Source organism: Cavia porcellus, unplaced genomic scaffold (genome assembly GCF_034190915.1).
Source record: "Cavia porcellus strain 051 isolate PalLab524CR breed Dunkin Hartley unplaced genomic scaffold, mCavPor4.1 scaffold_18, whole genome shotgun sequence".
In the NCBI taxonomy this organism is placed as follows: domain Eukaryota; kingdom Metazoa; phylum Chordata; class Mammalia; order Rodentia; family Caviidae; genus Cavia; species Cavia porcellus.
The window spans coordinates 60,610,521-60,754,699 of record NW_026947501.1 but is presented as its reverse complement, the minus strand read 5'-3'; the positions used below and the strand labels follow the sequence as shown (position 1 = coordinate 60,754,699).

The 144,179-nt window shown below is 38.6% G+C and overlaps 2 long non-coding RNA genes across 2 annotated transcripts; one reads left to right on the top strand and one right to left on the bottom strand.

Annotated features, from left to right (window-relative positions):
* Positions 1 to 46,622: 46,622 nt before the first annotated feature.
* LOC134471387 (uncharacterized) lies at positions 46,623 to 65,648 on the bottom strand. The gene is made up of 6 exons (XR_010040837.1): positions 65,479 to 65,648; positions 49,160 to 49,245; positions 48,819 to 48,915; positions 48,709 to 48,740; positions 47,732 to 47,963; positions 46,623 to 46,899 (listed from the first exon to the last, which is right to left on the bottom strand). It is a non-coding gene; the product is annotated as an uncharacterized LOC134471387 (long non-coding RNA).
* On the top strand, positions 57,846 to 133,117 carry LOC134471388 (uncharacterized). The gene is made up of 3 exons (XR_010040838.1): positions 57,846 to 57,954; positions 106,946 to 107,054; positions 129,105 to 133,117. It is a non-coding gene; the product is annotated as an uncharacterized LOC134471388 (long non-coding RNA).
* Positions 133,118 to 144,179: the final 11,062 nt, after the last annotated feature.

The following is a 144,179-nucleotide window of genomic DNA, read 5'->3' as shown; positions in this document are numbered from 1 at the left end:
GATGTAGTATTTTTTTTATTCTCTCACAAGCTCATTAATACACCTATCTTAGCTCTAAGCCTCCCCTGGATTATTGTATAAACTTCCTAAATGTCTCCTTGTTGCTAATATAGTCTGCAGTTCATTCTCAATAATGAGTCAGTGTTTGATGCACTAATTCTCCACATAAATATTTACTAAGTAGGAAATGAAAACATATGGATACAAGAAAACCTTGTACAAGAATGTTTATAGCATCTTTATTTGTACAGTCCCAAACTTAAAACATTAGCAAGTGAATACCGAATTACCATGTCCACACAATGGAATATTTTATATAAATAAAAGGAACATAAGGCAACACACAGTAGGGTGATGACAGTTTAAAACAATTTATGATATATTTTATAAAGAACTAGAAAAGAAGAGTTTGAAGGCTTCCAACACAAAGAAATGCTGAGTGCAAATCCTGAGTTCCCTGATTCAATCATTAGACATTGCCTATGGGATATTATACCACTTCCCATAAATACGTACATTTATGATGTATTATTTAAAAATTAAAAGAACTAAAGGAGGCAATTATTGATATCATAGTCATATAGCTTAACCTAGAAATTATTACACTGAGAAAATGATATCAATTACCACTTGGTTTGATTTGCACGACATTCCAGAGCTGTCAAAAGTAAGTTGTAATGTTGGGAATTAGGACAAGGTTGTGAAGGGTGTTGCTGATTAGAGAGAGGGATGAGGGAAATTTTCAAAGGTGATGTAAGTATTTTACATATGGACTGAAATGGTGATTATGTTAGTGTGAACATTTGTCAAAACATAGAACAGTACCCAGGCGGTGCACATTTTATGGCATTGGGTTACATGGCAAGTGAAAGTAGACACCTACTGTATGATAACTGCTAATGAATAATGAATGAAGTATACATTTTCTGGGAATCAAAAGTTGTCAAAAATTCTGTCAAAAGTTGTCAAAAATTGTATTCAATTTGCTTGCAAATAAAAGTGTGTCCTGAGAAATTCATTTTCAATATAATAGTTCATATTTTGGCATATTTGTAAACTGTAACCTGATTCCATTAATACTGCTTTTTGTTTCTGTATGCCCAGATCACTCATATCCTGATACTCTCATTTTATTTATCGTGTTCCATTTTTCTTTTGGAAAATTCCTCTCGATATTACAAATAATGTTCACAGAACAGCTCATCAAGTTGTCCTTCCCACACTCAGTGAAATGACTCAAAAGAAATAGGTCAATGAGTCATCCTTTCATGGAAGTCACCATCTTGCAAAGAGTGATCCATTGTTGGAGTTCAGTTGTTCTGTTTTGATGTCCTAAAATGTTGCAAGCTGAGATTCCCAGTCCCCCCTGGCTACTGCCTTCCTTAAGGCTTGTAATGTGGCTGACCCCTGCACTGCTGTGAGCTCCCATGAGTTTTTCCAGTCAGTTGATTGAGCTTTTTGGTTTATATGGCTGGAGTCACCTTCTGCCATTTGTAAGCAAAGAGTGTATATACACCTGTCTGTGGCTTCCCATCATCTTAGTGACAAAGTAAAATATCCCTTAGCATGGCTGTTTAGGTTAGGCTTTCCCATACCCAAATCTGAGCAAGGTGGTGAGTAGAAGGAGCTCATTTTGGAGGTCATCCCAAGAAAAAGTGATAGGAGATTGGCAAAACAAGATGGCAAAGGGAAGGAAACCAAAAAAGGATACAAAACTGAATTGGTTAACACTGGGTGATGGGGGTTCTGTTCAGCAGGAAATGTTGGGAGACAGCATAGGGGACTGCAAACATGCTCCAAAGCTTGGAGTGGATAATCCAAGTATATTTATCTTTCCACTCGCAGTGCAATAGTTATTATTCAAATGCTGCTCTTGCTATATTAACTGCCTAGAACTCTGATGCTACCTACCCCTCTTAGTGCTTAGGATAAACTGTTGGAGAGAGTTGCAGAGGCAGGCTCAGAGCAACCATGCCAAAATTGTGTAGCTGGGCAGTAAAAACATCTGTGAGAATAGCTCGTAGAGCCATGATTTTGACCACGTCTCCCCTGGTAGTCTGTGTGGTTGCCACACAGGACTCTTTTGGGTCCGTTAAGATACCATATTTTTTTTAACACTCATGCCTTTACACAGGTGGAGCCATTTCTCATGTGAAATTTTCTGTCTTATTCCAAACGACCTATCTTGGTTACTTTCTCATTGCTGGAACATAACACTGGTGTCTCACAATTGAAAGGAAGAGTTTTTCATTCTGGTTCAGGTTTTCTTTCTTTTTTTTTTTTTCATTTTTTATTTTTTCTGGTTCAGGTTTTCATCCATAGTCTGCTGGCTTCAAGGCAGGGTAGCATGGCAGAGGGGCAGAGCTGAGGAAAAGCTGCTCCCGTCATGGTACCCAGAAAGCAGAGGAAAAAGGGACGAGCTGAGGAGGGAGACAGATGCTTCCAGGCCATGCCCCTAGTGAATGGCCTCTTCTGACCAGGCCCCACCTCCTAACCTCACATTTAGCTATAGCACCCCCATGATTCAGTCACCTTTCAAAGGTCATGTATGGGAGCACATGAAGTTCTTTTCTCAGCCTAGATGCCCCTTACTCTGGACTCAACTCTAAAACAAGAGAAAAGCTCTTTAACTGGGCTCCCATTGTACCCTGTCTTTTGTGCAGCACAGAACTTCCCACAACTACATTAAATAGTTTTATGTCTACATTCCCCACTATGTAGTTCCCCTTTATCCATGAGACACGTTTCAAGATGTTCTGTGTGTAACCGAAACCATGGCTAGTACCAAGCTCTACATGCCTTCTGAATATACAAACTTTTGCTATCATTTAATATTGTTTAGATACCTTAAAAGACCACAGTAGTAACTAATAATAAAATAGAACAATGATAGCAATATACTGTAGTCAAATTTATTTAACATATATGAACTATTTCTGGAATTTTCCATGTAATATTTTCAGACTGTGGTCTGAGAATGCAGAAACTGTGCTGCAGATAATGGGGCGGTACTCTTAACACCAAGAGGGCAACAGATTCTTTTTCACCAGAGTATTCCCATAGCCAAGGAGGAGGTCTAGCTCTTAAACAACTAATGTCACTAAATAATGAGCATCCGGGCAAGGACAGAGTGGGAATGGAATCAGAGGGTCTACACTGGTGAGACTGAGGGGCTAAAGGGCTGTTTACTCAGCATGTATTCACCATTGTTGGAGTCCAGGGCGGACAGTTTAGCTAGACTTATGGTTTCAGGATGAGGTAAATAATTTTTTGTGCCAATACTGTTGACACATTTTTTTTTTCTGACCAACCCAGACCTCCTGAAGATAATACTATCTTCTCTGATGCTTGTCTGACTGGGAGATGTCCACTGAGGGCACAGTGTCTTCTGACTTTAAAGACATCAGAGTACCTTGCTTGGGATCATGTTCCTTTGTAAAACTCGGACTTTTTTGATATTATTTTTACCAAATTTTGTAAAATTTAATAGTATAGACAGCATGTAAAGTGCATATGTACTTATATTTTTATGGTCTGAATTTTTAAATAATTTTGTTGGCTTAAATAAATGCTGCTTATATGCTGTCAAACAGATTTTTTTTTTCCTTTCACAAAGCACCTGTGCATCTTTTCCAGGTATATGTTTCAGCATGCTAAGGATACTCAAGGCTCTGGAAAAGCCTTGAGTCTTGTGTACAGAATGTAGCCCCAACCAAGCAAATATTCAAGACCTCTTTGCTCCTAATAGTATAAAAATCCTACCAAGAAAAGAGATTTTTTAAAAACCATAGATGAGCCTTCAGTGAATATGTCCATTAGATGTGAAAGATTAACCTATTTGAAAGTTCAAAAAAATACTTAATGATAACTGATTAGATATTTCAACCGCAGGGAGAAAAGTACTTACGGGTAGATTTTATGCAATTTATGTAACTTTGATTATTTGTATTTCCTTAAATAACTCACCGAGAATGGTAGAAAAACATTTCTCTCCCACAGAGAAAATATATTTCTTAGTTTGTGGAAGGACTTGCTAATCTCCGACATATTGTAGGTGATATTTTGTGACAGCAAAAATATGTGAGATTCTTGTTAGGTGCATGATATTTTGAAGATTAACTGCAAATAAAACATGACAATTCTTCTGATGCTATTTTGCTTTTAGAGACATTAACAATGATTTTCATAGTCACATCTAAAAATGCAAACCCAGAGCTTGGTGCTGAGGTTAAATGTTTTGTCCTTTTTTGTTACATTCTTTCACCCAATCGTTCACTTCTGTATGGTGTAGGCACAGGAGCACGAAGGTGATTGTGGCATGGTTCATAAGTTCTGAAAGCTTTTCAATCATGCAGAGGAGGAAAAAAAATCCAAAAATTTATACTACAACACAGAATGTGATCAGCCATGCTAGAATCAGTACCAAACTGTAGGCATTTCAGACCTTGAAGAGAACCTCTACACCCATCAGGATACAGGAAGACTTCTTGGAGATTGTGGCCTGTGAAATAGGCCACAAAATGTGGATAGTACTTTGCCAGAGGCAGAGGGGAAGGAGAAGATGGCAAGACATTGTAGGCAAAGGAAACTGTGAAGCAAGCCTTGAAACAAGCCTTAGTGGGAGAGTGTTATGTATAACACAAGACAGAAGCAATCTGGCTGGAGTAAGAGGGCCATAGGGGAAGTTGGGAAAGACATCTGAACAGCCAGGTTAGTACCTGCCCAGTGAAGAAACAATATGTAGGCAAGGAATTTGCAGTTTGGTTTGAGGGTATGACACTAGGAGGGGCCTTTGCAAGACAGTGACAGGAGAGGTCACGCTTCTAGAGAGTTCTTCTGGATAGTAGGTGCGGACTTCCCAGTGATGCTGGAATCAAGTCTCTAATCCTTTCTGTGGCTCTCATAGCATATCTGGTCTCTTTCACTGTTGCTCCCTCTGCTTTCCAGGCACCTTTGTGTCCCCTCAGCCTGACGGCCAGGATGTTTCCTGCTCTCCCTCCAGCTTCCCTCATGGCCGACACCTGTTTCTTTCTTAAATTTTTTTTTTTTTTTTTATTTTAAGGACAGGAAAACTACGAATAATAAGGCAGAATCTGAAAACAAGATAATAGGAAATTAACAATAGTTAATATAGTGCATATTATTATTTTCAATGAGTTAAATGTCATGCCCTTAGTGAAATTATCCCTGACCACCAAGCATATTTTCCTTCTCTTTTGTATCTTGTCACTTATGTAGTACTGGAATTAGTGGTTTGCTGTGTCACAGGGGAGGGTATTGAGGCTTAGTGGGATTTTCTCCACACCATACCAAACAAAGTATGAAAACTGAGGCTCATCTGGGCACGGTGGCATATGCTTTAATCCAGCACTCTGGGAGACTGAGACAGGAGAATCACAAGCTAGAGCCCACTGGGTTAACACAGTGAGAGCCTGTCGTAAAGCTAATAAATAAATGAAAGTCTTGCAATGTAGCTTGGTGCCAACATCCTGGGTTCAATCGCCAGTACCACACCAAAACCAAAACCAAAACCAAAACCGAAACCAAAACCAAACCTAAACTAAACCAAACTGAACCAAGCCACAGAGAAGCATTTGTTTCAGATTAAATAAGAGAAAGTTTTCACTATTTAAGTGATTTTATGCAATGATATTTCATTTGGAGCCCATGGATTAAAAAATAGTATTTCTTCCTCTGTAATAGCTAACCATTATACAGTTTACAATTTTCACGTTCACATGGATGTCATGACCTTCAGAGCGCTCCTGAGAGATGTAACTTCACTTTACATACAATGCAGTGGTCAGCAGAGAGGAGGCTGGGGTGTGGACATGGCTCATGTGCTGGAAATTGAAACAATAGATCGTCCTTTCTGGCTTTGAATCCTGGTATTTTCACTGAGCTGTTTTTCCTTTTGAATAGAATATCACGAAGAAAAATGAAAGTGTGTGCAAAGATGCTGTGTGATGGGTATCATAAATATTCACTATCCAGTGAGTGGAGGAATGGCAGGCACACAGAAAGGCTCACTAAGAGAGTACAGTCAGATTAGGACATTGATGCACATCCAACCTGTTAGAGAGCAACGTTTCTTAAAGTTGATTTGAAAAACTAGCTCTGAAAAAATATTTAAATCCTGCTGAATTGACCTCAATTTCTATTCCAATAAATTACTGGTCTTCTTTGCAATTAGTCATCCAGCTTGTCAAGCATATGAAGGGAGGATTTATTTTCTGTTTCAGGCAGTGCTGTTGAGCAGATGGGCAGGTTGCCATGGTAGAACCTGGCTGTGTTTCCAGGTAATATGGGGGGAGGGGAGCAAGGCAGAAGCAAAGATTATCACCTCAAGACATTTTGTTATTGTTAAGTCAGCTCTGAGCTCATATCCCAGCTTTGTTCCAAAATTTACTTTTAGATCTGCTCTTTGGAAGTTTGGAGTTTTTTCTTATTGTTACATCTGGCTCAAGGCCAGCTAGGCAGAGCGGGAAGCCAGAGTGTGTGCAGGCTTGGTCCTAGAAAGCAGCGAGAGAGCAACACAGTTCATCCTGAGGAAGGCAGGGCTTGAGGGCCAGCCACACTTCTTGACTTGGAGGTCAGTCAAAGGTGCTGTGGTCTGGAGAGGGAGGAGCTGTGGATCAGAGCCAGGGGAAACAGAAACAGGAGACTAAAATGTAAGCAGCCAGGACAAATCCTGCCAGGGGATGTTGCTCTTGCCAGAGTCGCGATTACTGGCTTGATATACAGGTGCCTGCTGTTTCCACTGGGTCTTTATGTGCTTTATGTTGGAGCCCCACATGGCTCCAACACCTCTAGGAAAGCTCTCCACTCCAATCCTGCCAAGGTTTCAACTTGGTTTACTTTTTTAACCTATCGTATACTTAATGAGTTCATTATTTTTTATTGTTGTTAACTGTTTCTGCCTAATATACAGTTCCATTCGGGTGAATACTTTTGTTTTTATGTTTAAACTTCTGTATCTTAAGTATCTAGAAATATGCCAGGTACATAGCAGGCATTTGATGAATATTTTGGTGAATAAATAATTTTAACAATTGGATTAAATTCTCTGTCCCCTCCATCTTTTTTCCTTCTATGCGTGAATGATTAAAACCATTCATGACTTCCTTTTGAATTGCCTTCTCCCTTGTTGATTTTCTTTTGTTTTGCTTTTCTTCCTATCATCTCGTGCTTGCTCTCCACGCCACCCAGATCTCAGCTCGTATGGCTAGTCTCCTCAGGGAAATCACTGAACACCCTCCCCAAATCCTCTCTGTTCCTCATCCTCATCACTCCAATCACCCTGATATATTACACTATTGGGGTATCATTTTTTGGATAAAATACCATCTGAGATGATCTTGTTCATGCATTTGTTTTCTTGTCTTTGTCTCTCACTGACTCCTGCTTTGGCCTCTGGCAGGGTTTTGTTTTCCATGATATCTATCTGGTGTCTTGAACAGAAGCATATTTAACCCTTAATAAATATTTGTTGGTGATATGATCAGGACTATCTTCCTGGAGTTAATCTACCTATATTGAGACTTTGGCTCCACTGTTATTGACTATCCGTTTGACTTGGGGACAGTGTTTGCTTGTTTTTATGCCTGAGTTGCTATATGAATCTCATACTAATAAGCATACCCTGTGATTTTTGTTCTGGTTAATGACGATGATGACTGAGAAGTGTTTAGATAGTAAGCACAGTTTTAAGCCTTTCTTTCACTATTTCATCCACATCACAGCCCAATAAAATAAGCATTATTTTTGTTCCTAGTTTTTTCATTATCCAAGGTTAGGGAGTGCAAATAACATATAGTTCTAAAACATGGACAAGAGACTGAGGCCCTGGCAGTCTGGCTCCGGAGTCTGTATGTCACATGTTCCGGGCACATAGTAACCACTCAATAAATGATGCGATAAATGTCAGCTGGAGTTATTATTAGCTATGTAACATTACAAATGAATATACAAATGAAATCTTATTATCTCCTCAAAGATGTCAACTATGAAATAGGCAGCTTAGCGTTAGATTCCAAAAACCAGAAAGCAAAATTCACATTAATGTAAAGAAGTAATCTGAACAATTCTTTCATTACAAAAGAAATTATTAAAATATATACATGTAATATATTGATGTAAAATAAAAAGATTTTATTGATCATTGAATGTTATTGAAGACATAACATGTGTTACTTTATATTGGCAATGGACATCTGTTAGAACAAGCTTCCAGAATGCCAGTTTGGCTTAGGTAATTCTGTGAAAGAGGTTCAATATCTGTGTTCTGGATTATTTTGGCAAATTAAGACATACAGGCATTCAGACTTGCTTGTGAGTAAACTAAATTGTAAATCTTCAAATGTCAAAGGAATATTGTGAGTTCTTTGTTTTGTACTTTGAAACTTTTATTATGAAGTTTATATACTTATTAGTATTTATTAAACTGCATTTTTAAATGTGGAGGTAATAGTTATTATTTTTGTCACTATTCTTCTGCCAGAGTTTTCCATCTAATAGGGACTAATATTCCATACTTAAGGAAATTGTTTTCATGAGTTTGAATCATGACGTTGATGATTAAGTGGATAGCCATGTCAACTATGGTTCATAGGAACACAAACCTCTTTTCAAGTGGAGGATTTGTGTTGAGATAGTCCACCAGGGTGGCAGGGGTACTCAGGGAAGGAATTTAGAAAATGACAGATTTTAGAGGTGGAAAGGACACAAGGGCCATGTAACTCAATTTATTTCTTTATAATCAAGAAAACGGGAACTCAGGAAGTGCATGCAACTAGTCTAAAATCATACAGTTAGTTAGTACAAGAAAAAAGCCTTCTGATTCCCAGTTCATGCTTTGTGAAAAGGCAGAGCTAATATGCCTTAGGGATTTTAGTTTTCTGTCATATACAGTAGAACTTACAAAATTTGCATGAATGGATAGCCAATGGGTCCAATAGACCATCTGTCTCAAAAAACAAAAAATATTAAGCAAAATTTCTATGCTTTTTAAACTGAATCTCCCCATCAGAGTTTGTATGTTGAAATGTATATTTTAGTTTTACTAAAAATAATTTCTTTCCTGATTAAAAGTTCCCATTAATTACAGGAATTAGAAATATACAAAAACCATAAATGTAAGATAAAAGTAAACCATGATTTTACCCTTTGCTATAGTAAGGATGAAAAGGTTCTTGCTTCAGAGCTTTGGCCCTTAGCATAGAGAGGTGTGGAGCTTCATGGAAGTCTTTAGATCATCCCGAAACTTTAGATCATCCAGTAAGAAAAAAAGATTCGGGTGATTCTTCTGGGAGCCCTGAGCTTTGGTGAGATTGAACTGGTGTAAGCGATTGTGACTCCTGAATTGCTTTCTATCCTGTTATTTGCAATGTCTTGTTTATGTTCTTGTCCTTGAGACACAATACCTGAGACCCACAAATTAAAGGAAGAAAGGTTTATTTTAGCTCACAGTTTGTAGAAGTTTTAGTCCATAGTAAGCTGACTCCAAGGCAGGGTGGCATGGCAGAGGATAAACAACTCAGGGCATGGCAAGGGGAAGCAGAGAGGAATCAAAGGAGGAGGAAGGGAGATAGACTCTTCTAATCATGCCCTTTGTGACCCATCTCCTCCAACCAGGCTTCACTCCTCCACAACACATTTAGTTATTGACTCATCATGGATCCAGTGATAAATATGCACACATGATCCAAAACCTCTCCAAACCCCCCATATGAGCGTGTGAGGCTTTGGAGAGATATCTAGATACAAATCATAATGCACAATGTGTTCTTTTCCTCACATAAGTGCTTCCATCATGTTGTGACGCATCCCAAGGGCCCTCAGCAGAGCTGAGCTGATACTATCACCATGCACTCAAATCTCCAAAATTGGAGCTAATTAATTCTCTTGGTATAGTTAGCTTGCCTCAGATGTTTCACTGTAATAATGAAAACTGGACCTAATAGCTCTTTGACAACCATTGTTAACTTTATGAAAATGGTTTTTATATTTCACGTGTTATGTGTGTATGGACATGATCATATGTGCACAAAGCATCTAGTTATTTGTAGTATATGTTATATAAGCATATTATATAGCATGTATTATACACTAGTATTTATTGATACCATGTGATTGAGTATCCCTAATATGAAAATCCAAAGCCATGAATTCCCCAACACAGAACTTTTTGATTACCAGCATGGGGTTACAAGTAGAAAGTTCCAGGTATGACCTCATGTGATGGATTGCAGTCAAAATACAAGTGCACTAAAAATTGTATAAACTGACCTTCAGAATATGGGTACAATATGTAAATATAAAATGAATTTAATATTTAGGATTTGGGTCTTATTCCAAAGAAATCTCATTGCCTATGTATGTATGAATATTTCAAAATGTGAAGTATTCTGAATTCTGAAAGACTTCTTGTCCCAAGCATTTTTGATAAGGAACAACGTACCTGTGCTATTATACACATACTATATAATATATAGTATAATTCTGTGTACCAACATTTGTTTAATTGGGATCATATGATGCATTACTTTACAATTTAAAAATGTTCTTTTTATTTTAACTGAGTTTGCTTAACTTGGAGTTATTTTGCTGTGTTGTAGAATTTGCTTTTCCTGAGCATAATGAGCTTTGAGTCATAGATATTGTGACTTTTAACTCATTGTCCTGAGAGGGGAGTTTTATTCAGTATCTCTACTTCCTCCTGAGTCATTTTTGGTGTGCAGTAGTTTTACACTATGGTCCCACACTGGACCAGCAAAGCTGCCTTTGTACTCATAGTTCATTCAGTCATTGAAAGTGAGCTGCCCTTGAAGAGAACATGACTTTGGGTGAGGGAGTCCCTGAAAGAGAAGCACAGAAACTGCCAGGACACACTCAGAAGCCAGAGGAACAGGACTTCCCAAAAGCAGGATCTGGATGGCACATACCCAGGTCTGCCAGAGTTGATTCTCTGAAACATCTAATAAAACTGGCTTTTTATCTAAAAAGATTAGAAAAAACATAACTGAGAACAACAATGTCGCAAAAATACTAGGAATGAAAATAGAATAAGACCGAGCATAGAGAAAGATTTCCAAAGTAATTTTTTGAAGAAATTTGTGCTCTTGCTGTATTTACTGTACTAGAGTGTGTTTTAATTAATGTTTCATGATGCTAAAGAAATTGTTCCAGCTTGAATGATTGGAAATGTGTTACTGGATGATTAATCTGGTGTCCTTAGAGAAATGGTACTAGGAAGCGATAGCAAATAGACAAAAAAATTAAGAGAATAATGTAATGTCTAGGGGAGAAGTGGTCAGAGCCTAACAGAATAGCAGTGGGGGCATACCGTAAAAGGCAAACACAGGGACACTAGAGATATAACTGAAACAATGGTTGAAGTAATTCCATATCATCTGAGCACAAAGAAGTCAAGACATTGCTACAACTTTCATCAATGTGACCAAATACTTGAGAAATACTTCTTAGAGGAAGAGAGATTTATTTTGGCTCGTAGTTTCAGAGGTTTTAGTCCCAGGTGATCTAGCTGCATTGCTTTTAAGCCTGTGACAGGACAGAAGCATCACTGGCAAAGGCAAGGCAGAGGATAACTGCTTATTTTATGGCTGCCAGGAAGCAGAAACAGAAAGAAAAAGCCTGAGAAGAAGAGATGTGCTCTTCAAGGTGTCCCCACAGTGGCCAGATTCCTCCCATGAGGCTTCACCCCTAATACCCCCTTGGGCTGTGAATTCATCAGTGGGTAAATTCACTGATGACATTAGCACCCTCACTGTCCAGTAATGTCTCCAGACAGCTGTTAATCCCATCAAGCTGACAGTCAAAATAAATCATCCTGTGGCTTTTGATAGGCGATAATGGAGAAAGAGGAGGAGGAGGAGAAAGAGGAAGAGGAGAGAGACAGTATTCAATGGAAAGAGATTGTGTGCAGTGTTAAATTTGGAGCACAGATATCTATAAGAGAAAAAAGCCTGGATTTAAGCTTTACTCATTTTTGTAGAATGAGAAATTCTACTTCACACTAGGGAGCCACTGAAGGGTTGGTTCATGGTGGCATAATATTTTAAGAGGATCAAAATGTGGTAATCATGAGATGTTATTTGGAAAAAAATAACAGATTTAAAGACAGTGTATTTGGATCCATATTCAGCTATTTTATTCTTTTGTTGAGCAACTTCCGATTGGTCATTTAGTCTCTTGAAATTAGTTCTGCTCTTCATGAACAACAAAAGATAATCCCTGATTTCCTCAAAAATTGTTGTGTATGAAACAAGAAGTGGGTGGAAGACCAAGTATTATAAATCAAGTTATTGTTGAAGATGGGAATGGACTTAGAAATGGGAAGATGAGTTTAAAGAATACATTCTACAGAAATAAAAGAATGAGGAGATTATCTGCATTAGAAAGAGAGGAAATAGAGGAAAACGATTTAAAATCATAATAATAAGTTTACAATTTTATTAAAAGATATTCTTCCAAGCAATTTTTGTACCCTAATTTAACAATCCCATGAAATAGGTACTATTACTTTACAGAATGGTTAAAAATCTTGTCCAGCCTCACTTCATAAGAGAGATTGGGATTTGAATCCAGGTCGGTTGGTTTGAGAGTTTCTATTTTTCATTACTGTGCTATTGACTTTCAAAGGGGTTTTGATGGTTGTCTTTAGATTTACATGGGGTCTGTGTCATCAGTTTTGCTCTTCAGTCTTGGGTAAGACTATATTTGATTTCCATGTTTAGGCACCTAACTGAGCAATGAAAGTACCTAGGGATTTTTTTTTTTTTGTTTCCTTGTGTTTTGTGAATTTCTTGATGCCACAGTTTGCCCATTTAAGTGGAAGACAAGTTTAAGAGATTTGTGTGTATGGGGGGGTGGTGGTGGTCTGAAACAGGGTCACACTAAGTGGTTCAGACTGGTCTTGAACACTTTGAGATCTTTCTGCCTCACCCTCCAGAGTGCTAGGATTACAAGTATATGTCAGCACAACTGATTCTTAATTCAATAGATTTTTAAGAGTGTCCCTATTCAAAAATACTTGGAATTTCTTAGGGCATTAATTTTGATTTAAATTTTAAATATTATCTTGAAGAAATAAAACAATCTCCTCCTTAACCAAGTACCAAATTGAGTATCATACCAATAATTGGGCACCATAAGATCCGGAGCCCTGTTAGTAGGAGTTCAAAGCATTATCTAGAATTATTCTTTCTACACAGGTTGGTACTCCATGTAATCACTACTCTCTACCTAACTCCTGATTTACAAGATATGCAATGGGTAGAGAAGCCAGATAAATGGCATTGTAAGGGAGCAATGCAGAAGGTTGAACATTCTGTAAAATAAACTGGTCTGGACTTTCAAAAGTCAGTTCCATGAGAAAAGAAAAGGCAGAAAAACTGTTACAGAAAAAGAGAGATGATAGAGGTATAACAATGAAGGTGTGAACCTCACTATCATCCTCAACTGGAAATTAAAAGGAAACAGGTACATAATATATTGTGGATAATCACTAAATTTAAAGAATATTTACAGGGCCAGGGACTTAGCTCAGTGGTCTGGTGTCTGCCTGGCAAACATGAGATCCTGAGTTCAACTTCTGGTTAAAAAAAAAAGAACATTTACAACTTAAACTTTGGAGAAACTACTCAACATTCCACACCTACCTTCCATCAATTCTCATTTCCTCTACCTCTTCTACCTCCATCTCTCTATTTCTTTAACAATTTTAACTATACTTTACAAAAATCAAATTGTACGTATGATGGAAATATCATATGAAGATCTATGTATGTACATTCTGTAACACTGAAATCAGGTTAGGCATCTATTTCTTCAACTTTTGTAATTTTTATGGTAAAATCACTTATAACTGTTTCTTTTAAAAACATACAGCACGTAACTGCAATCTAAGTTTATTCTCCTACACAACAACATGTTGCAGCAGGCTGGAGAGGGGATGACTTTGAGGAGGGTTAGAGTCCCCCAGTAAGGCCTTTTGTCTTTCTTTGGATCCCTCACCCTGGTTCCAGTGAGGAATGAGGAAGTGGGACAAGACTGGTTCAAAAACAAGGCCTCTGCTGGAAAATGAGGAAGTCAGGGCTGAAGGGATGTGGAGCAGAAATTTATATATGGTGCCATCCATGCAGGAAAAATCGACCTTAACAGCAGAGTGGTATGCTACATAAGGTATCTGAGGGGATTGCCTGATGCTCCTAGGGTGCTCATGGGGTAAACTGACTTCTGAAAGTATACATTTCACTGATTGGTGTGATCCAGGCTAATCAGGGTTTTATCCTTTGTTTCTGGAGTGAGGAAAAGATCAGAGGTTGAAAGCTTCCTCAAGCACAGAGTAAATGCATACAGTAGTTTTACAGAGGTGGCTTTCTCAAGGTCATACTGCACCATAAGCATGTGGTAATTTTAAACCATCAACCACCCAAGTTTCACCCTATATTCCCTACTTACTCCCCTTTAATCTCTCCCTACAAGCACATCACTTACTCTTATGTAACTGTAACTCAGTACCCATTAATTATGGTTTGAATTTGAAATATCTCTCAAGACTCATGGGCTGATGGCTTGCCTGCAAATTGATGGACTTTTTGGGAAATGGTTGGATCATGAGGGCTCTAACTTCATCATAGATCATGATTTGATAACTTCCTTGGAATATGATGGAAACAGGAAGTAGGGCCTGGTTGAACTAAGTGGATTGTGAGGCAAGACTAGGAACTACATTTGCTCCCTGGCCCCTTCCTCTCTGTCTCTTTCTGCTTCTCTGTCTGCCACAAAGTGAGGTGTTTTGCTCTGCCACAGGCTCTGTGCCACGATGTTCTGCCTTACTGTGGGCTCAGAAGAAATGAAGCTGAGTAATCATGGACTGAAACTTCTGAAACCATGAGCCAAAATAAATTTTCCTTCCTTATTTATGCAGGTATTTGTTACAGTGATGGAAAGGTGACATACCATGGATTAACACCATTAGTTAACTTTCTTTCCCCTTAATTTCTCCAACTTCTGGTAGCTACTGTTTTACTTTCAATTTCTGTGAGGTCAAATTTTTAGATTCCACATATGAATAAGATAATCCAGAATTTGTCTCTGTATGCCTGGCTTGTTTCATTTAATGACCTCCAGTTCTGTCCACATTGTTGCAAATGACATTTTATTCTTTTTCTTTAATGTCTGCACATACCTTTTTGCGGTACTGGGGTTAGAAACCAAGGCATGGTCCTCTTGTATGAGAAGCCTGAAATATAAATAAAGCATAAGATAAAAGATCGATAATAGGAAGTAGGAAGAGCTATTTCAAATGAGGAGAACAGGAGATGGAGGGAAGGAAACAGAAGGAAGAAGACATTAATAAAGAATTGAAAAAGATGGAAATAGAGCTTTTGCATATGGGAAGGGAAATGATTTGGAGGGAGCAGGGTAGGATGGGAGGGGAAGGGGACAAAAAGAATTAAGATGTGTTCTGGATATGCACAATCATCCTGTGATAAAGATAATCATTATGTGCCACAAACATACTAATAAAACAGCTCAGGGCTCATGCATGGTACATAAACACGCTACCATGAAGATGTAGCTTTACCCTGTGCTGCATCAATGTCTCTAGTTCCATACATGTTGTTGCGAATGACAGTGTTTCATTTTTTTATAGGCTAAACAACATTTTATTGTGTTTATGGACCACATCTGTTTATTCATTCATCAGTCAAAGGACACATAGGTTTTCTCCATTTCTTGGCTGTTGTGATTAATACTGTAACAAACATGGGAGTTCAGATGTCTCTTTAATATATTGATTTCATTTTGTTTGGATATATACCTAGTTGTGGGATTGAAAAATAATAGTAGATATATTTTTAATTTTTTGAGGAGTTTCAATACTTTTTTTCATATTGGCTGCACTAATTTACATTCCCACCAGTAGTGTACCTGCGTTTTTTTTTTTTTTTTCCCTTTTTTTGGTGCCAGGAATTGAAATCAGGACCTTGAGCTTGCCAGGCAACTCCTGCCAGGCAGGAGCGATATCCCCTGCAACTTGGTTTCTTTCTTTCTTTCTTTCTTTCTTTCTTTCTTTCTTTCTTTCTTTCTTTCTTTCCCATACTCTTTCAGCACTTCTTATTTTTTGTCTACTAGCCATTCTGGCTGTAGTGAGGTGGTTTTAACTTGTATTTCTGTGATGCTTCAGCATGTTAAGCTTTTTTGATGTGTCTGTTACCTATTTCTATGTCTCCTTATGAATCTAGTTAGGCTTATTTCCCATATTTTAATTGGGTTATTTGGGTTTTTTGCTGTGGAGTTGTTGGAGTTTCTTTAACTTATACTTGTTCTGGGGCCAGGACCTTGTGTCCAGTAAAAATCCTCCAGGTGATTTTAATGAGACTACGGCACTAAAATAACTTGCACCTTTGCACCAGGAGACACAGAAATAATACTCGAAGTAGTAATGCTTCTAATGTCACAAATGGAAACTGCCCACATGTCAATCAACAGTAAAATGAATAAGTTGTCCTGTCTATTACAAAGGAAAATGATTGTTTTAGTGCCTATGAATATATAATTAATACTTTTTGTTCTGCATACATTGAATTCTCAGTTTTGATTTAATTTAATTCCTTCTACTCCAGTATAAGCTGTGTATTATAATAAGAACATTCCTAAGCATTGCGTTTTGAGTTGACCTTTATCTTCAATCTCAGATTTCACTCCCTGGTTATCAGCTTCTTCAGAGTGAATGTTGCCTTTGTATTTGGATATTCAATTCCTTTCTTCCAGTTTGTGGTTTTGGGAGAATGAGAACTGGCTTGTTCCTTTAAAAGCCATTTGCAGGAGTCTGCCTGGAATTTAAAATTTTATGGCTTATTCCATCAGTCCATGCAATATTGCCCCATCTGAATTTAGCTAACTGAGCTAATGCATAATTAGCATTTCTCTCTACTTCTCCCTGTGCTTCCCTAATGAGTTGGGAATTATGTTTTCACAGTGTGTACCGGGAAGGCAGACTTGTCCAGGATGTCTTTCTGAGTTGATATTTCTCCTTTCTACCCCTCTATCGTGTAACTCCTACTTTGCTATTTTTGTTATTTTTAAAAATTTTCCTTTAGGCCTATGGAAAAATTATTATTTAATATTCTTCTCAGGCTTTTGATTCCTCCTAAACTCAAATTCCTGCATTGTGACCTTCACTGTCAGCTTAATTAACTGATATCTCCTAGTGAAAGCAACAGTGTTGTTTTATTTCTTACTGTTGAGATGTGTTAATGATTCATCAGCAGGATATTAATGTTCATTTTCATCCAACGAGCACCAAAGATACACCTTTCACAGCTTATTAATTTTAAGGTTCCCTGGATCAAAATCGTCTGTGAGGGTTAAAAGCCACTTAAAAAGCTGTCATGCACTTTCCTGGTTTATGATAATTGAAGCCTGTGCTTATTTTGACAAAGGGAGGTATATTAGTTCATGAAGGGATGATGGTGTGTTATCAAGACAAACACATTTGTAGACTTTCAGGATAATTCTAGAAAATATTACTAATTAAAAATCTAAGATTTGGGTGCATTACCACTGTTGAAAAGGGTTATGCAATAATCGGCTTTGAGTTTAATTTCAAAAGCATTATAGGAGATAATACTGTGGTCTAAGAAATATTGAACATAGAAGGTATTATGGTTTATATCTAGATATCCTTCCAGAGCCTCACATGTGCAAAGGTGGGGATTTTGGAAGGTCATTGGCTTATGGGGCTTACAGATGTGTTGTTGTTAGAAGACAGGGTCCGGTCAGGGGAGGTGAATTACTGGAGCATTTTGTCTCTGCCTGGCTTCTTCTTTCACCCTCTGCTTCCCTGCCACCCTGACACGAGCAGTTTTTCTCTTGCCATGTCCTTCTGCCATGCTGCCCTGCCTCGGAGCCAGCCAACTATGGACTGAAACTCCCATTAAGTGTAAGCCCAAATACATCTTTCTTCCTTTAAACTGCAGTCATTGGGTATTTTGTTGCAGCAACTGGGAAAGTGACTAAGTCAGAAGGCAAGAGGTCTTCATTTTCCTTAATGTTTTTCCAGAGTACAGAGCCAAAGCTATCAGTTAACTTTTTGTTTCATGATAAAATGCTCTGATACAGAATTTAATGGTTACAAAGACAATTCTTTTGTCAGTTTACAGTTTTGTGGGTTGGCAACTTGGGCAGAGCTCAGCAGGGTGATTCTTTTGCTGCTCTCAGTTGGAACTTACTTGTGCATCTTTAGCCAGTTGGCAGGTTGATCTGCGAGAGACCTCGACATGGATGGTAGTGTTTGCTCTGTGTGCTTTCATAACTTCTTGATGTCAATCAGTTTTTGCTGGAGCTAACAAAGGACCGAAAGACATCAAGATAGGAAAAGCCTCAGAAAGCAATCACTTTCCAACCTCTATTTGTATTTTTTTTTTTTTTTTTTTTTGGTTAGTATTGTCCTATTGGCCAAAACAGATCCCATGGAAAAACCCAGAGGGAGGGAGAGAGGGAGAGGGAGAGGGAGACAGACACAGGGATAGAGACAGAAAGACAGAGAGAAACAGGGAGATATGAGAAAGGTATTGTGTTTTGTGCTGTGTGTGTTTGTGTTTGTGTGTGCATAGAGAGGGATGGGGAGGCGTGTGTGTGATGAGTGTGTTGATTATCAAACTATCATTGACAGAGTACATAGAGGTGTAAATAGATCAGGGCTACTACTGTGAAAAATCCACCAGAATGAGACAGAAGAAAAATTATTTGCCTAACTTAATGTAGAACAATGTTTTATCAAATAGGTTCTAAGAAATTCTGGTTTGGGCAATATATCCATATGATACTGGAAGAAGAGTTCTAAATTAACTATGTTTGGACAAAGCTGGGTTGAGCAAAGGTAAAGAGATCAGTTCATTGCAGGAACATTGCAGCCATTAATATGGCAAGAGTCCTGGTAGATCTTCAGGTATAGATGCAAAATTCCTTGTATTACTTGACTACAGAATTTTCTGTTCCTATTAACCACGTGCCGGGGATAATGTTGTAGACAAATGAGCTGTAGACAAATAAATTTGTTGGCTATCCTTTTATTTTTCAGTCCTTGCTTTTGACAAGGGTCCGACTACACCATTTTTGTCCTTGTTTCTCTCATACTAAAATGGAATAGAGTAAATTTTACTATAATTTTCTTCAAGAAGAAAGCAAAGCAAAATGATGAGGCCTGTGATAGGGCTGTTGTGTTCTCTGTCACTGTCTGAGAAATCCATTTTCATGCAGTTTTGCTATGAGTACATTTTGAATATGGTGACTTTTATATGATTAAAGCCTTTACATTACCATTTTTATTCTGATAACAATTGGAATCAGCCATGATTATAAAGTAAATGACCTCTATATGTATGCTTTGGAAAGAATTTACAGTATATTTTTCATCATTCAATTCAGAATATAGATAGTGTATTCTGGTAGAGATGAAACAAATGGAAAGATAAAGACTTTGCTGCCTACAATTAAATCTCTTGCCCAGTTGCTCTATAGCTCTCTTTGTGACTATAAACATGTTTCTTAACTGCTCTGTGGTTCTGTTTCTTTAACTGTAAAATGATTATGGCAGTATCATTCTGAGGTTCTATGGGATAGTGCAAGTGAGTTTTAAAACCATGGTTCTTGTGATACAGTCAATGCTTTATAAATGGTAGAGGTCGCTCTTAGGAAACGATCTTTGCTTTTTGAGGACAAGATGGAAAAAGGATGGAGCTTTATTAGGAATTAAGGTAAAGCTCTAACTTTTCAGGATGATATCAAAGAGATTCTCTTTCTTATCCTAAGACATACTGAAGCTTGCTTTGACTTCAAGATCTTGATGCTTTGTGTTCCTTCTGGTTGAAGTGCTCTTCCTAAGGATTGTGCATGCTTTCAGGTCACTTGCTTCTCATTTTAAGAGTCAGTTTCTTAGCCTGTCTCTGGCCACACTCCTAATGCAGTCATTCCTTTTCCTCAATTGCCCTTTAATAACTACATTATTTTACTTGGAACACTTAGCACTTTATGATATGACTTTATACATTTATTTATATGATTATCGACTCCTCTTGTTCAGCTAGCAATGAACCTCTGTAGGATCTTATATGCCCAGGTCTAGAATGTGGATTGGCCCCTAGAAGAAGCTCATTAAATATTTGTGATTGGACACAGAATAAACAAAGACCAGACAGAAAGGTGTCTCAGGAGTCTGCCCTAAACCCCACCTTTTTCCCTGGGACTGAATTTTCATACTGAGAGCTGACAACACTCTCAGGACAGTGAGGCCAAGAACAAGAGACCTCTGATTGACCTGCATTACTGCTTCTCTGAGTGTAAGTCCAGGACCTGGAACAGGCTAGACCCCCTAACAGAGGGCTTATCTATCAATGGGCATAGTTGTGAAGATGTGCAAGGAGCAGAGATAGGGTGGGGAGACAAGAGGTGATGGCACAGAATTTTCTACTTTGCTGCAAGAAGGCTAGACTGTTTCATGGCTTGGCACTCTTGCTTGACAATCAGTTTCCTTGTATGTGGAGCATATAGCAATGGGCTTTTCAGGACTCAGCTCAACCATGATCATTCTTTCCTATCTCCCCTTCTAGATGCAGAATTAGCTTGATTCCTTCTGTATCCTCCTTTATTCTGTACAAATTTCCCTAGCCCATGTGTCCATAAGGGTCAGGCACACATATAGGTGTGCAGGGTCTCTGAAGTTTTTGCTGCCAGCCTGTATTTGTTCTTGTTTACAATGAGCACTTTTATTTAGTTAGTTAGTTTCATGGTCTCAGTCCATATGATCTAAGTGGAGTTGACTACCTCCTCACCCGGGTAGCAGGCAAGTAACTTACTCATTACCAATACATGTTCTTGACCAGTGACTGTCTCAGAAGAGGGCGCATATCACAAACCTAGTGAGTCGTCTGGTGCTTTTGCTGAAATTATTGGAAAAGGAGCTTTCTCTTTCCACTGTTGTTTCCAGGCTAGTAGAACCCAAAGCTAGAGTGGTTGGAGATAATTTTACCACCAGAATTACAGAATAAGAAGCAACAGGGAAGAAAGTAGAATTTACGAGAGAGAGAGAGAGAGAGAGAGAGAGAGAGAGAGAGAGAATATTCTCTTGCATATTTGAATATCTGAGTCTTATGTGGCCACTAAAACTGGGTTTTCGATTGTTCAGGCCAGCTCAAGTTGAAATTGTGCCCTTCATTATTGCTTGCTGGCTAGCGCAGTGCTCCTCACCTGCAAAGTTTGAACACCTTGAGCAGAGGGACTGCCTCTTTATCATCTTAACATCTCATCATCATAGGCTTGGCATTTGCCTCCTAATGTGGCTTGATTTATTGAGTAAACAGGTGGATGAGAGCAGCAGGCAACTGGTCACATCTTTAATGGCAAACTCAGGATTTGGAATTTTATGTTTTTGGGATTACATAATTCAGCATATCCTGGTTCCACGTCAACTGGAAGTATTTCTTCCTTGCTTCTTTCAAATGTCCATTAGCTTGTTTCCTGTCATTTGATTCTTTCTCTTTGTGTTGATGTTCAGGGAAACAAATTCCCCTTAATTGTGGGTTCCTGTTACAAGGATTTATTTGCATTATTGCTTGGTTTTAACAGACAGGATGCTATAGCCACTTTGATTAATACGATGGGAAGGAGTGAACATGCTAAATGAGTCATTACCTCAGACCCAACATGTTTAATGGTTATGCTATGTTGAACAGAGAGCAGCAAGGGGCCTGCTGAAGGGAAAGATAAGGTATCAGGCTGAGAGACTAGCTTTTTCCAAACCAACTTACAAGCAGAGAGCTGTCACCGTTTCTCTGACTGCAAATGGAAACTGTCTCTGAGGAATTACCCTCCTTTCATCAACCAATGAACGAGCCATGTTGTGCCAGCATGTTCTAAAGTGGAACAGTGATTATAGTGAGAGTCACCTCTTCTGACTAGATAAACTCATTATTTCATTAACATCTACTGGCCTGTCTATAAAATGGAAAAAGAAGACTCATTTCAGCAAGTCATAGTGAGAGCTTACTCTCACCATGAAAGCTGAGTGCTTAAAGAGGTGCATTGTTAGGGGAAGAAGGAATGCTCATCCTAAATTTTTGGACTGGGAGTCTCGTTTTGGCTAATTTCGGCTACATTTCTGTTTGGATGAATCATTGTTTGAGCCTTACTCATTTAATTTGCCTCTACATAGAATGATAGTGAGCAGTCAGGAAGAATTTGAAAAATATGCACAGTAACGTGTCCTAAGGAAATGAGATTTTCAGGTAGTAGTATTCTTGACAACAGTGCAGATCATGTAAGATGTCTAGGATTATGAAAATGTGTTCTCAGACATTTCCCAGGAATGTAAATGAAATTTGTCTTCTTCTTTTTTGAATTGATTTTATTTCAAAGAGAAAAAAAGGAAAACAAAATTTCAAAACATGTCAATCAGGGGATGAAATCTGTCTTTACTCCCACCCTTGACTCCTGTAGTCCATATTTTACACGGAGCCAGAGTAATCTAAAACTGCGTAAGTCTGACTTTATCACTCACAGTGCATGATGGACTCCAGTGGCTTCCCATTGCCGTTAGGATTGGAAATAAAATTCCCGATATGGCAACAAGCCTCTACACCATCTGATCCATTCTTAGGTCTCCTGTCTCTCTCATAATATCTTATGCTGTCGGGGTTCTACCTGTACTTTCTTCTATCAAGAGCTAAGTGCACTGTGCTCCCTCTCACCTTGGGCTTTACTTGTGTGATACTTAAACCTCACTGCAAATGCCAACCTGAATAATAAACCTCTACCCTGCAAGGAGTCTATGTCCTATGCTCTAGAAGCTGTTGACATATCTTACATGGTAAAAGATAGATGTGATTAAGGTTCATGGCAGGGAGAGATTATTCTGGATTATTCAGGTGGGCTCAGTGTCATTACAGGGCCCTTATACAAGTGAAGGAGGAGATTTATATTTAGCAATAGGAAATGTGATGCTAGAAGAAGAGAATGGGGTAAAAGTAATTAGCTACCAAACTATGAGGAAGACCTTCCAGTGGAACTCACAGAGAAGGGCACTTGAACCATTTCTGAGGGTGTAGCCAATGGAAACTTCTTAACACAAAAAGATTCAAGTGAAGGCTTTGGTATTTGACTGTCTGAAGAGGTGGGGTCAGAGAATGTTCGAAGTAGCAGGGATAACATAAGCATATTTTCAGGGAAACTTGGTTGAATAAAGAATATATATATATGTATGTATATATGTATAAAGACAATTGAGATTGAAGAAGAAATCAAGGGCCAGAACAAAAGTCTTAAGGGCTGGGCTAATGATTTAGATCAATAAATGGTTTCAAGCAGAGAGGGGAAATGTTGAATTTGGACTGCAGGAGAGAAATTGGACGAAGGAAGATAAAGTGTTTCAGTGTTTGAAATTGGAAAGATTTGGCCCAAAAAGGACCATGGGGGCGATGAATATTTTCCTAGGGATATTTTGGAAGTAGCCTCACAAAACTGGGCTGTTCAATTGTAGAGGAAGAAAAGGCAGGAGAGTCCAAGAAAAAAGATAATATTTGTGATAATGCCATTCATTGAGATAAGTAAGAGAGGAGAAAGAATACCCTGGAAAAAAAAGCCATTCTCTAATTATGCCTGCAGCCACAGGTCCTTTAAGACACTATGGATATGAGTTTAATATCCACAACTAATCTGGATGGCAGATGGTAGAGGGAATTCTTCATGGTGATTGTGGTCTGAAGAGGGAAGATTCAGAGAGTGGGTGTCTGCAAAGAAAAATATACCTGCAACAAACAGAGGGTCATGTATTTAAGTTCTCAAATTTATCTGCACAGTATGGGATTAAGGAAGTATAACTTTCTAACAAATATTATATGTATGGAATGGCTATGTTGGATTAATTAACATGTTCAGTACAAGTAGTTACTTTTTTAGTGTGTGTGGTGAAAATATTTACTTTTTAAAAAATTTCCAATAATGCAAAGTATTGTTATTCACACAAATCTTAAGTAATTTCTGTGACGCTAATGTAGCTATATTAGCTCTGGTAGCTATACTGGAAGCACAAAATTTAAAATAAACAAGATGTTTCTCTTCTATCCTGAGCAATTTAGTCCATTTTGGAGTATTATGTTCTGTTTTGGACTTCATAAACTAACAATAACATGGAAAGTTTTGAAAATATTCACAGGAGAGTGTCAGGATAGTGAAGCAACTTGAAACCACTGATAAAGAGGACTTTTCCAAGGAATTGGGGATGTGTGTTGAAAAAAGAGACTCTGAGTATGTGTGTTTGTGAGGTACTGAGAAAATACACAAAGGTGGAAATACGGAAAAAGGATTACTCTTACTTTGCATTATCCCAGAGGATAGACTTGGAATAGAAAGTCAAGCAATTGAGTAACTTTGTGTTGAATAAATGTTGAAAAGTTTTGCCACCCAGTGAATAGAGTGGTAGAGTTCCATTTCATGTAAAGAAAAATAATCACTGAAAGAACTGATTTTTCCAAAGACAGACATAGCTGGCCCAACTGGAAACCATTAGAGATTTGTATGTGGAGGTTTTTCTTCAGTATTCGAAGGATCAATGAGCTAAATGTTTTTTCCTTTGTCTCTGAACATCGCCAGTGATGTTGGGGATGAGGATTTGAATATAACCTGCTCAGACAGGAGTTCCTGGAGTAGCTGAAGGAAGAGAGATGGCCCCCAGCTCCATGCATCCATGGCTATCCCTTGTCTGGACTTTACTGGACACCAAGGGGGATTCAGGAGCTACTGTAATGAGCTTATCTCTTTACTACCTATAATTTGAATTGTGATTGTGCATGAGAGGAAGGAAAATGCAACTGTGCGCCCTGTGGTAGACTGATTCCAGGAATGATCTTGATTGATTCCTGTCATCATTTAAAAAATTCAATCATTGAATTCCAGTGATTGAAAGAACCTTAGAGATCAGCTTCCCAGTTTCTGATTTGATCTCTGTTGGGGGTGACAGTGGCTTCCTAGAGGCCAGAGCTCCTGAAATGCCTTAGTATGACTAAAAAACCTTGAATTTAAACAGTAATATTATGTTTTAGGTAACATTGTAACATTTAAATAGGCACGTGGTTACGTCAGAAATTGCTTTGCTATTCCTGCTTGCTGGAATATATGACACATGTACAGTCCCTGTCTGCCTCGTAAAACAAAACATTTGCATCTTTAAATATAGTTAGTTGATTTGCACAAACTTTATTTCTTGCCATCTTCCAAACAATATTTTGGCAAAAGAGTCTGGGGAGGGGATACTGGAGATTTTTCTCCTCTTTGGGCCCTGGAAACCACACATTGTTGTACAAAAGACAGAATTGAGTTCATTGTCCGCTGCTGAAGGGATCAGCTATTTTTTTCTAAGAGCTGTCATGGTGACATATTTCCCCTCATTTATACTGAAAGTGGGGCATTTGTTTGTAAGACAGGTTGAAAACAATTTATCTGACATTCTGAAAAAAGTAGAAAATGAACCAACCTCCACCACCCGGCTCTCCCTTCCCATCTCCCTCCTTTCTTACTTTTTTTTTTGGTCAGTGTGCATGTATGTAAAGAACAGTACAGCTGTTAGAAGGCTAATTAAAGTCAATTATAGCCTGAATGACCTGTCAACACAATCACATTACCAAAAGAGCAATGTAGCATATTTGGAAAACAATTTCTTCTAGAGTATGTACGCCTGAATTGGTTGCATTTTATTTTAGGAATATCATTATAATGATTGCTTAGCTGTGAACCCAAGTTGTCCATATTTCTTATTTACTGTATTTAATTTTTGCCAAAGGGTTCTGCTATTAGAATATCTACAAAGTGAGGAAGGCATAACCAAAAAAATAGGAAGATAAGATAAATGTTGCCTTAGATTAACTGGGATAGCATAGATTTTTAGGGGTTTATCTATAATATTTATCTTTTGATTCACAAAATATTCAAACTTGTTAGCATGGTATTGGAAGTCCTTGTGATATGATGGACACATATTTTCTTCAGGCTCCTTCTTTCTCTTCCATGCAATCCACTCAGGGCACACTGATTTATAGCAATGCTATTTTGTAAAAAAACCTTCAGGTCAAACTGGAATACTCCAGTTTCATTCCTCTTGGTTCCTTCATATTATCCCATAATGTAAATGCACCATAATTTATGCAGCCATTCGTTTATGAGTGGGTGTTTACACTGACTTCAGTTTTTACCAGTACAAATAAAACTGCAGGAAGCAACATTTTATATGTATCGTCATGCATTTGTATTTCTAGGACAATTCCAGGAATACGGTTTCTTAACAGAGGATTTATGAATTTTTGATTGTAGCAGATGTCATTGCTTTTTTAAAATCTATACTATTTTTTAATTATGTCAGCAAGTCAGTAAAGTCCTATTTTCCTTACATTCTCATAAAATAGGTTATACAGTTCCTTTTGATTTTTGCTAGTTTGATGAGAGTGTTGATTCTATTTTTTCGGTGTTAAAACGTTTGTGAAGGTATATTTGGATTTGCTTTTTAATGGAAAATCTATTCATGTCTTGTCTTATTGTTCTTCGTTCATTGCTGAGATAAAATATCCAACATCCAAAATTAAGGAACGGAAGTTTTATTTGGTTCACAGTTTTTGGAGGTTTCAGTCTGTAAGGGTGGTGCAGAGGAGCAGTCATGCATGGCAGCAGCAGAAGAAAAACAGAAGCAACAAGAGCAGAGAGGGGTAGAGTTGGCCTCTTTTCCTCCCTGATATTGTGTGCAGGCTGCCCACCCTAACATGGGTGTAGCACTCACAGTGCCTACCCAGCACTAGTCAATAAACCAATTAGGATTCTGCCACCAGGGAAAAGCCCGTCTCCCATGATCACGTGAGGCATCCAGATACAAATCATAATAGGTCCTTTAACTTTTTGAATTTTTTCGTGTCAATAAGAGCTTTTCGAATATGATAGATATTACTTCTGCATTACAAAAATTTCTAGTCTTTTATAAAATGACTATCTTTGACTACCTTTGTCATATGTACATTTTAAAATGTCTTTACATAGACACATACTTTTGTCATTTTTTAAAACTTCTTAAATATTTTCTGACATAATCTTCATTAAAAAGGAAAGGGTCTCTTATTCTCAATTTGACCGTTTCATCTCCAAGATCTTCTTGCACTATTTTTTCTTTTTGTTTCTTTGTTTCTTTTTTTTTTTTTTTTTTGTACCAGGGATCAAACTCACGACCTTGCGCTTGTCAGGCAAGCACTTATGCTGCTGGGCTAAATCCCCAGCTTTTAACCAGTTTTCCTAATTTCACTTATAACCAAGTCGTATTATCTTCTGAATTAGACTACTGAGTTTGTTATATATTAAATTTTTATGTATTACACAAGACTGGGTATTCTCTTTTCCTATGTCAATGTCATCTTTGATTAAAGTGGTTTTGTATGTTCTGGTATCTGATTGTGTTTGCCCTCTTGAATGTAAACTGAGTTACATATTAATTTTAAGATACTGAATGTTTTTATATTAACCTTTTTTTAACTCAAGAGTGATAGCGTGTCTTTCAATATATTTGTATCTTGCATTGGGTACTTCAGTTTTTTCTTTATTTATGTGGATCTCATATTTTTCATGTTAAATATATTTCTGTCAATTTTAGAAGGAATGAATATTTTCATTTCTATTTTTACTTATTGCTTAAAGAAAGGGGTATTAAATTTTCAAAGTACATTCTATCTACTCTTATAATTTTTAAACATTAATTCTAGAAACTTTTAATGGAAACATCTCATTTTTACCCTTATCCTATATGGAGTTCAACCTATATAGAATTCTAGAGTGAGATTAATATGTCATGACCTTAAAGTTTTTTTTCTTCTGTGCTGCTGTTGAATCTGATACCAGTTGGATTCTCATTTATTTACAAGTGAATTTTATTTTTCCTATAAGGAAACTTTTTGGGATATTTCTCTTTATCTAAAATATTCTGAAATTTTACAGTTTTTGATTTTGAGTATATCATCTTGTCATGTACTCCTCTGGGAGCAGCAGGTTATTTCAATTTACAAATTTCTTTTTCTTCAGCTTTATCCGTTTCTTCTTTAAAAGTGTGTTTTGTCATTTCCTTTGTTTTATTCCTGAAGCTGTTCTAAGTTCACCATTGAGTCTCCTGAGTTAATTTCCTATGTCTAACTTTTCTCATACTTGTTATTTTTTTTTAAATGCCTTAGGACTTGCTTGGCTCCTGAAGATTAACACTGTCACAAGCCCTGCTTCCTGCATATTACAGGAATATATGTTCATTGTAAGATCTGAGATGTAGGAGTTATTTCTTCCATAGCAAAAATTGACTGAAATTATCCATCTATTTCTTTGTGCTTTTGCAATTGATATTACTGTCTTTAAATTCTTTAATACATCTTTCTAGCTTCCTCGTTTCATTTTTTTACCCCTCAGTAGTCTGTATATTTAGTTCTTTAGATCTGGATTTCTTCTGTTTCTCTAAGATATTAATTCATTTTTTAAAAGTCCATCTCTTCTTTTAAGTTATATTCATTTATCTGTAGTCATCAATTTGGTCAGTATATAAATATGCTTATAGATTTGTGTCTGAGTCACTTTCTAGTGGCTGACACACAATACCTGACACCTGCAACCCACAGGAGAGGTTTATATTGGCTTTTGTTTTAGTCTATTGTTGTATGGCTTCAAGGCAGGATAGCATGGCAGAGAAAAAGCTGCTCAATTCATGGTGTCCAGGAAGCAAAAGGTCACGAGAGGATGCCAGAAGGGAGATATAACTCGTCTACAATGATCTGCCTTTTCTGACCAGACTTCCTTTCCTGACAGCAAGTCAGCTGTGATGCCCTATAATTTATAATCTGATCACCTTCTGAAAGTCCTGCCTATGATTGAATGAGGTTTTAGGGGCACATCTAGGTATAAACCATAACAATTGGGAAGTAGAAAGATTGAAAAGACCACGACACCACTAAGAAAGTGAGTTTGGCCATATCAATGTTTAAAAAAACAGATTTAAACCCAGGACACTGTCACAGACACAGGTGATATTTCATTGTGATAAAAATATTCACTAAGAAACTATGACTTCTTTCTCACATTATGGCAGGAGCTGAGCTAGCTAATCTATGAAAAGATCTTTTTTCCTTTAGGGAGCAAGCAAGACAAAAATGTTAATTGTGAAAATTCAGAGAAGAGTCATACAATATGTAAGATCATGGTTTAAAATCTTTAACTTCGGCTAAAATTTGAATAGTTTATTTTATTTGCCAATGATCTTACAAACATTAATATCTATGATACACAAAGCTTTCACTTATAAAAGGAGATAGTAATATCTACCTGAGTATTGTGTCATTATATCATTGGAGGTAGATAGATAAAGGAGATAGTAATATCTACCTGAGTATTGTGTCATTATATCATTGGAGGTAGATAGATAAAGGAGATAGTAATATCTACCTGAGTATTGTGAGTATTATATCATTAGGCTACTGTTACAGGAGCTGAGTTAGATAGAAATATTATAGACAGTCAGACAGAGCTGGGTCCCCCAAGGAGCCAGTGCAAAAGACTAAATACCTTGTAACTGAGTGGGAGGGGGGAAACAGACACTTCTGCTGTGGGCCAGACTTCAAGACAAAAGATCAAACAAATATACCCACATATGCCCTAGGGATAAACATCAGGCAGTGGTATTCTAAATAGGTGTCTATCAACCCGAGGAAGCCAGAAGGAGCCACCAACCCAATCTCCTGCAGGAAGAGCCCTGGCTCTGTATGCACTCCCACTTGTTACATGACTTGCTTCCCTATTTGTTCCCAATTTAGTCAATTTTACCTAAGCAATTATATTCGAGATCTTATTGGCTGACCAAAGTTCTCTTCCACCTCATGCTCACCTTGTGAATTCCCATTTTTTCCCCTACTTTGGACCCGCCTCACTGTGAAGTTTTGCTCTATAAAACCTCTAGAAAAGACAGGCAGCTTACTCAGGACACCTTCTGTCTCTCTCTCAGATAGATGCTTTCTTTCTCTCAATAAATATATTCAGCTCTTAACCTCCCTTGTTCCTAAAATTCATTCTTCCATTTTAGAGAATAAGAACTCATACCAGACATTAGTAAGTTGGGAGTTTCTTTCTCCTATATCACTATTATTATATTATTAAAATATTTAATAAAGTTTCTGATATACTGTCAGTATCCTATGAGTGCTTCATTCTTTGTTTTTTGCAAATTGTTTTTTCCAGTGACTTATATCATTAGTAAACTAGATTCAATATATATATATATATATATCAAGTAAAATGAAGAAAACATTCTGCTACAGGAGTCAGAAAAAAAAGCTTAGTATGGGCACCTGTGTTTGTAAATAAAGATTTGTCGGAGCATAGCCGGGCCCATTTGTTGGTGTTTTGCCTATTTCTAATGTACTACAATGGTAGAAGCTGAATAGTGGTTGATAGAGACCAAAGGAAAACTAAAATAGTTACCATCTGGCCTTTGAACAAAAACTGCCTGTCCATGTTGTATTGAAGAGCAATGACTTTTGAAGACCAAACTCAGTGCTGTATCACTTGAACACACACACACACACACACACACACACACACACACACACACACGCATATGACATATAATATATATATTTGCATTACATTTTAAAAGATTCTGTTTTACATTTTTTTACCCCAAATCCGTTTAATCCCTTCTCCTTTTGCTCATTAGCCTTCCTGATGTTCACTATGCTAAATTTCGTGTGTCTCACTGACTCCTGACACTACTTTTTGCCTCTGTCAAGTTAGTCCCATCTGCTTTCCTGCTTCTTTTTGGTACTTCGACGACTTTTATACATTTTATTTCCTCTCCTTTATTTCAGCCCTTTGCTTCCACCCAAAATATCCAAAATAAATCAACAACCTAATCATTTTTCCAAGTGTGATAATTCCTTTCTATTTGGCTGTTATTTTTTAATCTTTAACTTTTAAAATTTTGTCTTGTCTGCCCCTGCCCTCCTTTATACCTTTGTTTCTTCACACCTGGGTGTTAACCCGTCCACGATTATCTGATCTTCCATTCTCATCTTCCCCTGTAACCTTCTTTCATCTTAAGCTTCTATTCACTAACATTCAAACACTTGTTTTATCCACTTTCTTGCTTTTGCTTCTATGATGACACTTCACCCATCAAAATCGTATCATCATTCAAGGTTTAGTTAAGATATTTTCCCATCTTAGAATTATTTCATTACTTCTGCAGGCAAAATTTTCCTCCTGCTTTCAATAACTTGTGTTCTCTTGAGACATTAGAGTGATGAACCTATTCTTACACATCCTACTGTTTCTTTAAATATCTGGCCTTGCCTCCAGATTACAGCCCAGTTGAGGGTGAGTGTATGGTTTAATTTGCCTTTGTGTTTAGGGTAGTACCAGGTTTCGAAGCTTGTCTAATAATGGCTTGTTAAATTAAGGATCAAGTTTAAATAGATTCTATATAATTGTAATCAAGTTGAGAATTATTGGTCAGACATAGTCTTATGGGTCTGATGATACAGAAAAACAGCCAAATCCTCCTACAGAAATGGTTAGGACTGTTGGATAAAGCTGTCACTGACCCTGAGCAGCAAATTTTTATATCTAGAAATAATTTTGAGCAAGATGCTCTGTGAAAAATCCTTTTTTCTTTAGGAAGCAAGCAAGACAAAAAATGTTAATTGTGAAAATTCAAAGAGTGTCATACAATATGTAAGATTATGGTTTGAAATCTTGAAGTTTGGCTAAAAATTGAATAGTTTATTCAAGCATTCTCTCTATTAAGCTTGAAGAGAATAAAGTTTTTACGGCTAAAGATCCAGCAAGTATTGTCCTCGAAGAATATTAACATCTGGACATGTATCAAATAGCAACCTCACAGGAAGGTATACATGAGCACCATTTCATAGAGAGATCAATCTGACATTTAGTCAGAATATAAAAAAGAAATACATGGTAAATGAAGTCTGTAGACTGGAGGCTACACAAAACTTTCTTCTTGTATTAGAGCTCTGACTGTAAAAATACCCTCAGGGTATCTCATAGAAGGGTTGGAGAACAAATAGTGAAGATTATGACAGTGGAAGACCTGAAAAACAGTCAGAGAATTCAAAGACATAGATACCAGACTGCTAGGAGCCCCAGTTGTGACTCGGGGCTTATGGTAGGCTGTGGCTTTGGGTAAGCTTTCTGGTGACAGTGAACCTAGTCTAGCATTGGTTGGGAAAGCTCATCATGGAGCCTGCTGTGTGTTGGAATGCATGGATTATCTGTTGGTTGCTGTTTGATTGGGACCTACTGATACCAATCTGACTTCAGATTGGACTGTAATAAAGTATAAAAGAAGACTCATTTATAAAATGCAGTGAGGAAGCTAACCTCATTTTTCAGATGAAGAATTTTTCAAAGCTAAGTACTTTTCCAGGCCACCTAGCCAATATATAAATGACAGAGCCAGAAGTTGAACAAGTTCTGCTTAACTTTTAATTATGTTTTTTTTATCAGTACATAAGCCCATTCTTGATAATATATGTATGTAGCCCATATACACATTATTTTCAGTATATGGAAAAAATTAAGTGACTCACCACACATGAGCAACTCAGGGATCTTTGATCTTTGCTATGCTGTCATTTGCTTTGTGACATGATACCTTAAAATTTTAAGGCTTAAAACAGCAATGGTCTATTCACAGCTGCTGTGGGCCAGCAGGGTGGGAATGGCTTATCTGGTTGCTTCTGGCTCAGGATTGCTCCTAAGGTCACAGTCAAGCTGTTATTGGGACTGTGGTTTCATTTGTAGTAGAGACTGAGATGGAGTCTCCTTCTAGTTTACTCCTAGTGGTGCCAGTGACCTCAGTTTGCCACATGGATCTCTTTATAAGGTTATTTCATAAAATGACAACTGGCTTCTCACAGGGAAAACAATCCAACAGCAAGCAAGAATGCCCCAAGATAGAAGCCATACTCTCTCATAATCTAATGTCTGGACCTGTAATACCATCACTTTTGCCATGCTCTGATCATTAGAAGTGAGTCTTTAATCCAGCCTCACTCCAAAGGGAAGAATTACTTAGGGGCACAAATGCCAGAAGGCAGGGTCACTGGCACCATACTGACTGCCTACTATTTCTTCATCTCTCTATCTTTAACCGCTCCCATGACCATAATCAGTTTCCTGGACTCAGAAGCATTGTGTTTAGAATGTTGCAGAATCTCTATTGCAGGTGTCATGCAGAAATCAGTTCAATATGGTGTCACACCTTATCATCCTGGGCAATCCCCACAGCTAGGTTTTCTTTCTGAACACAGATCTGTAGGTAATAATAGCATTCCATTAGTATCAGTAACAGGGGTTGTTGTTACAATTGTTTTTGGCAAGAACAGAGGCAAAATAATATTTATTCATTACACCCAATGATTTGTTAAATAAACATGCATCCACGATTTCAAGAGAGATTGTTAAGAGTAAAATTTGCACTAGGAAAATAAATAGTGTGGCATAGGTTAGGAGACTTGAGACCTAGTTTTGTCCTAGTTGTATGAACATACTATTTAATCTGTCTTGTTCTCAGTTTCTTTATCTTAAAATGTTGTGGTCAAGGAAAAGAGGGTCTGCCAATTCAAAAGGCTTCAAAAATTGGGAAAATAGCACGAGGGGTGAAAAGATCAACTATAAAGCAAAACAAACAAAAAAGAGTAATATTCCTATGTGAATTGAAGAGTACACAAACTATCTCAGGAAGACACTAACCTGTCATTTGATCACTATAAGGAAATATGAGCACAGTGTGATCAGATCTTTGTTCTTCTCAAAAGAAGTTGAAAATCCAGACTTTTTATAACATTTTTGTGTTTTCAAAATGTGCATAGGCAAACAGTGACTGCTTATGGTTAGTTTGGAATCCTAAAATGAACGTATCTTTTAAGCCTTTTCTCATTTTAAATAGTTTCTGTTTTTATTTAAAAATATAAGCTAATAAATGAGTTTTGTAGTGTGTGACATATTTATTGCAAGGATGGGAAAAGCAGCTCTTTTATAACATGATTGTTGTGGGGAGACATAAAAAATTCGTCTTTCCTCAGATGGTTTGTTTTTCCAACACTCTAATTGCTTTAGAAAGATCTACATTTCTGCTCTAAGGAATCAATAAAAAATGGTTAATGTGAAAGACACTTCTCATTTCATTTATATTTGACCCTTGGTGCTGCTGGGAAAATAGAATAGAAACCACAAAATGAGAAATTTAAATGAATCTTGATGCTATCTGATAGGAATCTTTACCACCTCGGGTCATGGACTCAGTGAGAACATCTATCTAATACTTGTTAAAATTAAGTCATAAATTATATTCATAAAGATTTTTATAAATAACCTCACACAGGGTCAGTGTCAACAGAAGAAATTAAAAAAGCAATTGAGAAGTCCTGATGAATGAGCTGGTGGGTCTGGAATTGACTGTGTGATTGTCAGGGCCCGGTTTTTACCTAATAAATACGCAAATGCCATCATTAATATTGACACAGGGAAGTCAAATGGAGATACTCTGTGTGATAAAATGTCATTTTGGTGAAATTAAAATAAAAACCATGAGTTTAAATACACAAAAGAGACATGGGATGGAAAATCCTGGGTTCTGCATGTTGTGGAAGTGATAATTGGGAGGGAGCTATTTCCAGAAGTTTCTATGGAGTTTAAAAGGAATTTTTTCCTATAAGATGGAAAGGACACTTAATGCACCAATTTCAGGAAAACTATGGATTTTGTTGCTTATTTCAAGGAAAGCACATCTAACCACTGGGGACTATTGATACTGCTGCCTGTCCATCAGCTGTTGGCCCAGGGTTCTTCTGGAAGAACCACGCACAACACAGACATAGTGAATTATGGGTTAGGGTGGAAGTCTGCTCATCATCCTCCTGTGCTCCAGCTCCTGCCAAACCAATTCAGCAGCTTTACTGAATTTTAGGCTGTTCTTAGGCAAAGAGATTCTCAGAATGGATTTTGCATAGAGAGAGCTTGGCTGATTCTTCTGTAGTTTACCTGTTTGCTATCTCTGTGACCTCGGGCAAATTGCTGGACATTTTTCTGCTTTGGTTTCCACACTTATCAGTTGGGGAAAATCCTACCACAATGCACTGAAGATTAATGTAATTGGTGCATATAAAGTGCTCATGAGATGCGGTGTGAAACACATTTAATTGGCTTTAGCCATTCTATTATTATTGCTCTAACACCTTTGCTAATGTCATAGCACTTCCCCCTTGATTGCCACCCCTGCTCTGTGTGCTATAGTGATTCTGTCTCACAGGATCGTGGTTTCCGGTCCTCTTCCACAGTCACATTTTCTTCTTTTCTTTCTTTCTTTCTTTCTTTCTTTCTTTCTTTCTTTCTTTCTTTCTTCTTCCTTCCTTCCTTCCTTCCTTCCTTCCTTCCTTCCTTCCTTCCTTCTCTTCTCCCCTCCCTCCCTCCCTCCCTCTCTCTCTCCCTCCCTCCCTCTCTCTTTCTCTCTCTCTCTTTCTTTCTTTCTTTCTTTCTTTCTCTCTTTGAACTGAATCTTCAGCAGCCAATTTTTGATGCCAAACTTACATCGCAATTCTGTTTCTGTTTAGGAGAGCTTCTGTCTAGTTCCTGGTTTCAAAATCATGAATGGATGAGAATTTCCTGTCACATTTGATAGTACATAGAAGGACTCCTGGATGTGTTTCCGGGGAGCTGACCTACTCCAGAGATCTGCATATGAGTCACAGGATTCTGGTAATAGGCTATATGAATCTTGGTAATAATAATTCCATAGTAAGGCCCAATATGTCTCCTTGCATTTTTATAAGTAAGCAGCAATCAATTCTAGATTCATCTTTACAAAATGTTTCCAGTGTCATCATCCACATGTGAAATTGACCTCCTTCTCCTTGGCACAGATTCTTGATGGAGGACATTTGTTTGTTCATTCAAACTGGATCAGGTCCTGTTAGACATCATTTGAAAAATTTAACTGACATAATAATTGTACGCATTTATCAGGTACAGTGTGACATTTCAATACATATATACAATATATAGTAATGAGATCAGGATAATTAGTATATCTATGACCTGAAACATTCATCATTTCTTTCTGTTGAAAACACTCTAAAGCTCTCTATTTTCTGTTTTGGAGTATGTAATTAATTTTTCAATCATAGACATCATTTTTTAAAGGAGGAAGGGTGACTTGGGTCCTTTATCTGAATACACAGAGTCATTCCTATGAAGATGATTATTGCCTGGACTTGGCACAGCTGCCTTTAGGAGATTTTACCTCAAATATAAAATCAGTCTGTCTGTCTGTCTATCAGTCTGTCTGTTTGCCTCTCTCTCTCTCTCTCTCTCTTTCTCTTTCTCTCTCTTACACACACAAACACACATGAACATCAACACAAATGCACGACTATTTTATGTGGTAAGTATCAGAGTCTGGTGTTGTACTCCCAAACTATTTCTATGATATTAGGAATTCTTTAGCCAAGAAGTCAGTATTTCTTGTGGCCTTATAAAGGCTCTTCTTTGTTTAGAGACCTTGGTTTTGGATCTCTAACCTCTTGATTCTCTTCTGAGTTTCATGCCAGTTCTCCTGAAGATTTTTTCCTTGTATTTGAATTAACATCCTCAACATGGCTATGTCTCATGTGCTTGATCAATAAATCCCAGATATAAATTCTTCTGAGTTATCTGATTTGATCATACTAAGCACAGCAACTACATTTCAATAGTCATTCCATTTTTATGTTCAATTATTACATAATTTAATTTTAAGAGTTAAAATGAATGGGCTCTTTACAAGGCCTTTTGATGACTTTGGATGTCTTCAGCTTTCTTCCATCTTCCTACTGCCTTCTGAAGTGGTTATAATTTTACTTAGAATAAAGACTATCGTCCAAGTTGACTGATGACTTCAAGATTGTTTGTCATCCCAGTGTTCTTCTTTCTACTCTGCCTTCCACCACCACAAATATCTCCTGATGGCAATAGCTGCCTGCTGAAGCATCCGTTACAATATCCTGGTTGAAGATAGCAGACTCAGACTTTTATGGATAAATAATTTCAGGCCAATCACATGTAGTAACACAATTTTGGTACATACTTTGCATCTAATCAACCAACTTTTCAAGGAAACCATTCACTATTTGAGTGAACCAGGAAGATTAAGAGGAAAAAATAAAAATACAAAATGATGTCATAGAAACAGTGGAACTTCAGGTGTACCATTTATAAACTATGTGATGTTGGGCAAGTTTCCTATTATGATTTATATCTAGATGGTCCTCCAGAGCCTCTTGAACTCATAGCAAGGCTGTTAGGAGGTAATTGGATCCCAGGGTCATAATACTCCTCAGTAGATTAGTCCATTGATGGGTTTAATGTAATATTGGGAGGTGAAGCCTTGTTTGAGGAGGTGGATCCCTGAGAGGGTGGCCTGGAAGAGTATATCTTCTTCGCTCCCTCCTCTTCTTTGATCTCTCTCTCTCTTTCTCTCTCTCTCTTTCTCGCTCCTTCCTATCTGTTATACCATGAACCACCTTCCTCTGCCATGCTCCTCTGCTGTGTCTTGGAGCCAGATGATTGAAACATTTGCAAGCTATGAGCCAAAACAAACTTTTCCTCCTTTAAGTTCTGGGTGTCTGGTATTGTGTGTCAGAGATTAAAAAATAACTAAGGAAGCAAGAAAAGGGGGGCCTCTCACTGTCAGAATTCATTTAATTTTCAGAGATCAAAGCAACTACATTTTTAAAAATGAAAATACCACTACTAAATCCAGAGTTCTAGAAATAGAATGATGTCTTCTGTTTGTAAGGATGATCACTGTACTAGTGTGGTACAAAAATAATGAAAGTGAGAAATTTCTTGGAAAATTTTTTGGGTAAAGGTTAGGAGAGTAATCTGCAAATTATCTTGAGGTAAATACTGCACCTGCCAGTGCTACTGGTGAATGTTTTCAGGGCAAATGGGAAGTGGATTAATCTCTGTGAGCCTTAAATTTCTCATCAGGGGCATGAGATTGATAAATAGTGTTATTCGATAGGTTGTGAATATGAAGTTACACAGATTTTTATACAATAAATATATTTAAAACATAAAACCCAGTTAGTTATTGAGGTTTTTGTCTGAAATAGATGATTCAATTCTGTCTAATCTGAGAAAAGCTTGAAATGAATTTAAACAAAGAGGTAAATAAGAAAAAGGTCTAGGAATATAAAAGTCTGAAGGACAGTGGGAATTTTAGGACAAAAAGCACCCCCCCCCAAAAGAAAAAACGAATGGTGGAATGTTGCATCTCTGCTATAAACTTGGTGCCAGATTGATTCTCTGTAATTTTTTAAATACATATTTCCACAGCAGTTGGAGCTATGCACTCAGGCCATGGTGCAAATGAGAAACATGAAGAAATGGCAAAGCCTAAGTAACTGCATAAAGGTTCATAAGGGGAGCTAGCCCTTCCTGTGTATGATGGTTAACGCAATTGTGTCACACTGATTGGCTTGAGAAACACTTGTGGATCAGTACAACACATTTCTGGGTGTGTCTAGGTAATTCATGGAGATGTGACCTTGGGTACCTCTGTGGTCCTTGGCTCCCTTGTCTCCGCACTGTTCCCTGTTCTGCTTCCCAGCCCTAGGAACTAAGCAGCTTTTCCACGTCTTTCCTGTCTTGGATACAGTTAACCATGGATTAGATTCTCTGAAATCATGAGCCAAATTAAACCTGTCCTTTAAGTTGTGCATATCAGATGAGAAAGCTGACTAATACACCCAGGGAGGGAAATGAGGTGAGTGCTGTGATGGGGTTAAGGGAGTGTTACCTTCAGTTTGATTCTCATAGTTTTAGAGATGATAGTTCATAAGCAGTGATGTAATAGTATTTTGTCCTCAAGGCAAAGATACTAGAGAATAATTCCCATTACCTTTCCAAGTATCTTTAGAAACAAATGATTTCTTAGGTAATATAAGAGACAAGGGTTTAATAGTTCTGGGTCTTCATTTTTTCTTTCCAAAATTGACAATAAAGAAAAATGTAGGGTTAAGATTCTCTCCGGGACCACCCACCAGAATGTCGCCAGAACCGATGAGTTCCTACTGCATGCCAGGCACTATGCTAAGCACTGGAAATATAAAGATGAACAAGACAATGTTGTCTTTGCTTCCATAGAACTTTCGGCAAGTTCAGGCCCTAAATAATTACACAGATAACTCTGCTGTAAATAGTAATGAGAAAAGCTATGGAAGGAGGGTAAAGTTTTAAAAAGAATTATAACAGGAAGAAGAATCTATGTGATGGTAGGGAGTAATTGCTATAGAAAAGCTACCCCGAGGCTGTGACATTTCAGTGGAGCTCTGAAAGATGAATAGGATGTTTCTAGTAAAAAAGGAAGGAACTCTCTAGACAGAGCACACACTTGTCTGTCATCTGGCATATCAATTTCTGACCTTTTAAAAAAAATCCCTACCCATGCTTTGATTCTGATAGCAATCTCATTCTAATCTGGGCATATTCTTTTTCAGATAGGAGGTAATTGTCTTGGACTCCACCCAGTGACTGTCCTTGGCCTCTCTTGCTGGCTTTGGAGCTGGTTGATAGCTTTTTCTATATTGCTTTTTATATGATTTTAGGTTTTTGCTTTCCTCTCCTTGTCTTGTGCTTGCACATTAAAACTGAAGGTGAAGGGCCTTTATAAAAATACATTTTTCATTTTGGGAAATGTTAGTTGCATGAAGAGTGTTTCTCTGAGATGCTGAGCAAATTTAAATTGCGACTTCTATTTGATACAGCTGCTTGTGAACATAAGAAAATAGCATCTGTTTGTTAAGGAAGCCACATGAAAATGCAGGACATGTTTGCAAAGGCTTATTATAGTACAAAGGCAACTGCTGCTTTGTGTATTGCGTTTGAGGCTAAGTCATTATAATGACCCTTTTCCAGAAAATAAAAGCATGTAAGCCAGGTGTGGTGATACATCTCTATAATCGCAACACTCAGGAGGCTGAGGCAGAAGGACCACCACAAATCTGAGGCCAGCCAGCACCACATTGTGAACTGAATCGCAGTCTGAACTACATAGCAAGACTTTGTCTAAAAAAATTTTTAAAAGTATGCAAATTATCTTTGACAGAATAATTATTTCCATTTTATGTAAAGATAACCAAGTGATAAAAACCTTGACTGCAGAGGATGTCGCCTATTTCAAGATGTCCAGTATCTGGCCTTGTCTTGTAAACTTCATTCCAATATTTTTTGTATTGTCATGCTGTTTACACTGATGCTGATTGTTGCAATAAGTTGTAACATTTCAATGCCTAAGTTTTTGCTCAGATAATAGTCTAGTGTGGGTGATCCTAGTGGGATGGCTTCTGCTTATTAATTCAGAGATCCCTGCTTCTTTCATTTTCTCAGTTTTGTCCTCTTCTAAAGTTTTAAAGTCTAGTCTAAGCTGACAGATGAGAAAAGACAGAGAGGGTCCAATACGTGACGTTGTCACAGGCAAGGTTTTGTGCCATTGGCCAGAATTGAATCACATGACCACACCTGGCAACAAAGGAGCCTGGGGATGCTTTCCATTTGCCCATATAGCAGGGAAAAGAACTCTTGTTTGATGATGGAGATGCTTATTTCCTTCCCTTGTTTCAGAGGATGCTAAACCAAACAAACAAACAAAAAATGATATGTGGCCCAGCCCTCCCGTAAACTGCTTAGAAATGGGCTCAAGATCTAAACTAAGGATTGTTTGGGGGTGACTGAGTGCTCCTTGTTGGAGATACACAAGGGAATATGTTGTTGTATTTCAGACTTCTTCAGAGGAGAGGTGGGAGGAAGAAGGTGGCTCAGAGATCAAAGTCAACATCTAAAACTGAGCCCAGAAATGACAGCAAAATCAGGTTTTTATATTGTTTTAGCTGTTCAGTCAAGCCTTTCTTGACACTATTCATAGTTTCCAGTCAAGAGAGTCTGTTTTTCTATTTAATTAAATTTGAATTAGCATTTCTCTCTTAAAAGACTTGGTGTTCTGAAGATGGTATCATAAATATAAAGTTTTTGAAAGACTTTGTCAATGTGTGTTACTTAAAATAATTGGTAAATGATTTAGTTGTATAAATAGACTGTTTATATTTGGCATTGTATCTATATTTGATTACATACTTGCTAGTTCAAAAAGTTTACATATATTATACCTATTATGCTCTATAAAGTCTGTCTGGGACAGTTTCTATTATAAACACTGAGTTCCTCATGACCACTTCCTTGACTTTCTTTGTATTGGAAAATCAATCATTTTATTGTTTAAACTCCTATCTTTAAATATATTTGGTTTCAAACAAAGTTCAAGATAGGGCAGAAGACCAAGTCTTCCTCTGTGGTTATATACACATGGACAATAACATTCAGCCTTTTTACTCAACTCTTAACAGTAAATTAATGCAATGGAACATTTGGATCTGTGTGTCAATAGCCTGTAAAGAACAGCATTGAGATATATGATGTCATGTGATCAGGGAGAACTTCTCGGTTTCCTTCGGATGAAAGAATGAGCAATAAGTCAGAGGAGGACTGGTCTATTATTAGTTAAGATATAGGTTCAGCTTTAACAAAATAGACCTCACACAAAACAGAAGTTTGTTTCTCTTTCACAGAGAGATGTGAGCTGGCATGGAGACTCTGCTCTGAGAATTCTTCAAGGACAGGCTCCTTGCCTTTTGTTGATCTGTGTCACTGGATGCTGCCCTTGTTCACATGATCCAGGATGAAAATGGAAAGAGCAAGTAGGAATAAGGGAGAATCGCTGCAGTAATATCATCTTCAGATCATGGGCGGCTTATATTCTGTACATGTCACATGTTTATTGTGATGACTAGGCATTCTGCTTCAGGTTCCTACTACTGACAGACACCAAAGGATAGAGCACCTGGAACATCTCAGGGGCCTATGGTGGGAGAATGGTATGCTAGATAGGCTTGTCTCAGCAGTTAAATGACCTTGTCCTTCACTGAATGACCAGAACTGACCACAGGACCATATCTAACTTCAAGGAGGAGGGAGCCAAACTTAAAGTGGAGTGTAAATAGAGGGCTGTGGTGACTACCACAGAGTGACCTGGAAGTTGCACAAATCCATTTTTCTTGAATGGACTTGTCAGATTCCATACATATGAAAAGTCCTTGGCAAAAAGGAAGCTGGTAAATGTAGTCTTCATTTTTGGTATATTAATTATGATTTCTAGCACTTCTTTGTGATTTTTTTCTTATTGTGTTTGCCTGTCTTGTTACACTGCTCACATCTTTCTGCTAGAGGTGAGTAGAGAACTTTCCTACTAGAGGGCATAGCATATTAATTGCAGTTATTTTACTTACTCTAATACTCTCCAAATCTCTGGCATACTGTTTGCCTCTGTGGATTGATTTGTATCTTCAGACTTTGTATCTTCAGGCTGTACTTCTTCTTGCCATGTAATATGCTTTGGAATTTTTTCCTGAAGGGAAGATGCTATGTAATTGTACTAGCATCTGAAGCAAATAAGTTTTTATTGTGAAGTTTTATGTCCAACTTGGTAGAATTTATTCTCTCTTTACCGTTTACACTAGCTATGGGTGCTTCGGATAACAATTTCCTTTTGGTCTCCTAGGCTGCTGCCCCCAGGAACTCCTTAAATAGCATCTTAATCTTATGGCTCTTTCAGTTGTGGTTTCCTGAATGGATATTGGGGGAAGAGCAGTCTTGACATATTCAATTCCATGGAACCATAGATGAGAATGATGTGAGATGAACTGCCTTGACGGGCTTACAGAACCATGCGTTATAGAAGTCAGCATGTGGAATCTGCTAAATACAGAGAATCCCAAATGCTACTTTAAAAGTGTGTCAGAAGCCCCACCACTGCAGTATTGGCACCAAGGAAAACTAGAATACTATACTGGTGGGTGTCACTCTCAGTCCTGTAGTGAGCATGTGACCTTGGACTGTGATCTTCACAAGTGATTTTCATCTGTTTTTCCTTGCCTAGGTGCGATGGAAATGCTAGAAGAGAAACTCAGACTGGATATTTTCCATTTTCCTTAAAGGGCTGATGTTTGCCTTAAGGGCTGATGAAGAGAAAGATTCCAGCATATTTAAAAATATTGACTTTCTTTCTCTTCCTATTGGAAGTACAAAGAGCAATTCCTCTAATCTTTAGCACAAATTTGGAGATATTCTTGGAGCTATAACTTAGGAATGTATGGGGGTTCTCCCTGTCATTGGAACACCATCATCTTCTGCTCCTAGCAGTTAATCACTTACAGTTTAAATTTTCCTGCCCATTCCTGAATTTAGCTCCTCCTCTGCACTTTATTCTCTTAGGTTTTAAGCCATTGATTTGTCCTGTGACCTCAGTTCTCTGAAAGATCTAAGAAGAGTTGCTGATTTCTCACTTGTGCAATGTTTTTATGTTTTCTTTTTATGAGCACTTCAAGTCATTCATACATCAGTGAGGAAACTCATTGTAAATACTGTTCATCATTACAATAATGTCACCTGGGACACGTGGTCTTTATTTGGCCATGTGTCCAGCTAACAAGTGGGGTTACATTACTATGTAATAATGAGAGGAAAATGCATATTGGGGTAATAGCGTCTTGACATATCCCCATTGCTGGGGCCACAGATGAGAAGAATGCACAGCTTAGGTATCTGTGAAGGGCCTGCAGAGCTGTCCATTAGCGAACATTTGGAACAGTTAAGCACAGAGAACCCCAATGCTAGTTTATAACCATGTCAGTTAGGAATGTTAGAACTTTCTGTCCTTTATCTCTCTTCCTTTTTTACCTGCAGCCCTGGAGAGCTGCTGGCAGTCTAATGAGGGGGCAAGTGGAGTAGAGATTCGGTGATACAAAAGCTAAGCTTTCCTACATTCTACTACACACAGGGGAGGCAGTAATTGGATGAAGTAGACTTTTAAGATTAGAATGGAAAAAAGTTTTTATAACTAGACTGTAGTCAGAGGAGAGTGGGGTGACTGGAACTGTCACTGAAGCTGTGACAGAGACCGTCAGTTGACTACCTACTCTCCATCACCTTCTCTTTAACAGCCTTGCATTTTCACCGGTGCCTTTCACTTTCAGCCTTGCAAAATACCTTATACTGCTTTCTTTGAAGGTATGTCCCCACAGTTGTGTTTCTGGGTAATAAGGCTGTAAGAAGAAGTACTGAGTTGTATTTCTGATACATAGCTTTAGGTACTCCCTTCCATCCCTTTTCCTTTATCCCATTCTTTGGTAGCTGGATCTCTTGCAACCATTTTGCACCATGAGGAAGAGGATGGTGGTGTTACACTTTATGTTGGGAGAACTATGAGGTAGAAAAATCAGAGTTCTTAAAGGAAGTAAAGCAACAATACAAGCCTTGGTCATTTCAATCAAAGGGTAGTTTTATAGGAGACAAAGATAGCTTCTATTTTATGTAATCCACTCACTTTGAGGGTTTCTTCTTCTCATCGATGTAAATATAACTGACATAAAGCCTGTCTAAAGTCACACATGTGTGGTGGGGAAGGGGCTGTTCCATAGTAGCAGGTTTGTGGGTCTACCGTGGTGAGAAAGAACAAACGTATTTCTTTAGGTTTGGCTCATTCAATGAATCAGTTTGGAAATAGATAGCTCACAACTGAGCAAGTTTTTCTATATAAACCAGAAAAGAAGAGAGGTGGGCTTGTTAGCCTAGGTCCCTGACAAAAATAGACATCAGCATGAGATTAAATATGCAATGAGTTTACTAGAAAAATGCTGTGAGGGAGAAAATAATATGGGAGCCATTGAAGCTGGGACAGTCATTTGAATGCTGGGCAACTGTGACCCCACAGGAAGAAAGAGGCAGAGAACACTGGACAGAAATGCTCTGCAATGTCATTCAGTCAAGGGAAGGTTGGGAAAAGCCATCAGGGAGCCAAAATTGACCCTTGACGAATTCTGTGTCTCCCAGAGGCAGGTCTGGTTTAATATCACACTCCGTACCATATCACACTCAGTCACTGAGCGAGGGTAACTCATGCACAGCTTTGCCTCAGTACAAACTCTGCTGAGAACCTCAGAAAGCAGCAGCTGGAGTCTTTGACAATTATAGCCCCTAAGAAGGTGACCAGTGGTGTGCCTTTTGGGGCCACAGAGAAGCTAAGAAAATCAGCTACCAATTGTTGGCACCTAGATATGCACATAGGACCATTGTACAAAGCACAGGCTTGTGGGAAAGTGGCTGAACAGGATCAAGAGCTGCTACCAGAGCTTTCTGCAAGAGGTTAAGAAGCACATGGATAATGATGGCTCAGAAGCTAACTTGAAGCAGATACAAAAAGACCAGGATATGCATGAAAACACAGACTATGAGGTCAAACAATACCAACAGCAGCTGCTCTGCAGTTTCAGTTTCACAAAAGCCACACAGACCATCATGGATTTGCTCATATTTTAAGTGCAAAGGAGTTTCATAGTGAGAAAGGTAAGATCTTCATGAAAGTCAGCCAGGAAGTTTCTGAAAGTGATGCATGCATAACTGTGATAATGTATATTATGACATTAGGACATTCCTAGACAAATACTTTAATAGTTATACATTTATTTTTAGGGTTCACAGATAATGATATATTTCCAACTACAAGATGATTTTAAGTTTTTGTCAATTTGAATTTAAACTAAAATGTTAACTCTTTTTTTGTGTGTGTCTTTTTCTTTTTTATCGGTACTGGGGATCAAACTCACGACTGCCTGCTTGCAAGGCAGGTGCTCATGCCACTGAGCTAAATCCCCAGCCCCTAAAATGTTAACTCTTTATAGCAGTTATAGGTTCATGGTAAAATTGTGCTGACAGTAGAGATTTCTCACATGCTCCTTACTCCATACAAGCATAATCTCCCTTATCATTTAATGTTTTAATTTTAGATTTTATTTCAATTAAAATTATTAAATGCATGCAGATGACTATGAATACACCAATAATTTGCAAAGCGAGGAGATGATCTCCCAGGCTCACATAGCCAACCAGTAACAGAGGCAAGAGAATCAACACCTTTGACTCTGACCTTTCGTTGCTTCTCTAAGAATGACTGGTTCCCCAAACAGGAGAGCTGGTTACAGTGTGACCTGTTCTTTAGAGAAGCAGGGCCACTGTGAATTACTAGCAGAGGTCTAAAGAGTGTCCCAAAGGCCAATTCCATGTGTGTATTTAGGTGAATCAAATTTGAAGGGAAAAAGGGTGACTCAATATCCAGAAGAAGACCAGGACAGTTGTGAAAGGTTAATTCATGCAAACTGTGATAAGGGGTAGACTACCCTTCCCAGGAAGTGGGTTAGAGGCTGGAGGGGTCCAGAAGGAGGTACGGGTCTTGGAGAAGTTAGAAGAGGAGAAAATGGTGGGTGGAATCTTGTCTATGCATTTTTCTGCAGGGTATCCTGACCTTGTTAAAGTAACTCAAGAAAGGAGCTATTTCAGGGACATGACCACTTCTAACAGAGACACTCACACTGACAGAGTTTTAAAGGCTGTATTTTGGTTTTTATTTTAAACTTTTTGACAAGGTAGAAAAAATTTAACTACATTTTAAGTATGACCCTTGCCAGTGGGTGGAAGTCATACTTTCTTGAGTTTGCTATGTAAATAGTAAGCATGCAATAAATGCACAGAGAATAAGCAATTGAATGTTTGATGTCATTCCTGATCAGCACGTGAAAATAAACACTTTGGGAAACTGCCTCATTGTCATATAATTTTTTTCCTCCTTTTGTTTCTGAGCCTCTGCTATGGTGCCTGTAAGAAACAGAATGATGTAATTCAGGACATGCCTGCTTTGAATGCCTTAGGAATCAGCAGAGAACACAATGTAGATGAGACCAGGAGGGCAAGGACAAAAAAGTAAACAGTTCAGCGTAGTCAGCTATGCTCATTATTTGGGGCTGCTAAATAATTTACAGCCTTGTCCTTTCATAGAATGCAGTTCCCTGCTGACTCCTACTGTTTCAAGGAATCCAGGGAACGCTCATGGCGTGAGCCAAGGTCTTTCATAAGTTCTGCTTGAATAAGAGGCTTCATCCTCAGATTGACTGTAGACAGACTGTTGGGCAAATGGGGCAAGAATATCACTGGTTCTCAGATCCAACCCCACACAGCCCTTCCGATCAGAAGATGGTGTGTTCGATCAGGAAATGGTGTGTATCTTAAGAACTCGGAGCTATCTCGTATCAAAATTATTCTGATATGAATCATGGAACCTACACCACAGAACAGAACTTTATCTTTACTAAAAGACATCTGGCCCATGGTAGATATTTAAAGAGCATTTGTTAATCAGATAAATTTGACTTAATACAATTGTTATAAATTTATTTTTATGTTTGGATTCAATTATAATAACCATTCAATATTCTTCTATTGTTCATCAGTTTCTTTGAAGTTAAGGCCTAGACACACGTCAATAAATTTTAAAAATAATATATTCCAAGGACTAAGGAAGAAATACTGAATGAGAGTTCATGATTCTTGACTTCCATGTTGACATTGTCAAGAATAATTATAGTTACCATTTACTGCATGTTTACAATCTGCTAGACACATTACTTGTAGTGTCTTATTTAATCCTCACCATGAAGCTGTATAGAAGAGACAGCAGGGGTGGCTACCTCTCCACCATGATTGAGTATTTTGTTTTCTCCTACCACTAGACCTCATTTCTCACTCTTCTTGCTTGATGGAGTGAGTACACAACTAGTTGTCACCTATGGGAGGGCACACAAGTGATGTAAGTCACTAGAGGTCAGTGTGGATTACAGCCAGGTACTTTCCTCACACATTCTTCTCTCTCCATCTTCCGTCATCTGAAAGCAGAGACGGGTCCTATGAAACAGCAGACCCGTGAGATGAAAGTTATCAATATTAGCTCCATTTCACAGAAGAGGAACACCGAGTGTACAGAGATCAGGCACTTTTCACAGGGTTAGACAAGGGTAAATAGTGGCATTTGATTAAGTAGTTAATTTAGCATATCTTCATGATTACCAAGTGCACAGACAGACATGTGAACTCAAGGCTCTGCAGCTTTAAGTCTTCTTTAAGTCTTAATTTCCTCTGCCACCTTGGAGATGGTAAGACTGTTGTGTTTTTTTTTTTTTTTTTTTTTTTTGTCGGTTTGGGGGATTGAACTCACGACCGCCTGTTTGCAAGGCAGGTGCTTATGCCGCGAGCTAAATCCCCAGCCCTAGTAAGACTGTTTTAAAGAAAAAAGAAATCCAGTAACCAGTAACAGTTTCTGGAGGGGATATGGTGGGGTACGGAGGAGACTGTCTTATGGGCACATTATGGAGACTGTCTAATTTGATTTCCATCCAATTTGGTGTGTGACTAGAATCATAAAAGAGTTAAGTTCGTGAGCTGAGATATTACTCCATTTAATAATTTCCCCAAGCCTCAATTTTCCTATCTGTAAAATTGGGGTAATATCTACTCCAAATAGCTTCTTAGATAGTTCTGAGGTAAAATGCAATTATACCCCTGAATGTGATCTGTGAGTGCTAAACAACCAAACACATCAGTCCTTACTGTAGTAATACTTTTGTGACTCACTTGCATTTGTAACTGAAAGAAAATTTCAGCACCTAAAAGAAAAATGAAAAAATAATAACACTTCATGCTCAAAAGCAGGAAGAAATGATGGGGCTGGATAGCAGTCTTACCTAACTGTGGTCAATTTCTTGTGTCTCTTTTGAGGGTGAATAGTTCTGCGCCCAGAATACCATGGATAAGGTGGGTGGGTGCTGCTCTGTGGATTCACTACAAAGAGCAGGAAAGATGAGAAAGAGTCACTGGTTAATTAATTTGCTTGTTTGTTAAGTCAGCATTTTGAGAACTTGGTAACTGTGGTCCTTGATAACAGATATGGAAGAAGATGTAGTCTTGACCTTGCTTTTGGGTTGTTCTCAATATAGTAGGAAAAATAGGCATCTATGTAAAATAACAGGGGCACTGATGGATTTGAATTCAGAGTACTCTGCAAAAACAAAGGAGTTATACTTACACCTTTGGGGGTCAGGAACAGCTTTCTTGATGCTCTGAAGGCTTGTCAGATAGAATAGCCGGGAAAGGTGGGGGAAGAAGGCTCATCTGTGAGGAAAGTTAAATAGGTGACCAATAGCATAGGGCTGTGTGATATCATAAGCAGCATAGTGCTCCTGGGGTGAAATTGTGTGTGTGTGTGTGTGTGTGTGCACGTGTGTGCATGCTGGGTTGAGCAGAGAGATGGTGGGATGATGGGAACACGTGAATGAAATCTTATCCAGAATGGGAACACTGATGGGGCTGGGTGGTGGCTGAGGAGGGAGTCGGAGTTGTTGGCATTTATGTTGGGAGAAATTCTGTGATGCTAACTTCCATGAGAAATAATGAGAATGGGAATTATTACAGTGCCGGTGATCAGGACTGAATTAAAAAGGCCAGGAAGATCAAGAAGTATCTTGGGTGGAAAATCAGTAGCCCTGAAAGAGGGAAGAATTAGAAGAGGAGTCTAGGTTTCCAGTTTCAATGACAGGATCGAAGGTTTTGCTACCAACTAAACCAGAGAATGCTGGGATTCTGATTTAGGGGAAAGATTGTAGTTGGGACTTGTATTAAGTGCCAAGTGAGACTCTCTGCCACCCAGGAGAGGCAGCAGGCAAGCCAGGGCCAGTGAGTTCCTATGGGCATGGCTCGTGTCTTCATCCTCATCACTTAGAGAATTTCCTGGCCCATGGTGGGGGGACTGGACACCATCAGGGGCAGATCAGTGGGGGCCGACAGAGGATTCCCATTGTTTGTTCTCTGTGGCAGCTGCTTCTCACAAAATTCTGCTCTTAATTCCAGGCATTATCTTCTGGGTCCTCTTGAATGAAAAGTTAAATGTGAGATTCTGAATCCTATAGTAGGGAAGAACTCTAGGCAAGGAGGATCCTTACCCTGCCTCTATTTAGGAGGGTCAGTTCACCTGTTAGGCCTTCTCTTTCTTATCTTTAAACACATAAATTTGCAATCATTGACTTTTCAATTCCTTTCAAGTCTTGAGTTTCTGTGAACTATCTTGACTGTGTTTCTGCTTCGTGATGCTAACATTTAACTCTGAAATTAGTGTAATATAAAGCAATAGTCTATCTTAAATTAAAAAAAAAAAAAGTAAAGTGGCAAAATCTTCTAAATTACTGAGTTCCTGGAAACTGGTCATAAATACAGAGGGTTCATGTGCTACCTGGATTTCCATTAACCTGGAGCTTGATGAACCAGCCCTGCACGTGGTGTAACCTCTGAGTGGGGCTCTCTGTTTATGCCCTCGGTGGGTTGATGATTGATATTCGGCATGGTTGCCTTGAAGCAATGTGGGAATCCAAAGTCATTAAAGGCAAAGGAAATTATGTCCAGCCCAGTTTCAAAGGTGAACTGTATTGCTTTCACATGATTCAAAAGTCATTAATATGTGTGTGGTATATATCAGGGCTCTCTGACCTTTTTGTGAAGAGAATTTTTTAATTTCCGTGAGACAGATTCTTTGATTAACCAGAACTTCCTTTTTTCTCCAAATATATTAGATAAGAGGTTTCATATTTACCTACAAGATCCATTACTATATGCAGCTGAATTTTATGCTTATTTGATGTTAAATGTAAGGAAAGATGAATCTGATACTTAAGAAACAGTGGGAAGACTTTTGTATTAAAAGTCAGGAGATCCTGGTTTATGTCATAGCTCTGTCACTAATGAATCTCAGTGTAATTTTGGACAAACCATTTTGCTTTCTGAGCCTCAGTTTCACCATGTATAAATTAGAGTATTACAGTAGATAATCATTAAGGTATTCGCAGTTCTAAATAGTATCTATCCTCCAAATGCTTCAGTTACATGCAACATTATCTATATACCACTGCATTTTCTACACAGGCTCTTTTCTAATTAACATAATGTTAGCCCCATTTTGTAGTTGTGAAAACAGAGACTTGGAGAGACTAAACATCTTATTAGTGGCAGTGCAGGAGTGTGGAAGCCAGTAGTTGGTATTCCAGCCCAGAGCTCTCATCTACCAATGGTCTCTTGTGCCCTCATGAGCCCAGAGCAGGGTGGGGGATGTAATGGTGGACTGGAGAATTGGAGAATGAGAGGCTTTGCCTGCCATTGTCTCTTGAGAGGACAATGGATGTTTCAGTGTCTTTTTCCATTTAAAAAATGCACTGCATTGCTTTTTCATGGCTTTTGATTGTTGCTTTCAATCTTTCCTGGATCAGAGCATGTCTCTTGGCAGTTGCAATACTGTAATATGAGGATCAGATCTGCCTGCCTGTCTCAATAACTGGTAATTTATCTCTGGGTATTTTTAGGTGCCTCAGACAAAGGTAAAATAAATATAATGAAAGAATGAATTTCTTTCTGACACTTGGTGCCATTTATATAAAAGAATGAAAATCTCCTTTAAAAATATTGTTTTTAAACAGCTTTTCTCCGAATGTGTTCTCTGGATGTAACTCAGCTGTACAAAACTTAGTGGCCAAATGAATTGAGGAGGTATTTCTTAATACAGTGAAACTTCTCAGAGCCTTTACAACAATAACAATAAGTTCATTGTGCATTAAAAGGGGGAGAAAGTATATGCTCTATTCTCCAACCATAGTTAATTGTAGAATTTCCTCCCATCCTGTCACCCAGAATGCTACAAGGCTAGCTTTCTAATGAACCAGACATAGTGCAAATAGTGTTGTAAAATACTGTATGCCAAAAGGCAGGGTAACTGCCACTTGTGTGCCAAGTACATTAACAAATGCCATTTTACTTTTTTCTACTCTGGCGGGGGGTGATCTTTTGATCCATATTTACGTGATAAAGAACTGGAGCCTAAGATTAGTTAAGAAATACAGTTTGTAGGGGCATAGCCTAGATTCAAACTTATGTCTATTGTTCAGTCCCACTTGTACACTGCATTTCACAGCACGTCTTACAGTGATGTAATTAGAGTCCAAGACTGGCTATGGACTCATTGTCCTCTACTTCAAGATCACTATGACCCCACTGAAACCTATGCAGTTCCAATTTTAGGCAATATGAGATCTTTCCCATGTGTTGCCCTTTCTCTTCCACTCTTGAGATTTCTGCAATAATTTCCTTGATCTTCTAGGAAGAGGTTTCTTTCTGCACTGTGAATAAAAACTTGCCAACTGAGGAGAGCCTGACTCAGTGGCAGGCATAAAAGGAAACTGGTATTGATGCCCACATTTGGATGCATTTGCATGCCATCTGCAATACATAGACTGTTTTGTTTATGCCATTCGTTTTGCAACAATCAGAGGTATAGTCTGGAAACAATGAGGATGCTGGAGTCCAGAGCCCTCTGTGTCAATTCCAGCCCCAGCACCTAATTCCTGTGAAGACGTGCACATGTTACTTTTGTTGCAGATCCTGTGTTCTCATTTATCTTGTGAGGTAGTTGGAGGATTACATTAGACAATGCATGCTTGATTGCTGACATATGGTTTGTGTTCAGGGGATGACAATATTTGCTATTATTATTGAAAACTTCTTTTATATCTCAGCGTAACAGTTCCTTACTATTCTTGGTAAAATTAAAATAAAAGGAATTTTATGGTTTTAGGCAATTTATTCATAGAGGGAAAAATCATCCTGTGGTCTAATATCTTCTGTATATGGTTTCTTTCCAGCAGAGGTGGGCAGATTATTACTCAGATAGCAGAGGAATAGGAGAAAGAGCACGAGGAGGAAGAGTTGTTTTTGATACCATTCTTTCATGGACTGGGCATAACTGAACTCTTGCATACGTTTAAGTTCTTTGTCTACTACAAAATGTAAAAGAATAAACAATAATCGATTTCCAGGACCAAGACTGAGTTTTCCCAGATAATTTGCTTCCTGTACATTAGACAATAGAAATGGGGAAGTGTATGTGTGTGGCGGGCAGGAGTAGTCACGAATAAGACTCATAGTTTAGTGTATCTGTTGGGGACAGTACCATATCCCTTTACCTTTCAAATTCCTATTGCCTCCTTGTACACTTTCCTCCTGTCTTCCCACCCTTGGAATCTTCTGTTTTCTTTCTGCCTTCTGAATTCCACCTGCTTTTGTGTATTTTCTCCATGTTGCCTGTGTCTGTTTCAGCTGACTATTAAAGGGACTTTCTGTTATTCAGTTATGTATTGACTCTAAAATAACGATAGAATGTATTTAGTCCTTTTGAAAGACAGAGTGTTGTAGCTCCAGTTTTACTATTCAACAAAAATGCCCAAGTCTGTATCTAAAGAGTTAAGTGAAATTAACCTCCATAAAGCAGGCACTCTAGAAACCTAGCATGTACTTTGTCATGGAGTGGTCCCATCACCTCAACCAAAACACCCACAATTAAAACAGCATCAATTAAACTGCATGGTTTCCTAAGTAAGTGATCCACAGAGCAATGGGAGGAAGAGATGATCACTTTTACAATAAAATGTGTAAATGCTGGGATTATTTCAGTGTACCACATTTATTTAAAAAAACAAAGAAGACAGGAGCAATATAAACACAGAGCTATGAGACCTTTCAGGTAGACATTTCAGAAAAGAGAAATCAATAGATATCGTAATAGAACCTCAGGCCCTAGGATGAATTGATGAAAAAATAGCCAATACATTAAGGTGAGGAGGTGTGGGGGAGTACGAATAAGAATTCAGCATCAGTCTCAATTTCTCTTTTTCTCTGAGACCTCACCTAAGATAATTAGAAAAAATGTGGCATGAAAATGCTTGCAGTTCTGAAAAGGGAAGGTAGATCCTGATTTCTATAAAGAAAAGTCAAATAATAATCTAGAACTAAACATGATAAACCATCTCATCAAAACTATGATTTTACAATGGAAAAAGTAAGGAAATACTGTAGTTTTCTCTTTTTAAGGGAGAGCAGAGGGAGAAAATCTTGGTGGAAGAGTTCCTGTCTTTTTTACCTCAAGAGAATAGATGATATTGTGAACATGAAAACAAAAGAAGAGAAGGTGGTCACTACGGGACAAATAATAATAGAGCTCCCAAGTTAAAAAAGGAAATTAGAATTAATAGGAATTTGACCAAATTAACACACATAAAAGCAATACAGCAAATACAAAGATAAAGAAAGTAGGTGTGGCAGCACCTTTATCTGACATGAGGAACCCAAGGTTAAATGCATTGAATGAAATAGTACAGAATCTTGTGTAAATACAATTTATGGATGCAATATATGTATTACATTATATATGATAATTTGTCTGCCAAATATCTGTAAATTTAATGATTTACTTGATCTTAAATTAAGCCTGTAGAGAAAAAGGCCTTGGTCTGGCCCTGGGGATTTAGCTCAGTGGTGTAAGCAACTGCCTGGCAAGTGTGAAGTCTTGAGTTTGCTAGTACAAAAAAACAAAAGGTATAGTCTATCATACTTCAATAAAATTGAAAAAATTAAATTAAAACAAGAGTTTAATCACTTTTGGAAATTAGACAATGCTACTAGATAAAATATAGGACCAAAGGAATTTAAAGGAAAAATCATAACAAAAAAGTCAGTTTGAGAAATACTTAGTACCAAAATCTATGGCACATAGATCATGGTGCAGAGAAAATTTTGGTTGAAAATATTTCTCTTGTGTCATCATCATGAAAAAGGAAAGACAAATTAGTACTCAGTTAAGGAAGTAAAATGACAAAGCTGGGAAAAAGGAATTAATCAAGATGAAACGAATTAAATAAAGATAATGAAATGCTGCAAAGGTTGAATGTTCAAAAGTCTACTAAAAATAGATGCGGTGAGTCTAACTGAGGGAAAAGAAGGGCACAATTAGTAAAGACAAAGTAGATATAAACAAGGCTAGAAGAGAGATTAAAAACCAGCAGAAGCAGGGACAGGCTGTGCCGCTGTGACCCCGGAAGGAGGGGGTCGCTACCTGCAGGAAAGATTGGGGCGGGGGCACGGAGCTCTGCTTCCCCACTGGACTTGCTTTGGCCAGGGCGTCTGCGTTGTGTGATCCACAATCAAGTGTATATTGTCCAAGTCATGCATTAAAAGAGGTCGATTGATAGAGAAATATAAAATCCTTGCCCTCGCGGTTCATTTGGGACACCTCTGAAGCCCTGGAGGTCCCAGGGAGACCGACAGGGGCTTTGTGGCTTCACAGTCCAACTGACCCTCTGCTCAGCTGACCCTGCTTTTGTTTCTTTCAGGTGTAATTCTTGAGCACAATCCTCAACAAACCTATTTCGACTGAAAATTTAAAAAGTATAGGCAAATTTCCTATGAAAAAATATATTACTGGAAGGGGATGCTTATTGTTTCTACATCAGCTTTGATGAAGAAATATATATATGGAAAAACAGCTCCCATTTTAAGCTCCTAGCTTGATAAGTTTTGACAACCATGTACATGCGTGTAACAATCAACATACAGAATATTTTATTACCCCCCAAAGGCCCTTGTGTTTGTTTCAAGCTACACCTCACCTTTTTAACCTCTGGTCTCAAGTAACCACTCACCTGCCAGCTATCACTAGATTAGATTTTTAGAGTTTGTGACCTTTAGTGTCAAACTGTTCGCATGGCACAATGTTCTTAAAGCTCATCCTTATTCATTCTAGGGCTTTCTTTATCTATTTCCATTCTCTCGAGGATCATAACCCTGCACTACTTATAGAGTGGTTACTGGAAATGGTTGTTTCATGCATCTTGCCTGATTTTATAGATTTTTTGGAAGCATAGTGATAAATCTGATATCTCCTACTATCTATGGCTAGAAAAGTCCTCAGCATTCTTACTTAGTATTTCTTTAAAAGTTACAGAGTACTCTAAGAAAATAAAATAAGTGAATAATTATCTATAATGAAATACAGGTAAAAAGGATATAAAACTGTCTTTGTTTGCCAATGTTTATTTATCTGAAAAAAATATTCTAGGGAAGTCTGGTAATAACATTTTGTATAGAAGGTAACTTGATATTTTACCTGAATACAAGATTCAAACATTACATTAATTGTTTTTCATGGACCAGTAATAAACAACTATATGAAAGTGAAAAATATGCTGCAAGGTCTATACAGTTTTAAGAGTGAGTTCTACCAAAAAGAGAAGAAAAGATCTTATGGTAGACTAAAATATAACTAAGAATTTACTGTGTTTTACTCTCTGTTCTAAGTTCTCTGAGTGCACTAACTTATTTAAAGAAGAAGTCCGGGAAAGTTATTATAATTCCCATTTCATGGATGAGATAACTGAGATTCAGAGACATTAAATAAGTTGCTCAAGTACATCCAACATATGAGTATAGAGCAAATATTTAAAATTATAACAGAACACATGAAAGATATGTCTTACTCTTCACTGAGGTTACTTAACATTAATATTCTTCTGATATGTAAATATGATCATGTCACTTTCCTACTACAAGTTTTTATTCCCTGTCTGCTGCTATTAGTCTGAGATCAAAATGTGATATGTATATGTACCAATTCCCCAAGATGGATGTCATTATAGTACTATGTATCACAAAAACCAGAAAATAGTCAACAGAAAAAATAAACTTAGAAAATATTTCTTCAGTACACCTTCTCTATGCTTCAGTACTATCACTGACCTAACAGGTCCTCATCATCCATTTATTCACCCACCCATTTATCAAACAGATCACCTTGGTGGCACTCTGGAAGCCATGTTTGCGGGGACCATGAGAGAAAGCAGTGAGGCCAGCTACAAGGCAGCTGTGGAGGAGGCAGTGGAGGAGAGAAGTCCAGGAATAGATGGGAGGTGGTATACAGGCGAACATACTTAAAATAAAAGATGGCAGCACTTAGAGTCTAATTGAGGGAATTGTTCCACTCCAGTATTACTCCCAAGATTCTAACTTAGACAACTGGTAAATACGTTCAGGCTTTAACTTTGTTGGAGACAATAGGTTCAATAATTAAAGCTTATTCTAGAGGCTCTTAGCCAAACTGATAGTAATCTATCAGCTAATATTCTTTGGTTTAATACCAAAACTGGCTTTAATGCATCTCAAGCTACATTGATCCGTTATCAGCTTCAGTGCCTATGTTTTGAATATGTAAACTGCATGGGAACATAAAAGATGAGAAATTTACAGGTGTAAAGAACTGATTTGATGGAATAATTTGGATGTAATCTGGATTAGAGCTTTCTGGGCCTCAGATCCACTCTAGATCTCAGCATATCACTTGCCAACTCTACTTATCCTGTGCGAAACTCAGTTTTCCCTTCAGCAAAATCAGAATCCAGGCGGTTCTGTAGCATGGGGTTCTGTGAAGTTTTACTGTGTTGGTGTCAAGTGTAGTTTGTTGGCATTAAGTATATTCCCATTGTGCAGTAACCGTCACTATCCACCCCCATAACTTTTCTCATCATCCCCAACTGCCAGAAAATGTTAATCATCACCTTTCTTCACAGTTTCCAAGAGATTCTTGTAGGTGTACTGCTGTATTTTGATACTTCAAGTGTTAAGAGGTAGCGTGTTCTAAGTTTGTTCTACCACTCAATTTTGATGGCTTTCTGATTGGATTCTACTGCTCTGTTCTTTTTATGGTGCTGGAGACATGGTGTAACTTGATGCTTGATGTGATGTGCGTAACTCATTTACCTTACATGTCATATCTAGGAAGTTTGCTTAACTTCAGGTGTTTTGGTATAGTAGAAACAAAAATTTTATCTAATACTGAACTCTTTTTACTAAACAGATTCACCTGGATATCGCACAAGCTTCTTAAATTTAACTTTGCCAAAACAGAAAAAATTTCTCCTCCTGGATCAACCAACATAGTTGTCTACTAATAATTCTCAGGTGAGTTGTGTAATACTTTTGGGCCTTAGAATCTTGGTCTGTAAGATGAGGATAATAATAATGTGACAAAATAGTCAACACATGTAAAACCAGTAAACACCAGGATCAGCCACACCAGGTTCCAGAATGGTGGTGGCATAGAGAATTTGTTTCTCACAACCAGATCTTTGAATAACCAGTGAAGAAGGAGGGCAGAGGAAGAGGTCTGCAATTTAGTTGTAAATAACTTAGACTAAGCTATAATAAAGATAGTGGACTATGCTCTTCATTGAAGTTTTTATGATATTATGACACTGAATATTCTGCCTTTGTATGAAATTGTTAGCCAGCTTGCAAACCCGTTTAGCAAGAGAGTATGAGCCATCATGAATCTAAAGGGACAATGGATCCCTTCAAACGGTTATGTGTGTTTGCCCCTGTGAAAAGTCACTGAAGCAGATGAAGCTGAATCAAATACAGTTAGTGTTTGCTTTTAAAGCTGTTATATATTCACAATGGAAACAAATAACAAGAGGACATTGTTATGGTTTGTGTTTGGATGACCCCCCAAAGCCTCCTGTAGTCATGGAGGCAACTGCATCTCGGGTTTGTGTTTGATTTATTGTCTAGTGCTGGGATTGGAGGAGTGAGTGCTGCACTCATCCAGAAGCAGGTATCTGGCATGCAATATTAGGGAGGGAAGGAGGCATGCTTTCCCCTTGTGACCTTTTTGCTCTCATTGCTTGCAGCTGCCATGAATGGCTGCCCCTTAGCCACACCACTCTGCCTTGGTGCCAGCTGAATATAGACTGAAAAATCCAAAACTTTAAGATAAACAAACCTTTCCTTTCTTCATTTTGGGCATCTAATATTTTGTCTCAGCAATGAGAGAGAAGTAACCAATACAGAATTTGGTACCAGTGGATTGCTGTCATTGCTGTGATTGTACATGACCATGTGGTTCAAGAGCCTTTGGGAATGGCTTGCAGGAAGAGTTTGGGAAGGTTCAGAGATGTCACCTGAAACAGTAGAGCTGGAATGGCTTAGGTTGTTCTGTATAGGAGATTTTGGTCAGAGCTCAGAAGACCAGAAAACCAGTAAACACCAGGATCAGGAGGTTTCTGCTGGAAAGAAGGACTGCTTTGGTTGTTGGACTCCAGATAATGTGTATTACAGCTTGGCAAAAAGTTTGTCTACCTCCTTCTCCTGTCAAGAGACTGCATGAGACTGAGATTAACGGCAGTGGACTAATTAATCTGACAGAAGAAATTTCAAGGCAGTCAAATGTTGAGGTAGTGGCAAGGCTATTATTGTGGGGTTTTAGCCAGATTTATGTTGGGAATCAAGACTAAAGAATCAAGCAGGATGATTTAAAACATGAGTTTGACCAGAAAGGAAGCTCCAGTAAAGATATGGACTGTAAAGATAGAACTAAGATCTTGATTGCTGAGAAGGAACAGAAGAGTAGAAAAGATGGCCTGGGGACATCATGGGAAGCAGTGTGTCTCTACTCTTTGCAGCCTCAAAACTGCAGAAGTGAAAGTCTTTGCTTGGAGGAGAAAGTCACAGAGCACCATGTTCCAGAATGGCAGGAGAGGCCATGCAAGGTTCCAAAATTGTGGGTTCCAGAATGGTGGTGGCATAGAGAATTTGTTTCTCACAATCAGATTTAGAATGCTTAGTGATCAATCTCTCAATCTCTACATCCAAGAGAGAGAAAAACCTGGCTAGAACTGTAGCTGGCAGCAGACCTTGGAAGTATCCATTTGTCACTGGTTTTTGGTGTGTGTAGAATGCACAAGTTCTGAAGTTAAAATAGCTTCCACCTTCATTTCAGAAGGCCTAGGAAATGAGGCAGTGAGCCCCTGAGAGGGCAATATGTGGAGCTATAAGGGTGAAGCCAAAGGTGAAGTGGAGCCAGGAGTTTGGAAAAGCCAGGAATGTGGATCATCAAAGGAAAGCTGCAAGGATTGAGTAGAGCAGAACTAAGAGAGAAGCTATGGGAATTACCATCACTAGAAGTACTGTCGGGTGGAGTTATATAAGCCTTTTGGAGCTCACAACTTAACCACAAATAGCTTTAGATGTTCCATGTGGAACTACAGGACTTAATGTGTGCCCTCCTAGAGTTTGGACTTGTTTTGGTTCAAATCCTTAGTATTCTCCTGCTTGTACACTTTGGAATGGCTATGTGTATCTTGTGCCATTAAATGTTGGAAGTGTTCAGCTTAGTTTTCATTTGTACAAGGACTTGCAGCTAAGAGTTTGCCTTACACTTTGGAGGATACATGGAACTTGGATTTTTCAGCAATGCTGAAACTGTTAGGACTTTGGCAACTCTTGGGGATGGACTAAATAGTTTTTAAAAATTTTTAAAATTATTTTGAAGGCAGTAAAATACAACAGAATAAGATGGAACAAAGCCAATTGAGACAGTGCAGTAAAATTGGCACAGAACTTCACAGTTAGGTTACCAGGATAACAGCAATAGGTACCATAGTATATCTAGTTATCTTCACAATAGTTGTTCTTTCAATCAGATATAGCAAAATCAAATGAAATACAGAACATTATAGAACTTATCAAAACAGAATATTGAATAGAGCAATGCCATTAATCAGAACAAAGCAAAACAATGATAAAAATATTTGCCTTCAAAGAGATGGTAGAAGGAAATCCCCCTTATTTACTATATTGCATGTGGTCAACCTCCCAAGATTTGCTCAAATCTCTAGCTCCCATTTGCTAATGGGGGTTGGGGAAGGATGAAATATTTGATTCTCAGCCTCTGCACCTGTAGGCTTATGGCTGCATACCAGGGAGGCGAGCTGATAGCTTGGTTTCCCAGCACCCCAAGTTTCAACATGGCGCAGATCTTGGGAGACGCTGGTGGTTCTCCCCCGGGGCAGCCACAACTTGCCCGAGCCACAACCACTACCAGGGAGGCAATCTAGTTGCTTGATTTCCCAGCACCCTAAGTTCTAACATGGCCAGACTAAATGTTTTTTATTTTTCATAAAATACGTACATGAGTCATTGGGGGGCCAGTAGCAGAATGTTATGGTTTGTGTTTGTGTTATGATTTGTGTTCCCCCAAAGCCTTCTGCAGTCATGGAGATGGTTGAATCCAGCGTTTGTGATTGGTTTATTCTCTAGTGCTGGGACTGGCAGTGTGAATGCTGTACACACTCACGGGTGGAGCTGGAATACAATATAAGGGGGAGAAGGAGGTGTGATTTTCCCTTTTGCCCTTTTTGTTCTTATTACTTGTGGTTACCATGAACAGTTGCCCCTGTGCCATGCCATCCGGCCTTGGAGCCAGCTGATTATGGACTGAAACTTCCACAAACTGTGAGCTAAATAAATATTTCCTTCCTTCATTTTGGGTGTTGGGCATTTTGTCCCAGAAATGATAGAAAAGTAACCAAGAGAGATGCAATGATGTATTTTCTACTGTTGCAGGAAAGATAAGAATTATAGACTAGGAAAAACCTACGTGTTGCCAAGATATTATAGTTGTATAATCTATTAAATTAGTGAACTAACCAGATTTCTCCCTACACCTGAAAGGTTTTATTCTTGCAGAAATCATGAGGAACAAGTGTTGAAATAGTTGTAAAATTAGGTGACATGATTAGGTGACCTACTGTTATGGAAAAATTCCAATGTATATTTGATGAGTCCACTTTTCTTCTTTGCAAGCTAAATTAATTATGTCACTGTCTAGAAAAGAGATCACTGGAAAGGACACTAAAGATCTGAGAGCTATCAGAGAGGCATTGTGAACCCTGTAATCACGCCTTGCCAGTACCAATGACCTGTATGGAATTAAGCCATGAGAAAGCTGTCTTCTATCTGCTGCTTGAGTAGAACCAGCTATCATCAACCTATTGTGGTTAAAAAGTTATTGAGACCTTGAGGTTCTACCTTAGACTTGTCTGATTCATTGAGTGGGAATGAATTGTCCTACATTTAGGTCCTTTGTAGCCTATCCTATATAAGCAGGTGAGAGTGATCGGTTATCTGAAGCAGTATCTGCCCATGGTGAAAAGGGGCTATGTATAACTTATCTGAAATCTCCTCTTGGTCTAGAAAACTGGCAAAACAAACCATACAGTAGTTAAATTCTTCAGAGATAAATATTACTAGGTGGACAAGAGAAATATAAAGCTCTAGCCAGGGCCTTGAATAATGAGGTTGACCTTGCCTTGCGCATGCAGCCTACCTCTACAGGTTGACTAAACAGCTCGGAATAACCATCCCAGAGTCAGAAGAGAGCATTGAACCCTGGATCTGACACTTATGTTTGGCAATTCATTTCATTTTGGGGAATTAATTTCTATCTCTGTTAAATATGGATAACATCGTTGGTTTCCATGGGTTTTAACATGTTGTATCTTATTATATTTTACTACATGTGATAGTATAAACACAATTTTTTATAGGCAAAGAGATAATATAAAAACTGTTGTTTGTTTTCTGTTAGCTGGTTCTAAATACCCTGTAATTCTTACATTCTCTTGAATGGCTTCACACTGTCTTAATATGTTTGATGCTATAGTATACGAAGTTATACTCAAATAATTCAAGGAAAGAGACATTATGGTGACTACCATTATGTCAGGTTATCTGGTTGTGAAACACAATGATACTTAAATTGTTTGGTTTTGACCTGTGTTGTTCTGTTACTATGTCCTTTTTTATCTCAATCTCCCATTTTTTAAAATTAATTTATTTTTTCTTATTTTTTAGTTAGGGAAAACTAAATTAAAAAACAGCGGGATATATTACAGTAACTTTTTTGTTTTCCTATTAACCTGATTTGAACCCCAGTATTGCTCTCCCCATCTTGTTCTGTCTGATTTTACTATATTCTGTTTTGTTTGATTGTATCAAGTTTGAGGGTATAGGCAACCACTTTGAAGGCAATAAGATCTACTATGATGCCCATTATGGTTTGACTATTTTCTTCTTTTGAGGTCCTGTAAGGTCTCCAGTGTAGGTTTTATTGGTCTTGTTCTGTACTGTTTTATTCAATTCTATTATACCTGGTGATACAGGCAACTCTTTTCAAGATAGCAAGAGGCATAAGGGTAATCATCTTTGATCACCTGGTATTCTATTTTTGCATCATATACTATGTCCATCCTTCTGTTCTAACTGACTGTTTTGTTTTGTCATATTTGGTTTTATTCTCTTCAAAAAAAGTAATAAGAACTATGGGAGAAATAAAACCCAAAAAGTATAATTGTTATTGTGAAAAAGAGAGGAAAAGAAAGTGGCCTAAGGATATTACTGCATGTATATTTAAGTGTATAGGATAGAAAACCATATTACTGAGCTTTTGTTGGATCATTGAACAGAACTGTCTGCAATCTCACTATGTGAATGTCCACTTTGTATGCTTTAATTTTGTAAGTTGGACAACTGTTTCTAAGACGACAATATGTAATCTATTAAGTAGTCATTTCTTACTGTATATTTTTTTTCTTGAAATTCTGTACTACTTGTACCCTTTTACTGCTTTGTTTTTTTTCCTCTTTAAATAAAAAAAAATAAAAAAGAAGTAAATAACATGGGGACCATTTTAGACTAATATACAAAAAAAAATGTGGATAACAATTATAAGTCAGGGGAAAGGGAGAAAGGATGGTATAGAAAGTTGTTGGTCAGAATGTATAGAGTTTCAGATAGTCAAAGGAGTACTTATGAGATCTATTGTGCAGCAGAATATCCATAGTCAACAGTAATAATGTAATGTCTATCTCAAAATAATCTAAAAGAGGTGTTGTCAAATGTCTCACCACAAAAAAAAAGAAGTGAGATAAGAATATTAATTAGCTTGGTATAATCATGGTATAATATATATCATGATTGGTATAATATATTTACCTATATCAGAATATCACATGGCATCCCATGCAATGTGCACAATAGTGATTTGCTAATTAAAAATCATAATAAGAGAAGATTTTAAAAATCAAATCATGTTTGTTAAATCACTTTGGAAATAGTAAATCACTATATAAATGTGAGTTTTTAGTAACTGTTTCCTACATATGAAAATCAGGATAATAATAATTTTAAATTAAAATAGTAACAAAAGTTAATGAAGGCAACAGGAAATATTTTTGACATAATGTATATCTAGAAAAGTTATTTCTTTTAGGCTACTTGTGAATTTAATTAATTTGCTGCTTTCAAAAGCCAGGTTGTTTTCCCTATCTTCTTTCCTATGCAATCATCTCTGTACCACCATCCTTCCAATAGCAAAATTTAATAACATTTTGACTGTGTCATATAATCATAGGGATTGTTTTGCTTATATAAATATAGTTGAAAGAGAAATAGTCTTTCTCTGGGTGACTGTCTTGCTGAAGTAGAAATTAACACCTCTTTATGGACATTTCCCTCCAACATTATTATATTTGGGGCAAAGTCATTTGCTGGGTGGTGCTTTGTTTACCACCATCAGCATGTTCCACTTATTTCTATCCTACACACAGTGAAAGTCCTAATGCAGACCCTGCTCGAATTGCACAAAATTGTGTCAAATACCTCTTAAGAGCAACCACACTACTTCATTTCTATGTTAAATGTCAGAGACTTGGAATTTGCCCTCATCCTGATGCTGAGGCTCCCTGGAGGAAAAAGTCACCCCCACTGTAGGTCGATGAATAAATAATGACCAAACCAACAGGGACACTTTAACAACTCACCGTGTCACACAGCTTAATAGCTCATAAGCATTTATTTAAGACAATGCTTCTATGTAATGGAACACAAAGTGTTACATTTATATTTTAAAAAATATTTTACATATATCGTTAAAATCTTCATTGTAGATTTAACATATCTGTAGACAAAAGGACCTAAAGTATAAAATAATTTGAATGTTTTCCCAGGGTCACTAGCAATGAGTTTTAGTTTTACATAGTTATTTTGCCAATATACATATACTTCCCAATGCTGGTTCCATTCATGTGTCTGTTTCAGAGCTTACCGACTACCTTTTTGTTTTTGCTTTGCCGTGTTGTTTTATCTCACAGTTCACCTTATCTTCCCCTTATTGTAAACCAGACCCTGAAAGTGTCCATCTCAATGTAGAAAGGTCAGTTAGTTTCTATTCATTGCTGGTTTCCCTGTTCCTGAATTGTTTAAACAAGTGATCCTCCCCCGCTGATGAATACCTGAATCACGAGATATAAACAATGAAAAGATTATTTTGTCCCTTGCAGAGCCAACTGCAGAATTTGTGGGTATAGTAGACAACTGTTCCGTTGCTGGATGAAATACCAAACATGTACAACATTAAGAGAGGAGAAGTTTAAACAAGCTCATGGTTTCAGGGTATTCAATTTATAGCTGGCTGACTTTACGACAAGAATATCATGGTGGGAAGACAAGGTGAAACAAAGATGTTTAGTTCCTGGTGACCAGAAAGCAGAGCAGAGGAGTAAGGCCAGAGAAGAAATGACTGGGGACCATATACAGGTCCCAGATTGACGCCTCCACGACACAGCAAGCCCAAGAAATGTACTTTACCTTTGGAGGCTCACAAGCCAGTCAAGACCAGTCCATCTTAATCATCACAGTGGCAGATATCTGCTCCTGTATTCTAAAAGAGTTCTTCAGTTGATGTTGATAAAGTTAGAAGTTACATTGACTGTGTTGGGCAGATAAAGTATGTCCATACTCTGGAGCTAAAAATCACTCCAGAACAACCGTTACCTTTCTAGCTAATGTTTTACACTGCCCTTCAACATACACGCATTGTCATTGTCATTGTAACTGAAGTAGACATAGGTCTAGTGTAACTATGACCCACTGTTTACTTGGCTCTCTTTCAGCTTTATGGGTATATTACCTCATATCTCCCAAACTAGATTATAAACCAAATGACTGGGAACTAAATTTCTGTTTCCTCAATATCCCAGAGTACAGCACAGAGCTGAGTGCACTATGAGGTCATGTCAATATTTGCTTGCTATTCCACCACGTCCCGTGGCACTTTGGTTGTTTTCTCCACCCCCCCGCCCACCTCCTCCTTCATCTTCTTTTTTCCAGTATTGACAACTGAACCTGGGGTCTTCACACTGATCTTCATCTCCAGCCCGTTTTAATGTTTTTTGTTTTGTTCTGTTTTTTTAAATTTTGAGATAAAGTCTTGCAAAATCACTAACTTGCCCAGGTTGGGCTTCAATTTGTGATCCTCATGCATCAGCCTCCTGGAACTCTGGGATTACAGGCATCATCTCCAGCTCTGCTTCCATTTCTTTAATTGATGCTGACTCACTCACTTCTGTTGGGAGCAAGTGTGCAAACTGCTGCAGCCTCGAGTGTTCAGCCAGGCTCAACCTGACTTGGCCATGGAACAGATCAACTCCTGTGATTCCTTCTGTTGGTTCTGGGTTCTTAGAGAATTATTTGTAAATTCATTTAATTATTCTGACATTTATTGAATCTCCAAGGGTCCGTGCTGGCTATTGAGGACAGAAGGGCTAATCTCAGGTCTGATCTATAATGTCACCTGCTGGTAGCTCCGAGTAAGAGTTACTTGCTCTAAGAAGTCAGGCCGGTAGGGCTGTGTTTGGATAGAAAGACATGTTCTCCAAACTCCAATGCTTAAGCTCATATCCTGTTTCTAAAATGCTCTAAATTCATGCCCTAAAATATAATTCCAATTTTTTTTGTGCAACGTGCATTGCTTTACACATTAATCTTGTTTCCTAGGCTAGTCCATGTGCTCCTCGAGGTGGAAAATGTTATTTGTGTTTTCTGCAGTACACTGAAGATCACTCAACATGTAATCAGTGTTGATTTATTGGTTTTTGTAAATAAGAAATAGAATGGTTCTGAAACTTGGCTGATAGTCCTGAAAGGTTCCACCTGCTGGTTACTTCTCTGTTTCTCACTTTATCAGCTGTGTTGCTGGACTCACCAGGTGTCCACTCTCTCTAGACTCCCCATTTTCATTCCTTGCTATGCCCTTCAGACATAGCCTGACCATGGCTTGACTGTCTGATGCTCCAGCTCTAGCTGGAGATGATGCTCCAGTTCTGACCTGTCAGAGAAAAATCACATCAAGTGGCAGATCGGGACCTGACAGATTCATGAGCTCCGTCCTCAGCTGGGCCCTCTTCTTTGCTCAGCTCACCCTTCTTGGATGCATCTCCTGTCTGTGCCTCTTCCTGTTTCCCAGGACAGCTCTCTCCTGTGCTTACTTACTGAGGTCTTTTTCTTTCTCTTCTTCCTCTCTTTGGGTGATGATATGCATGCAGAGAATACAGTGTTATACACACACTCCTTACTTCTCTGTCTCTCTTATCTACAAAAGTGCCATCCTGTTTCTCTGTCTTATTTGAAAGGAAATTGCTTTTCACATCTTTCCTTTCCTCCTGTTGAGGACTAATTCCTCCACCTCTGTCCTTGATCTGCTCCACTCTAGTCTTTCATAGGCTTGTACTCTATCAATTTCTGTCTTGACTCATTGACTCTTTCTCTCTACTGACTGTGTCCCTCTAGCATAAAAAAAGATACAGATATCTTGCACCCAAAAAATCAATCTCCAGTAATACCTTCACTTCTTTTCCTTTCTGTGGGCTGCTATGAATTTGACAGAGACAAGAAGATACATGTGAACATGTGAACCAGACTGGGCTGTGAGACAGACTTGGCATTTTCAGCCAGGATATACAGATTACCATCAGAAGAAAGGAAGAGGGTTCCCATAATATTCTCTCACTTATTTAATATGTACTTCTATCACTGACCTGGCACTACTGGGGCAGATTTTAAACAGCATAAGAATGCAGACCATTCATTTTATTTTTTTGGTACCGGTAATCGAATTCACGACCCCATGCTTGCAAGGCAGGAGTTTATGCTGCTGAGCTAAATCCCTGGCCCAAACCTTTCATTTTAATACTTATTGTTGATTGCATATTTAAATAACGACTTTTAGGTATATTAAGTTAAATGAAGTATATTGTTAAAATCAGTTTCACCTGCTTTTTCTTATTTCTTTCTGCTTTTGAGTAATTAAAACTTAATCTCAAACATGTAGCTCACATCTGTAACTTGCCTTCTCCTTCTACTGGACATCAGTAATTGTCTTAGTTACTTTTTACTGGTCGCTGAGACAAAATACCTGATGCCCAAGTTGGGAAAGGAAAGGTTTATTTCTTACAGTTTTTGGAGGTTTCAGTCCACAGTCAGTTGGCTCCAAGGCAAGCGGGCATGGCTGGGCCACAGTTCACGGCGGCTGCCAAACAGTAAAAACAGGAACTCTGAAAGAGCAAGACACACCTTCTTCCTGCCATTACATCATATCCTGGCTCCACCCCTTTGTGGGTGGAGCACTGACACCATCAATCCAAGCACTAGACAATGAACCAATCACAAATGCACAATGCAAACTCATGAGGCCTGGGGGACACAGACATAAACCATGACAATAATACAGGGTAGGAAAGATAAGTTGATAAGACCCTGGTCTGTTTGCATCAGTGTATACTTCTGTGGTTTGCAGGCATCTACACACAGGAATGTTGTACATAATCTGTTAAGATATATTAGTTTTGCTTGAAGTGCATTAAGAAAATCTGACCCAACACAGATAAGTAGTTAAGAGCAAAAAATGATTCTTTAAAATCATTGATACTACACCAAAACCCCTTTGTATCCTCTGGAGAGCCTAAGGGTAAAAATGGCACAAACTGTTAGTTAAATAAACCTTTTTTATTTTAACTTTGGGTTCAAGTATTTTGTCTCAGCAATGAGAGAATAGTAACTAAGACACACCGCAGAAACCAAGATGAACAAGGAGTAAACCCTGCCCTCACTCTTTCCTTTCAGCTCTCTGACGCATAGCCCTTGACTCATCCCATGTTATTCACTCTTCAGGGAAGTTCTATACTCTTTCCTAAAATGCAGACTGCTCTGCACGTTGGATTAAGGGCTTCTCCTTCTAGCTGCATCTGTCACACTTGACCCCTCTTACTATAATGTTTATCATACTTGAGTTACAGGTCAAATATCTGTTTTGCCTGGTAAGCAACTAGTTCAGACTAAATGTTGTGGGTTATTGCCTTTGCACAGGAAGTAAGTTACTGTAGAATATACAGAAGGGGGTGTTAGTGAAAATAAAGTAAACTAAGTCAGCTCAAGTTCTGTACATTAGAGACTAGGCAAAGGTTGGAGGTGGAAAGATGATCTACAGAAAAAATACACAAAAGGTCAGTTCATTTCCTACGCTCTTGAATAAAAAGTACTCAAATTGACTGCCCAGGTTGATCCCTGAAGCTGGGGAGAAAAATAAAAAAGAAATGAAAAAATATGCAAATCCAATTTAGGTCTCCAAGGAGTTTCGCAGCTCTTTGCACTGCCGAGAAACTCTCCAGTAGCCAAAAAATTCCACTCATGAGCAGCTGGCTCTGCTTAGAGCTCATGACGCAGGCAATGTTTGGTGATAATATTTCCTGGAATTATTGTGCTATCTGCAGTGTGTGTGGCTTAGGGACCTGTCTTATTCCCACAGTACAAAACCTGTGGCAGCGCAGCTTTGCTTTTGAATCAGAGTACAAGGCCAAACCCTCCCTGCTCCAATGCTTTGCCCCTTTGTTACTGAGGGGAGGCTGATTGTGCTCTGTTCCCATTATGATGAAATTATGCAATTTTTCCCTATTTGTTGGAATCATGCAATAAGAATATTAAAACCTTTACCTGCTGACAGCCAGATATCTTGCAGTATCTATGATACAAAGTTATTTTTTTTATTTCAACAAAAATGTTTTTGTTGAGGCATAATAGTTTTACATCTTTAGGATATTTCAATGCATGTATGTATACAATATGTAATAATCTAATCAGGGTATAAGCTTTCCATGTCTTCAAATGTTAATTACTTTATGTGTCAGCAATTGGATCGTCTTCTTGTCTTTTTGAAATATCCCAGAGAGTGTTTCAGGCAATAGTTCCCCTAGTGTGCTAAAGAAGATCCAGGAGAGATTCTTCCACCCCATTTTGGTGTCTTTCCCTCCTATTTTGTCAGTACTGGGGATTGCAAGTAGGATTTTTACATCCAGGGCTAAATTATATCCCTAGCCCTTTACTTTTGTTTTCTTATTTTTTAAATTTTGAGACAGAGTCTCACTAAATTGCTAAGTTGCTCGGGCTGCACTTATACATTGGATCCTCATGCCTCAGCCTCCCAGGATAGCAGGGTGTCTCTTCCAGAACTTTTCATCTCCCCTTTCCCTGTCTTTCTCAGTTCCCAGTGTCACCTATTCTGTTCACCAATTTGACTCACTGGTTTCCACAAATGAGCAGAATCTATGTGACCAGGTAATAAGATTACTCAGGATAAAAGGACTGTTGAGAGCACCAAATAGATTTTCAGATTTTCTAGGAATTTCCAGTACTCATGGCCATAAAGACACAGGCTGGTTGTCTTTGCTAGCTGTAGTGGTAGTGGCTTACCAACCCTCCAGGGATATGCAAACCACAGCCAGTATTTGCATAGTCTTCCAAGTGAGAATAACTTTTCAGTCTTCAAATGGCTCAAAAAATTTACATGGATTCAGTGAGCAAAATTAGATGGAAGTCACACTTTGGTGTCCCCTCAGAAGCTTTTTTGGAAACTACTCTGGCCCTTTGCTCAGTTGTATTCACAGCTATTTTCCTGCTACAACAGCAGAGCTGAAGAACTGAGATAGAGACATTTTAAGCCACTTAAGTCTGCAGGTCCTAGGCTAATGATCAGAGCTCTCTGGATCATTCTTCGTTGCCATATCAGAAGGCTCTTAACAGGAAAAGTTTGTTGAGCCCTGCATTGGAGGAATGCAGATCTTTTAATCAGCTCAGTCTAAGTGTGCTAGTCTTACACATGGGATGCTATTGTTTCCTGTGGATCTAACTTGCATTTGCTTGACAATGAAAGACAAGTGACTGCTGACTAATGGTAAGTAGGGACTACATCATGACCCAGCAGAGAGGCAGGAATCCTTTGAGGTCATGGTGCCTTTTGTAATGGGGATCTCAGCTACTCTAGAAACCCAGGAAAGTTTTTTTTTTTTTTTCCTTTATGTCAAGGATCCACAGCTCTGGGAAGATTCATTAAGCAAAGGCTGTAAAAGGTCACTGTGATTTTAGTGACCTTCAGTAGGTCTTGGATGCCTATTTTTTCCTCTGCTATATCAATTTGGTCAACTTCTCTGAATCTTCTAGACAGTGAATGTTCCAAGGCAAGGATTTTGGGCTGTGTGTGTGTGTGTGTGTGCGCGCGCGCACATGTATATTGTTTTGTTTTGTTTTTGTGATACTAGGGATTAAACCTAGGGCATTTGCATTGAGCTGCATTACAAACCCTTTTAATATTTTTATTTTGAGACAGAGTCTTGCTAAGTTCCAGGCTAGGTTGAAAATTGCTATCCACTTACCTCAGTTTCCCAGAGTACTGAGATGACAGACATGTGCCAACATGTCCAGCAAGGCCAGGTTTTTATATCTATGTAGTATAAAGCGCCCAGGAAGAGTTGGGTACATGGGCTGGAACCTCCAGTTATCCACCAGGTCCTCTGCCAAAACAAACCTTTTCTCTTTATAAGTAAATTTTCTCAGGTACTTCATCATAATGACGGGAAGCTGCTCATACATGAGGAAATGCTGAGGCATACAGAGTTGTTATTGCTTCTACTTGATTTTCAGTGGTTTCCCCAGCAGATCACGAGGCATAAGCTGTCCCTTATTTCAATTGGTCCTTCTCTCTTCTAGCTAATTTCTTTGTTCCTTTCCAGTTCTCTTTGCCTATTCCCTCGTACACTGGACCGCTGGAATCTGGAAGGAGAACAATGTACTCTTTACTTGTCTGTTAGTTTTGCAGAATCATGGTGATCATGCAACATAAACCAAACTTTTATATAAAATTCTGCCATACCCATGAATCTCAGATTCTTAACTTCTGCTCATGTTGAAGTTCAATAAGGAAGTCTGCTTTTTTCAGGGTGAGTGGAAGTGAGGAAGAGAGGAAGGAATGGAGCAGGAAGTTTGTTCTTGTTGGAATGGCTAGCAAGAGGACGGGAGGGCACAGGAGGGACTGGGCACAGGTTATGGAACATCACTGGCATCAAGCAGGGATCAGCCAGTCACAGTCATGCGCCTGCTGTAGTTTGTAATTGTATAGAGCTTTTGGCTATGCTTACAGGCACACTCTCACTGAGTGTTATTGATTTCCTAGGGAAAAGAGATCAAATGTTACACTTGGTGTCCTGTGTTTTCTGAGGGAAGTAAATAGATTAGTCAAATTGGACAGATAAGATCAGGGCAAAGAGAGAGAGGAGGCTCCCCAGAACTGCCTTCCTTGAAATGAAATCTCTTGAAATGACCCACAGAGAAAACAGTGTTTCAGCAGGACAGGGATTTTTCCTGTGTTCAAATTGAATGTTGCATTTTGTTTATTTTAGCTTTATGTCCTGGGACTCAAGCTCCTCTGCTGTCCATTGGGATCCTATTTGATAGTGGCAGCTCTGGGATCATTCCCACTCAACAAGCTGCGTGGGCTAATCATGTCTTTATATGTCTGGGTGTTGATGTGGAGTAAACCTTTTTAATCAAAGTTTCTGTGATGATTAAATTATTTCATATCTGAGCTGCTGAATGGGGTCGCTGTTGGTTTTATGTGCCTTTTGGATACATGAAATGTGGTTGGTATAAAGGAAGAGGTGGATTTTAAATTTCACTCAATTGTAGTTAATTTAAATTTAAATAGCCACATGTACTGTTCGCTATCATTTTGAATAGTGTGATTTTAGACTCTTGCAGTCTTCAGGTGGAACTCCGAAGCACCTGCATCAATTAGTATCAGATATGTTTAGAAATACAGTGTCTTGGGTCTTGCTGTAGATCGTCAAAACCAGAATTGACAAGTTAACAAGCTCTGCAGATCTTAGGATGCATACTGAAACTAAAATCAGTGCTTGAAATGTCTATATCCTAGGAAAACATGGTACTAGCTGGGGATATCTAGGTTATGCTGTGCTGACGAACCAGCCCCAAATCCTAGTGACTTATAGCACATGACTTTAATTTTTTACTTATGCTTTCTGGGTCAGAAGAAGCTTTGTTCTACATCACTTTCCCTCCAGGTCCTAGGCTAATGATCAGAGCTCTCTGGATCATTCTTCATTGCCATATCAGAAGGGCAAATAGACAGTGTGATAAAACCTGTTATTTCTGCTCATGGTTCACTGGTCAAATGAAATTCCATGGTCACACCTAAGTCTAAGGAGGCCAAGATGTGCAGTCTTTCCATATGCCCAGGAGAGGAACAACAGAATATTCAATGAATTTATTTGGTGAACAACACTAATGACTAATGGCTGTCACAAACAACAAGTGTAATTAGAGCTGCTTTTTTTTTTAATTTTTAAGATAGCTGGTTCTCAAAGCTTCATCCTTTCAAGTTTGGACTTGTAATAGCTTTCTAATTGGTCCCTCTGCCATCCCTTTTCCTTCACATCACTACCACATTAATGCATTAATCCTCTGAAGGCTCAATTCAGAGAACACCATTTCTCTGCTCAGAAACCTTCAATGACATCTTACTGCCCATCAAATTAAGTAAAATCCCTTTCACATGATGTTGTGGAAAGAATGATGTTAATCTATCGGTGTGACGCAGGACGGCCTTGCTTAAATTCTCTGTCTCAGTTTCCTCATTGTTTAACTTGAGGAGAAAAGCACCTACCTTGCAAGGCTGCACTGAGCTATAGAGGCAACCAGGTCTATCCGGTGCTTGACACAGCAAGTGAGCTCGGCACGGTGCTCAGGGGTTTCCTGGGTGTACTGCACATGCCCATAGCTTCATAGTTTCGTATCATATTTACCAAAAGCATAGCGCAATGACCCATTACATGTCTGTCCCACTTGGCAGACTTGAATTCCTCAAAGGCAAGATCAGTGTCTTTGTGCCACTACTGGATCTTGTACAAGGCTCTTTCATGTAGAACATTCTTCTTAAAATTTTTGGCTCTGCATCAGTAGCCGCGCCTTTGCAAGCTCCCTAAACAGGTTGTGTGCGTCATAACCAAGTGAGATGACCTGCTGCTCCTTCAGTGAACAAGCTCCTCCTCTCTTCTCTGCCGCTGTTCATGCTGATTCTGTTTCTGATATGCACTTTTGCTTGCTGCAACCTGAAACTTCCAAAAGATTGCTCATAACACAAGCTTATCTCAGTTGGCACTTCGGCAGCTCATGCTTTCTGATTCCTGCATCTAACGCCACCTGCATCAGTGGTGTTCAGGGGAACATTCACAGAGAAATTGATGACCCGAGATTCCATCCAGAAAGGGATGGACAGAGATTTCATCAAGGCAGGTGAAGGTGAAGGCAGGAGACAGGAAGGGCATTCTGGAGTGATGTGCGTGAGTGTCCACATCTACAGGTGACAGAATCAGAGGGTGTGTGGGGAAAGAGGGCAGACACAGGCCAGAGCTGGAGAAGACTCGCCTTGCAGATTATGGTGAGGAGCTTGAGTTTTGTCTTTACCCTGAGCTAGTGGTGACAGCTGTAAGTGCAGAGGTGACATGATATACACTCATGTGACTAGAAGACACCTTTATTGAGGATGAGGGTCTGGTGTCAAAAGAAATACTCAATCATTGATTTAAAAGAAAATCTATATTTCAACAGTTAGTGTTCTTTCAATTTTTTGGATCAAGTTTTGTCCTTTCCAATACACCTGCTGTAGTTATTCTAATTACCTACATATCCCCTAAAATGATTGAATTTTCAGCTTTTTTTCCTCCTGCAACTTGCATTCCAAATGAGGATCACTTCCTGATGGTCATATCATGCATCAACTAAGAACCGTATTTAGATATTTACAACAGATCCTTCCATCACTAGTGGCTTCAACATAGACACTTGTTCCTCTCTCATGTACATCTGGTGGTAGTTTTTATGGTCTTACAATTTTTTCAGGGATTCCTATTTGCTTCTTCTTCTATCAATCTGGAATTTTATTTTCAAAGCCATATGATGCAAAAGAGCTGTCCCTAATTCCTACATTAAATACTTTTCAGTGAAATAATAGCACAGGTTCTCTTTTCCCAAAGCCTGACTGAGAGATCCCTTTTCCTCTAAGTAATTTGGTTACAAAAATTTTGGAGACTCTTCTCATAGAATACTAGTTATATAGTCAAACAGATAACTTAACTTACATTTAAATATCTTTTAAAACTACATAGGTGAATATGGTAATATCTTACATATTTAAGTATATCTTATATGATTGAATATCTCTAAATATAATATATCATGTGGCATAATATATTGTATATGTGTTTATCCCACCTCCCTTGGAGAGTCCATTGCCCATGGTACTAGACAATATCTGATACCTGGCACTTTAGTGACCTTATGATGAGAAGGATTCCCACTGTGCTCTGTAAAAACAGCTAACAGAGGAAGAAGAAGTAACATGGTAGTAGAGTCTGAATGTGAGGGGGAAGGCTCCCCACTGCTAGGACTCCAGCGTGAGTTTCCAACTCCTTACTGCTATTTCAGCTGCAGAGCTTAGCTCCATTTGTTGACAGGGAGTGATCTGTCAAATACTATCTGCCCAAATACTGGCAGAAAGTATTTTATTTCTAAAAAATAAGGTGGATATCTTCTACTTTATCCCCTTAGATTTAAGATGTGCATTACATCAGCTCTACCTAATTAGCATGTGACCTTGGACATATCACAAGGCTCTGAGTTCAGCTTCTTCACGGGTATGAACATTACAGTACCCAAGTGTTGCTGAGATGAAGAGGAATAAAGACCAGAAATTTGAAGGCCACACAAGTCAAGGATCCTCCCTCTAATGCCTCAGGGGCTAAGTAGATGACATAAAGAAATGGAGCAGGCCATGGCAACTGGAAAGGGTATAGCCTGTTGGGGAAGGGCACCCTCATCTTCCTGACTCTGGTGACCTTTAGAAACATAGATGCTTCCACTCAGGAGAAATCATGGAAATGAGGACTTTTGAAAGGAGAAGGAGCACACCAAAACATTTTAAACTGTTGACCTTAACTTACCTTTTAAAAGACCAAGTAGAACACACTTGCTCCTTTGTAGACCTCCTTGTATGAGGTTTCAATTACACAGAAACCAATTATTATTTTTCAGTGAGTGCTAAAAATTATTCCTTAGTCTTTCCTGTGAGTCTGCTTATCACTTTCCTCTGGTTACATATCTTTCTTTTAGGCTCAGGACTGGCCTATCACGGTTCAGCATTTTGGACAGGTACTTGATCTAGCAGGTCTGGCTGGTCAGCTCCTCTATGTGGTCTGTTTGTTGAGGAAGTAGCCTATCCTGTTTCGCTTTTATTGCCCACCGGGCCTAGTATAACCTGGAGATTCAACATGGTGGAACCATAGCTGGATTGGGAGAGATGATCCGAAATATTGGAAGTAATAGAGACAAAATGGATGCGAGAGAGTCCTATGGGCAATGAGGCCATCCCTGTTCATACAGCTCTTCATTTAAGGCTCTGTTTAGTATATCCTCTGCAGCAACAGGAGCTAATGAATTACCTTTTGGTTTGCTTATGCTAATCTAAGTGTAGTTTAATATTGAACCAAAAAGATTACTATGATTATAAATAGGAATAGTATTTATTAATACAGATAAAATTTGAAGATCCATCAATTTCTTTCAAAACAAGACAAAGGTAAATTTTTGGATTTTGAAGAACTGTACTTGGAATACTATTCTTTGAAGGATTTATTTAAAGAATTGTGGTAGAAGAGATATGGTATTTGGTATAATGCAAGACTAAACATAAAACCCTGGAGTGACTTTATCCTAAAGGGCACTGGCCCTTTTTATACTCTTTCTTGGCTGTCTTCTCTGTGTAGGCTTCTTAGAAAATTTTCCATGCAGTGAACAGTTCAATTGCTTTTTATTTTCCTGGAGCAGAAACCAAAGAGCACAAATCTGGAGGGAGAGATTCAGAAGGCACTGCCATTATCTGTCTTGGATAAGTAGTGATTTGATGAGAAAATGAAAAATAATTCCTCAAAAAGAGCACTTTGTGAGATTCCATGTTATGATGTGCACAACTAAATAGATATGTTTGTCTTTGCTAATATAACTTAATAGCACTTAAAACCAAACTGTAAGGGGAATTTGCAAGATGTAGAATAACATGAAGGACTTACAGATGAGGTAAAATACAGGAAACACACAATTGAGGGTTGAAATAAATCTCTCTAAGAAGAGCTTGTCCAGACCCAGAAGGCAATAAGAAAGACACTGGTAGAAAGAACCAGTATTATTCTGAGGACATATCATAAAGAAGTGATTTTTAAAGGTGCACCCAATTCATTTCACTTAAATTATGTGTTGTGACTTATTGCATGTTGTGGTTTGGACCTATCATGTCCCCTCAGAACTTACATGTTCAGAGCTGGAGCCTTTTGAGGGTGGCTGAAGCTAAGTGAGCACGGTAGCCTGTGTGGATTCATTCACTAGTGAGTCTGAGGGTTGAGTGTCCTGTTGAGATGTGGAGCCTGACCTGAAGAGGCAGTTCACTAGGACGGTGGCCCTCCCACCTGCCTCCCTTCTTTCTCTGCTTCCTGGCCACCATGGCTTTATCAGGCTTAAGTCAGCCAACATCATTGCACCATGCCATTTTTGCTTTGAAGCCAGCCAACTAAGGGCTGAAGATGTGACCTGAATAAATTTCTCTTCCTTTAGGCTGTGGATGTTGGCTATTGTGTCTCAGTGACAAGGAAAGTGACTAAGATACTGTCATGTGAGATTTAATAGAGGTTAACTTCTCTTGACATTTGTGAGCATGGTCACCCAGTGTCACATAAGGTGATGAAGACGTGTTGCTGGCCTGTTTTTTTCCTTGAATATTCTTTAAAGTGCCTCAGTGCCTTCTGCATTCAGGCTCCTGACAGTCTGCAATCTTGAGCCTGTCTGGAGAGGAAACCTTGGATGTCACAACAAAGCAACAACAGTGAATCCTTGGGTGCCTGGGTTAAAAAAAATAACAACCTCTCAAGATACAGCTCCTTAACTGAGATTGTTTTTGTGAATTTAGCCACATTAATTCCTGTCTCAGTTAATTATGCAATAACATTTACATGCCTGGAGGCAAATTTACAGTTCTGGCTCAGACTTTTTCTGAAAATATGCTGTTATGCTCTGAAAACAGTGCCAAGATTTTAATTATATATCTAATTTTGGGGAGGAGAATAGAATTCCTGGTCCAGCTTTATTACACATTAGTATATAAGGGGTGATCCCTGTCATTCTATTCATCTCATGACTCTAGTCTGAATTTTGTACTAATATTTTAATTATTTCTTTTTTATTATAATGATTAGTGCATAGTAATTGTGCAAAATAATAGATTTTATTGTTACATTTTGATACATGCATAAAATATGCTTTGATTTTTTGTCTACCTTCCCTATTATCTCCTCTTACCAATGTGTAAATTTAAAATTTTACCTGTTGACGTTACTTTATAAATATATTTTTACTCTTGCCTTTAAAGTATAGAACTAAGGATTTCAGTGTAGCATCCAATATCTTTTCACCACTGGAAACTGCCTCACCCAGGGCCTCAGCACCTTTCTCCGAACTGACATAGAAAGCATTTAATGAGAGCTTATTGAAAGCCCGCCTGTGCTATGGAGGTCAAGTGTGATCATCACTTCACTGAGCTTCAGTGTGGACAGCTGAATGTCTCTCTCCATTTGCAAGTCTTCTCTGCAGGCTCCTGAGCATGTGGAAGCCCACTGGTGTTACAATGGATTGATCTACTTTTTAAAAAATTATTATTTAGAGAAAAAAAAAGAAAACAGAAAAAGGGGTAGAGATATTACAGAATTTCAAAAGAAAAGCACTAAGAAATCACTAGTTGGTAAATTACATATTGTCATCTTAGAAATAGTTGTTCAATTACAAAATCAAAGTATATCAAAAAGTGGACAATTAAACAATGACCATTCAAACCATTCTGTTTGATAAACCATAAAAACTTAGTAGTATGGTTATCTATCTTACACACTGACACATACAGTTATATTCTTTAGGGCACTTTCCTTCTGTTTCATTATTACAATATCTATTATACATTTTGGATCTTATCACTCCTTCAGTTTTTATTATTTTTTATACTACAGAGACAATATGATATTTACAAATATAAGTTTGATTTATTTCACCTATGAGGATAGTCTCAAGTTGTCTCCATTTATCTATCTAACCCTCAAGATCAGATCTACTATTAAGTATATTTTAAACCCTTCCTTGGCCCAAGAACAAATAGGCCTAGATGTTTGTGAATAGCTGATGGTGATGTTATTACTTTTTTTCCTGGAAGTGAAAGTTCTACTAGTTCTATGGTTATTCATTTTGATTTATTATAACCACACTGATCAGAGGATTGCTGAATCTGGAACACTGATTTCAGCTTGGAATCCATGGTAGGAATCTCTTCTGCCATGTGTTTAATGTTTTTGCATAGTTGGAAAGTCTGCACTGAATGTCTGAGATGAACCATGGGTTGACCCAGGCCATGTTAGAAGTTTCCAGAACAGTAAGACAGGTGTTTATCTTCAGAAGATTATAGACTCATAGAAAGTATGCTACTTATTTATAAGTATACTGACTAGCAGATAGCCAGAGACAGTGACCTAGTAGAACTAGAGATAGAGTATTAGAGAAGTTTCAAGACAGAAGAGATTAACTGGCTGGGGAATTAAAACAGTATCAGAGGAAGTGGTTTTTAGGTTGAGAAATAAAGATTCATGGGAAGGTTTGAATGTAAAGGGAAGAGAAAGAAAGAAACCGCTGGTGGAGGGATCATTAGAGAAAATGAAGTTAGTTGTGGTGGCACCATTGAATATAATTTGAGGAATAAATAGTTGGAAGCAGAGCTAGAGGGGCACCAGTGGAGAGCTATGTTTGTGTTAAATTATTGAGTCCTTTGAAAATCAACCAAAATATATTCATCCTTTTGTGCAGGAACTGGAGACTTAATGGTTATTTTGATGAAAGGAAAGATCATGATCACACTGAACTAGAGAATCATGATGCTGGAGCTGAATATCAGATGGACTGATGAGCAAAGAGATAGAATAAAGGAGACAAGCTAGAGGCTATGTAGTGGTGATTGACTGTGTCAATTTGAGACATTTAGAAGCTTAACTAAATCGACTTAGTAATTGCATACTCTGGGGTATAGAAGAAACACCCTAAGGTGGCTCATCACCTGATGGTATAGAAGGGAAATGAGGAAGGATGGATAAGGTTCTGTTCTTTAGAGGAGCTCCAGTCTTCGTTGTTAGCTTGGATGTCATCTTCTGGCTTCCAGTGCAGACTCTCGGGCTTTTGCCTTGAATCCTGCAGCCATCCGGAGTAGACTCCAGCCTTCCAGCACAGACACTTCAGCCTTCTGTGCAGACCCATCAGTCTGCTGGTACAGACTTGCATGGGACACTGCTGAACTCCAGACCTCAGGTTGAATCCTTCGGCCTCTGGCTTGCAGACATCCTCTGCATACTTCTTTACCCAACTCTGTGGCTGACCACAGCTAATCTTGTAATGTCTTATACCTTTGTATACCCCATGTTACATCTGTTTTCTCTAGTAAAACCCTGACTAATTCAGGCTATTACCTGGTTTAACTAAGAGGTAAGTAAATAGAAGCCAGAGGAATCATGAGAAGGAAGTAGGTGTTGATCCCGTGATATTCTGTGATAAATTACAGAGGGTAAGGGACAGAAGTCTCCTTAGCAATTTTTATTCAAGTACTGGAAGAATGGAGATGCTGAGTTATGGTAAAGGTACTGAAAGGAGTTGGGATGAGTATGCATAAGAAGCTGATGGCATATAGGGGTAAAAATGCCAGAAAGCTAGGGAAAATGGGAGTGATTGGTACTAAGACGCATCCATAGTATAAACAATCACTGATGTGGAATCACTAATGTGGAAGTTATATTTGATGCTAAAGATGGGGCAAGAGTAACAGAGTGAAGAGGAAGAAAAGAGGGCCAAAGTCAGGACCTCATATGTGATTTCATTTTTTTTTTTTTGTACTGTGGATTGAACTCATGACCTTGCACTTGCCAGGCAGGCACTTATGGTGCTGAGCTAAATCCCCAGCCCAAGGACCTCATATATTTAGAGAGTAGGCACTCAAAGAAGAGTATGGACTTGATCACGAACAGTTACAGAGGAAAAGGTGGTCAGAAAGATGCAAGGTAACAGGAAACAAATGGGCAAATGCTCCATGAAGCAGGAGCTGTGCTCAGTATGAAATCACCAGGAAGATCAATCAGCAAGAGTGAAGGCTGAGAGAAATCCAGTATTTCTTAGATGAAGCTGCTGGATGGTCATGTAAGAGAACTTTTTGGAGAATGTTGCCATCACAAATCACACTGCCATGGTTCAAAAAAAGCATTGAGATATCTGTTCAAGATGAGATAAAGAGTTCGTGCTGGGTAAATGTCTTTTTTTCCCCTCCTCTTTAGCTACATAATTAGACTTTTGAGAAGTAAAAAAGGTAACACAAGACTTAGTGGAGACTTAGTGGGAGTGCTAAATACAGGGCTAATACAAACACACTGAGTTGATGACTTCTGTAGTACAGACCTTTTGGGTTTTCTGTTTTGAAGCAGGGCCTGGGTCTGTGAACTAGTTTCTGTAAAAGTTGTTCCATAGGAGACAGGTGAGCAGAGCCATGGCCGTTGATGAAGCTCACGTGGGAAGCGAAGGAACTGACACAAAGGTGGTTAGTACCAACTTTGTTCCTGGACCTGAGTCATCCCATCCTTACAGGTAGGCCTGGATTTAAACTCTGAGATCAGGCTGATGGGCAGAGATAAGTTAAAACTAGATGGAGGAGGGATGCAAAGCAGAAAAACAAAACACAGACACATGCATAACATTAAAACAAAATTTTAAAAGCTCATCTATGCAAAACTAGCTTGTAAACAGAATTTTAAGACTGATGAAAAAAATTAATACTGGAGAGGACAGTAGACAAAATTTAAAGATTGGAACATGAATTTGTTTCAGACAAAATTATTCTGTGAACCAGTCTGACAAAAACTTTTGGATAAATGTATTTAAGGCATTCAAAGTAAACAGGAAAAGATGTACCATTTGTTAATAATGAAAAAGATTAGCTAGAGAGCTTAACACAAAAGAACTGTAGCACATAATTTCTGTTCTATAAAGTTTAAAATCAGACAAAATTTAAGTGTTTTTGGATGTCAGGATGAAGATAGTCATTATTTTGTAGGATGCTAAAAGGAGAAGGTATAAAAAGAAAAAGAAAGGGAGAAGCTCTGAGGGGTATTGGAGGTGTTAATGGGATGATGGTAACACTTCATATGTTGCCCGGTTGTCATAATCTATTTGTATATAAATATGCTTATGATTTATGATCTTTTCTGCATGTGTTATTGTACAAAAGGTTTATTTTAAAAATAAGAAAAGAAATAATGAAAATAAAATTAAGTGACTTTATAAGTAAATCTTAGGAATCAAAAGTATAGTCATTGAAACTGCAAAGTAAATAGTGCTTCACATGGTGTTTTATGTGTTTCATAATCGACAGGCCTCTCCGTACCGCTGTACTTGACTAATTGAGAGATTCTTGAGTGAGCTAGATAGAGATGAAAATTGAACTTCAGTAAGCAGAGAAATTCTCCAGAAAAGATTACAAATTTTATGGTTATATGGCTCCATTGATATCAAATAACCAGAATAAACATATAGAACAAACAGCAGTAATTTAGTAGTTTCCAGGGCCTGGGAGTGAAGAAGTATATCTGCTAAGGGATAAAGAAGTTGTTTGTTTTGGAGATGATGAAAATGTTCTAGAACTAGATAGTGATGGTTGCACAACTTTGTGGATATACTGAAAATAAATGAATGAATTACTTTAAAGGATGTAATATTGTGGTTTGTAAGTTATATCTCAAAACTAGTAGAAAGAGTTTTATTGTTGAAACAGAAGCTATGATAGAAGATAAGTCCATCTTATTTGATCAAGTGTCAAATGAGTTTTCTGAAGTTCCTGGCCTCCTTTATCTCTTAGCCTGTTCCTATACTACAGTCTGGATCCCACTGATAGAAAATTTGGGGTTACAGTCATACTCAAAATTGCTGCCTTGCACTCATTTGGAATGCACATGGGAAAGAGACTGAATCTTGAGGGCTTATGGCATTTCTTATGGATGAACTGCAACCAATCAAGAAAGGACACAATGGCTGTCACCCATCAATCAGTCGATAGGGAGGAAGGGAGTAAAATTGGGGAAAAAACCACAATACTTACCAGTAAGAACATTCTGTATGGGGATGAATGTTACTCGCTCAAGAAATCTGTAGACTGGACACTAAGAATTCAAGAAATAAAGATAGTATTGAGGAATTCATTCTGTGTACAATAGCATCTTCTCATTGTGGGGAAACTGCAAAATATCACAGACACAGGAAGGTATTAAGGCCACAACAGAAAAAAGATGAATTACCTATGAAAGAGAAAAGAAAAGGAACAGAAGTTAGACTCACAACACTTCTCAATCAGCAAAACCTCAAGGTAGATGACTCTGATGTGCAGTTGTGAAGTGTCAGCCAAGAGCTGTAACCCAGGAAAATGATTATTCCAAAAAGAGAGGATGGTTAGGTACATTATAGAAACAAAAACTTGTAAGAGTTTCCCACATGGTCACTATAATAACTTTTGAAGTTGCTATAACATACAGAAATGATGTAGAAGAAAGCCTTGAGTTAGAAGATATAATGAGAGTACTGAAGTCAGTAAATTGTGTTGGAAAACATTATAAAGCATTTACATTAAAGAAAGAAATAAAAACTCCCAATTAGATTGTTTGTTTTTCTCAAATTAAAAATAGAGGGGGAGGACTATTCATAGATAAATATACTAAAATCCTTGTTGCATCTTGGAGAAAGAGAAAATGTAATATTTAGAGAACTAGAATAATTTATAGTTAATAATGGCATGCTAAACAACTCAAACCATGAAGATGAAATCCACTGGTGAAACAAAGGGAGCATGTAAAAATTTTATCTATTTAGTAAAGGCACGAAAAGGAAAAACGTAGAAACAATGAAAAAGTATTATAAACTTCAAATGTAGGGTAAGAGACAGAAATAATTGCAAGCCTATCAGGTATTGCAATGTGTAGATTAAATCTTCAAAAGCAGAGAGATGATTAGATGGATTAAAAAAATAAAATCCAAAATACGTTGCTGATGAAGAGCACTGCAAAATAAAGTCACACAGAGAAGCTAAAAACAAAGAGATGGAATATGGTAACTAGTTTAGCAATATTAATATCACATAAAATAAATTTAAAGTACTACTAGGAAAATGTAACAATTGTACAAAGAACAGTTAAAGTTGTAACAATTGCAATCCATTTTTACCTTATAACATATCTTTGGAAAATGCAAAGTAAACATTGACCAAAAAAATAAGGAGCAGTAAAATAATAATTTTTAGTGAAACAGTTAACACTCTTTTATTAGGTATTTACAGAATAAACTAAAAAGATTGGTAAGGAGAGAGGAGGTTTAAGCAATACTCTTAAGAATGCTAATTCTAAAAGCATAGAAGTCTGAGTTGAACAAATAGAAAATATTACATTCCTTTTGACTATATGTGGAATATTTACACAAGGATCACATTAGAACACAAAAGAAATCTCAATAATTTTTAAAGAATTAGTATAATAAATTCCATGATCTTTAACAAAAAAGGAATTAAATTAGAAAAATTGAATTAAAATAACAGTCCACTTACATTTAGAAAATAAAAATTATATTTGAAAATAATGAATGAATTACATATTAAATGCCAATGAAAATCATGAAATGCTAGAAGGACAATCCAGCAATAAATAAGTGATTGAACAAAAATGAATTATGTAGGGCCAGGGATTTAGCTCAGTGGCATAAGTATCTGCCTGGCAAGCGTGAGGTCGTGAGTTTGATCCCCAGTGCCAAAAAATAAATAAAAATAAATAAAAATAAAAATAAATGAATTATGTGTCTGGTTCAAGAAGCTATCAAAAGGAATAAAGAAACAACAGGAACAGCAAATCAAAACTTACAGAGATGGGGCCCTACCAGGTAAACAAAACTGTAGGAAAATCAAGATAATGCATTAGGAAATGAGTAAGCAATCAAGCAAGAAGGCTCTAAGCAGGATAAAAAAGAATTACAAAATGAACCATGAAAGTCTAAATATTGTTGTTAAAAATTAATAAATGCAATAAACTCAGAGCAAGGCTGATAAAGAAAATATTTTAGGAAAGGTTACATAAGAATTTAAAAGTATCAGAAAGAACACTGTGGATATTCCTTCTTTAAAGATCTGTTTCAAAGACTGTTCAGACTTAAAAATCTGATGCAGACTTATATCCCATTTTGGGTTTTTGTACAGTTCTGTACATGTTGATGGAAGCTCAATGTCTTTTTTTTTTTTTTTTTTACAGAATACTCTGTTTACGCAGGATTATAAGACTTGCTGATTGTAGCGTGCAGGAGAGTACTTTAGTTTTCGGTTCTATTACACATTACAGTATTGCATGTAAAGAGTTGTGAAAATAAAAGCGAAGTCATCAAGTCCTAGCTTCCCTTGACCATACATCACAATTCCTCATTTAGTGACCAGTTTATTGACCTAGTTACAGAATTGGAACTGAGTTGTTAGAGGAGGAATGTCTGTATCTTGTCTTTAAAGCACATGTGTCAACTCTGCTTCCCTTATCAGATTATGGGAAACTAAGTTAATATGTAAAAAATCACCTTGAAATTGGTTGAGACCCATGAATACTTTTATGCTATTTATAATTCCTTCTACCTTGAAAACAAAATCAAACTGGCTTACACATATGAGAATGTATTGGTTTGGGTAAAAGGAGCACAAGTTTCAGGTTAATTTTATTAGGGCTCTAATTCTTTTCTACATAATTCTGTGGTTCTTTATTCTTCTGTATGTTATCTCAAAATCAGAACTGGGATCATTTCATAATCATGTTTGCTGTGGGAAACAGGACCAGGAACTTAGAATTTAAAATAAAACTTGGCATTGCAAGCAGGTATTTGGGTTCCATAACAGATCAAAATGCAGGATTTTCTTTATCTGTGAGTACAACTAAGACCCTCTTTGAGAGGTGGCTTGTGGGTAGCGGGGGAGGAGGCTTATGATGTTTAGGCAGAAGAGAAGAGGAGAGTATCAGGTATTCAGCAGAGCAGAGTAAGGGGAATGTTAGTAATCTCATATTCATGTTTGACCAGAAAACCCTAGCCATTATTGTATTGAGGCTCATCTACAACTATTGACAGGTTACATTATCTTATGAAAGAATTGGTTTCCTTATCAGACAAAGGATGTTAGGAGTCCAGGAAACAGTGTCTTCTATTACTCCTAAATAATAACCAACACTCCGGCTCTAATCAAACAAATGCAGGGAACCCTGTAGTCTCTAATATGTGGCACGGGAGTTGAAACCAGAAGAAACACTAGTGAACAGGTGACTGATAGATATATCAGGGGTACAGTACAAAGGGATCTGGGAGGCAGGACCTGCCACATATGGTATGATGATCGCCATTTAAAATGTAAAGAAATTGCTTGTACATGGTCATACAGCAAGGAAATGAGAAAGTCAGAACTTCTTTGCAAATCTATACTGCTGTTTTTCCAGGAAATATCCATCAATAATTTCGATTTCATCCTTAAGAAAATCTTTTGTTATTCAACTTTTAATGCAAGATAGAAGAATCAACCCTTGACATGATGTGAGGTACACTGTGTAGTTTTACAAGATCAGTGTGCCAATTATGAATTGTCTTTCAGCTGTCATCCAAATTCTGTTGCGTTGTGAGAATCTTCTCCTTTGCAAGCTATTTCCCTGAGAAATTCCACCATTGGAACACTTAGAGGAAGGCAGAAAATTTAGAGAGGGAAGAGGGATACACATTTTACAGTTTGTGTGCTTCTTATGTTATCACTCCCCCCTCCAGTATTCCCCACACCAGCCTCATTCATAGCTCTCATGGGTTTCAGCAGCAGATGGGCACCACCCTCTTCTCAGACATGGAACTTCAAGTCTCCCAGCTCCCACCTCTGAGTTCCTGGGCAGGTTGTCCTTAGAGGCTTGGTTCAGCCTTTCCAGAGCAGTTTTTATGAGCTGCTAACTTCTGGACATACCCATTCTTAGTTCATGCCTCAGCCCTGCAGTTGTACCTGTATATTCCATCTTGGTGTTTGCTATTTGATTGTTCAGTCCTACAACCTATTTAACAAGTTCTCTCTATTGAATTATCTTTGTTGAAGGATAGAAAATGCTATCTGTGTTCCTCTCTGTATACTAACCAATAGGAGCTTCTTGGATTTTTCTTTTTAGGATGCTGAATACAGCACAAATTTCTTTGCTCTAATAACTGATGAGAAGCCCAATTTTACACTTGAAGAAATCAAGGTTCAGGGACATTAAGCCAACCAACCATGTGAAAATCATATAGTAGCTTTTAAATTTAAATACATGCAATTCCAAATTCCCTCTTTTCTCTAGTGTGTCATGCTGACTTTCCTGAATATACCACCTGCTGCTTTTCATTCCACTCTTGTTTTTCTTCATTGTGAAACTCCATATAATACTGCTTTACCTAAGATTCAAGAGTTTATAGTGAGAATAACCTGGATTTTGTAATAGTGAAGTTCTAGGAAGAAGCAGAGATAAATAAATCCAGATCTTGACATTGCATTTGTCACTTATGCTGAGTAGAGAGTGCAGGTAAGGTTAGAGAAGCTGGCAGGCCAAGCCTTATTTTCAAACATCAGTGATCAGTTACTGGGCCCCTATGAAGCATGAGGCACTAGGGTTGCTGCTTTACATCCCTTACTGTGGCGAAAACCATCATACCAAGTAGCTGTGGCATGAATTGAATTGTACAATCCAACATATATTTGACTTAGGTACATTGAAACATGGATGGAAAAGAGAGGAAAGAGTATTGCAAACTGATCAGGCCCACAATCTCCCAAACGAGTGTATGACAAAGACTTAACTAAATGAAACAAGTGGTATGATTTTAGGGCTCCAGGAAGATCAAAATCTTCTAGCAGAATTCCAGATTCTGAGTGGCCCGTGTTTATTTGGTTTTCAAACAAAGGGAGGGGATATTGAGGAAAACATGGAAACTGAGCAGGACCTTGTGGGTTAGTTCAAAGACTTCTCCAAGTAATAAATTATGCTGATTCAGAAGAACCATCTTATCTCCAGGTTGACACTCATGGCAGAACTGAGACAGCAGGACTGAGACACCTGCAGCTGTAGTCTCTATCTAGTTAATTGGGCTTAGATCCAAGTGTCCTCAGCTGTAGCCTTATCTTGTTCTTTGAGATGTCACTGATACCACTAAAGGTCTCAGCTTAGACCAGTGATTCATAGAGATTCACTTATATGAATCTACTGCCTGTCTCCAGACAAGGGGCTAAAGTCTAGAACAGATTCACAAGTAAACATAAGAAAACAAATGGTTAATTTTAAATACTACTCTGAACCACTTCAACCACCAGGAGAGGAGGAAAATGAGGGGAGGTAAAAGGAAAATGGAATATTCACAGTACACACACACACACACACACACACACACACACACACACTATATATATATATATATATATATATGATGTTTTCTTAAATTTTGAAATGTCTAGTTGACAAAATTGTATGGATTCAGTATTACAGTATGATGATTTAATACACTTATACATTGTGCTCTGATTATCATAGAAAAGTTAATTAACATATTCATTAATATCCTTGGTTACCATTTCTATATTTGTGTATGAAGAGGGTGCTTAAAATTCACTCTTTTCAAATTTCAAGTAAACAATAAGAATTATTAGCTATGTTTATGATACTACATTAAACCCCCATAACTTATTTCTTTATAATCAAAAGTACATGTTTGTTGATCAACATTTCCACATTTCCTTCCTTACCTCCTCATCTCCTGCAACTACTGTTCTGTTTTCTACTTCTTTGAGGTCAATATTTTTAGATTCCATATATAATGAGCTTACAGAGTATTTGTCTTTTTGTATGTGACTTATTTAGCACAATGTCTTCTAGGGTAATTCCTATTTTCACAGATAGAGGTGCTGCTTTTTATACTATGACTATATATATGTGTGTGTGTATGTGTGTATTTATACATCTTTATACTTATCTTGACCTTGTGAATAATGCTGTAATAAGTGAACATGGAGGATAGATATTCCTTTAACATTTTAATTTTATTACCTTGGGCTATGTACCCAGAAGTGGGGTTGTTGGATCCTGTGGTAGCTGTATTTTAGGTTTGTGAGGAACCTCCATCATATTTCTTATAATGGATGCATTAATTTTCATTCTTCCCAACAGTTTGAAAGGGTTCCCTTTATCTGCATCTTTGCATATCTTTTTTTAATGATAGTGAATTTAAAAGGTATAAATTTATATCATAGGTTAAATTTACCTTTTCCCAATAATAAATGAAATTTAATAAGTGAAATTTAGTAAGAGAAATTTGTATGGCTCTTTAAAAAATGTTTATTCTAGCTCTTTGTACTTATTTTTTGCATGTATTTGGTGCTGCAGATTGAATCTCAAATTTTATGCACATGCTGTGCAAATGCTTTCCCACTGAGCTACATCACCAGCTTTTAAATTTTTTTTAAATTTTGAAATATAGTCTTGCTAAGTTTGCCTAGGTTTATCTTGAATCTGTGATCCTCCTGTCTCAGCCTTATGAGTAGCTAGGATTATAGCCTTCACACATTTTTTAAAAATCAGTTTAGCTTTTTGCTATTGTGTTTTGTGAGTTTCACCTACAGTTTGAATATTAAACTCATCAGATATATGGTTTGTGTTTCGCTCTGTTCTGTAGGTCACCTTGTAATTTTATTGAGTTTCCTTTGTCATGTAGCAAATTTTAGTTTAATGAAGTCCTGTTTGTTAATTTTTTAGTTCTTGTTGCCTATGCTTTTCATAGAAAAAAACTCACTGCCAAGATCAATGTCAAGAAGCTATTTCCATATTTTTCTTCTGCCTTTAAGGTTTTGGATCTTATACTTAAGTCTTTGTCAAATTTAGGTTGCATTTTTGTATGTTTTGTAAGAAATTGTCTAGTTTTATTCTTTGCACATGAATATCTAATTTTCCCAACATCTTTCCCCCGTTGTACTTTTCATTTCCCCACTGTGGTAGAGGTGAGTGGTGATGTATGCGTGGGCTTACATCTTGTTCTGCCTATTAGTTTGTGTGTCTGATTTTTATGTCAGTATTATACTGATTTGTTTGCTACCATCTTTGGTATATGATACCTCTGGCTTTGCTCTTCATTCTGATGACTGCATGGATTTTGGGTGCTCCTTTGTCATTCTGGACACATTTCAGAACTTTTTTTATTTCTGTGAAAAATGTCATTGGAATTTTGGTAGAAATTTAATTGGCTGTGTAGGTAGATTTAAATAGTGTGAATGTTTTAGCAGTATTAATTCTTTCACTTTATTTGTGTCTTCTTCAATAACTTTATCATCTTTGTAAGTTGTATCAACTTTGTAAGTTGTAAGATGTAACTGTATCATCTTTATCACCTTCTTGGTATACTTAAGTGTCTTATTCTTTTGATGTGATTGTAAATTCCTAAAGGGCTAAATCATGTTAATTTATAGGAAGGCACCTGATTTGCGCATGTTGAGTTTTGTATCCTATTATTTTCTGAATTTATTAGGCCTAATTTTCTTTTTGGTAGAATCTTTGAGGTTTTCTATATATATGGTTCTATCATGTTCAAGAAGGGACAATTCTATTACTTTTTTACATATGGATGCCTTTTGTATCTTTTTCTTGCAGAATTATTTTTGCATGGACTTCCATTACTTATGTTGTCTTGCTCCTGATCTTAGAGGAAAAGTTTTCAGCTGTGTGCTTATGATATGTGGGCTTTATTATGTTGATATACATTGCTGCTGTACCAAATTTGCTGAATGATATTACTATAATCTACTGATCACATGATTTTTATCCATTCTGTCAGTGTGACATATTATGCATATTGACTTTATTTATGTTTGTTGAAACATTCTTGTTTGTCAGAGGGAAATCTTAACTATTTGTGGTACATGATCTTTGGATGAGCATTTAAATTTGGTTTGCTTGTATTTTGTTGAGGATCTTTGCATGTATATTTTTCAGGCATATTGTCTTGTGATTTTGTTTTCTTCTGGTGTACTTATGTTACCTTGGTATCAGGTTGATACTGACCTCATAAAAAGAGTTAAATGTGCTCTCATTTTTGAATATTTAAAAGAATTTTTGAAAGATGGCATTACATCTTTAAATTTTTGATAGGATTAACACATGAAATCATCTTATCCTGGCTTATAAAACTAAGTTTTTGATTAATCATTCAGTCTCCTGGATTTTTATGTTTCTGTTCAGATTTTTCTCTTCTTCATTCAGTCTTAGTAAGTTTTCTATGCCTAGAAATTTATCTTGAGATTGAAAAAATTCAACATGATTTTATTCCAGAGTTTGACTAAAGTCTAACTACTTAGTATGTCCCATTAGTATTTTTTACTAGTCCTAAAATGTTAAAATTGATGGTCAGAATATCCACTTCCCTTAGGTTATATGAAGAATAAGGGCCGAGTTGGGCTGAGTTGAAACTTGAACCCATTTCCCTTCCTTCAAGCTCCTTTCCTCCTATAGATTGTAGAACAAAAGTTGGTAGGTGTATTAAGTGCCCAAGAGAAAAGGGATAATACACAGGTTTTTCTGGAGTCCAATTGTAGCAAATAGCTGAAATAACCTATCAATGCTATATTGAAACCAGTGCTGGATTCATTACACGTAAAACTCTAAACTTTAATTTCTGCAAAGCAATCAATTTGCTTAGCACAGTTCCCTTGATGGAAGAACTTCCCAACGCACGTTCCTGTTCTCTTTAGGGAGGATAGTGAATTCCCTAGACATAAAATAGCCCTGCCACTTGAAATGACCCAGTGACTTAGAATAGCAGTGTTTATTCCTGTAATTTGTCTCTCCCTCATGTTGACTATGGTCATCTGGGTTTAATATCCTGGGTGGTGGGAAATGAAAGGCACTGTGTGTTTTGCCCTGAGAATTTCAAATCTGAATTTCCTGCTGTGAGCATTCTTGCTGCTCAGCTGAAATTAGAGCAGGATGAACTTCTTGAACTGTCACCAACTTGGCCACAGGCTGACTCCAAGGCCTCCTGCAGGGAAGCTTCCCTGAGGGGACAGCATGCAATGTCTCTGCAGGAGAGATTAAATGGTTTAATAATGTTCTATTAAACCCATAGCTTCCAAACAAAACTCATCCTTTCCATAATTCTTGTCACCCCAAAGCTTCTGTTTAAGTGATGTTAATCTCAGATAAGAATTTTACTGTTACGAGACGAGGTGCTGATTATATTACCGCTTTTCATCCATTTTTGGATGAGGGACAGAGGATAAGCTTTTGTCACATTCTCATAAAACTTGTTAGAGTAGTTGCTTTTGTGGATAGAAGGAGAAAGGAATGTATTTGCTAATGAACAGGAATAAATACTAATAAAATATAACAGAAATACGGATCAACTACCAACAAAGGTCGTATATCAGAAGCCATGAAATTCGATAACTTCAACCCTCAGCATGTAAATCAAAGAAAGAAATAAAAAAAGAACAAAACAAGGAAACAAACTAAGCCCTATCATAACAGAACATATCTGGGCTGCTTTCAATCTGAATAAATAAATAAAGTTTCAAATCTATATATGTCTATAACTACACCAGTGGAGCCAGCAAAGAGACTACAAGTAAATTTTAGTTCAGTTTCAATTCAGTGTGTTTTCTTATTTTAAAGCTATTTAGATCTCCCTTATTTCTTTTTCTACAGTGACTGAATATCACAATCTTCTTTAAAAATAGAAAAATAAGAAAGGTTGTACAAAATATACAGTATACTTGGTTTCTCTGGTATTATTTATACTAGTGTATTATACTTGTTACAACTAATGCATCTATAGTGATGAATAGTTATTAACTAAAATGTATAATATATTCAAATTTCCTTAAATTTTCTTAATGTCTTTTTCTGTTCTTGGGTTCTATCAAGGATACTGCATTATGTTTAATCATCATACTTCCCTTTGACACTTTTTCAGGCTTTCCTTGTTTTTCGGTGACTTTGATAATATTGAGGGTACTTGTTTGTTGAGTATCCCTCAGTTAGAATTTTTCTGATGTTGTCTGTCTCATAGGAAGGATGACTACAGAATTGTTGGGAGCCGCAGCCCCGAGCCCGGTCGCCTCACTTGGCGGATGTGAGGCCTGTAGTAAAGAGTAAAGCCTGAGGTAGATTACCCCTCCCATCGAGCACGTTAGTTTCCTGCTTACCGCGTAAGCAACCCGCTCAACAATATAGTCTGCCTGGCAACTGATGATGTTAGCCAATCAGCTTGCCTTGCTTACTTTAACATGATTGGACACTGTATCCGTATATATACTGGTGCCACCCCTGGGGGGGGAGAGGAAGCCCGGAAGTAGAAGCCCAGAAGGAGCCGCGGGGAGCGGACCAAAGGAGGCTTCGGCTGGGAGCGATCCCAGGGCAGGCTGTACGGAGAAGGAAAATAAAAGAAAAGGTTGTCCACTGCCAGGCTTTGTCGTGTGTCCTTCCTGCCGGCCGGGAGCGGACATCGACATTTGGTGGCCCGCACGGGGACTGATCACCCCCGAGACGTGACAGCGGACAACGCTCCAGTACAGAGCTGCGAGACAGGTGAGTTGGGGATAAGCCTGGGCTCTGGGTGGCGCGCACCTACAGGGCTTTTAGACTCCCCTCAGGCTCACGCGTAAGTGGCGGATTCCTTGGGCCTCACGCGGTGAGTAACATATTAAAAGATGGGAAACATGCTAGGTAGCAACACTAAGAGCGAGGGTGGTTGTGGAGAAAGCTCTCAAGAGCTTACAAAAGTACGCAGGGTATTTGAGCAGGCCCAGTCGGGGAGCTCCCGAGAGGGGCCCGTCAAGGGGAACAAAGATGCTAAGGAGAAGGACGGGGCTCTAGCCTCGGAGTCGTCTGACTCCGAGGACGAGGGAAAGTTGAATGGCAAGGAGGCCAAAGAGACCAGCTGTCAGGAGCCTAAGTCGCTCGATAAGGAGTCGCAGGGTTCTTTCCCAGTAATTCAGGGTACCACAGAGCCATTTGTTGACTTTGTGGCCCGAATGCAAGATGCTGCCGATAAGATATTTTCTGATCCGGGAGTGGCTCGACCGCTGGTAAGGCAGCTGATTTTCGAGCAATGTACAAAGGAGTGCAAGGCAGCGATAGCTCCTCATAAGAACAAGGACCTCAACGCCTGGATTAGGATATGCAGAGAGATAGGGGGGCCGCTCTCCAACTCGGGAGTGGCTGCTCTCCTGGCCGCGGCTGTACAGCAGAGGGGACCTCGCGGGTTAGAAGGGGAATGTAAGGCTAAAGGGTGTTTTGCCTGCGGGGAGCCAGGACACATTAAACGTCATTGCCCAAACAATGCAGATGCTAGGCCTCGCCCTAGGAATGAAGAACCATATGTTTGTGGGCGATGCAAGAGGGGATCACACAAAGCTGAGGAGTGTAGGTCGGTCTTTGATGCTCAGGGCAACCGTATTTGTGGACGAGATGCTAGAGGGCCAAAAAACGGCCAGAGGGGGCCCCCTTCACAGGCGGGCCCCCGCCCCAGAGACAGGACAGCTCAGGATGGCAGCCTTCAACAAGGGCCACCCCTGGGTCAGCAGGTGTGGACCTCAGTGTCGCCTCCAGACTTATATTAGTGCCTGATATGGGTGTTCAAGTGGTTGAAACCACCTTTAAGGGACCGTTACCCGAAAATTCCGTGGGTCTGGTGATCGGGAGATCCTCCACGGCCCTTCGGGGTCTCACAGTAGTCCCGGGGGTCATAGATTCAGACTACACAGGACATATTAAAATTATGGTTCAATCTCTTGTGGGTACTATGGTAATCAATAAAGGAGACAAGATAGCGCAGCTCTTGCTGCTCCCCAGTCTCCACAAGAGATTCCCCTCAAAGCAGAAAATTAGAGAAAGTCAAGGTTTCGGTTCCTCAGGGGAAGTCTTCGAGGGACTCCATATAACACTTGATAAAAGGCCCATGCTCTCACTTAAGGTCAATGGCAAGAATATAACAGGGCTCCTAGACACAGGAGCTGACCGTTCCATTATCTCTAGAAAGGATTGGCCCTCCAACTGGCCCACCAACACTGCAGATAACACGCTGCAGGGCCTGGGGATGGTGTCAGCTCCTCAGGTTAGTGCTTCAACCCTGCTCTGGTGCGATGAGGAGGGTCATCAGGGCCATTTCCAACCATTTGTGTTGCAGTTGCCAGTGTCTCTATGGGGAAGGGACATCCTCACTCAGATGGATGTCACGCTTACGTCAAACTGCTCCCCCCAGGCTAAGGATATACTCAGGAACCAGGGATATACCCCCGGCAAAGGCTTGGGCAATGCCCTACAGGGTCGGACATCCCCAATACCAGTAGAGAACAAAAAAGGTAGGCAAGGGCTGGGTTTTTCTTAGGGGCCGCTGAAGAAGCTCTCCTACCCACTTCGATCAAAATCACCTGGAGGTCAAATGATCCGGTTTGGGTACCTCAGTGGCCCCTGCCTAAGGAGAAGCTATTAGCCTTGTCAGAAATAGTCAGTACACAACTTAGATTAGGACACATTAAGCCGTCAACCTCCCCATGGAACACCCCCATTTTTATAATTAAGAAAAAGTCTGGCAAATGGAGGCTGCTCCACGATCTAAGGGCGGTCAACGCGCAGATGCAGTCCCTGGGGGCGGTCCAGAGGGGGCTGCCAGCTCTCTCAGCCATCCCTCAGTCCTGGCCAGTTTATGTTATAGATCTTAGAGACTGTTTCTTCTCAATCCCCCTGCATCCAGAGGACACTCATAGGTTCGCCTTTACTTTACCCACCATTAACCAAGAAAGCCCTGATCTCAGATACGAGTGGATAACGCTGCCCCAAGGTATGGCCAACAGTCCCACTATGTGTCAGATTTACCTTGATTCCCTACTGGCCCCCCTACGGAAATCCTTTCCCAAGATAAGATGTGTGCATTACATGGACGACCTTTTGCTCAGCGGCAGGGACCCAGACATGCTAAATAATATGCTCGGCCAGTTGGTCGAGGCCCTGAGACAAGCTAATCTGCATGTTGCCCCCGACAAGATTCAGGGAGGAGAAATGGTGACCTACTTAGGCACAAAAATCTCCCCTATGCTAGTCTCTCCACAGAAGGTCACCATTAGGACGGATGGCGTTAGGACCCTAAATGACATGCAAAAGCTATTGGGAGACATTAATTGGATTAGGCCATATTTACATATACCAAATTCAGATCTCAAACCCCTGTTCGACCTTCTGAAGGGAGACCCAGATATAGCCTCCCACAGGAGGCTCACTCCTGAGGCAAGAGCTGCCTTACAGAGAGTGGAAAAAGCCTTAGGAGGGGCTACCTTACACAGAATTGAACCAGGGCGACCCTTTGATGTCTGTTTGCTACAGACTAGTCTACAGCCTACAGCGGTGATTTGGCAGAAAGGACCACTACTGTGGATACACCCTAAGGTCTCACCTGCAAAAGTCATAGAGCATTACCCGGAGGCAGTCGCTTCATTGGCCCTTGAAGCGCATGATAGAGCTGTCCAACATTTTGGCTCAGGACCACAAGCCATCCGAGTACCCTATACCGCCAGCCAGATCAAGACCCTGGCTGCCTGCATAGATACATGGGCCATTCTGAGATGTGTTTTCCATGGGGATATAAACAATCAATACCCTAAAGACCCTATCTTGTCATTTGTTACTCAGCACCCTATAATTTTTCCAAAGGTTACTGCCTCTGAGCCATTAGTCCCAGCAACTACAATATATACAGATGGCTCCAAGACGGGGATAGGCGCCTATGTGATCCTAGGCAAGCCCCCGGTTACCATACAATTTGAACCAGATCAGCCTCAGGTGGTGGAACTGCAGATCGTTAAAATGATTCTTGAACGGTTCTCAGAAGCCATTAATATTGTCTCCGATTCTAGGTATGTCGTCAATGCTATGCAAGTGCTTGAGACTGCCAGTTTAATTAGATCCACTTCCACAGTGGCTGGACTGTTCCTGTCTATCCAGACATTGCTTCAGAACAGACACCATAAGGTCTTCACCACCCACATAAGAGCACATACATCCCTGCCGGGGCCCATGGCACAGGGGAATGCGGCTGCTGACACTGCCACTCGCCCGTTATGGATTTTTACCTTACTAACACCAATCGAGCGAGCCCGTGCCTTCCATGATAAATTTCATGTTAATGCCAGGACACTAGCAAACCATTTCCATGTTTCTAGAGCAGATGCACGAGATATCGTGCGACTATGTGACTCCTGTGCCACATACAAACCTGCCATACCGATGGGAGTAAACCCTCGAGGTTTGATCCCTGGTGATGTTTGGCAGATGGACATCACACATATACAGGAGTTTGGGACTCTTAAATATGTTCATGTTTCCACAGACACCTGTTCTCACGTCATATTCGCAACAGCAGAAACAGGTGAAAAAGTGTCTAATGTGATCAATCATTGCCTGGCGGCTTGGGCCGCATGGGGCAAACCAAAAATATTAAAAACTGATAATAGACCAGCCTATATAGGCAAAGCCTTCAATGAGTTCTGCAAAATGATAGAGGTTCAATTAAAACATGATATCCCATACAATCCCCAAGGTCAAGAAATCATTGAGAGGGCTCATAAAAGCCTCAAAAAAATTTTACAAAAACAAAAAGGGGGAGTAGGCCAAGGCCTGGCCCCAAAGGCACGATTATCCATGGCACTATTCACACACAGTTTTTTAAATTTAAATAATGATAATTGCTCCCCAGCCGTGGAGCACTGCAACCCTTCCCCCAACCATAAAGGGTGGGTGAAGTGGAAAGATGTCCTGACAGGACAATGGATGGGCCCGGATCCAGTGGTCAGCTGGAACCGAGGCGCGGTTTGTGTTTTCCCACAGGAATTGGGACGAGAACCACTGTGGGTACCGGAGAGTCTGACACGGGCGACAAAGCCCTCGACTGAAGATCAGACCTGCCCTACCGGAGATCCATCACAGACCAACCAACAAGATGAATAGAAATAGCGGTAGCCCGAAATGGACAAGAAGATCCTCAGGCATATGCATGGCTCGCTCGCCTAGCCTACGACCGAGTCTAGGGGCGGTGAGCTTCCCACACTCCTCCTCTAAAAAATTATGACATAGCTGGGTAGGAGAGTCAATGACGGGTAAGAGCGTACTCCCCCGGTGCGACTCAACCTAAGCCAGGCCCTACCCCATCCTGCACGTAAGCCGCTGGACTGTTAGATGCTGCCCAGGTCTAAATTTCTCTCCGAGGGGATTTCTTTACGGAGAGGAAATGAGTGCAAGCTTGTGTACATCCAGGTTCCGTCCAGTTTGTGCCTGGCCCTAGAAAAAGGATGAGGGCCTCAGGGCCTTGGCAGACCATGGGACGGCCGACCAGGGTCTAAGCCAAGGACCTACGGTGGGCCTACGCATAGGGCATAAGCCTCTGCACCCAGTCCAGGAAGGGCTACGATGCGCACATTTATAAAAAAAATAAAAAAGGGGGAGATGTTGGGAGCCGCAGCCCCGAGCCCGGTCGCCTCACTTGGCGGACGTGAGGCCTGTAGTAAAGAGTAAAGCCTGAGGCAGATTACCCCTCCCATCGAGCACGTTAGTTTCCTGCTTACCGCGTAAGCAACCCGCTCAACAATATAGTCTGCCTGGCAACTGATGATGTTAGCCAATCAGCTTGCCTTGCTTACTTTAACATGATTGGACACTGTATCCGTATATATACTGGTGCCACCCCTGGGGGGGGAGAGGAAGCCCGGAAGTAGAAGCCCAGAAGGAGCCGCGGGGAGCGGACCAAAGGAGGCTTCGGCTGGGAGCGATCCCAGGGCAGGCTGTACGGAGAAGGAAAATAAAAGAAAAGGTTGTCCACTGCCAGGCTTTGTCGTGTGTCCTTCCTGCCGGCCGGGAGCGGACATCGACACAGAATGAAGGACCATTTTTATCACATTATATCAGAGGCATACACTATCAACATGATGATTACTATTTGATGTTGACTTTGATCATTGATTGTATGTCAAATTTCTCCACATAAAGGTTTTTTCTTCCTCCCTTTTCCCTATTTTATTCTTTGGAAGAATATTAATAAGCACATCCCATATTTAAGGAACAAGGAGTTATGCTGTACCTCCTGGCAGCGAGAGTGTCTACGCAAATTATTCAGAATTCTGCATGAAAGATCTGAATATTCTCTTTATTTATTTCTTCAAATATTTATTTATCTATGTGGATCAGTGGCCATTTATTTTATACTTTGACTGTGTCTTAGTTTCCTTTGTACTGCTGTAACATTATGAATTTCCAAGAGTGGATAATTTATAATGGAGAGCTATGTATTGGCTCACAGTTCTGAGAGTTGGAAAGTCTGGACCAGGGTGCTGGTGTCTGATGAGGGCCTTCTTGCTGTGTCATCAAATAACAGAAGGGAAAGAGAGAGAGAAAAAGAGAGAGAGAGAGAGAGAGAGAGAGAGAGAGAGAGAGAACAAAACAAAACAAAAAAGAGGTAGGTGGAGAGAAATGGAGAAAGGGTTGGGGGAGAGTAAGAGGAGGAGGAAGAAATGGAGTAGGAGAGATGATGGAGGGAGAGAGATAAGAGAGACAGGGAGAGAGAGAGACAGACAGACAGACAGAGACAGAGACAGAGACAAAAGACAGAGCACAAACTCATCCTATAATGGCACCAATTCCACCCACAACAGTGGAGCACTCATGTCCTAATCATCACTTAATTAGGACTAAATTTCAACATGAGTTTTAGAGACAAGAAGCATTCAAACCAGACAAATTTTATTCCAAACCATTATTTTGTTACTCCAGTTATTTCAGTTTGGGCCACTGGGAGCTCTTTCAGTTGGCTACAAAAGACCCTTACACATATCCAAACTAACAGCACTTTTTTTACTTTTTCCACTGAATTGTTTATGTTTCTTTGTGAAGGATCTGTTGAGTACATTTGTTAAGGTATATTCCTGTGTTCTCTATTCTCTCTACATAGAGCTTGCTGAGATTTTCACTGAAATTACTATAGATCAAATTCAAATTGGAAAATCAGTATTTAAAAAATATTTATTCCTCCAGTGTATGGGCATAAAATATTTCTTTATTAAATTCTTTGATTTTTTTCATTAGTGTTTTCTATTTATTTTCAAAGTTCCTGTACATATACAGGTTATATCTAGATATTTTAAATTGCTTGATGCTATCACAAATGGTAAAGTACTGTTACTCTAACTTCTAATACTATTATTATTCATTATTATTATTATAAATACTTATTATTCATTACTGATATATAGGAAAGCAAAGATTTAAAAATACTAGCATTGTATGGTGTAACATTGCTGTACTTGCTCATTAGTTCCAAGTGCGTTTTTTGTCAGTTCTTTGGGAATTTTTATATAATTTTTTACAATATGAGTACTTTTTTTCTTATTTCAATATAATATCTAGATTTTCCAATGTGATACTAACTAGATGTGGTAAAAGAGGTTGCGTCCTTACATTATTCCTGAATATACTTACTTTTAAATATAGTACAGGCTCTTGGTTTTTGTAGATGTTCATTAGTAAGTTGAAGAAATTCGCTCTGTTCCCAGTTTCTGAGAGATTTTATTAATAGTATGTGTTGAATTTGGTCAAATGTTTTTTTGCCCTCATTTTATATGGCTATGATCATGTGACTTTCATTCTTTACCCTGCCTATATGGTGGATTACATTGATTAATTATTGAACAATGAACCAGAGTTGCATACATAAAGTAAATCTGTTTGGTTGTAGTACTTTAATCTTTTTATACTGTTGGATTCTATTAGCAATATTTTGCTCAGGAGTTTTGCATCAGTGTTCAATGAGAGGCACTGGAGTATAGGTTTCCTTTCCTTGGAACGTCTTATCTAGTTTTGGTATTGAGCTAATCTAGATAGAGTGAGTAAAACAGTGTTCTTCTTGCTTCTACTTTCTTCAAGGTTGTGGAGAACTGGTGTCATTTCTTCTTGAAATATTTGCTAGGCTCTATCTGTGGTCTATCTTGTGAGTCTTTGGTTTTTCTGTTTGGAAGATCATTATTATTCAATGTATTCAATAAACAGGCTTATTGAGATTATCTATTTCTCTTTGTGTAATTTGAAGCAATCAGTCTATTTAATCTCTTCTTAAATTTGTGGGTATAGAACTGTTTATAATATTCCATTACTGTCCTTTTAATACCTATGGGCATAACAGTGGTGATTTTTAAATTTCTGGTATTGATAATACTTTTTCTCTTTCCTTTTTTCTTATTTAGTCTAATTAGATGGTTATCAATTTTATGGAATTTCTCAAAGAACTAGGTTTTTGTCTCAGTGATTTTTTTTCTCTACTGATTTTCTGTTTTGAGTTTCATTGATTTATGCTCTGATTTTTAAAATTTTCTTTCCTGGCCCTTCTTGGGCTTAAATTTCTCTTAAGTAGTTTCTCAAGGTAAAGACTTATGCTATTGACCTCAGATCTTTCTTCTTTTCTACTATATCTATATATTTCATGGTATAAAATTTCTTTCTACCATTCATTTAGTTGTTTCTGGTGAATTTAGATATATTATGTATTTTTAATCACTATAAAATATTTTATAAATCACTGTGATTTCTTCTTTGGTCTTTAGATTAGTTAGTAACATGTTGTTAAGTTACCAAATCTTTGGGGGATTTTCTGGATAGCTTTCCGTTATGTTTCTAATGTAAACATTTGTGGTCTGAGAAGAAATATGCTTTGTATTATTTCAATTTTAAGGAATTTCTTAGGGTGTACTTTTGGGGTCAATTTGCCATATCTTGAATGTAATATACAATAAGAAATGGATATTTTTCAGTTGTTAAGTGAAGCATTATATAACTGTGAATGCGCATTATATAAAAGAGTATCTTTCCATCTAACAAATTGCTTATTGATTTTCTGCCCTCTTTATCTACTAATTATTATGTGATGGACTGAATCTTTAATCATAATAATAAATTTTTCTATCCATTTTTACCTCTAGTGTTTTGATACTTTGTTTTTAGGTGTATCTGTAGGAGTCTTCTGAATAATTAATCCCTTTATTACTATGCAATGCTTCTCTTTATTTCTGATAATATTTCTTGTCATGGTATTTGCTTTGTTTGAAGTTATTTTAGCTACTCTTTTTATAATAGTACAATATGCCATTCTTTATCTCTTTTCTTTTAATCTATCTGGGCCATTCTTTTGAAACTGTGTTTCTTATGCATAACATATAGTTAGATATTGGTTTCAATTTATTCTGGCAATCTATGTCCATATTGAGTTATTCAGACCTTTCACTTGTAAAATTGTTGCTTGCTATAGGTGAACTTCCATGTTTATATTTTCTTTTATTATTACTGCCTATTAATTTTATAAAATGTTGGTTTTACCTTCATTTTTTTCATCAGTCTTTCTTGGGTCAATCCAACCCAGTGATCTTCTGCACTTCTAAATTCTGTGGTGATATTAGTAAATGTAATAGTTGGAATAACAGTAATAGGCAATTTATATTGACTATTGACTCTGCTGGATGTCAAGTTACTTTTTATTTATGTTATTTAACTTAATTGTCCCAAAGACCTATGAGAAAGGTGATAATTCACTCATTATTTACTATTTAGCCTGGTTAATAGATGAAGAAAATGAGGCAATAAAGCTGTCAGTTTCAAGTGACATTGTTAAGACTCAGTGCAAGAGATACAATAGAATACTTTTCTCTTATTCCCCTTCCAACCCCAGTCCTATATTCTCAAGGGCCGATGGTGTATTCAGAGGAATTCGTTTTCAGTAAGAAATGGAAAGTGCTTATTTGAGAAAAGGCAGAAAGAGGTCTAAGGCTAAAGCGGAGTAGTGGGTTCTTCAAGGTAGGAGATTTGAAAGGAAGGCAAGATGCTCATTGAGTCACCTGACTGAAGGGAGCCCTCATCAAGGCAATGTTATGAATTAGATTTAAAATGGCCCCCAAAGCTCCATGTGTCTGCATAGCAATTGGGGTATGGGTTTGACATAGCTGTCTTGCTGTTAAGTGGAGTCATAACAATGGATCACTATGGGTGTGATTCAGAAGGGTATATTTCCCTCTGGGTCCTCCCTTCCCTGCCTATGCTTCCTGATTACCAGAAGATGAGAACTTCCCCTGCCCAGATCTTTCCATCATGATGTTCTGCCTGGAGCCAGCTAGCTGAGGACTGAAACCTTTATAAACTGCAAGCCTAACTAAATCTTTACTCTTTCAAATTGTTGGTGTCGGATATTGTGTCTTAACAACAAAGAAAGTAACTAAGATTTGCTAGATCCACTGAGTGCACCTTGATGTGGAATTTCTAGACTCCGGAATTTTGCTTACTTCATCCAGTCTATGATATTTTAGCCTGAGCTGATTAAAACAAGCCTGAAACTGAAAGTGTTTTTTTTTTTTTTTTTTGGAGTTAGATTTGTTTTTTTTTTTTTAAATTTTATTTAAGGAGAAAAGAAAAAAAAAGCAGAGAAAGGGTACAAGTTATACAGATTTGCAGAAAAAAAATGAACAGTAGGAAATCACTAGTTAATGGATTACATATTGTCATCTTAGAAATAATTGTTCAAGTCACAAAATTAAAGCTTGTAAAGTGGACATTCCATCAATGATACTGCAAACAGTTCTGTTCAATGATCCAATAAAAACTCTGTGATATCATATTCTATCTTATACACTTAAATATACATGCAGTTATATAGTTTAGAGCACTTTCTTTTCCTCTCTTTTGTACAATGACTATTACACATTTTGGGTTTCATTGCTCTCACGGTTCTTATTACTTTTTTGGAAGAGAGTAAAACCAAATGTGACATAACAGAACAGAATCGGTCAAGTCAAAAGGGTGGACATAATAGATAATGTGAAAACATAATACAAGGTGATCAACAATGGTTACCATAATGCCTCCCGCTATCTCTAGTAGAATTGCCTATACCATTAGTTATAATACAATTGAACAAAACAGTAAAGAACAAAACCGACAAAACCAAAACATTGGTAACATTGTAGGTCTTCAAAAGTAGATAAAAGTCAAGGAGAATGGGCGTTATAATGAATCTCATTATCTTCACAGCTGATGCCTAAACTTTCGAACCTGATACTATCCAGCAAAACAGAATAGGGGAACATCAGTTAAAAACCAGATGGTGAGAGTAATACAGGGCTTTAAATCGAGGTAATGGAAAGTCAAAGTGGGTTACTATAATATATCCTGCTATTTTTTTCCCTTTAATTAAAAGGATAAAAATTTTAAAAAAGTGTTAAAAAAGTAAATAATGGAATGGAGATTGAGATAAAAGAGGGCATAACAGATCAGAACATAACCATTTAAGCAGAATAGTGTTTCACCACCAGATAATTCTAACCTAAAAGTAGGTACCATATTGTCTTTCTTTGAAATCCTTGAGTACAACTTCGTATACTGTAGCATTAAGTATATCAAAACAATGTAAAACCATTCAAGAGAATGACAGCATTACAGAGTATTTAGAATCGACTAACAGAAAATGAATAATGGTTTCTGTATAATCTCCTTGTCTTTAAAAGGTTTTTGCTTATACTATCGTACATAATAAAATCCAGTAAGATACAACCTATTTAGACCATTGGAGACAGAAGGACAAAAGCTAGATGAGACTTCAAAACAAGATGATACTAAATCAGTATTACCTATTAAGATGTCATTTTCTCCAAAATAGCTGTTCCTGTCATCCAATCTTCTCTGCCTCATTTCTGTTGAGCTCTTATTCTGTCAGTAGCTGTCAGTTTGTCTTCTTCACTTTGTTCTCTGCTCCATTCGTTGTGGCCTCCCTGCCATTATTTCTGGATTCTTTGTATTTTTCTTTTTTTAGAATATCCTGCAATACTCTCTGTAGAGTTGAATTGGTGGTTGCAAATTCCCCCAGTTCCTCTTTATCCTGGAAGCACCTTGTTTTTCCATCAATTTCCAGGGACAGTTGTTCAGGATATCTCAATCTTGGCTGGAGATTATTATCTTTCAAAGCTTGAATTACTTCCCCCCACGCTCTTCGTGATTTGATGGTTTGTGCAGAGAAATCTGCTGTAATTCTGATGGGTGCTCCCTTGTAAGTGGTCTGTTTCTTGTCTCTGACAGCTTTTAATATTCTGTTCTTGTATTGAATTTCTGGAATTTTTATTATTATATGTCTGGGTGTTGCTCTGTTTGGGTTGTAGGTAGCTGGGGTCCTGTATGTCTCATACATCTGAGTATCTTTACCTTTTGCTAAATTAGGAAAATTCTCCTGGATTATTTCTGTGAGTAGCTTTTGAAACTGAAAGTGTAATCATGTGCTTTTTTTTCCCCTGTGGCACTACTACAGAACAGTGATATTTTGTGTTACACATCTCACTTATTTAATTCTATATATTAATTTTTATTTTGCTTTTTAGAAATTGTTAAGGACTGAATGGTATTCCCCCAAAGTTCATATGTTGAAACCTTGATCTCTAATGTGACCATATGTGGGGGAGGGGGTTTAAGGAGGGAAGGAGGGTTAATGAGGTCATAAGAGTAGAGTCTAAAATCATTGTGATCAGAGTCCTAAGAAGAGCGAGAGACACCAGAGATTCATAGTCACAGCTCAGAGTCCAAATGAGGACACAGTGGGAAAGTGATAAGTCAAGGCGAGGGATGTCAGGAGAAGCCAAATCTAAAACCCCCTTCATCTTGAACTTCCAGCTTCTAGAACTGTAAAAATAAATAGAAACTTAAATTTACATATCCCATCATCTATTTTATTTTTAAATTTTTGATACAAGGTCTCACTGTGTAGACCAGCCTGGCCTCAAACTCACAGAGATCCTCCTGCCTCTGTCTCCTGAGTTCTGGGATTACAGCTATGTGCCACCACACCAGGAAATCTGTGGCATTTTTGTAACCTAGCAGACTAATAATGATACCATGTTTTTCACCATAATTTTCTTTCTTTTTTTGTTGTGGTACTGACGGTTGAACTCAGGGCTTTGTAGATATCAGGCAAGCACTCTACCACTGAGCTACATCCTCAACCCACTTTATCATATTTTTTAAAAATAAAACTTAATTATAGAAAAAATCCCCCTGAGGTGCATCATTATGTTATTTATCTGAGCTCAGTCTTTTTTCTGATGTGGGAACTTACCACTTCCCTCTTAGGACTACTTGCATTGTCCCCTATGTCTGGTATACTGTATTAACATTATTGTTTGATGGTAAGAGTTAATTTTCATCTGTGACTGCTCAAAAGAGTGTTATTTAATTTCAAAATAAAATCACCCTTAAACATCACTACAGTACAATATTTTCCTTTTTACATAAATCCATCTGGTATTTTCCTTGAAAACATATTTTACACAAGTCTTTCACCAACTTAGGAAACTACTTGTTTGTGCTGGACTCCAGCCTCCTTAAGGGACCCCTTGAAATGCCTTGTTTTCTGGTTGTTCTGTTTGTTAAGTGTTTGCTCCTGCTCCATGTCCTGCTCATAGCTCCTTCCTGGATTCTGGGGATTATCATTTTTTATTTTGTGCCTTCTCTTTGGAGTTAAAGCCAGCTGCTGAGGGATGCTAAGTGATTGCAGCTCACAGTCCTTAAAGACACAGTGATATTAGACCCAGTTAGAAGTTGTACGGCCACTATACATCAGACGGCAATTTTCTCTTCTCTAATTTTTTCATGTACAGGAGCAGCAGATTTCACCATGCAGCTTCATTGGAAGGCAGGACCAATTGTGCCAGTGGTTCAGAGGCTCCCTGTGGCTCCTAACGATCAAAGAGATCAGAAGTCTTCAAGGTAAACCCATGTGGCTTTGCCCAGCCTTTTTGCATGAGGATCCTTGCATCTCCCAGCTAGGCTTTCTCCAGAATTTACTCCCTAAGTTCAAAGGTTCTTTGAGCTCATGCCCAGACTCTCATTTTGTTGAGAGAATAACAGTTACTCTCATAGTTCAACTCTCTACTGGACCTCTGTGAAACCTAAAGTATTGTTTACTGCAGCTCTACAAGCCATCTTGCTTTTCAAAGTCAGCTGAAGTACTTGGATTACAACTTAGTTGGTCATAAAATCTTTTTAGAAAGGGACAGATGGAAATTTTAAAGGAGTAGAAAGGGCATTTGAGGCATGGGAAAACATACAAGCAACGGTGGGAAAAATCAAAGATATGTCCAGGGAATAGTGAATAAATGTGACTCTTTCTGGCCAAGTTCCCTAAGCTACTAAAATCACAGTTTACATATTACATAGATGCTCTTTATTTATGATTCAAATGGAATCGAAACTTTCTGGTCATCTTGTATTCATTGGATGCACAAGCGTGCATACACGACTTCTCCAACTTAAATAAGCATCCTCACAACTAACAAGAATAAACTTAGGAAAGCTAGAAATTATATCTTCATAGATATAACCCAAGTTTTGGTGCTGGACCATCCACAACTTGCCAGTGTGGCTTTGATCGATTCTCTTTATTTCTCCAGACCTCTGTCTCTCTAACATGAAGGACCCTCTCAGGTGACTGCTGGAGTTCCTTTCAGTGCCGATACTTTTGGATGGCAGTGTTCCATGGACAAACACACAAGTCAGTCTTTAATTATAAGTTTTCAAAGTCATTTGGGGACCAATTCCATTCCTGAAGTCTTAAGCCTTTGATAATTACTTGCTTCTCAAGACCACTTCTGTTGGTGGGAAGTGATGGAGAAGCAGAGACACTCTTGGACCACAAGCACTTTATTTCTGGTTTGTCACCACAAACTTGGGGGCCAGATGGCAATACTTTGGAAGATGCACTAAGAACTTGAATCCTGGTTCATATTAAATATCATAAGTAAATTATTAATCTGCAGCAGACGTAAATGTTTATTATTACCCTGTGTTAAACATTAATGTTGCAAAGACCAGCCTGTGAACCACATGGAGATGCTGAGGCTGCGGGGGATAGCAGGGGTCCTTCAGCTAAAATCCAGATGTCACATCCAGGTAGCTCAAGCTAATGTCTGTGTGAGAAACACCGATTGCTAGGGTTACACACAGAGACTATGAACACTGTTCCAAAATAAATGATAACAAATAACATCTATTACGATTTTATTCACTAAATGCTCTCCTCAATAGTTTAAACCTACTGACAAATTTAATCTTCCTAGCAGTGTTATAAGGAAAGATCTATTACTTATTACTGGTAGGAAAAAAAAATCTTTCATTAGGGACAAACTATGTACCGGATATTGTTCCAGGCAGTGAGGACACAGAGATGGGATCAACTGTTGCCACAATTTTCATGCAATTATCCTCTGATTTGTTGAGATGGGCAGTACATCTCCAAACCCATACATGAACACAGTAATTTCAGAGGGATATGTGTTACAAAGTAGGAACAACAGAATTATGTGTTAGCTAAAGGATGGAGGGATATTACTATTGATTGATTGGCCTGGGGAGGAGATACTTGGGAGGAGTTTTAGGTAAATTCACTTAATAATTTCCTAAAAACAACTGGACAAATATCAATTCTTTAAAGGATCAGTGCATTGAAATTGCAATTTAGCAGAAACTTATCTTAATCAACTACCTGTACATTTTATATTTCATATTTCTCCAAAATCATCTTATATTCTCTATAATTTTAGGGTCTTAATTTTTCTGAATATTTAAATTTCAGCTGTCACACATGCCACTGGTGTTAAAAAGGTTATAAAAAGTTGAGTAAATTTTTGTTTTGCAAAGCATTTTCTATCCAGCCTGTACTTTTTCTTCTCCTAGTTTACACTTCTGTGTGTGCTACTCCATTTTCCTATTTTGTCTCACCTTGCTTATGAATGGTTTGAAATAATTTGTTGCCAAACAAGCTGAGTAGCTCCACACAAATATAAACTAAACAGAATATGAAACTGCCTCGAAACAGCTGCTGTCACTCTAGTCTTTCCTCAAATAGGTTTATCCTCTCTTTCCTTAGATTTCTACTGGAGAGTAACTTTTCTGTATTATCTGTTTCTTAAAATTTAATGGATACATGAAAATGTAAAAATTGTATGGGTGTCACGTGATGTTTCAATACATGTATATATCGTGTCATGTTTAACCTGAAGGTCCTCAAGACGATATTTGGACCTCTCTTCCCCTATTTGGGGATCCTTTCCTTTCATCCAACTCTAGTTTCTAAACTTGTCTAAACTCGAGTTTCTAGACTCATCAAGTCTGGGTCCCTCCTCAGTAGTTACCTTCATTTACTTGAAAACTGTACGTGTGGTTTATCAACACTGATTCCAACCGATTTGGAAGTTGCTTTCCTTTATTACAGAGCCTGGAAAATCAGAATCAACATTGCTTTAACTACTACACGGCCTTGGGGGTGTAAGTGTATGGTCTATGATCTGCCAATGAAAGGACCCACATGTGTGGGAATGAAAGCAAATGAAAGGAAAGTGTATTCGTTGTGGTTCTTAAGAGGATTAGAATCAGTATAAAATTTATGTATGACTATACAAGGTGTTTATTAGGTAGACTGATAAGATCAGAGGTGAAAGAATTCAAAATGGCCATCTATGCACTGAAGAACCAGAGGGTCCAGCACTAAAGGGAAGTTGAAGGTCCGGAAGCTCACAGCAGAGTCACTGGTGTGAGTTCATGTCTGAAGATTGGGGTCTTCATTGCAATTAAACAACCTGGAGACCAATGTCCAAAGGAATGGTGAAGCCTGGAGCTCTCCCAAAAAGGAAGCATTCCCTATTCTTTTTCTTTTTATTGTGTTCATGCTATAAGCCTTTTGGTAGATGTCTGTGCATTTGTGGTAGATTTTCCCCATTCAGGGTGTTGGCTTATGTCAGTCATTCACAGACATGCCTAGACTTTACTAATCTGCTGGGCAATTCTTACTCTGGTCAAGCTGACATATCACAATTAGCAATCACAGAAGGGTCAGTGTGCTACAAAGAATACCTTTCCTCATACTCACAAAGTGGGTGATAATTAAAGAAACTGTGATGGTATTTCTAGCTCTCAACATAGAGTGTTACATTCACGCCAGCAGCAATGACGGTTTTCTAGTAGGTTGTCATGGTGAATTTGAATTTTTTAATGTGTTTTACCTATCTCCATCTATCTGGATTGCATACCTTAATTCCAGTAATTTGAGCTTCAGAGATTTTATTAGCTGCAGAGTATCTTTTACTAAATTACTTCATGCATTAGATAACTGGAGTGTATTATACTGCCTTTATCTAGGAATTCTGATCAGCAAACATGAAAAAGTAAAATTTTATTGAGATATTTGAAGAAAGAAAACCATCTGGAGAAGAATATTATAGTGTTAGAATAACACTATAGTATTGCTGAAACACTTGAGGCTGAAACACTTGAGAAGAACTAATTCAAATCGTGAAGGGGGTTCCCCCTTTATCAACCCAGTAGTTGTTTCCTTCTTACATTTACCTCTTTCAACACAAGCCACCATTTCCTTGTCTGAAACATGAAAATCACAACAACCACTTTATAGTCTTGATATTTTAAATCAAATAAAATACCTAGAATAGTACATGTTCCACAGATGCTTTGATAATAAATGCTGGCTAGTATTTCTGTTAGTATTAGGAAGGAGAGATTGGCTCAGCCTAGGGTAGCACTAGAGGAGTTGGTGTCTTCAACCTGGGATTAGCAGTTCAAAGATAAAGGACCAGGTACCAGGAATGGCATCTGCTGGGATCAGATGCATAGGAAAGCACAGGCTATTCAGGGATTCTGTATAATTCATTTTGCTTGGGTTAAGATAGGGGCTGTTGGTGCAGTACAGCAAGAACAAGAGGTTAGAAGGTAAAGGAAGAGCTGTGTGGCATGTAAGTTGTAGAGTCCTTAAATAATGAAACATCCTAAAATCAGCCCTCTTATTCCTATCAACTTGAAAACACCTACTTCCTTCTCCTTATCCAACAGTGATTAACTCAGTCGCCTCCAATTTTCTTCTATGTGCATAACTCTCTGTTATTTTCTTTGAGGTAGGATCCGTATCTGATGCTCTCATTTGTCTTTCATAACATTGAACAGATTGATTGAATGTGTTCTAAGGCTTTGGTATTAATAAGAAAAATTACCAAAAGCTGCTAAATTATGCATGAAAACTTTTGGTTAACTGAGAAGTTAGAACACTTGAGTTCTAAAAAATTTTCTCATGTATCTTTTCCCCTGGCAAAAATTGCCAATAAACTTTGGGAAAATTTGTGTATTGAATTTTAAAAAACCTAATTTTCCACTTAAAATGCATTCATTTGATGAAATAGCTCTAAAATTCTACCCCTCCTTGTTTCTCTTTAATCTTCATATTTTGTTAAATTCACGTTTTCTAAAAGATTGAGTATCTGTAAACCTGGTGTCAATTCCTGGAAAATGTTCTTATTTCAGATGATTTGCAAGGAAATGCTGATTTCATGCATTTGTGAAATGTTGATGGTTTTTTGTCTTATACTACCTGCCTACCTTATTCAACCACTCCAATAGCATTAGCACAAAGAACAATTATTTTATATAAAACAATGAGAAAAAATTTTAATAATGTGGGTCAGTAGTGGAAAAAAATGGTAATTTTATGGGCCTGGGCCATCTAGCCATGATTTTTGTTTTATTTTGCTTAAAAATGTGTTAAAACTGAAAAAATATTTTGCCAGCCACCTCTTCCCTTGCCTTTTTGAAAGTCCATATGTTCTGTGGGGAAAATTGAATTCAGCTTCATTTGAGTCTTTGCAAAATTTTAAAAGAGCTATTTATGTGCAAAATTTGTGAGTCTTTAGAAACCAAACCTAAAGTCAATTGTTTGGATAAAGTTCAACCTACATTTTCCCAAAACTTTGAAATGATTATTTTGGTCAATTCAAAAGTTCAGTCCTTTTCTGAGGCTAGCTAGAGGTAGATTCATCCACCAGCAGTCCATATTTACACATTGCTTATTGCCCATTTTAAGGAGTCATACATTTGTACACATTCATTATTCAGTAACTTTTGTTTGCTCTAGCATCTGTGTGTTGTAACTTTCTAATGGTGCAGTGGGCTTATTTTTCAGAAGGAAAATACCTTTCTCTACGTGCATTAAACAAATTTAAAAGAAAATATCCAACTGAAAATTATCAAAAGGATATGAGCAATCTCAATTGTATTTGTATCGTCCCCAATGTGTTGTTAAGCTTACTGAGTGGAGCTTACTGAGTGGAAGTCATGGCTGAAGGGATTAGTCAGGCATACATCTGGATGTGTCTGGGTGTTCATGGAGGTATGATCTTGAGTGTTACACATATTACCATGGCCCAGTGGCTGTGGCACTGCTCCTTTTTCTGCCTCGTGGCTGCCATGAACTAAGCATCTTTGTTCTGTCACTCCATTCCACATTGCCATTTCTGTTGTGGAGCCAGTTAACTATGGACTGAATCCCATGAAATAATGAGCCAAGTGAAATCTCTCCTCCTTTAAATTGCACCTGTCATTATGAGAGATTCTGACAGATTATGAGTGATTCTAGACAGATCTCAGAAGGCTAGCATGATGATCAGAATAGGAGTAGTAAAGACCAACCTAAAGGGGTTTCACTTAGAAACAAAGGCCCCATTGGCAACGTGTATTACATTCTGGCAAAAAAAAAATTTTTACAATACCCTGTATATGCCAGATACCAAGACTCAAGGCAGTGCACTGATTTATCTGGTAGAGGAAATTTCAAGACAGTCCAAAAATCAGGCTGTGGCATAGGTACTGCTAGTTGTTGTCAGCCAGGTTTATAATACGAACTGATGAAGAGGAACAGAGCAAATCTGAAAAAACTTAAGTTTTGGCCTACATGCAACTATGTTTAAATTTAGGGCAAAAGATGTGTGGCTGTTGAAGAGATTAGTGTCACTAACGTGAAACCAAGTACTTCATTCAGGGACAAGAAAAAAAATGCCTTGAGGGCATCTCAGGTATCAGGATTACCCCACTCATCCTGGGCTCAAGGGTGAAAAAGTATAAACTTTTCATTTGAGAAGAAGATCCTTGGGACTCCTGCTCAAGAAGGACTTCCCAGGGAGTTGGTTTCCCAGAGTTTATTTCATCATGTTCATTGCACCCAGACACTCCAATGCCACTACAGTCACTAAGGAGATGATGGCTATTTTTTTGCTGACAGAAGACCTTGATATCATTCATGTGATACTGGTTTTACTGTATGTACAAGACTCATGGAGTCCAGGAGTGTCATACTTTCTTATCCCTAAATCATACTATGTGACACTCATAGTTTAAAGAGGGAGAGGAATTTTGGTTCATGGTTAGTTACAGTTTATGGTCTGTAGACTGAAGGCAGAAACTGGGATATCAGAGGGGCACAGAGGAGGAAAAGTTGCTCACATCATGGTGGTCATTAATGAGATTAGTAAAGAACATTTCTGGGTGTCTGGGCCATGTAGTAGTGACGGAAGATTACAGTCCTTGGTTTCTTTCTTCTGTGGCACTGTTCCCCTGCTCTGTTTCCTGGCCATCATGAACTAAGCATATTTACTCTGCCATGTCCTTTCACTATGATGTTTCTGCTCTGGGGCCAGACAACCATGGACTGAAACCCTTGTAACTGTGAGCCATATAACATACTCTGCCTTTAAATTTGAGCATTGGATATTGTATCTCAGCAAAGGGAAAGTGACTAGTACACTTGAATTGTGTGGGAACTTGATTAGCTCTGACAGAGCCCAAATTAGCATCTAATTAAACAGGTTGAAGCAAGTATGTTGAACTAAAAGTTAGAAGGAACTTGAGTTCTAAAATCTTTTCCTTCTTACTATTTCACTGTGTGAGCTATGGAGAACACATTTTTTTCTCCTTGTGTCTGAATTTCTCCTCACACAGAAGGGTGTGGGTCAGCACAGAAGGTGATAAACCACAGCAATGCTTTCAGACTAGGTTGTTAAAAGTCCTATCATTCCAAAACTTTTTGGAATTTCATGTCTTTTTCAGGTTTTGTATATGAAGATTTTATAGAAAACAACTCTATATTAAAAGGATTATATTGCTGTAAAACAGACATTAGGAACTCTTAATTCTTACGTTTTAGAATTTCAAATTTGCTTTATTTTCACTTACTGAATAATTACTATGACTCCTCATTGGCCTTAAATGACTTAGAAGAAACCAAAGCTAAATAAATAAAACCATTTGTGGAAACTGAAATTTGATTTTACTTGACACTCTGATATCACATTCCAGGGCACACAAATTTCGAGTCGCTTGTTTGCAGTTTGGAATAGATTGCTGGGTTTAAAAAGTGATATACATGATTAAAACAAATCAAACTGATAGGCAGTATCTCTTGCAGCTGGAAATGTGATGCATTTAAGACCAGTAGTTCCACTCTTAGCTAAATGTCTAAAAAGAATTAATATATATATGCATATATATTATATTCAGAGCAGCACCATTTATAGAGATTACACAAATGCTCATCAATAATGAGAAAGGCTTATAAATTAGAGTTGGATTTCTCAGTGGTACGTTACTTAGCAATAAACATGAAACAGTGATCTACAATTATACACAACAATAGAGATGACCCTCACAGACATAAAGGAGTTCATCATTATAAATTCATTTATAAAGTTCAAAAATAGGCTAAACAAAATTATATCATTAGAAGTCGAAATCATAGAAATTTTAGTGGAGGGAGATGAACAAGTGAGAAAGGCTCATAAGGTGATAGAAAAGTGGAAGCGATCATGTGTGGATGAGGCAGTAGGAAGGGACTATGTGCAGGGGCTTCTGGGATGAGGAAAGTGTGCTCGTTCTTGACCTGGGTGCTGGTGACTCATGTGCTTTTGGTATGTGTGTGAGAAGCATACTGAGCCATACTATGTGTATGAAGCCATACTTTTCTGTATGAAGATTAGACTTACAAAAACTTAAAAATTCTTCTAGATTGTCCTCTAAAATTAGCTTCCACAAATTAATTAATCTAATTAGTTCAGACAACAATTACATTGTGCAGCTATGTTAGTACATTATTTTTATATGATGGAAAAAGGAGCGTGTATTAAATTGCAGGGTTTTTAGGTGAAATAATAAGGGGGTACAGGGTCCTTATCTGTCATCTTTGATCATCCATAATCTTTGTATCTGTGGATATTGGTCACAATGCTTCTATCACTTGCAATCTTGGAAGGTGATACTAAAATTCCCTTTTATGAACTAACAAGCTCTTCTTTTACATATTTGTTGTTTAAACTTAACTTGTAGAGTCTTTGGTTTCTCCTCATTAGAATTGAATATTGGAAGAATTTCTCTCTTGCAGTAAGCAATTGTAACCAAGATAAATATACAAACTAATGATTTCCAGGCACTGAACAATAGGCAGTTCTGGACAGTAATACTGAAGAGTAGGAAAGCAGACATAGTCAGTCCTAGGACTGTCTCAATTTCTTCCTTGAAAGGAGTAACTGAAGCAGGACCAATGGCCTTATTGAGTTAAAGAGGAGACAAAGGTTGGAGTTCAGAGATGCTGAGGCAGCTAGAGTTTGGGGGACAGAGTCCTTGAAAGAAGTGAATGGTAGGGAGGAAGGGAAGGAAGAAGGAAGGGAGACAGAGAGGAGAGAAAGGGAAGGGGAGAGAGAGAGAGAGAGAGACAGAGACAGAGACAGAGAGAGAGAGAGAGAGAGAGAGAAGCCTTTAATCTGTGGATAAGTATTAGTGTATGTTCATGTGTGAGAAGAAAATTCATGCATAGTCTAGAGAAAGAACCACTGGAAAGGAGTAAGATGAAAATGTTCTAAAGTTCAACAGAATCAAGAATAATTTGTTTTCCTAGAAGCCATGGTTTGTTATTCTACAGCATTTGGTAGAGTCCTCAGAAGTGCTGTACATTGACAATAGGGTTCAGTTAGCCTTAGAATAAAGGCTGCACTAGGCCTGTCTAATAAAACTTAAAGACAAGCGTTAGATGTTAAATTTGCTCTTTGAGTTACACAATTGAGTGCTGTGGTGGGCTAAATAAAAGATTCCTTCAAAATTATCCATGTCTTGATCCTTGAAAACTGTATATTTCTTACATTTAAAAGTAGGACTTCGAAAATGTGATTAGGTTCACCCAAAAAATGTACGTAGGTTAAGAGTGCTGAGATGGAAAGATTATACTAAATAGGTGATTGTGAGGATGAGATTTCACTACAGAAAAGGAAAAAGTAAGGTGTTGATGGAAACATTCGGTAGAGCAAGAGACCACAAGGCAAGGAATTCTGACACCATCAGAAGCTTAGAGGGTCAGGGACCGGTCTCTCCTGCGGATTCTCCAGAATGACCCCGACATGCCAACACCACATTAGGCTGTGAGACCTCTTTTCTTCTTGGACCTCCAGAAGAATAAGAGAAAAAACTTTGTTGTTTTAGTCATGAAGTTTGTGATGATTCTTTATAGCAGCATGAGGAAGCTAATACAGGAAACAAAATGATTCAGGAATACAGGAAACAAAATGATTCTTTATAGTACCATAAGGAAACCAACACAGGAAACAAAATTCAGCAGTCTTTAAAGGAATGCCACAAAATATGGCACCCAGCAATATAAAACCATAGTGTCTGGCATCCAATAAAAACAATTAAGGGACATTCATGGAAACAAATATATGGCTCACAACTAGGAAAAAAATCATTAAAAATACATAGAAAACCAAAATATAGATAAATTATGGCACAAAATCAAGGATAATATGAAATAGAGAGATAGATCTTTTGCAAAAGGGAAGGGGAACAAGAAATAAAGGGAGGGAAGGAGGAGGGGATTGAAAAAAGAAATTAAGATTTTTTTATGTATATGCACAGCCTCTTCATGGGGTGTGTAATCATTAGGTACTGCAAATGAGTACTAATAAAATAAAAACAATGAAAAAAGGAAACAGCCTCCAAATTAAACAGATGATGGAATTTGGAGACAAGGTTTTAAAATCAGTTATTGCAAATTTTCTGCATATGCTCAAGGATATAAAATTTTAAAAAGTTTGACTACTGGCCCTGAGAAACATGGCACTACACTCTGACCTTGCGCCCACACCACTGTGTGCTTCCTTTGAGGCTCCCACCAGCCCAGAGAAATGCCATGCCAATGGCCACTGCCCTGAGCAACCCTCTCCATCTTCTAGACCAAGCCCTTGATCTTCGGCTCCCACTCCTCCTCCCAGAACCTTGAACTGCAGTGGATTAACCACGCTGAGTTGAAGGAAGACTCAGTGACCTCTCACTCAAACAGAAGACTTCAGCAGCTCCAGTGACTATGATTCTGTAGTTCTTCTGGCATTCATCCTACAACTTCAACAACTAGTTGAAGTTATAGCTTCACTAAGTAGAATAGGACCAAACAGGATGAAACAGAATGAACCCATTCAGAACAAAACCTTGAAAGCAGTATAGGACTTCAAAACAAAATAGCACTCTGAGGATGCCTGGACTGATGCCACTGGCCCACCCTTTGGGCCAAGACTGCATATGCCACTGTACTGTGCTTCCTGCGTGCTCCATGGATGCTCACACTGACACCATCAGCCCACCCCCTGGCCCAAGACTGCATATGCTGCTGCACTGCTCTTCCCATGCACCCATGAATGTTCTGACTGACAACACAGGCCCGCCTCTCAGCCCAGGAACATGTACCATGCCATGCTGCACTTCCCATACACCTGCAGATACCCAGACTGACACCACTGGCCTACCACTTGGCCCAGGACCACCTACGCCACTGGACTGCACTTCCCAAGAGCCTGGCAGCTCCCTGGACACAGGACACCTGATGGCTCCTTGGGGACCCTCCCTATCTCCTGGACCTAATACTGCTATTGATTTTCAGCTCCCACCATTCCTCCCAGAACCTTGGGCTACAGCGGATTAACTGTGCTATCTTGATGGGAGATTCAGCAACTGCCTCACCCAAACAGAAGATCTCAGGAAGCTCCAGTCAGTGTGGTGAATATGCCTCTAAAGTAAAGGTGTACAGTGGGTAAATAGGGTGATTAGTAAAGCTCCTCCAACTAATTGTGAGACCTTAGTGAGTCAAGTAAGAGTGTGGGTGACTTCTTCCTGCATACAGAGAACATCAAGCAGAGTGAGACGTGTGCCAAGAAGGACTCCCCCAACTTGGAGAAAATCAAAACGGCTTATGAGACACAAACAGATAGACAGGGAAATTTGGTGACCTGAAATAACCTGAAGATAAAGTAACAGAAGGAACTAAAAGTTGACCTACATCAATACTGCTGGCTTGTCAGCCCAGGAAGAATGTAGGACTCACTCAGCAGGCCCTGCAGGGGAAGTCAGGTGACTGGCCCACCTCTTCACTGTAAGACACAGCAATTGGACAAATATCAACCTTACAATAAAACCCCAGATACACACTAGCAACAGTTGCACTAATGGGATTGATGGGCCAAATATTAACCCAAAAGGGGAAAATGGCAAAACAAAAAAGCAAAATGAAATCTCAAACATCTAGTCCACTAGGAGTAAGTACAGGAGACATTGAAATAGAGGACTTCAAAAGTAACATACCAGAAATCTCTGAAAAGATAGCAAGTGAAATAAATGAAAAAAAACTCCATGAGGCTATAGAGGAAATCAAATTAGAAGTACTCTCTGATGTAAAGACAGAAATAACAACTTTAGTAAAGGAAGTGCTCAGTGTGGCTAAAGAAGAAATAGATTAAAAAAGTATAGGAGCATGGGAAACTGATTGAACAATATTGCATGAACAATATTGAAAACAAGTATAATTCATGAAACAAACTCAAAGGGACATCCAAGAGACAAAAAAATTCTACTGAAAACTGGCAAAACCATTTAAATGAAGCTGAGGATAGGATTTTGGACCTTGAGGACATGATTGCAATTAGCGATCATGAAGCAATAGAACTTTTAAAAATAAGAAAGCAGCATGAAATGACAATCCAGTAGCTTCAAGATGATGCCAAGACCATAAGATTAATAGGCATCAGTAAAGATGCAGGAATCAATGCAAAGACATAACTAAAATATTCCTAGAAGCAATAGCAGAAAATTTCCCAAACATAGGGAAAAGTCTGATATGCAGATAAGTGAGCCATATAGAAGGCCGAAAGTCAAAACCAACATAAATCTACACTCAGACATATAATAATTAAGATCATAGACATACAACATAAGAAGAGAATACTAAAAGCTCTTAGAGAAAAGACACAACTCATCTATCAAGGAGATCCCATTAGAATCACAGCATACTTTTTAGCACAAATCCTCAAGTCAAGATGAGCTTTGAGTGAGGTATTTCAAGCCCTGAAAGAAAACAACTTTCAACCCAGACTGATGTACTCAGAAAAACTTTCATTCAAATTTAATGGAGAAACAAGATACTTCCATAACAAAGAACAACTGAAGAAATTAATGTCTACCAAAACAACCCCAGAGAGAGTATTGAAAGGCATACTAGGTAGAGATAAAAATGACCACATTCTCCAAGAAACCACCAGGTAAGACAAGCAATTAAACAAGGGGAAAACCAGAAAGCAAACAACTGGAACTTATTATGGCAAAGTTGAGCCAGTACATATCAGTTATATCCATAAATGTAAGTGACTCCAATTCATCTACCAAAAAATTGGTTGACAGAATGGATCAAGAAACAGGATCCCATAGTATGCTGTATACAAGAAATACATCTGATCCAAAAGGAAACTCATAGATTAAAAGTCAAAGGATGGAAAACAACATTCCATGCAACAGGAACCCAGAAAAAAGCAGGGGTAATTATTCTATTTGAAGACAATGTGAACTTCAAAACTAAAAGTACAATTAAAAGAGATAAAGGTCACTACATACTTGTTAGTGGAAAAATTCAACAGGAAAAACTAACAATTATAAATATATATGCACCAAATACAGGAGTACCCAACTATGTAAGACAAATACTAATGGACATGGGGGCTGGGGATTTAGCTCAGCGGCACAGGCGCCTTGCCTTGCAAGTGTGTGGTCATGAGTTCGATCCCTGGTACCGATAAAAAAAAAAAAGACCAAAAAAAAAAATACTAATGGACATGGAAAACCACATACACAAGAACACAATTGCAACAGGAGAACTTAACACTCCATTATCACAAAGTGATAGATCAAGTAGACAAAAAGCTAGTAAAGAAATAATAGAAATGAATCATACCTGACAGCAATTGGACTTAGTAGATATTTACAGAGTATTCCATTCATTCACATCAAAATACACCTTCTTCTCAGCTGCTCATGGGACATTCTCTAAAATAGACCATGTATTATCCTAAAACATTCTTAAGTAAATGCAAAGGTATTGAAATCATCCCATGTATAATATCTGACTATAGCACACTGAAATTGGAAAGTAATGGCAAAAGAAATGGCAAAACCTGCATAATTACATGGAAATTAAATAACAACCTTCTGAACAACCAGTGGGCTGCAGATGAAATTAAAGAAGAAATAAAGCAATACCTACAACTCAATGAAAATGTGGAAACAACATATTATAATCTGTGGGATGCAATGAAAGTGGTCTTAAGAGAGAAATATATAGCAATAAACTGTCATATCAAGAAAACAGAATGAACACAAATAAACAACCTAATGCTTCATCTCAAGCTTCTAGAAAAAGAAGAGCAAGTTAAACCCAAAGCTCATAGAAGAGAGGAAATCATAAAGATTAGAGCACAAACCAATGCAATTGAAACTAAAAAAATAATACAAAGAATTAGCGAATCAAAGAGCTGGTTTTTTGAGAGTAAACAAAATTGACAAATCTCTAGATAACCTTATCAAGAAAAAGAAAGAAAAAAAAACCAAATTCATGCAATAAGGACTAAAAAGAGGGTAATTACTACAGATCCCATGGAAATTCAAAACATCATGAATAACTACTTTGAAAATCTCTACTCACATAGAGTAGAAAATTCGGAGGAAATGGACAGATCTCTGGAAACATATGAACTACCAAAGCTCAACTGAGAAGATATAGCAATTTTGAATAATCCAGTGTCAGCTATTGAAATTGAAAGTGTAATTAAAAAATTAGCAAAAAAGGAAAGCCCAAGTCCTGATGGATTCATGACTAAATTATACAGGAAATTTAGAAAACATTTGATGCCAATACTCCTTCAATGAAATTGAAAATGAAGCAACCCTCCCTAAATCATTCTTGGAGGCAAGTACTACTCTAATACCAAAACCAGAGAAAGACCCAACCAAAAAGGAAAACTATAGGCCAATCTCACCAATGAACTTTGATACAAAGATTCTCAATTAAATACTGGCAAATATAATACAGCAAATCATCAAGAAGATAATACACCATGACCAAGTGGGATTCATTCCAGGAATGCAGGGATGGTTTAACATATGCAAATCAATAAATGTAATATACTACATCAACAGAGCCAAAAACAAAAACCACATGGATGCAGAAAAAGCTTTCAATAAAGTCCAATACATATTCATGATAAAAACCCTTCAGAAACTCGGAATATATGGTGTCTACCTCAATCTCATAAAGGCTATCTATGACAAACCAACAACCAACATTATACTAAATCAACAAAACTGAAAGCTTTAACTTTAAAACCAGGAACAAGACAATGATGTCCTCTATCACCACTCCTATTCAATATAGTTCTGGAAATACTAGCCAGGGCAGTCAGACAAGAGACAGAAATAAAAGGGATAAAGATAAGAAAGGAAGAAGTTAAAGTATCACCATTTGCAGGTGACATGATACTTTATATAGAAGACTCAAAAAACTCCATTAAAAGACTACTAGAGATAATAAACAAATTCAGCAGTGTAGCAGGATACAAAGTCAATGCTTAAACATCAATAGCATTCCTGTACACAAACAAAAAACTCACCAAGAGAGAAATTATAGAAATATTGCCCTTCACAATAACATCTAAAAAAATGAAATACTTAGGAATCAACCTAAGAATGTAAAACACCTATATGCTGAAAATTATGTTACACTAAAAAAAAGCAGATTGAAAAGGATATTAGAAAATGGAAGGATATTCCTTGCTCTTGGCTAGGAAGAGCCAACATTGTGAAAAAGACCATACTCCCAAAATTGTTATACAGATTTAATGCAATCCCAATCAAAATAGCATTAGCATACCTCACAGATCTAGAGAAAGCACTCTTAAAATTCATTTGGAAACAGAAGAAACCTAAAATAGCAAAGGCAGTCCTGGCCAACAGAGGCAAGGCAAGAGGCATCTCAATTCCTGACTTGAAACTATACTACAAAGCCACAGTGATAAAATCAGCATGATAATGGCAAAGAAATAGACCTGAGGATCAATGGAACAGATTGGAAGATGCAAACACAACTACAAAGACACTCAGCCTCCTAATAGTTGACAAAGGGGATAACCATGTTCACTGGAAGACGGATAGCCTCTTTAATAAACAGTGTTGGAAAAATTGGTTCTCCACATGCCAAGGATTGAAACTAGATCCATGCCTATCACTATGCACAAAACTAAAGTCTAAATGGAGTAAACACCTAAATATTAAAACAGAAACACTAAACCTACTGGAAGACAAAGTAGGTAGAAGTCTTGGAGACATAGGGCTAGGCCGATAATTCATGAACAAAACACAAACTGCCCAGAAACACTTCAAAGAATCAACAACTGGGATCTCATATTATTGAAAAGTTTCTGCACTTCAAAAGAAATCACCAACAAAGTGAAAAGAAAACCCACAGAATGGGGAAGAATTTTCAGCTAGCTGTTGCTCAGAGGACTTATATCCAGAACATAGAAAGCATTGAAAAACATCAAGCCCTCCAAATTCAAAGACTCTCTCCAAAAATGGGCATCTGAGATGAACACACAGTTCTCAGATGAAGATATACAAATGGCAAATAAATACGTGAAAAAATGTTCACCATCACTGGTCATTCAAGAAATGCAAATTAAAACAGCATTATGATTTCATCTCACTCCGGAAAGAATAGCTGCCATCAAGAAATTAACTGATGACTTCCGGGAGAACATGGCGGACAGATAACAGCAACTACCGGAGGCTCTCTGAAAGACTCGGCTCAGAAGCCAGGAATGGTGCGGACTAAGGAGACATAAGCAGGTGGAGATATGCTCTGCTGACTCAGGAACGAACTGGGCTGAGAGAAACCAACTTGGAATGCAGTCCTGGTGCTAAAACAGGAACAGAAAAGCCTTGGTGTGGAGCTGGACCCCGCGCCACTGTAAGCCGCTATTTGGGTTTCCCGCCGTGCGGCGGCTGGCTGCCTTTACAGTGGCTCAGCAAGGAGAGAGACACGCAGAAGCTCTGAGAACAGCAATCTGCGAACGGCAGGGAGGCGTGCACTGACTTGTGGTGAGGTGAGTGAGAGAAACTGACACTCTACCACAGTTTGACTCCAGCGGAGGACTTTCTGGGCCCGAGCAGTCCTGCGGGAGCAGGGCGTGGTGGCGACTCCAGCCACACATCCCCCTCTTGGGCGGGATTGGTGAAAAGTGCCTGGCCTGCGTGAAGCTGCCGGCAGACCTGGTAGGCTGTCCCAACCCAGATCCCAGAGCCTGACGGTGGCCCAGAGGGGCGACTCCCGCGTAGGCTGCCTGGTCTGTAACTCCCTGGTGCGCAGCGGTGAGCGGGAACACCTAACTGGCGCAATTCGATCAGGCTGTGGCTGACTGGGAGAGAAGCTGGGCCTCTTATATAAGCTTGCATATATAAGGAACAGAGAAGAAGAGGCAGCATGGGAAGAGGCAGCAACAAGAAAGGCTCCTCGGCCCCCAATTCTGAGAAACAGGCAATAGCAGACACCGCACCAATATACATAAGGCACCATATAGAGAGCCTCATAGACCAATTCAGGAATGAAGTTATCAACGACCTGAAGCTAGAAGTATGCAGAATAGTTAGAGAAATGCTAAGTACCACCCAAGAAAAAACAGGCGGTGGAATGGAAGAACAGAAAAAAAGGGGAGAATTGTTTGATGGAGAAAACAGAGAAACCATAGAATACGTGAAGCAGGTTCAAAGGGACTACCAAGATACCAAGAAGTCTATAGAAGACTGGCATAACAGCTTGAAAGAAACTAAGGACAGACTATCTGAACTGGAGGGCAGACTTGTAATATGGGAGAATGAAATGAAAAACTTCTTAAAAATAACAAAGAAACAAACAGCAATAATACAAAGACAAGAAGATGATAAGAGGATCCATAACTTAAGGATTAAGAACATAAAAGAAGAAGTAGGGACACAAACAAGTGAACTACAAAAGCTACTCACAGAAATAATCCAGGAGAATTTTCCTAATTTAGCAAAAGGTAAAGATACTCAGATGTATGAGGCATACAGGACCCCAGCTACCTACAACCCAAACAGACCAACACCCAGGCATATAATAATAAAAATTCCAGAAATTCAATACAAGAACAGAATATTAAAAGCTGTCAGAGACAAGAAACAGACCACTTACAAGGGAACACCCATCAGAATTACAGCAGATTTCTCGGCACAAACCATCAAATCACGAAGAGCATGGGGGGAAATAATTCAAGCTTTGAAAGATAATAATCTCCAGCCAAGATTGAGATATCCTGCACAACTGTCCCTGGAAATTGATGGAAAAACAAGGTGCTTCCAGGATAAAGAGGAACTGGGGGAATTTGCAACCACCAATTCAACTCTACAGAGAGTATTGCAGGATATTCTAAAAAAAGAAAAATACAAAGAATCCAGAAATAATGGCAGGGAGGCCACAACGAATGGAGCAGAGAACAAAATGAAGAAGACAAACTGACAGCTACTGACAGAAAAAGAGCTCAACAGAAATGAGGCAGAGAAGATTGGATGATAGGAATAGCTATTTTGGAGAAAATGACATCTTAATAGGTAATACTGATTTAGTATCATCTTGTTTTGAAGTCTCATCTAGCTTTTGTCCTTCTGTCTCCAATGGTCTAAATAGGTTGTATCTTACTGGATTTTATTATGTACGATAGTATAAGCAAAAACCTTGTAAAGACAAGGAGATTATACAGAAACCATTATTCATTTTCTGTTAGTCAATTCTAAATACTCTGTAATGCTGTCATTCTCTTGAATGGTTTTACATCGTTTTGATATACTTAATGCTACAGTATACGAAGTTGTACTCAAGGATTTCAAAAAAAGACAATACAGTAACTACTTTTAGGTTAGAATTATCTGGTGGTGAAACACTATTCTGCTTAAATGGTTATGTTTTGATCTGCGCTGTTTCGTTGTTATGCCCTCTTTTATCTCAATCTCCACTCCATTATTTACTTTTTTATCTTTATCCTTTTAATTAAAGGAAAAAATAGCAGGATATATTATAGTAACCCACTTTGACTTTTCATTACTTTGATTTAAAGCCCTGTATTACTCTCACCATCTGGTTTTTAACTGATGTTCCCCTATTCTGTTTTGCTGGATAGTATCAGGTTCGAAAGTTTAGGCATCAGCTGTGAAGATAATGAGATTCATTATGACGCCCATTCTTGTTGACTTTTATCTACTTTTGAAGACCTACAATGTCTCCAATGTTTTGGTTTTGTTGGTTTTATTCTTTACTGTTTTGTTCAATTGTATTATAACTAACGATATAGGCAATTCTATTAGAGATAGCGGGAGGCATTATAGTAACCATTGTTGATCACCTTGTATTATGTTTTTACGTTATCTATTATGTCCACCCTTTTGACTTGACCGATTCTGTTCTGTTATGTCACATTTGGTTTTACTCTCTTCCAAAAAAGTAATAAGAACCGTGGGAGCAATGAAACCCAAAATGTGTAATAGTCATGGTACAAAAGAGAGGAAAAGAAAGTGCTCCAAACTATATAACTGCATGTATATTTAAGTGTATAAGATAGAAAATGATATCACAGAGTTTTATTGGATCAATGAACAGAACTGTTTGCAGTATCGTTGATGGAATGTCCACTTTACAAGCTTTAATTTTGTGACTTGAACAATTATTTCTAAGATGACAATATGTAATCCATTAACTAGTGATTTCCTACTGTTTGTTTTTTTTCTGTAAATCTGTATAACTTGTACCCTTTCCCTGCTTTTTTTTTCCTTTTCTCCTTAAATAAAATTAAAAAAAAAAAAAAAAAAAAAAAGAAATTAACTGATAACAAATGGAGAGGCTGTGAGAAAAAGGAACACTGCTCCACTGTTGGTGGGAGTGTAGACTGGTGCAGCCACTATGGAAATCAGTATGGAGATTTCTTGGAAGACTAGCATTGGAAGTCCCCTTCAGTCCAGCTATTCCCCTCCTGGGTATTTTCCGAGAAAAACTGAAAAAGTCATATCACAGTGATATATGTGCACTCATGTTCATAGCAGCACAATTTGTAACAGCTAGATCTTGGAAACAACCAAAATGCCCATCAGAGTAGATGAAAAAGATGTGGTATTTTTAATGCAATGGAATATTACTCAGATATAAAAAAAGGATGATCTTGAGACATTCATAGGTAAATGGAGACAACTGAGACTATATTCATAAGTGAAATAAATAAGAATCATGTTTATAAATATACATTGTGTCTCCAGTATAAAAAATAATAAGAACCATAGGAGTAATAAAACCCAAAAGCTGTAATTGGTCTTGTAAAAAAGAGAGGAAAAGAAAGTGCTCTAATGGATGTAACTGCATGTATGTTTAAGTGTGTAGGATTGATAACCATATTACTAAGGTTTTGTTGGATCATTGAAAAGAGCTGTTTGCAGTCTCACTGAATGTGTACTTTGTATGCTTTAATTTTGTGACTTGAACAACTATTTCTAAGAGGACAATATGTAATTTATCATATTTTTTGAGATTCTGTACTATTTCTACCCTTTTTCTGTTTTGCTTTTTTTTCTCATTACATAATTTTTTGAAAAGCTTGACTACTGTGAAGAGAAAAATGAAAGTCACAAACGGAATCTTAGGAGATAAAAATAGTGTCTAAAAGAAATATTCTTTGTATCAGTATGTTAGTCTGATTTTTGGCAATGTGATAAAACACCTGAGAAAGAGAATTTAAAAGAGGAAAACTTTATTTTGCCTCATGGGGTCCAAGATTTTCATTTTGTAATCTGTTGCCACTATTGCTTCTGGGCCTGGGGCAAGGTAGAACTGCATATCAGGAAGCATGTTTTAGAGCAAAGCAGCTTACTGCATGGAGGATGAGGTGGCAGACAGAGGGTGAGGGAGGAGAAGTAGAGAGAGAGGAGCGGAGGGAAGGAGGGGGAGAGAGAAGCGCTAAGGAACTACTACTTGAATCACTTAAATGTTACAAACAGGTATCAGCAAGAATTCACTGATATGTACCAAATTCAGTAAGTCTACAATTACATGTAAAGAAATCAACTTCTGAGCTTCCTGAATGCCATAGCTCTCAGTACCACACAGAAACAGTCTGCCCAGGAATAGCTGGATTGGGAAACAAAAAAACATAGCTGCTTTCTATTACTCTTCAGTGTGACTTTCTGGACAAATGCTGGCCAGGAATCACAACTGATAGCCTGTCTTTGGCAAGCAGATGTGGCATCAGGTTGAGAAAATAGATGAGATGTCGTAGCTTGGTGAAGACCACATTAAGTAGTTCATTGGATATAAAATTACTCAAAAGCACACATGACTGGAGTTTAAAAGAGAAACGATTCAAAATGGCACTCAATATAAGGCTTGGGATTACTTCTGTTTGGAAGACTATGGTGGATTTTAATTTGGTTATAACTTATTATCAGGAGAATTTTGAAGTATAACTTCAATTCTAGAAAGTGAAATTTATAGTGCTTGAAAGCAGGATTGGAAGAAGGAATTTCAAAAGGCATGATGAAATTAAACTTTGGGGGAAATAGATACATTCCTTATCATGATTATGATGATCTTTCAACAAGTATATACATATTCTTCACAATTTGTATAAAACTTCACATATACATATGCAGTTTATTGTTTGTTAACCATAACATATACTACAAATATCTTATACTACTTACATGATTTACATTGTATCACAGAGATGGCTATTTATGCTTTCACAAAGCTAGGCTCACTCTTTCGGAGTTAAATTGATATTATACTGAAAATTGCAAATTGTTATAGTTGGAAGTTAAAGTGTCTCCTCAAACAGCTCCTTTTGCTGAAGGACTGGTTTCCAGTTGAAGAGATTTTAGAAAGTGGTTGAACCAGGGAAATACTAACCTTATCAATAGATTAATTTCCAGCATCTAGCTGGCTAGATTCATTTGCCAATCTCCTTTCAGAATGAGCACATGCAAATCACATACAAATATAGAGTATTCACACATTTAATTATTTTCCATTTAAATATGGAGTTGCTTAATTTCTGACAAGACCCTCATGATGATAACATTTTAGAGTTAAATTTAAAATTTGGTGTTTTCCAGAATAGTATCTTATTACTGAAACATTCCTTTAAAAAGGATGGGATTCTTTTTCTTTTTAATCAATTTAATTGGTCCTTTCAGAATTTAAAGCAACGAAAAGGTAGAGACTTTTTAAAAATTAAATAGACCTAAATTTAAATCCTTGACAAACAAAGTCTGTAACAATGGGTAAGTTGTCTAAATATTCTTCACTGAAGTTTACTTTGTAAAACAAAAATGATAATAGCTTTGTAACAAAGATTATAAGAATTTAAAATTAAACTTTTTATTTTTGCTGAGGGTTTGAAATAATGATTGTAAAGCACCTACCACAGTGCCTGAATGGACACTCAATAAATAATAACGGATTGTTGGTTTGTAGACACAGAAAATTGCATTGCTTTTTAAAAATCATTTTTATTTGCTTCACAGATCTAGGGGCCAGTGGGATTGTTGGCCCAGCCCTTCTCCTCCTCCAATGAACCAAGGGGCCAGTGGGATCATCAGTTGCAACTTCTCCTTGCCCCACTGACCTAGGGGGCCAACAGGATCACTGGTCTCCCCTCCTGGCCCCACAACCTCGAAGACTGGGGAGACCATCAGTGACCCTCCCCCCACCCAAAAGACCGCAGCAGCCCACAAAAAATCAAGGATCTCTGCCACCACCTGTAGAACCTTGGTGGGCTGGTGGGAGCCTCAGTAACTCCTAACCCACACAGAGGACCTCAACAGGCTTTTGACAATGTGGTGAGTTTCTCCCTCAAATAGAGGATCTCAGTGGGTAAACAGGAGCAGCAATGAACTCCCCCTGCTCCCCTCAGCTACAGGACCTTGGCAAGTCTGGCAAGAGTGTGGATGAGTCTTTCTTCCATGCACCAGGTGGGTTGAGGAGAGTGCCAACAAGGCATTCCCCAACCCCAAGGAAATCCAAAGGGCCTACAAGACATCCGGTGACACAGCAGGGTCCCAGGTGAGGTGTACATATAGCCAGGTAGATATGACTGCCTGGAACAGCCTGAAGCTGTAGTAACAATAGGAATTAAGGGTTGACTTACATCATTACTCCACAACTAGTCGGCCTAGGAAGAATATAGGACTCACTCAACAGACCCCGAGGAGGAATTCAGGTGACTGGCCCTTCCTGTCAATATGGGACCCAGCAGTTGGACAAACATTAACCACATAGTAGGACCCTGAGATACAATGACAGTTGAGACTAGTAAGATTAAAAAGACCAAATGATTAACCCAAGAGGTGAAAATGACAAAACAATGAAGCAAAATGCAATCTCAAACATCCAGTCCATCAGGAACAATTACAGGAGACATTGAAATAGAGGACATTAGAAGTCATACACCTGAAATTTCTGAAAAGATAGCAAATAAAATAAAGAAACAAATCCATGCAGCTATAATGGAAGTCAGATTACAAATAATCTGTCATGTAAAGAAAGAAATGACAACATTAACAAAGGAGTTACTCATCATAGTTAGAAAAGACATAGATAAAAAAAAGTACAGGAGTATGAGAAAATGATGGAAACCTTGAATGAACAGTATAGAAAAGAAGTAGAATGCATGAAACAAATTAAAAAATATCCAGGAAGTAAAAAAATTCTATTGAAAGCTGGTGGACTGAATGAAGCTAAGGATAGAATTTAGGACCTTGATGACAGGATCACAGCTACCAATCATGAAAGGAAACAACTTTTAAAAATAACAAGATCACATGAAATGACAATTCAACAACTTCAAGATGATGCAACAAGAAATAATATGATTAATTGTCAATGAAGATGCAGGAGTCAATGCAAATGACATTGTTAATTATTTGCAGAAGTAATAACAGAAAATTTCCCAAATATGGGGAAAGAATCAGATATACAGATAAGTGAGGCATATCGGATGTCAAACAGTCATAACCAAAATAAATCTACACCCAGATATATAATAATTACAAAGAAATCCAACATAAGAACAGAATACTAAAATCTGTTAGAGAAAAGGCACAACTCACCTATCAAGGAAAACCTATTAGAATCACAGCAGACTTCTTAGCACAAACCTTGAAGTCATGACAAGCTTGGAGTAAAGTATTTCAAGCCTTGAAAGAAAACAATTTTCAACCCAGATTGATGTATCCTGCAAATTTTTCTTTGAAAAATAATGGAGAAATAAGATACTTCCATGACAAAGAACAACTGAAGAAATTCATGTCCAACAAAACAACCCTAGAAAGAGTACTGAAAGACTTACTAGATAGATATAAAAATGACTACAATTTACAGAACAACAACAGAAAGAAATCACCAGACAGGGCTAGCAGTTAAACAAAGGGGAAAAGCAGGAAACCATTAACAGGAAAATAGTATGACACAGTTGATCCAGTACTTATCAGTTACATCTATCAATGTAAATGGCCTTAATTCACCAACTAAAAGAAATAGGTTGACAAAGTGGATCAGGAAATAGGATCCAACAATATGCTGTATACAGGAAGCACATCTGACTCAAAGGGAAACTCATAGACTAAAAGTCAAAGGATGGAAAACAATATTCCATGCAGCAGAAACCCAGAAAAAAGTAGAGGTATCTATTCTGTTTGCATGCAATGTGAACTTCAAGCCAAAAATGATCAAAAGAGATTAAGAAGGTCACCACATACTTGTTAGTGGAAGAACTAACAATCATAAATATATATGCACAAAATACAGGTGCACTGAACTATATAAAACAAATACTAATGGACATGAAAAATACACAAGAACACAATCATAATAGGGGAACTTAATGCCTCATTGTCTCAAAGAGATAGATCAACTAGACAAAAGGTCAGCAAAAAAAAAAAAAGAAAAAGAAAAAAGAAAAAAAGAAAAACAGAATTAAATCAAACCTGTGAACAAATGGACTTAGTAGACATTGTCAGAATGGTTCATTCAACCACAGCAGAATACACATTCTTCTCAGCTGCACATTCTCTAAAATAGATCATATATTACCCCATAGAACATTCTTAAGTACATGCAAAGGGATTGAAATTATCCCATGCATGTTATCTGACCATAGGCAATGAAATTGGAAATCAATGGCAAAAGAATCTGTAAAACCTACACAAACACATAGAAACTAAATAACAATATCCTGAATAACCAATGGATGACAGGTGAAATTAAAGAAGAAATTAAACAATACCTACAATTCTCTGAAAATGCAGATACAACATACTGAATCCTGTGGTAAAAAATAAAAGCAGTCCTAAGAGGGAAATATATAACAATGAATTGTCACATCAGGAAAACAGAATGAGTCCAAAGAAACAACCTAATGCTACACCTCAAGCTTCTAGAAAAAGAAGAACAAGTCAACCCCAAAGCTCATAGAAGAGAGGAAATTATAAAGATCAGAGCAGAAATTAATGCAATTGAGACTAAGAAAACAATACAAAAACTAATGAATCAAAGGGCTGGTTTGTTGAGAGATTAAACAAAATTGATAAACCTCTAGCCAACCTTATCAAGAAAAAGAAAGAAAAAGCTCAAATTCATGCAATAAGGACTGAAAAGGGGGAAGTTACTACAGGTCCCGTGGAAATTCAGAAGATCATGAATACCTACTTTGAAAAATCTTCACTCGTATAGGTTAGAAAACACAGAGGAAGTGGACAGATTGCTAGAAATGTAGGAATTACTAAAGCTGAATCAAGAAGATATAGCAATTTTGATAACCCATTGTCAGTTACTGAAATGTGATTAAAAATTTACCAATAAAGAAAAGCCAAGGACCTGATGGATTCATGGCTGAATTCTATATGAAATTTAGAGAAGATTTAATGCAAATATGCCTCAAACTTTACAATAAAATTGAAAGGGAAGCAATTCTTCCTAACTCATTCTTGGAGGTAAGTATAACTCTGATACCTAAACCAGAGAAAGACTCAACTAAAATGGAGAGCTATAGGCTAATCTTCCTAATGAATATCAATGCAAAAATTCTCAATAAAATGCTAGCAAATATAATGCATCAAATCATCAAGAAGACTATACATCATGACCAGGTGGGATTTATCTCAAGAATATAGGGATAGTTTAACATATACAAATCAATAAATGTAATATACCATATCAACAGAGCCAAAGACAAAAATCACATGATCATCTCAACAGATGAATAAAAAGCTTTTGATAAAGTTTAACACTTGTTCATGATAAAAACCCTACAGAAACTTGGAATAGATGGCATCTACCTTAATTTTATAAAGCCATCTATAACAAACCAACAGCTAACATTATGCTAAATGGACAAAAACTGAAAGCTTGCACTCTAAAATCAGGAACAAGACAAAGATGACAAAGATGACCACTACCACCACTCCTATTCAATATAGTTCTGGAACCATTAGCCAGAGAAATTAGATTAGAGAGAGAGATATAAAAACTAAGAATAGGAAAGGAAGTTACATTTTCACTATTTGCAGATGACATGATACTCTATACAGAAGAAGCTCTTTCTTTATCTATTGGGATCTTCTGTGTAGAGCATCATGTCATCTACAAATAGTGAAAATGTAACTTCTTCCCAAAAACTCTATCAAAAGACCACTAGAGTTAATAAGCAAATTCAGCAGTGTAGCTGAATACAACATTCAAAAATCAATAGCATTCCTTTAGACAAATAACAAATTTATTGAGGGAGAAATTAAAGAAATGACACCATTCACAATAGCATCCAAAACAATGAAATTCTTAGGAATCAAACTAACAAAGGATATAAAAAGTCTATACATTTAAAACTATAGTATTCTTAAAAAGGAGATTGAAGAGGATGTCAGAAAATGGGAAGATATCCCTTGCTCTTGGTTAGGATAAATGAATAATGTGAAAATAGTCTTACTCCCAAAACTGTTATACAGATTTAATGCGATTCTGGTCAAAATATCAGTAATATATCTTACAGATCTAGAGAAAACATTCCTAAGATTCATTTGGAAACAGATGAGACCTAGAATAGCAAAGGCAATCCTGGCCAACAAATGCAAGGCAGGAGACATCACAATCCCTGACTTGAAATTATACTACAAAGCTACTGTGATAAAATCAGCATGGTACTGGAAAATAAATAGGCCTGAGGATTAATGGAACAGGTTAGAAGATGCAGACACAACTACAAAGATGTTTAGCCACCTTATCTTTGACAAAGGAGCTAAATATGTTTACTGGAAGAAAGATAGTCTCTTTAATAAATGGTGTTGGAAAAATTGGCTTTCCACATGCTGAAGACTGAAACTAGACCCTCATTTATCCCCATGCAATAAACTAAAGTCAAAATGAATCAAAGATCTAAATATTAAAGCAGAGACACTAAATCTACTGGAAGACAAAGTAGGTAGAAATCATGAAGACATAGGGGTAGGCAAAGATTTCATGAACAAAATGCAAACTGCACAGGAAATATTTCAAAGAATCAACAGCTGGGATCTCTTCATATTAAAAAGTTTTTATACTTCAAAAGAAATCAGTGACAGAGTGAAAAGAGATCCCATAGAATGGGAACGAATTTTCAGCCAGCTATCACTCAAAGGATTTATATCTAGAACGTATAAAGAATTGAAAAACATCAGCCCCCCCCCCCAAATTCAACGACCCAATGCAAAAATGGGGATCTGAAAGGAACGTGCAGTTCTCAGATGAAGAAACACACATGGCAACTATGTGCTCAACATCACTGGGCATTTGAGAATGCAGAGCAAAACAACATTGAGATTCCATCTCACTCCAGAATGAATGACTGCCATCAAGAAATCAAGAGATACCAAATGGTGGTGGTGCTGTGGGGAAAAAGGAACACTTCTCCATTGCCAGTAGGAGTGTAGACTGGAGCCCCCACTGTGGAAATCATGGGGAGATTCCTCAAAAAACTAGGATAGGAAGTCTCATTTAATCCAGCCATTCCCCTTCTATTTTATCAGAAAAATATATATATATATACCCTTATTTATAGTAGCACAATTTGTAATGGCTAAATCTTGGAAACAACCAAAATGCCCATCAATCACAGAATGGATAAAAAAGTGATATTTTTATACAATGGGATATTACTCAGCTATAAAAGGATAATCTTGAGGCTTTTATAGATAAATGCAGGCAACTTGAGAGCATGGTCACAAGCAGAGCATAGTCACAAATAAATCAAACTCACATTTACAAATATCATATTGTCTCCCTAGTGTAAAAATAATAAAAAATAATAATCTGAAAGGGTAGTAAGTTCCAAAATATCCAATAGCTATTGTAATATTGAAAGAAAAAAAAGTGCTCAAAAGGAGAGAATAACTAGGATAGGGGAAAGGAAAAAAGAAAGGAAAAGATTTTATGTATGTTGGTGAACATATATAAATTTATGTATGTGTATGTATGCTAGATAGATAATACACTACTAATCCCTTATTGGTTCATCAAAAAGAATAGCTGTGCTGTCATTGTTTGACTGATCAGTTTTGTGCCTAGATATTATAACCTGAACAATTACTTCTAAGATAACAATATGCCATATATTAACTTTAATTCCCTACTTTTTTGAAATTCTGTATCATTTCTATTTTTTTCTGCTTTGCTTTTTAAAATAAAAACAAACCAAAAAAAGTTTTTAAAAACCCTAAAAATAAAAATCACTTTTAATGATAAAATTAGGACCAGGAATTTTGATTCCTCTTTCTCCTTCCACCCCCTGCACTCATTTTTACATTCATATCTGTTATAATTTCCCCAATTCTTTGTTGCTTTACAAATAAAGCATTCATTTAGATTCCTTTCAAGGTGAATTTGTTGCAGTGTCCCTCCTCCCTGCAGGCCTCATTTTCCTTTGTTTCTAAACCAAGACAAAGATGTTGGCTATGGGAAATATTTATTGGGTGCCATTTAGACAAATACAAGGATCTGATTGAATACGCTACTGTTAGTGGAAACTAAACACAAGTTGCCATGGATACTGGTTGCTTGGCCTCTGCTCCAACACATTAGAGCCTTTTTAGTTCAACAATGTGCAAACCACAGATGTTGCCATGCATTGTATTAATAATCAGCCTGGATCTCTTAGCAGAAGAGTAGCTTGGGTTTGTTTAGCAGGGAGGAGATCCAGGTTCTTATTCCAAAAACAAAATGCCCTGTACCTTATGTGCTGCCTTCAGGTATAGGCAGTAACCTTTACAGATGCGATCTTCACTTTTCTCTCTGCTTCATTTGATCTAGATATTCTCCTTTGTTTTTGCATATTTTATTTGGAGTAAGAATCTTTACTACATATTTTGTCAAATGCCACAGGATAATTGCTAGGGGAGCTGCACACAGCTTTGGGGTATGGGACTTAAAGCAAAGTATCCAAAAAAAAAAAAAATGATGAAATACGATGCAAAAAAATCCAGGTTCCATTCTAGGGCTGGAGTGAATACACAACAGAGAGATCACAGGTTGATGCAAAAAGTCCAGGCTTTGCCACTCAGGAGTTCTCTGTCCTTGGGCAAATTAAGCAGCACAAATCCTTGTTTCTTTATGCAGCTGCTTCCTCCACTTGGAAGGATTCTCATATCTTTTGATTATATTTGGATAATCCAGGGTATTCTCTCTAAAGCTAATCGACTAAACCTTAACTCTATCTATAAGTGAAATTCTTCCTTGGCATTTCATATATCCACATGTTCTAGGAATCTGAACATGAATGTGGACATCTTTGAGAACAAGCGTTATTTTGTAATGCAGTGATGTAAAAGAAATTCTGCTACTTTTTAATTTTTTACTGTAAATGTCTTTATCTTATATATGAATTCCTTTTTCACTGTCCACAGGAGCCTATCTGTTTTAGATTTTCTCAACTTCTTTTGATAAATGTTTCACTGAATTTTTAACTAGGATTGTTTCTCTCTTTTTAGATAAGGACTTCTTCCCCTTTTCCATGTGGAGCTGATATTTGGGAGTCTAAAACTTAGGTAACGTCATGATGACCCAGTCTTGATACTCTACCTCCCAGAGGGGCAGTGCTGGAGGAGGTTGGAGAGCCTGCATTCTACTCTCTTTCTGTATAAATACTCAATACTACTATCTTTACAGTGCCAAGGCTGCATAGGCTTACTGCAGCTGAGACACTTGCTTCTCTAATGCATATGGTGTATTAAAACAACTTTATATTATTGAACGTTGACTTGCAAAAAATGTTTTCAAAAATAAAATACTTGTATTAACAAGGCACTGAACTTAAGATATTTCATGCAGGAAATATTTCCCTTGCCCACTGCCATCCAGCTGGAGTCTACAATTATGATCTTGCTCCCCTAAGCTTTCTTGAAGCTACTGGATACACACAGCTAAAACAATGATATAATTTTTGCCTTGTTGTTACAGTAGATAATTAAGCAAATGGAATTCCACACTGAATAGTGTTTACAGGAAAAATGCTTATTCTTTTAAAAATATTTGTTATTATGAGGAGAAGAGATATCTAATTCCCTCACTGAAGTCAAGTGGTGACAAACCTACTGGAAACAACATGAAACAAACATATCTTTCTACAAAGTTTTGGCTGTCAAGAATAATTACAAGTAACAGAATTGCCTCAGTATCACCGTGAACCCATCTTATCTGATTTTTCTTCCCTCACTGTGAGGAAGATGAGCTGCCTCACTGTGAAAGGTGCCTCATTTATTATTTGTCATAGGCAGAGCTCATTGTGGGAGGAGAGGTAAACACTGATTGAATTTTTTGTATTTGTCTAGAAGAAAATGTGTTATGAGTAAAGTTTTGCCATTAATGAGTCAAGCTTTTCTATACTGGTCCCCCATCATGATGACAATGGCATGATTTAAAGGAGAAAATTTAATTGCTGATATCAGCATCAGTGCAGAGTGGCGATGGCAGTTGGAGGTAGAGAGCAGAAGATGAACCCTAATGATGTGATGTGCTGTATTCTTCCTTATTTAGCTCCTGACCACTTTGTGAGGGCACTAGAACTGATATGGATAAGAAACAGTGAGTGCCTCTTAGTCCTTCATTCCTCCTTTCTTTTTTTCCTCTTTACTCCCCACATCCGATCTATTGCAAGCTCTAATGATTCCTGTCCATTTATGATTTTATCACTGTCATCTAAGCTCCCATTCATGCTTGTCTGGAAACTGTAACTACTTTCTAATAGCTCTCTTTCCCTCTGATTCTCTTCTTTCCCTTTTGCAATTCATTGACCCATATTTTAAAACAGGGTTATAACATATAATGCCTCAAATTAAATACATCCAATGCTTTTTTTCAAAGCATTTAGAATAAAATTAGTCTGGTTGGTGTAAGTTTTTTAAAAACAATGTTTATCTTTCTTGTATGCCGTACATCCTTCATGACACTAGTTAGATGTTCTGGTCATCACTGGTTCTCAGGGAGCCTGGCAGATGGCGACTCCACTGTGACCATGGTTGCCATGCGAATAGAGGCAAGACAAGCACATAAGATGAGCACTATGCAGGCCCTTAAAGTTCTCCCCGGAAATGATCTGTTTCTTTGACTCTCCAGTTTTTATTGGTCAAAGAAATTCCATGACTTTACTTGCATGCAGTTGGAGAGAACCAAAGCACAAACAGTTAATGACTACCACGGTATAATCATTATCATGGACCACAGGTTTTGTTGGATTCCACACTCTCCATTTCTTGAACTTTACCTCCCTTTATTATCCTCTGTGTGATCATGGGATGAGGTGTTTACACAAGACAGCTCTTCCTCTCCACTCTTGTCTCAACTGTCTCCTAGTGGTCATTAAATCTGTCAGTATGTTGTTTCTTGAGACGATCCAAACTCAACAAAGCTTTATTTCATCTGTCTAAATTTTTATCCTTATGTCACACATTTTTTTGGTTTTCTGTTGGGAGCCGCGTCTGTGATAGCTCGCCTTGCGCGGCGGACGTGCGGCCTGTGGTAAAGAGCAAAGCCTGAGGTAGATTACCCCTCCCATCGAATATGTTAGTTTCCTGCTTACCGCGTAAACAACCCGCTCAACAATATAGTCTGCCTGGCAACTGATGATGTTAGCCAATCAGCTTGCCTTGCTTACTTTAACATGATTGGACACTGTACCCGTATATATACCGGTGCCACCCCTGGGCGGAAGAAGAAGCCAGGTAGAAGCCCAGAAGGAGCCGCGGAGAGCGGACCGGTAGAGGCTTCGGAGCGAAGCCCGGAAGGAGCCGCGGGGAGCGGACCAGAGGAGGCTTCGGCTGGGAGCGATCCCAGGGCAGGCTGTACGGAGAAGGAAAATAAAAAGAAAAGGTTGTCCACTACCAGACTTTGTCGTGTGTCCTTCCTGCCGGCCGGGAGCGACATCGACATTTGGAGGCCCGCACGGGGACTGATCACCCCCGAGACGTGACAGCGGACAACGCTCCAGTACAGAGCTGCGAGACAGGTGAGTTGGGGATAAGCCTGGGCTCTGGGTGGCGCGCACCTACAGGGCTTTTAGACTCCCCTCAGGCTCACGCGTAAGTGGCGGATTCCTTGGGCCTCACGCGGTGAGTAACATATTAAAAGATGGGAAACATGTTAGGTAGCAACACTAAGAGCGAGGGTGGTTGTGGAGAAAGCTCTCAAGAGCTTACAAAAGTACGCAGGGTATCTGAGCAGGCCCAGTCAGGGAGCTCCCGAGAGGGGTCCGTCAAGGGGAACAAGGATGCTAAGGAGGAGGACGGGGCTCTAGCCTCGGAGTCGTCTGACTCCGAGGACGAGGGAAAGTTGAATGGCAAGGAGGCCAAAGAGACCAGCTGTCAGGAGCCTAAATCGCTCAATAAGGAGTCGCAGGGTTCTTTTCCAGCGTTGCCCCGCGAATTGCGCTCTGCTCAACCTGGTCTGCGGAGGAGTAGAGAGCTCCTGAGCGCTCCCCGGCGCGAGAGGGAGGCGAAGCCTTCCGCCCCACCTTGGGGGCCGTTTCCGGAGGCGATTCCTCGCCACGAGGCGGCCGCCTGGGAGCTCTCTCCCCTTTCGCCAGAACAGGAAGTGATGCACGGGCCCCCATTTTCCGCCCAATCACGGCCGCTGTCTTATGCTCCGCCGCCGGCGGGTCGGTATTTTTACAGGCGGCTTTGGCAGGGGGGACGCTTGTCTCATGAGGTACATCCACCTGGGATAGATAGTGGCCCCTACGGGATATTTCCTGTACAAGTAGCTATGGGCCAGGGACGCAATGTATGGGAGCCTTTTGAGATAAAGCAGATTAGAGAACTTAAAAATGCAGTTACAACCTTTGGGCCGACTGCGCCTTACACCATTGCCATGCTGGAGAATCTGTCTTCTGGGCCCCTCACCCCCGCGGACTGGATTCAGCTGGCAAAGGCGTGTCTGCCCTCGGGCAGTTACCTGGATTGGCGAGCCTGGTACGCAGAGTTCTCTGCAGAGCAGGCTGAGAGAAACGCCAATCGGGGAAACCGGGGGTGGAACAAGGAAATGCTTATGGGAGAAGGTCGGCACGCTGATGACCAGACCCAGTTCCCCGGCGCTGTCTATGAACAAATCAATGCCATAGGGCTCCGCGCCTGGAAACAGGTAAGTGGTGCCGGAACAGCCTCCTTGTGTCTTTCAAAAATAATTCAGGGTACCACAGAGCCATTTGTTGACTTTGTGGCCCGAATGCAAGATGCTGCCGATAAGATATTTCCTGATCCGGGAGTGGCTCAACCGCTGGTAAGACAGCTGATTTTTGAGCAATGTACAAAGGAGTGCAAGGCAGCGATAGCTCCTCATAAGAACAAGGACCTCAACTCCTGGATTAGGATATGCAGAGAGATAGGGGGGCCGCTCTCCAACTCGGGAGTGGCTGCTCTCCTGGCCGCGGCTGTACAGCAGAGGGGACCTCGCGGGTTAGAAGGGGAATGTAAGGCTAAAGGGTGTTTTGCCTGCGGGGAGCCAGGACACATTAAACGTCATTGCCCAAACAATGCAGATGCTAGGCCTCGCCCTAGGAATGAAGAACCATATGTTTGTGGGCGATGCAAAAAGGGATCACACAAAGCTGAGGAGTGTAGGTCGGTCTTTGATGCTCAGGGCAACCGTATTTGTGGACAAGATGCTAGAGAGCCAAAAAACGGCCAGAGGGGGCCCCCTTCACAGGCGGGCCCCCGCCCCAGAGACAGGACAGCTCAGGGTGGCAGCCTTCAACAAGGGCCACCCCTGGGTCAGCAGGTGTGGACCTCAGTGTCGCCTCAGGACTTATATTAGTGCCTGATATGGGTGTTCAAGTGGTTGAAACCACCTTTAAGGGACCGTTACCCGAAAATTCCGTGGGTCTGGTGATCGGGAGATCCTCCACGGCCCTTCGGGGTCTCACAGTAGTCCCAGGGGTCATAGACTCAGACTACACAGGATATATTAAAATTATGGTTCAATCTCTTGTGGGTACTATGGTAATCAATAAAGGAGACAAGATAGCGCAGCTCTTATTGCTCCCCAGTCTCCACAAGAGATTTCCCTCAAAGCAGAAAATTAGAGAAAGTCAAGGTTTCGGTTCCTCAGGGGAAGTCTTTGAGGGACTCCATATGACACTTGGTAAAAGGCCCATGCTCTCACTTAAGGTCAATGGCAAGAATATAACAGGGCTCCTAGACACAGGAGCTGACCGTTCCATTATCTCCAGAAAGGATTGGCCTTCCAACTGGCCCACCAACACTGCAGATAACACGCTGCAGGGCCTGGGGATGGTGTCAGCTCCTCAGGTTAGTGCTTCAACCCTGCTCTGGTGCGATGAGGAGGGTCATCAGGGCCATTTCCAACCGTTTGTGTTGCAGTTGCCAGTGTCTCTATGGGGAAGGGACATCCTCACTCAGATGGATGTCACGCTTACGTCAAACTGCTCCCCCCAGGCTAAGGATATACTCAGGAACCAGGGATATACCCCCGGCAAAGGCTTGGGCAATGCCCTGCAGGGTCGGACATCCCCAATACCAGTAGAAAACAAAAAAGGTAGGCAAGGATTGGGTTTTTCTTAGGGGCCGCTGAAGAAGCTCTCCTACCCACTTCGATCAAAATCACCTGGAAATCAAATGATCCGGTTTGGGTACCTCAGTGGCCCCTGCCTAAGGAGAAGCTATTAGCCTTGTCAGAAATAGTCAGTACACAACTTAGATTAGGACATATTAAGCCGTCAACCTCCCCATGGAACACCCCCATTTTTATAATTAAGAAAAAGTCTGGCAAGTGGAGGCTGCTCCATGATCTAAGGGCGGTCAACGCGCAGATGCAGCCCCTGGGGGCGGTCCAGAGGGGGCTGCCAGCTCTCTCAGCCATCCCTCAGTCCTGGCCAGTTTATGTTATAGACCTTAGAGACTGTTTCTTCTCAATTCCCCTGCACCCAGAGGACACTCATAGGTTCGCCTTTACTTTGCCCACCATTAACCAAGAAAGCCCTGATCTCAGATACGAGTGGGTAACGTTGCCCCAAGGTATGGCCAACAGTCCCACTATGTGTCAAATTTACCTTGATTCCCTACTGGCCCCCCTACGAAAATCCTTTCCCAAGATAAGATGTATGCATTACATGGACGACCTTTTGCTCAGCGGCAGGGACCCAGACATGCTAAATAATATGCTCGGCCAGTTGGTCAAGGCCCTGAGACAAGCTAATCTGCATGTTGCCCCCGACAAGATTCAGGGAGGAGAAATGGTGACCTACTTAGGCGCGAGAATCTCCCCTATGCTAGTCTCTCCGCAGAAGGTCACCATTAGGACGGATGGCGTTAGGACCCTAAATGACATGCAAAAGCTATTGGGAGACATTAATTGGATTAGGCCATATTTACATATACCAAATTCAGATCTCAAACCCCTGTTCGACCTTCTGAAGGGAGACCCAGATATAGCCTCCCACAGGAGGCTCACTCCTGAGGCAAGAGCTGCCTTACAGAGAGTGGAAAAAGCCTTAGGTGGGGCTACCTTACACAGAATTGAACCAGGGCGACCCTTTGATGTCTGTTTGCTACAGACTAGTCTACAGCCTACAGCGGTGATTTGGCAGAAAGGACCACTACTGTGGATACACCCTAAGGTCTCACCTGCAAAAGTCATAGAGCATTACCCGGAGGCAGTCGCTTCATTGGCCCTTGAAGCGCATGATAGAGCTGTCCAACATTTTGGCTCAGGACCACAAGCCATCCGAGTACCCTATACCGCCAGCCAGATCAAGACCCTGGCTGCCTGCATAGATACCTGGGCCATTCTGAGATGTGTTTTCCATGGGGATATAAACAATCAATACCCTAAAGACCCTATCTTGTCATTTGTCACTCAGCACCCTATAATTTTTCCAAAGGTTACTGCCTCTGAGCCATTAGTCCTAGCAACTACAATATACACAGATGGCTCCAAGACGGGGATAGGCGCCTATGTGATCCTAGGCAAGCCCCCGGTTACCATACAATTTAAACCAGATCAGCCTCAGGTGGTAGAACTGCAGATCGTTAAAATGATTCTTGAACGGTTCTCAAAAGCCATTAACATTGTCTCTGATTCTAGGTATGTGGTCAATGCTATGCAAGTGCTTGAGACTGCCAGTTTAATTAGATCCACTTCCACAGTGGCTGGACTGTTCCTGTCTATCCAGACATTGCTTCAGAACAGACACCATAAGGTCTTCACCACCCACATAAGAGCACATACATCCCTGCCGGGGCCCATGGCACAGGGGAATGCGGCTGCTGACACTGCCACTCGCCCGTTATGGATTTTTACCTTACTAACACCAATCGAGCGAGCCCGTGCCTTCCATGATAAATTTCATGTTAATGCCAGGACACTAGCAAACCATTTCCATGTTTCTAGAGCAGATGCACGAGATATCGTGCGACTATGTGACTCCTGTGCCACATACAAACCTGCCATACCGATGGGAGTAAACCCTCGAGGTTTGATCCCTGGTGATGTTTGGCAGATGGACATCACACATATACAGGAGTTTGGGACTCTTAAATATGTTCATGTTTCCACAGACACCTGTTCTCACGTCATATTCGCAACAGCAGAAACAGGTGAAAAAGTGTCTAATGTGATCAATCATTGCCTGGCAGCTTGGGCCGCATGGGGCAAACCAAAAATATTAAAAACTGATAATGGACCAGCCTATATAGGCAAAGCCTTCAATGAGTTCTGCAAAATGATGGAGGTTCAATTAAAACATGGTATCCCATACAATCCCCAAGGTCAAGGAATCATTGAGAGGGCTCATAGAAGCCTCAAAGAAATTTTACAAAAACAAAAAGGGGGAGTAGGCCAAGGCCTGGCCCCAAAGGCACGATTATCCATGGCACTATTCACACACAATTTTTTAAATTTAAATAATGATAATCGCTCCCCAGCTGTGGAGCACTGCAACCCTTCCCCCAACCATAAAGGGTGGGTGAAGTGGAAAGATGTCCTGACAGGACAATGGATGGGCCCGGATCCAGTGGTCAGCTGGAACCGAGGCGCGGTTTGTGTTTTCCCACAGGAACCGGGACGAG